This window comes from Trachypithecus francoisi, unplaced genomic scaffold (assembly GCF_009764315.1).
Source record: "Trachypithecus francoisi isolate TF-2019V2 unplaced genomic scaffold, Tfra_2.0 Lachesis_group11, whole genome shotgun sequence".
NCBI classification, from domain to species: Eukaryota; Metazoa; Chordata; class Mammalia; order Primates; family Cercopithecidae; genus Trachypithecus; species Trachypithecus francoisi.
The window spans coordinates 12,328,991-12,469,652 of NW_022681456.1; the positions used below are offsets into that span (position 1 = coordinate 12,328,991).

At 47.1% G+C, this 140,662-nt stretch overlaps 4 protein-coding genes and 1 long non-coding RNA gene across 13 annotated transcripts; 3 read left to right on the forward strand and 2 right to left on the reverse strand.

Annotated features, from left to right (window-relative positions):
- The first annotated feature begins 19,725 nt into the window (after positions 1-19,725).
- Positions 19,726-22,426, forward strand: POP5 (POP5 homolog, ribonuclease P/MRP subunit). 2 transcript variants are annotated; one of them, XM_033220373.1, is made up of 5 exons: positions 19,726-19,795; positions 19,881-20,023; positions 21,563-21,712; positions 21,834-21,971; positions 22,059-22,426. In XM_033220373.1, exons 1-5 carry the CDS (start codon positions 19,776-19,778, stop codon positions 22,151-22,153), a joined length of 546 nt encoding a protein of 181 aa, XP_033076264.1. In that variant the 5' UTR covers positions 19,726-19,775; the 3' UTR covers positions 22,154-22,426. The 2 variants fall into 2 exon arrangements, with proteins under 2 accessions (XP_033076264.1, XP_033076265.1); XM_033220374.1 differs by having other exon boundaries at positions 21,888-21,971.
- A 1,427-nt stretch (positions 22,427-23,853) lies between these two features.
- RNF10 (ring finger protein 10) lies at positions 23,854-74,610 on the reverse strand. 6 transcript variants are annotated; one of them, XM_033220371.1, is made up of 18 exons: positions 73,953-74,568; positions 69,469-69,569; positions 61,793-61,989; positions 52,634-52,833; positions 50,513-50,603; positions 46,560-46,744; positions 46,344-46,480; positions 40,920-41,080; positions 38,471-38,596; positions 37,918-38,209; positions 37,598-37,731; positions 36,081-36,198; positions 35,741-35,842; positions 34,301-34,456; positions 29,983-30,083; positions 25,726-25,783; positions 25,465-25,623; positions 23,854-24,832 (listed from the first exon to the last, which is right to left on the reverse strand). In XM_033220371.1, exons 2-18 carry the CDS (start codon positions 69,470-69,472, stop codon positions 24,756-24,758), a joined length of 2,298 nt encoding a protein of 765 aa, XP_033076262.1. In that variant the 5' UTR covers positions 69,473-69,569; positions 73,953-74,568; the 3' UTR covers positions 23,854-24,755. The 6 variants fall into 6 exon arrangements, 4 of the variants coding, with proteins under 4 accessions (XP_033076262.1, XP_033076261.1, XP_033076260.1 ...); XM_033220370.1 differs by lacking the exon at positions 69,469-69,569 and having other exon boundaries at positions 37,918-38,194; positions 73,953-74,610; XM_033220369.1 differs by lacking the exon at positions 69,469-69,569 and having other exon boundaries at positions 73,953-74,610.
- A 6,974-nt stretch (positions 74,611-81,584) lies between these two features.
- Positions 81,585-106,003, forward strand: COQ5 (coenzyme Q5, methyltransferase). Of its 2 annotated transcripts, XM_033220375.1 has the most exons (7): positions 81,586-81,823; positions 90,073-90,222; positions 92,407-92,628; positions 98,621-98,727; positions 104,321-104,409; positions 105,533-105,644; positions 105,729-106,003. In XM_033220375.1, the coding sequence occupies exons 1-7, from the start codon at positions 81,622-81,624 to the stop codon at positions 105,828-105,830; spliced, it is 984 nt and encodes a 327-aa protein (XP_033076266.1). In that variant the 5' UTR covers positions 81,586-81,621; the 3' UTR covers positions 105,831-106,003. The 2 variants fall into 2 exon arrangements, with proteins under 2 accessions (XP_033076267.1, XP_033076266.1); XM_033220376.1 differs by lacking the exon at positions 92,407-92,628 and having other exon boundaries at positions 81,585-81,823.
- A 5,445-nt stretch (positions 106,004-111,448) lies between these two features.
- Positions 111,449-113,888, reverse strand: DYNLL1 (dynein light chain LC8-type 1). 2 transcript variants are annotated; one of them, XM_033220378.1, is made up of 3 exons: positions 113,720-113,888; positions 113,383-113,520; positions 111,449-111,867 (listed from the first exon to the last, which is right to left on the reverse strand). In XM_033220378.1, the coding sequence occupies exons 2-3, from the start codon at positions 113,512-113,514 to the stop codon at positions 111,730-111,732; spliced, it is 270 nt and encodes an 89-aa protein (XP_033076269.1). In that variant the 5' UTR covers positions 113,515-113,520; positions 113,720-113,888; the 3' UTR covers positions 111,449-111,729. The 2 variants fall into 2 exon arrangements, with proteins under 2 accessions (XP_033076269.1, XP_033076268.1); XM_033220377.1 differs by having other exon boundaries at positions 113,383-113,534; positions 113,720-113,851.
- Positions 113,861-119,235, forward strand: LOC117089296. Its single transcript, XR_004439544.1, has 2 exons — positions 113,861-114,117; positions 118,112-119,235. It is a non-coding gene; the product is annotated as an uncharacterized LOC117089296 (long non-coding RNA).
- The last annotated feature ends 21,427 nt before the right edge of the window (positions 119,236-140,662 follow it).

Genomic DNA, 140,662 nt, shown 5'->3' on the forward strand with positions numbered 1-140,662 from the left:
GCGTTCCCACAGGAACCAGGAGTGGGAACACCAGCCAAACACATTTGCATCCAAATGGTGTGTGAGCTTTTGCTCAAGTCTGGGAAAATCCTGGAATTGGAGGGAGGGTCATTGCTCTGAGGCAAAATTGGGGGTTGAGGATTAGGACACAGATAACAAAATTAAAATTAGCAGTGCATGGTGGCGCATGCCTATAGTTCCAGCTACTTGGGAGGCTGAGGCAGGAGAATTGCTTGAACCTGGGGGGTGGCGGTTGCAGTGAGCAGAGATCGCGCCACTGCACTCCAGCCTGAGCAACAGAGTGAGACTCCATCTCAAAAAATAAAAAATTAAAATGGTCATAAAAAAAGAGACAGGTAACAGCCTCTATCCCTGCAAAATAGTGGGGTGGCAGGAGTGGCTGTGGGGTCCTGGAGGAGGGGAGCAGATGCTGGCCCTCGAGGCAGGGCTGGGAACTGCAGGGCACGGAAAGCAGCAGCCGAGCAGCAGAATGCAGCTAATGAGCCGTGCAGGTGAAGGGAGAGGTGTCTGCAATGGGCCGGAGGTCACAGGCAGCCAGAGGGAGCCATCAAGGCCCCAAAATAGCTCCTGCTTCTGCAGGAGAAACTGGAACTAATCGAGGTGGGAATAATCCGAAAATCCCTCAGACAGGGGCTGCTAAGAGGCCTTGTGTCTCCAAGCAGGGATTTGAAGGGAAGAAAATAAACAAAAGATGTGGTTTGTCCTGGAAAACGGTGCCAACATGAAAGCAAGGTCTTCCTAGGGCCTTGGTCAGAGGGTCACCAGTAGCTAATATCTACTGAGCACCTACTATTATATACCTGATGCTGTCGCATATGGCTAAGCATGTGAGCTCTGAAGTCAGCCTGCCTGGACTGGAATTCCTGCTCTACCTCCTGCTAGCTGTGTGACCTCGGAAGAGTTATTTCCCCATTCTGAACCTCAGTTTCCTTATCTAGAAAATGGGGATAAAATTCATACCTGCCCCACAGGGGAGTTGAGAATAAGTGCTTGATGCATGTGAACTTTCATTATAATAGAAATATTTCCAGGGGCCGGGTGCGGTGACTCACACCTGTAATCCCAGCACTTTGGGAGGCCAAGGTGAGTGGATCATCTGAGGTCAGGAGTTGGAGACCAGCCTGGCCAACATGGCAAAACCCCATCTCTACTAAAAATACAAAAATTAGGCCAGGCGCGGTGGCTCATGCCTGTAATCCCAGCACTTTGCGAGGCTGAGGCGGTCAGATCACCTGAGATCAGGAGTTCAAGACCAGCCTGACCAACATGGAGAAACCCCATCTCTACTAAAAATACAAAATTAGCCGGACGTGGTGGCACGGGCCTGTAAATCCCAGCTACTAGGGAGGCTGAGGCAGGAGAATCACTTGAACCCAGAAGGCAGAGGTTGCGGTGAGCTGAGATGGCGCCATTGCACTCTGACCTGGGCAACAAGAGCGAAACTCCGTCTCAAAAAAACATAAATAAAAATACAAAAATTAGCCCGGCGTGGTGGCAGGTGCCAGTAGTCCCAGCTACTTGGGAGGCTGAGACAGGAGAACTGCTTGAACCCGGGAGACGGAGGTTGCAGCGAGCTGAGATTCACTGTGATTCCAGCCTGGGTGACAGAGAGAGACTCTGTCTCAAGAAACAAAACAAAACAAAACAAATATTTCCAGCAATGCTTGGGGCAGAGGGTTAGGTTTTGTCTCCTCATTCTATAGGGTAGTGAACCAAGGCTCAGAGAGTTCAAGGTCACATGGCTAATAAGTGAAAGTGTAAGAATGGTGAACCATGTGAGTCTAAGTCAGAAGTTTGCGTATTCACTAGCCTGGGCCACCCTGGTCACTCCTCAGTGGGCAGGGAAGAGGGCAGTGGCCCACAGGCAGGGCCCAGCCCTTTACCTGCTGCCTTTCTCTGGATCCCATGCAGGGAGGCAGATACAGCATGTACGTGGGAAACAGCCTCTGGGTGAGACACGTGCAGTGGAGAGGGAAGAGCACTGCCCTTGAGCGTGGAAACTTGGCTGAGTTCTTTCCTCTCTCTGGGTCTCAGTTTCCCCAGTTGCAGAATAAGTGGTGGTAACAGGCGACTTGAGTCCTGGAGAGTCTAGATTCTTGCTCCCTGGTTCTCTGGTGAGTGTCCGGTGTGGGCGGCAGTGAAAAGAGGACAAGAGAGGGACCTGGGCTGCTGCCAGGCCGTCTCCCCTTTGTGGCTTCCCTCCCTTCCCCTGGTGAATAGTTCCACGCAGAGGGAACAGCAAAAGCAAAGGTCGGGAAATGAGAGCGAGCATGGCACGTTCAGGGAGCTGCAGGTAGAATAATCCAGTCACCCGGTTTATCATTTATTCAATTATTTAATCAACGTTTAGTAACCTCGTTTACTCATTTGATTATTCAACCAGCATTTATCACTGTGAGCCAGGCAGTGTTGGAGTACCAGGGATACAGGGGTGAACAAAACAGACAAAACCACCATCTTCACGGAGCTCGTTCTTTTTTTTTTTTTTTTTTTTTTGAGATGGGATCTCGCTCTGTCACCCAGGCTGGAGTTCTATGGTGCGATCTCAGCTCACTGCAGCCTCCACCTCCTGGGTTCAAGTAATTCTCCTGCCTCAGCCTCCTGAGTAGCTGTGATTCAGGCGCCTGCCACCACACCTGGATAATTTTTCTATTTTTAGTAGAGACAGGGTTTCGCCATGTTGACCAGGCTGGTCTCAAACTTCTGGCCTCAAGTGATCCACCCGCCTTGGCCTCCCAAAGTGCTGGGATTATTGGCGTGAGTCACCCCACTCAGTCTCATGGGGCTCATTTTAATTGTGGGAGATGGAAAAACCAAGTAAACAAATCAATACCGAGGATCATTTCAGCATGGAATAAGCATTTATGTGAATAAAAGCTAACATGTATAAAGCATCTGCTATGGGTCAGGCATTCCCAACAGATGTTAAATAATTTGATCCTTGCTACCACCCGATGAGGCTGTAATCACCACCCCCACTTTACAGCTGAGGAAATTGTGGCTTCACAGAGGAGTTAAGTAACCTGCCCAATGCCACACAGCATCGGAGCAGGTGGAGCTTGATTCAAATCCAGACCATCTGGCACCATTGTGCCGGCTGGTGAGGAGAGCACTAAATAGGGCAACTTGTCCAGGGAAGAGCCCTCTAAAGAGGTGACATTTGAGCCAGGACGAATGAGAAGACATCCACCATGCAAAATCCAGGAGGCAGAAGGTTCCAGATTGAGTGCAAAGGCCCTGAGGCGAGTAGGGGCTTCACAGGTTAGGAGAAGAGCAAGGAGGTCAGTTTTAGCTTGAGGAGGATAGTAGAGGTCAGAGCGGTGCGCAGGGCAGACACGTGGGGTTGGGGAGGAGCCTCATCTGTCCTTCTCAAGGAGGCCCAGGAGACATTCCCAGGATCCTCCCGGCAGGTCTGAGGGACGCTTGGGAAGCAGGGCCTAAAGTCGTACTGACAGGCGTGGCTCCCCTCCTCTCCCCTATCAGGCCGATGAGGCGCAGGCAAAGCTGACCTTCCCTGGGGCCCATTGCTGGGAAATGAGTGCAGCTGGAACCTGCTGTGTATCTTCAGCCAGCACCACCCACAGGTGGCCCCTCCCTGACCGATGGGAACATGGAAAGGCTCATCTCATTCTTCCCTCTTCAACCTAAATCCACATCCTCCCTGGCCCTGTACCTCCCACAGAGCCACAAATGAGGGTCTCCCATTCTCCAGTGGAGGCTGGACCACCTAGCTCCTGCCCTCAGGGTGCCCCGCCAAGGCCTGAGTCCAGTCCCAGCCCAGTGAGGGAATGGAGTGTTCCCCAGCTTGCTCTCAGACGGTCTGAGAGTCAAGAGTCTGGCCTTAGGGAGAAATTTCGGGGGGGCTGGAAAGGGGTCCACGTTCCTAGTCATATAGACCTAAATTAGAGTCCAGACTCTACCCCCATGTGGTTTTGGGAAAATGGCTTCACCTAAGTCTCAGTTTCATCATCTGAAAAATGGGAATAATCATGCTCCCTACCTCATAGGATCACTGTGAAAATTAAATATAACATGGCTGAGAGGGGGCTTCCTGGGGCTGGAAATGTTCTATATCTTTACCTGGGAGGTGATATATAAAATTCAATGATGTACACTGTAGGCCGGGCACGGTGGCTCATGCCTATAATCTCAGCACTTGGGGAGGCCAAGGCAGGCGGATGACTTGAGCTCAGGAGTTCCAGACCAGCCTGGCCAACATGGCAAAACCCCATCTCTAACAAAATACAAAAATTAGCCAGGTGTGGTAGCACGCGCCTGTAATCCCAGCTACTCGGGAGGCTGAGGCAGCAGAATCGCTTGAGCCTGGGAGGTGGAGGTTGCAGTAAGCCAGGATCATGCCACTGCCCTCCAGCCTGGGCAACTCTGTTAGAATCTCACTCTTGAGATTCCATCTCAAAAATAATACCACCACCACCATAGATCTATGCATTTTACTGTATGTATGTTATAACTCAATTTTTTTAAAATGCAAAGTGCCTGACCCATGGCTAGCACCACATAAATGTTAGGTAGTATTAGCATAAAGTGTTCCATAAATATTTATTGAATATATTTGTTCAATAAGCCCTTGTAAGTACCCTTCCATGTTTTGTTTATCGTTTATTTGATTCCCAGGGGTCCTGGGGCCTGGATGCCTAAGGGAGCTCAAACTCAATATGTCCATGACTGAATGATTTCCTTCACCTCATTCTTGCTCCTCCCCAGGCTTCTCTGACTGCCCAGTGGCTCAACCCAGAAATGTGGATGACACACTGCCTGCCTTTTTCTGCTCTTGTTCTCTCCAACCCCTTACAGTCAACTTATTACCAAGACTTCCTGTAGTAGACTCTCTCCAAAGACGGCCCCCAACCATTCCCCCCACCACCCTGTAAGGGCATGCTGACCTCCCATCAAGAGGTAGAGCTTGAGGCTGGGCACAGTGGCTCACGCCTGTAATCTCAGCACTTTGGGAGGCCGAGACAGGCAGATCACCTGAGGTTAGGAATTTGAGACCAGCCTGGCCAACATGGTGAAACCCCGTCTCTACTGGAAGTACAAAAACTACCCAGGAGTGGTGGCACACGCCAGTGGTCCCAGCTACTTGGGGGACTGAGGCAAAAGAGTCACTGGAACCGGGAGGCGGAGCTTGCAGTGAGTCGAGATTGTACCACTGTACTCCAGCCTGGGCGACAGAGACTCTGTCTCAAAAACAAAAAAAAAGAAGGAGAGATTGGCCAGGTGCAGCAGTTCACACCTGTAATCCCAGCACTTTGGGAGGCTGAAGCAGGAGGAGTATTTGAGGCCAGGAGTTCTAGCCTGGGAGACATAGTAAGACCTCATATCTACAAAAAAAAAAGAGGTAGAGCTTAAACTGGGTGAAGCGGCTTGTGCCTCTAATCCCAGCTACTTAGGAGGCTGAGAGAGGATGGCTTCAGCCTGGGAGGCGGAGGTTGCAGTAAGCCGAGATGGCGCCACTGTACTCCAGCCTGGGAGAGTGAGACAGAGTGACACCCTGTAGCCAAAGCATCAGAGCGGCTTGCAGCCCAGACCCTGTGCTTTCCAAAGTCAGATACTGTCATATCGTTTGGCATCCGGAAAAATGAAGACTGCTGTCTGCTGCATAGTTCAAGAGGCCAAAGCAGAAGAAATCCTGGAGAAGGGTCTAGAGGTACAGGAGTATGAGTTGAGAAAAAAGTAACTTCTCAGATACTGGAAAGTTTGATTTTGGGATCCAGCAACACATCAATCTGGGTATCAAATATGACCCAAGCATGGGTCTCTACGGCCTGGACTTCTATGTGGTGCTGAGTAGGCCAGGTTTCAGCATCACAGACAAGAAGCGCAGGACAGGCTGCACTATGGCCAAACATAGAACCAGCAAAGAGGAGGCCATGCGCTGATTCCAGCAGAAGTGTGATAGGATCATGCTTCCTAGCAAATAAATTCCCATTTCTATCCAAAAAGCCAATAAAAAGTTTTCAGGGAAATGTAAAATAAAATAAACTAAGACGTGGGGAGAGAAATAACAACTGCTGGCCGGGTGCGGTGGCTCGTGCCTGTAATCCCAGCACTTTGGGAGGCCAAGGCAGGCTGATCACCTGAGGTCGGGAGTTCGAAACCAGCTTGGCCAACATGGTGAAACCCCATCTCTACTAAAAATACAAAAATTAGCTGGGCATGGTGGCGCATGCCTGTAGTCCCAGCTACTGGGGAGGCTGAGGCTGGAGAATCACTTGAACCTGGGAGGCAGAGGTTGTAGTGAACCAAGATCGCACCACTGCACTCCAGCCTAGGCAACAGAGCGAGACTCCATCTCAAACAAACAAACCAAAAAAGAAATAACAAGTGTGGGTGAGGATGTGGAAAAATAGACACTTTTGTTGTGTTTGTCCATCCAGGCTGCTATAACAAAGTACTATAGACTGGATGGCTCATAAACAAAAGAAATTCAGCCGGGCACGGGGGCTCATGCCTGTAATCCCAGCACTTTGGGAGGCCAAGGAAGGCGGATCACTTGAGGTCAGAAGTTTGATACCAGCCTGGCCATCTCTACTAAAAATACAAAAATTAGCCAGGTGTGGTGGCAGGCACCTATAATCCCAGGTCCTCAGAAGACTGAGACAGGAGAATGGCTTGAACCCGGGAGACGGAGGTTGCAGTGAGCCGAGAGTACACCACTGCACTCCAGCCTGGGCGACAGAGTGAGACCCTGTTTCAAAAAGAAACAACAACAACAACAACAATAAAACCCAGAAATGTATTTCTCATAGTTTTGGACCCTGGAAGTGTGAGATCACGGTGGCCAGCATGGCCGGGTTCTGGTGAGGGCCTTCTTCTGGGTTGAATACTGTTGATTTCTCATCGTCCCCTCACATGGTGGAGAGAAGGCAAGAATGTTCTCTGGGGTCCCTTTTCTTTTCTTTCTTTCTTTTTTTTTTGAGATGGAGTCTCACTCTGTCGCCCAGGCTGGAGTACAGTGGCGCGATCTCGGCTCACTGCAAGCTCCGCCTCCCAGGTTCACGCCCTTCTCCTGCCTCAGAGTAGCTGGGACTACAGGTGCCCGCCGCCACGCCCAGCTAATTTTTTGTATTTTTAGTAGAGACGGGGTTTCACTGTGTTAGCCAGGATGGTCTCGATCTCCTGACCTTGTGATCCGCCCGTCTTAGCCTCCCAAAGTGCTGGGATTACAGGTGTGAGCCACCGCACCCGGCCTCTCTGGGGTCCCTTTTCTAAGCACACTCATCCCACTGATGATGGCTCCACTGGCACGGCCTGTTTGCTTCCCGAAGGCCCCACCTCCTAATGCCATCACTTCATGGGTGAGGATCTCAACATATGAATTTGGGGAGGACATGAACATTCAGTCCATTGCACTCATCCATTGCGGCTGAGAGTGGAAAATGGTGCAGCTGCTGTGGGAAACAGTTTGGCAGTTCCTCAAAAAGTTAAACATAGAGTTACCATATGACACAGAAATTCCATTCCTAAAGAACTGAAAGCAGGGACTCAAACAGATCCTTGTTCACCAATGCTCACAGCAGCATTATTCCCAAGAGCTGAAAGGTGGAAATAAGCCAAATGTTCATCATCAGATGAATGGGTAAACAAATCGTGGTCTAGCCATGCAATGGAATATTATTCAGCCATAAAAAGGAATGAAGTGCTGGCGCCTGCTGCAACATGGGTGAACCCTGACAACATCATGCTAAGTGAAAGAAGCCAGACACCAAAGGGCACATATTGTATGATTCCATGTGTCTGAAATGTCCGGAATAGGTAAACCCATAGAGACAGAAAGCAGATTCATGGTTGTCAGCGGCTGGGGGGAGGGAAGATGGGGAGAGATTGCCATATGGGTATGGAGTGATAGGAAAGTGTGAAACTAGGAAGAGGTGGTGGTTGCTCAACATTGTGAATGCACTAAGCTGAGGCTCCCCCCAACCAACAGCCCTAACTGAGCACCCAGCCGGCAGCCAACAACGACTGCCAGCCACGTGGGTGAGGCCACTTGAGATCTTCCAGCCATCCCAGCAGCCCCACGTGATGCAGAACTGCCCTCTCACCCCACAGAATCGTGAGAAATAAGTGTTGTTGTTTTAAGCCACACAGTTTTGGGGTGATTTATTATGCAGCAAGAGGTAACCAGTTCTACCTGTAAACACTTTACAAAGCCTGTTTCTCTGTTTCTCTCTATCCCCACCACCCTCATCCAAGTCTCTCTTCTCCCTCCAGGCAGCAGCTTCTTCCCCAGCATCCCTACGTCCAGTCCAGCCACCTGAGATCTATCCTTCCCTGCAGCCAAAGGGAACCTTCCAGCTCCTGATCTCATTCTCTCAGCCCTCCACTCAGTATCCAAGCCTTCAGTGTGACCAGCAAGGCCCTGAGGGAACCGTCTCTCCCCATCTCCACAATCCCAGTCCCCCTCACCCACACCTCTATCCCCTACAACTCACACTTCCTGGAACTCAGCACGTCCCTTCCTTAGCAGAAGCAGTTCCCTCTTCCTACAACACTCTTTCCTATCTCCTCTCTCTTCCCCTGGCTCTTTTTCTTTCAGGCCTCAGCTCAGACACCACCAGCTCCAGGAAGCCTTCCCTGACCACCCGGGCTGAGTTAAGCGCCTCCTCCAGGCACCAGTTTACCCCTGTTCTTACCAGAGCAGTAGCTGCTCTTGCCTTTTATTTTTATTTCTTTTTTTTGAGATACAGTTTCATTCTTGTTGCCCAGGCTGGAGTGCAGTGGCGCGATCTCAGCTTACTGCAACCTCGTCTCCTGGGTTCCAGCGATTCTCCTGCCTCAGCCTCTTGAGTAGCTGGGATTACAGGCACCCACCACCATGCCTGACTGATTTTTTGTATTTAGTAGAGACAGGGTTTCACCATGTTGGTTGGACTGGTCTTGAACTCCTGACCTCAGGTGATCCACCCACTTCTGCCTCACAAAGTGCCGGGATTACAGGCATGAGCCACTGCTCCCGGCCCACCTTTTTAACAACCTGTCTCTCTCACCACCTAGTGAGCAATATCAGGGCAGGGACAAAGTCCTCGTGTGTTCTCAGAGCCTAGTGCAGGCCTGGCACAGTAAGTACTCAGGGAAACCCAGTGGAAGGGAGGTGGGAATTGTGTAATGCAGGCTGGGGACCTCACATCTCATGAGACTGGTACATGAGTGAGGCAGGGCTGTGGGCTTCCCCGAGCCTCTCTTCTCCCAAGAAGGCCCTGGCCACTTGGAAGGCCTGGAGCAGAGGTCAGGGAGGGACCACTGGGGACTGAAGTCATAAATGTCCAGGCTGAGGGAGTGGAGCCCTCCTCCAAGTGCCCAATGCCTGGGCAGTAACAAGTGAACGACATGTCTGTCTCCCCAGTAGAGTGTCCCAGGCCAGGCACAGTGGCTCACACCTGCAATTCCAGCATTTGGGAGGCTGAGGACGCAGATCACCCAAGCTCAGAAGTTTGAAATCAGCCTGGGAAACATGGAAAAACCCCATCTCTACACAAAATATATTAAAAATATATATATTAGCCAGGCGTGGTGGTACATGCCTGTAGTCCCAGCTACTTGGGAGGCTGAGGTGGGAGGATCATCTGAGCCCAGGGAAGTAAAGGCTGCTGTGAGCCATGATCGCACCACTGCACTCCAGTCTGGGTAGCAGAGTGAGATTCTGACTCAAAAAAAAAAAAAAAAGTATCCTGGCCAGGTGCAGTGGCTCACACCTGTAATCTCAACACTTTGGGAGGCTGAGGTGGGCAGATCACGAGGTCAGGAGTTCAAGACCAGCCTGGCCAACATGGTGAAACACCATCTGTACTAAAAATATAAAAATATTAGCCGGGTGTGGTGGCAGGGGCTTGTAATCCTAGCTACTCGAGAGGCGGAGGCAGAAGAGTCGCTTGAACACGGGAGGCGGAGGCTGCAGTGAGCAGGGATCGCCTCACTGCACTCCAGCCTGGGCAACAGTGTGAGACTCCGTCTAAAAAATTGTCCCGATAAAGAATGTCATGCAGTAGTTACTTCCATGCGCTATGCAGGCAGGCAGACTGAGTTTCAAATCCTAGCTCTGTTGCCCCCCAGCTATGTGACCCTGGAGGATTGACTTCACCTCTCTGATGTTCACTCTGCTCATCTGTAAAACTAAGAATACGGCCAGACATGGTGGCTCACGCCTGTAATCCCAGCACTTTGGGAGGCTGAGGCAGGCGGATTGCTTGAGGTCAGGAGTTTGAAACCAGCCTGGCCAACATGGTGAAACCCTGTCTCTACTAAAAGTACAAAATTAGCCGGGCGTGGTAGTGCAAGCCTGTAATCCCTGCTACTTGGGAGGCTGAGGCAGGAATAATCACTTGAACCCAGGAGGTGGAGGTTGCAGTGAGTCAAGATCATGCCACTGTATTCTAGCCTGGGCAACAGAGTGAGCAAGACTCCATCTCAAACAAAAAAAAAAAGAAAAAAGAAACAAAACACTGGTTATGATAATGGTCCCTCGTAGGTTATCATGAGAAATACATGACATAACATGTAAAAATCACTTAGCACAGTTGCTGGCACATGGCAGGCTCCCTGAAATGTTAACTAGGTTTCTTCTTTTCACCCTGTGAGCTACTGTGATCTGGACCTTGCACGGTGCCTGGCACATAGAAGGGGCTCAAGCAATGCCTTAGGGATGAATGAATAATGAATCTGGGCCCAGCATAGTGGCTCACACCTGTAATCCCAACACTTTAGGAGGCCGAGGCGGGAAGATCACTTGAGGCCAGGAGTTCAAAACCAGCCTGGGCAACAGAGTGAGACCTCATCTCTACTAAAAGTAGAAATAAAAATTAGCCAGGCATGGTGGCATGCACTTTTAGTCCCAGCTACGTGGGAGGCCAAGATGGGAGGATCACTTGAGCCCCAGCAGTTCAAGGTTGCAGTGAGCTATGATCATGCCACTGCACCGAAGCCTGCAAGACAGATGAAGACCCTGTCTGAGCAAAAAAGGGAATCTGGGGAAAACACAATAATAATCATACTAGTACAAAGAATAATTCACTCAGTCTTTACAACCATTAAAGGAGGTGGGTACTCTCCTTGTGCCCATTTTATAGACGATGAAACTGAGGTCCGAGGGCATGCAGGACATAAGTAGCCAAGGCTGGATTTAACCAGGCAGTCTGAGTCCTCCAACCCTTTAGCCACCGCCCTATACTGCTCTCAGAGCCCCCAGTCCTGCCTTTCCTGTAAGTCTGGCTGCTGTTCACCAAACAGATCAGCTGCATGATCTCAGGCATGTGAACCTCTCTCTGGGCCTCAGTTCTCCCACCTTCCCAGAGAGGATCACAGGAGCCAGTGCGGAAGGACACTCCCTATTGGTTTAACAATCCAGGCCTTGGCCAGCATCTGGCTGGAGTTGGTGACCCACTGACCAGCTAACTCCAGCTGGGGCAACACATTCCATGGGCTGGACTGTCACAGGCAGGTCACTGCACACTGACAACTGTACTATCCCCTCCACATTGGTGGGGGTCTGGCCTCTGCTTATTTCCAGCCCCCCAGGGTCCTTGAGGGAGGCTGCAGCGGCCACCCCCAGATGTCTATTCCTGTCCCTGGCCTAGCGCCGTGCTGGGGAAGCAGCAGCTATTTTGAGGCCCTTCTCCCTCCAAGTGTGAGCGGTGGGAACGCGCTGGGAACATCCCGAACTGGGAGGCCGCCCGCCCGCCACAGCCTTGCCTTGGATCCGGGCCACACCAGTCCTGTGGCTCTGCCTCTTCTCCTAAGATCAGCTCTGGCAATGTGATCAACTCTGATCACAGCCACTGCCCTGGGATAACCCAGGAGAACTGAATCCAAGGGGCTTCTGCTGGAGATGAGAGCACAGGGTAGCTGGACTTTGTCCTTCGGGGGAGGACTAGACCCACTAGCTGGGAGAAGGAACCACTCTGAGCTTGAAACTGGGGATGACAACGTTGAGAACAGTACTATAAAAATACCTGGCCAGGCGCAGTGGCTCTCGCCTGTAATCCCAGCACTTTGGGAAGCCAAAGTGGGAGGATTACTTGAGCCCAGGCCTTCGAGACCAGCCTGGGCAACATAGCAAGACCCTGTCTCTATTACAGTTTAATGTATATTTTTTAAAAATACCTGACATTTCTTGAGTGCTCATGATTAAATAGGCCTTGTTCTAAGCATGTGACATGATGGTAAACTGTTTAATCCTCACAGAAGGGAAACAAGTTCAGAGAGGGAAAGTGACTTGCCCAAGGACACACAGCCAATAATGGCTGAATCAAGACTTGAATCCAGGTCAGCTGGCTCCAGTTCATGCTTTAAATCACTTTTCTCCCCTCTGAACCCTCCAAGCCCAGGGGCTAATATGAATTAGGAGAAAGAGCACTGGCTTGAAGAGTCAGTCCCTCTTTGTAATTGGGCCAGACTACCTCTGTGAGCTCAGCTCTCTCATCTACGAGATGGGGATAATGATAGTACCCACTTCCAGCGCTAAGGTAAGGACTGGTATTAACATACCTTGGGGACTGGGGCTCAGTAAGTTCTTTTCACTTTTTTTTTTTTGAGACAAAGCCTCATTCTGTCACCCAGGCTGGAGTACAGTGGTACAATCATGGCTCACTGCAGCCTCAACCTCCTGGGCTCAAGCAATCCTCCCACCTCAGACTCCCAAATAGCTGGGACTACAGCCACGTGCTACCATGCCTGGCTAATTTTTATTTTTTTGTAGAGACGGGGTCTCACTTTGTTGCCCAGGCTGGTCTTAAACTCCTGGGCTCAAGCAATCCTCCTGCCTCAGCCTCTCAAAGTGCTGGAATTATAGGCATGAGCCACTGTGCCTGGCCAGTAACTTCTTTAAATTACCAAACTAACATATGCACATGTCCATTTGTCTTTTCAGGATACTACAACAAAAATACCACAGACTGGTTGGCTTAAACAACACATATTTATTGCTTTTATTGCTCACAGTTCTGGAGGCCGGGAAGTCCAACATTAAGGTGCCAGGAGATTCTGTGTCCTCATGTGGCAGGAGAGGGAAAGAGTACTTTCTGGAGTCCCCCACCCCCCGCTTTTTTTTTTTTTTGGAGACAGGACCTTGCTCTGTCACCCAGGCTGCAGCGCAGCGGTGTGATCTCAGTTCACTGCAACCTCTGCCTCCCAGGCTGAAGCTCAAGTGATTCTCCTGCCTCAGCCTCCCAAGTAACTGGGATTACAGGCATGTACCACCACACCCAGCTAATTTTTGTATTTTTAGGAGAGATGGAGTTTCACCATGTTGCCCAGGCTGGTCTTAAAATCCTAGAATCAAGTGATCCACCCACCTCGGCCTCCCAAAGTGCTGGGATTACAGGCATGGGCCACAGTCCCCAGCCTGGGGTTCCTTTTATAAGGGCACTAATACTATTCATGAGGGTTCAACTCTTAGGACCTAATCACCTCCCAAAGGCCCCACCTCCTAATACCATCATCTTAAAGGTTAGGATTTCAGCATAGGAATTTGGGGGAACATAAACATTCAGCACACAAACATATGGCAAAATAAAATGGAATAAAAGAGGACATCGTAGAAACTAAGGCCCTCCTACTTCACACCTGAATTCCTCTCCCCAGAGGTAACTACCATCAACAGCTTCTTGGGTCACCCTTTGGAAATTTTCCATGCAAATTAAGGCAGAGAAGTCATACAGGACAGTGGTTAAGAACATGGACTGCTTGCTCCAAATTCTGGCCCTGCTGTGGACAAGCCACATGAAGTTTAGGCCACCAGTTTGTTTTTCCTGAGCCTCAGTTTCCTCATCTGTAAAATGGGGTTAATAAAACTAAGTACCTACTTTACAGGGTAGTTGTGAGGATTAAACGAGTCAATCTAGGCAGTGTTTATTTGTTTTTTTATTTATTTTTTTGAGACAGATTTTTGCTCTGTTGCTCAGGCTGGAGTGCAGTGGCATAGTCTCGGCTCACTGCAACCTCTGCCTCCTGGGTTCAAGCGATCCTCCTGCCTCAGCCTACCCAGTAGCTGGGATTACAGGCAACTGCCACCATGCTCAGCTAATTTTTTGTATGTTTAGTAGAGATGGGGTTTCACCATGTTGGCCAGGTTGGTCTCAAACTCCTGACCTCAAGTGATCTGCCCACCTCGGCCTCCCAAAGTGCTGGGATTACAGACGTGAGCCACTGCGCCCAGCCTAGGCAGTGTTTAGAATGAACACTCCCTGACCCATAGTTGTCCGATAAATACACACACACAGTGAATCCTTTCTGGTAAACACTGAGGTGGCCTTTTGCTATAACCAACGATGCTGCAAGCAAGACACATCCTCATTCACCTGTCATTTGGCACAAGTGCGAGAATCTCAGTGGGAGAAATTGCTGGTGGAGAAATTGCTGGGTCAAACCGTAGTGCCCTTGTAATTTCAATTAATTTTTGGATGAGCGAATTCTCACAGCAGGCAGAGACAGGGAAAGAGGTCCACGGGGCAGCGAGGACAGAGGAGCAAGACGCAATGTTTTGTCTGAAGTCCAGGGAGGTCTGCATCTGTTCCAGCAACCGGGAGGATGCGGCAGCTCCCCAAGCCCCTGGCTAAGCAGATGGAGGGTTTAATTTCATCTAGATTGTCCCCATAAGGGTTTTACAGAAAACTGGTAAAGATACGAGGAGCAGAAGCCTCTAATGACCAGTGGCTGCTTAATAAAATGCCGGAGCAGATACAGGTTCCCTTTGCCACCACCCACAACAGCAGCATCTGGGCTCTGATAGAAACCCCTTGGATGCCCAAGTCACCTCAGAATGGTACCCTAGTTGGGCTCTCCTTCCTCAGCATCCTTCTACATCCCAGAATACAAAGTAGAGAGCAAGGGGTTAAGAGTATGTATGGGTTTTAGCGTAAGACAGATGTTCACCCAAATTTACTGTGTCAGCTTGGGCAAGCCATGTTCCTCCCTGTGTCTCACAGGATAATGGGACCTACCTTCATGAGGCTGATGTGAGGACTCAATCAATCAAACACAGAAAGGACAGTGGCCGGCACCCAGTGAGAGCCCAATTAATGATCACCCAGGAGACACGGATGGAGAAGAAAGACAGTTATCCTGGCTGGGCGCGGTGGCTCACACCTCTAATTCCAGCACTTTGGGAGGCTGAGGCAGGCAGATCACGAGGTCAGAAGATCGAGACCATCCTGGCTAACACGGTGAAACCCCGTCTCTACTAAAAATACAAAAAATTAGCGGGGCGTACTGGCGGGCGCCTGTAGTCCCAGCTACTCGGGAGGCTGAGGCGGGAGAATGGCGTGAACCCGGAAGGCGGAGCTTGCAGTGAGTGGAGACCAGGCCACTGCACTCCAGCCTGGGGGACAGAGCAAGACTCCGTCTCAAAAAAAAAAAAAAAGAATCTGAGAAGTCCCAAGACGACTGTAACAATACTAACAGTAAGGACAACAACGACCACCCCATTGATCCAGGGGGTACCTGACTCGGCTAAGGGCACAGGTTGGGGTCAGACAGACGTGGATTGCGCTCTATTGTGCACCTGGGTGAACTCACCTCTCAGAGCCTCATCGGCTTCCTCACCCGTGAGACAGGGAGGATAATGGCTCTGCGGCCCAGCTCGGGAGAGAACCGAGGAGGGGTTGGGGTGTGAGCCCCCGCCGCTGCCCCTTCGCGGCCAGCATTCCGGGGGCGGGCACGGCCGGGGCACACCCCTGTCGCTGTCCAGCGCATCTCCGGGCCCAGGGGATGGCGGCTGCTCCTCCTCTACGCCTCCGCGGGCGGATTCCCCCGCGGCCTCCCGCGCCGCGCAGCGGGTACCCGGGTGATTGCAAACAGCCGCCGGCCTCATTAGGAGACTTGTAATTAGCGGCTGGCGCAGCCGGAGCCGGCGCGGGCTAATTACCGAGGGGAGCCAGCCGCGCCGCCAACGCTCCAGCCCGCCCGCCCGGCCACCTCAGGCGTCTGCACCGTCCGAGGCCGGAAGAGGCCGGGCCTGGTCCAAGACTGGGAGGCCGCGGGCCGCGCCAATGTGCTTCCTCCCGGGGCTATGCCTGTGGGGGAGAAGTCAATCATTTGTTCAAAACAGCGTTTACTTGCCGGGGGCGGTGGCGCACGCCTGTAATCCCAACACTTTGGGAGGCGGACGCGGGCGGATCACTTGAGGTCGGGAGTTTGAGACCAGCCTGGCCAACATGGTGAAACCCCCCTCTCTACTAAAAATACAAAATTAGCCAGGCATGGTGGCCGGCACCTGTAATTCCAGCTACTCAGGAGGCTGAGGCAGAAGAATCGCTTGAACCCGGGAGGCAGTGGTTGCAGTGAGCCGAGATCGCGTCACTGCACTCCAGCCTGGGCGACAGACTGAGACTCAGTCTCAAAAAGCAAAAAAACAAAAACAAAAAAAGGGTTTACTATGCACTCCCTGAGCCAGGCATTTTGTCCACGTGACCCCGCTTAAATTTCATATCCACCCACGAGGGAAGAACCATTGTTATCCCATTGCACAGATGAGGAAACCAAGGTCTGAGACATGAATTAACCGTTCCGACAGCACCTGGCCGGGCCGGTAAATGACGGAGTGGTGAACAGAACCTCCATCTGTCGTCTCTCCATCTTATTACGCTAAATGGACGAGTGAAACCCTGCACAGGAGAGCACCAGCCGTGTTGACCAGAACAAGGACCCTGGAGTCAGCTGGCTTTGGGTTCGAATTCTGATCCCGCTCGTAACTGGATAGGACGCTTTGGTCTGAGCCCAAACTGCATCTATAAAATGGACGAAGCATTGCCGCTGAAATGAAGGCTGGGAAGTGTTAGGAGTGAAATTTCTGTGAGGGGTGGAGCGCTCAGGGGTTGGGGGTGTGTTGCTCTCTCCGCGCACTGCGAGCCTCTGGCGCCCCCTGTTGGCCAAATGAGGATGCCGCAGACACTTTCTGGAGAAAGGTTGTTCTTGGGTGGGGAGTACCGTCGTTGTCACTGGTCCCTGGGTAGGGCCACGACGTTCCCTCTTCCTATTCTTCTTTTCCCTACCTTTCCCCACATCCCTCCTTTAAGGTGGCCAAGAAGAGTGGGAGATGGGAAAATTCAGAACGCATTCCAGATCTTGCAAAAATCAGTTGTGAAAGCTGCCTCCATTACGGACCTCACAGGACCAGCCAAGGCCAAGACATTTCTACAAATAACCAGGGATGGGCATAAAGACTAAGCTACAAAACCATACATCAAAGTACTAGGTATAGGCCGGGCGCGGTGGCTCAAGCCTGTAATCCCAGCACTTTGGGAGGCCGAGACGGGCGGATCACGAGGTCAGGAGATCGAGACCATCCTGGCTAACACGGTGAAACCCTGTCTCTACTAAAAATACAAAAAACTAGTCGGGCGAGGTGGCGGGCGCCTGTGGTCCCAGCTACTCGGGAGGCTGAGGCAGGAGAATGGCATGAACCCGGGAGGCGGAGCTTGCAGTGAGCTGAGATCCGGCCACTGCACTCCAGACCGGGGGACAGAGCAAGACTCCGTCTCAAAAAAAAAAAAAAAAAAAAAAAACAAGCCGGGCGAGGTGGCGGGCGCCTGTAGTCCCAGCTACGCGGGAGGGTGAGGCAGGAGAATGGCATAAACCCGGGAGGCGGAGCTTGCAGTGAGCTGAGAACCGGCCACTGCACTCCAGCACTCCAGCCCGGGCGACAGAGCGAGACTCCGTCTCAAAAAAAAAAAAACCAAAGTACTGGGTATAACAAGAACACCTGGAAATAATGTAAATGTCTACCAAGGGGATACTGACCAACTTCACAGTGCTACGTCCAAACAATGCATTACTGCACAGCTGAAAAAACAGTATAGTACCTGAACAGTTGACATGAAAATATAGCGAAACAGCCGGGCGTGGTGGCTCACGCCTGTAATCCCAGCACTTTGGGAGGCCGAGGTGGGTGGATTACCTGAGGTCAGGAGTTCAAGACCAGCCTGGCCAACATGGTGAAACCCTGTCCTTACTAAAAATACAAAAATTAGCCGGTTGTGGTGGTACGTGCCTGCAGTCCCAGCTACTTGGTAAGCTGAGGCAGGAGAATCGCCTGAACCCGGGAGGCAGAGGTTGCAGTGAACTGAGATCGTGCCCCTGCACTCCAGCTTGGGCAATAGAGTGAGACTCCGTCTCAAAAATAAATAAATAAATAAATAAATACAAAAATTAGCTGGTCATGGTGGCGGGTGCCTGTAATCCCAGCTACTCGGGAGGCTGAAAAGGGAGAATAGCTTGAACTCAGGAGACGGAGGTTGCAGCGAGCCGAAATCGTGCCATTTCACTCCAGCCTGGGCAACAAGAGCAAGACTCTGTCTTAAAAACAAAAAAAGAAAAAAGAAAATAGAGCCAAACAACAGGAATCAATCTTACAATCATGTTGAGCAAAAGGCAGACACAAAAGAAAACATGCTGGAGGACATTTATATAAAGTTTAAGAACAGGCAAAACTAATCTAGCAGGGTAGAGGTGGTAATAGTGGCGGTAAGGGATTTGACTGGAAGAGGGCTCAGGGAACCTTCTGGGATACTGGAAGTGCTCTTTAGTCTTGGAGGTGGTTATAGAAGTCTACCCATATGTAAAAATTCATTGAGATGTACACTTAAGAATATGTATTTTATGTAATACTCCATAAGACTTTTTAAAAAAAAATTTAAAAAGAAAATAAAAGAAAAAACATAATTTAACAGAGGGCATAGTTCTCAAACTGTTTTCTCTGTCTCAGGACCCCTTTACACACGTTAGTGAGGATCCCCAAGAGCTTTTAGTTTTGTGGGTTATATTTACTATGGACATTAAAGTTGAGAAATGTTTAAAAAAACAATACACAATTCCATTAGCTGTTACAGCAGTGATGTCATCACGTCAAGCAGCCTCTGGAAAACTTGACTGTTCACTCTGAGAGAATGAAAAAGACAAGTAACATCTCAGTATTACGATGAAAGTAATTTTGGCTTCGGGGACTCCTAAACCGAGCGAGTTTAGGAAATCTCAGGGGTCCCCAGACGACACTTTGAGAACCGCTGGCCCAGGGGGAAAATGACAGAAGAAAACACACTACACGAGAACAGTTATTCTCTCTCAGTGCTGGGATGATAATTTATTTGCTTCTTTGTGCTTTTCTGTTAAAAAAAAAAAAAAGGAAAACAGAAATGAAAAATACAATGACCACGTATTGTTTCTGCGAACAAAAAATGAGACAGCACACTCGCCTCCCTAAGATTATTGAAAGGCCCAAACAGCAATAGCATATTTAGCTGCATCGAAGAATTAAACTGAGCTCAAACCTGAAAGTAAGAGTCCGATTTCCCGTTTGTCAATCCCTGGACTGTGAGGTGCAGGGTCTTGCCCTCAAAAGCTCCACCGTTCACCTTGGGGAGAGAATATACTCGCATACATACCTGTGCTGCAAGGTTCCCAGGGCCCCAAGGGCAGCGGTTGCATCCTACACAGTATTGTAAACTCCGGTGTGCAGCAAAACCACCCATCGCAGCTGCAAGCCGCTCCAAGCCGCTCCAAGCCGAAGTTCAGCCCTCAAACTAGTCAGAGACCCTCCGCAGGACGCACGCGCGCTTACAAACGCAGAGTTAGGTGGGGCTTGAGGGAGACTGACACAGAGTTCGGCCTCTCAACTTTCTAGCTCCGCCCGCGTGTCCTGTCTCCTTCTCTGAATGGCTGAAAGGCTGCGGAAGTAAGCTTCCCACTGGCCGCGGACGGAACCCACTTCCGGTTTGCACATCGAGGCCGACGGCGCGGAGGCAGCCATGGTGCGGTTCAAGCACCGGTAAGCATTCCCTTCCAGACCCACCCAGTGCCTTGCCAGGTCCCCGCGGCGCCGCTAGCGCCCACCTTCCTCTCGCCTGCCGCAGGTACCTGCTCTGCGAATTGGTGTCTGACGACCCCCGCTGCCGCCTAAGCCTCGATGACCGAGTTCTGAGCAGCCTCGTACGGGACACTATCGCCAGGGTGCACGGGACTTTCGGCGCAGCCGCCTGCTCCATCGGCTTCGCGGGTGCGAGAGCGCTGGGGGAAGAGGGGAACCCGGGGAGGATGGAGGGACGTGGAGGGGGCAGGCGCCGGAGGAAGAAAGAAGGGGCACGAGTGGCCAAGCCCGTGCACCGTTTTTTGTAAGGTATCTTTTTTTTTTTTTTTTTGAGACGGAGTCTCGCTCTGTTGCCCAGGCTGGAGTGCAGTGGCCGGATCTCAGCTCACTGCAAGCTCCGCCTCCCGGGTCTACGCCATTCTCCTGCCTCAGCCTCCCGAGTAGCTGGGACTACAGGCGCCCGCCACCTCGCCCGGCTAGTTTTTTGTATTTTTTAGTAGAGACGGGGTTTCACCGTGTTAGCCAGGATGGTCTCGATCTCCTGACCTCGTGATCCGCCCGTCTCGGCCTCCCAAAGTGCTGGGATTACAGGCTTGAGCCACCGCGCCCGGCCTTGTAAGGTATCTCTTTAAGCGCCGGGGACCGCAAGCGAGAGATCCACACGAGTCCGAAATTAGCAGAGAGCTAAAAGGAGGGGCCAGAAGGCAGTGGGGCTTTGAGCTAGAGGCCTCTTCTTACCTGCTTGACAGGTAATTTCTGTAATTGGTTGTGATTGAATTTGATATGATAGAGAATTAAATGAGGGAAGCTGTGTATAGTTCCTAGTAAGAGCTATTATATGATCAATTACATTAACATCACATGGAAAAAAATTGTCGAAAGTATCCCTGGGAAAGCCCTTAGTTGGTAAAGTACAGAACACATGATTGTCAATATATGTGAATACAGGATGAGCCGGGACAAAGAGGGGCCCGGGGCCCTTCTTCCACACCACTTAAATTAGTTCCCTCTTTTACCTTGTTTGAGGATTGACTTCTGGAGAGTTAAATGCAGATAGGCTTAACTCTCCTAAGTCAGGTGAGACTCAGCTGACTGCTACAAGAATTACAGAGCCCAACTGCAGTAAAACAGCCTATTTTTCAGGCGAGGGTTTTTGTGAGGGTTTTTCCCAAATTAAAATGGATCGCCTCCTACCTGCTCCTATTTATTGAATTAACTAGTTAGTGAATTAGAAAGCATTTTAAATTCTAAATTCATTCACCAGTTCTGAGTGGTGTGCAACACAGTGGGTGTTTTGGCTTTTCTCTTTTACTTGCTGATAGATCCTACGTGCCACTTGCCTACAACATACTTTTGGCGCATAGTAGGCTCTGTTACTCCCAAGTTTTCTTTTTTTTTTTTTTTTGAGACAGTCTTGCTGTTGCCCAGGCTGCTGGAGTGCAGCAGGGAGATCACAGGTCACTGCTGCCCCCACCTCCTGGGTTCAGGCGATTCTCATGACTCAGCCTCCTGGGAGTGGCTGGAATTACAGGCGTGCACCACCATGCCCGGCTAATTTTTGTATTTTTAGTAGAGATGGGTTTTCATCATGTTGGCCAGGCTGGCCTTGAACTCCTGACTTAAAGTGATCCACCCACCTCAGCCTCCCAAAGTGCTGGGATTACAGGTGTGAGCCACCACACACAGCAAAAGTTTTCCAAAATGATTTTTTTTTTTTTCCTGTTGTAGTTCGATACCTCAATGCCTATACTGGAATAGTACTACTTCGATGCAGAAAAGAGTTCTATCAGCTTGTGTGGTCAGCTCTTCCTTTCATCACATACCTGGAGAACAAAGGACACCGTTACCCATGCTTTTTCAACACGTTACATGTGGGAGGTAGGAGTGACGTGATATGGCTACTGATTTTCAATAGGTGACATGTTCAGAGTTCAGTCTAGACTGGTGGGTGGGTCTTCCTGCTGTCCCGCTAACAAGACACTTCCCCTACCTCTGAAAGTCTGTAAGGTTGAGACCTTTCACAAGCTGTTGACCGCAGTAACTCACATGCCAGGTACAATAAGAACATGTCAGAAGTTCCTAATTCAGTACAACAGGAGACAGCTGTTGATCTTGTTGCAGAACTGCACTGATGAAGGTAAGCAATACTAGCCCAGTGCCCACTGAGTAGTGACTGAAGAAATCACTCCCAGAGACATCTTTCATCCCTATCTGCCTTCTCCAGGAGAGCGGGAAGCTATCCAGAAGTCTGTGACAAGAAGCTGCTTACTAGAGGAGGAGGAAGAGTTAGGTGAGGAGGCTGCAGAAGCAATGGAGTGAACCTCTGCTCACCACACAGCAGGCTACACTGCTCAGGCTTCGGGCCCACTTGCTGAACAGAACAATCTGGGTAGCAACAGCATCTTCTGCAGTTTTCCAAACTGGATAGCTGCCAACCAGCAGACATGTTACCCACCTGAAAGAGTACTCAGTTAAACTGAAGTTGCCTTTACCTAGCATTCCCTGGTTAAGTGTTGCAGGTTATGAACTCTATAGACATCTTTATTGCTTGGCTAAGAGTAGACTTAATAAATGTATCTGGTTTCCGTGGCATTTAGTTTACTTATATTACAAAAAGGGCTTATGGAGTCCATGCTTTGCCAAGTATCTGTTCTCTATCCCTAGCCTTGGTGGGAAGACTGACTCCCTATGTGGTACTAAACTTTTTTATTGAGACAGTCTCACTCTATCACCCAGGCTGGAGTGTACTGGCCCAATCTCGGCTCACTGCAACCTCCACCTCCCAGGTTCAAGCAATTCTCCCACCTCAGCCTTCCAAGTAGCTGGGATTACAGACGTGCACCACCACGCCTGGCTAATTTTTGTATTTTTAGTAGAGACAGGGCTTTGCCATGTTGGCCAGACTGCTGTTGAACTCCTGTCCTCAAGTGATCGGCCTGCCTTGGCCTCTCAAAGTGGTGGGATTAAAGGCGTGAACCACTGTGCCTGGCCTAAATTTTCAATACTTAGCCTTCTACCTGAAGTTCTGTACCCTCGGCCCCAAGATGGGCCCAAAGCAAGACAAGTCATTTGGAATAGAAATATTAGTTGAGACACAGCAAATGAACTGGCAGAGATCTACAGCCTGTCTCAGGATTGAACCACAGGTCTTATAGATACCAGATTGCTTGCCAACAGTTAATCAGGTAACTGCAAAAATGCAACTTTGGGCCGGGCGCGGTGGCTCATGCCTGTAATCCCAGCACTTTGGCAGATCACGAGGTCAGGAGATCAACACCATCCTGCCTAACACGGTGACACCATCTCCACTACAAATACAAAAAATTAGCCGCGCATGGTGGCAGGTACCTGTAATCCCAGCTACTCAGGAGGCTGAGGCAGGAGAATGGCATGAACCCGGGAGGCGGAGCTTGCAGTGAGCTGAGATTGCGCCACTGCACTCCAGCCTGGGCAACAGAGCGAGACTCCATCTCAAACAAAAAATGCTACCTTTGCAGTTGGGGTTGGGGGGCTGGCCTCACCTGACATCATTATTGCATGGTCGTGTAGCAGCTGCCCACTTAAGAAACTTAAGGTAGTTTTTTGTAGTTCTGTTCTTCCTTATTGCGCCTTACCCTAAAGACAGGTCAGACTGCCATACTCACAGAAAGTAGGAACGGCAAGAGACTTGTGATCCAGGTTTGGTCTACTACCTACCAACATTTCTGGGATCTGTTTTTCTCCGTAATACAATGGATGAGACTGAAAGTACCATACACATTTAACAGAAATACTGGTGATTTTGGCTTCAACATGCCCCCTCATCTTGAGACCAGAACACCCTCATCCATCCAGGAAATTTCCTGATAGGATTTCTTTTAAAATGGCAGGTTAAAGCTAAACCCAGCTCTAGAACCATTTAAACCTGACACCAGAAAAGACAGCCCACAATATCACAGTAGCTGTCACGTTAACCTATTCAAGAAATAACTTGTCTAGCTCACCTGTAATGAACTTAACAAAACAAAAAGCTCACATTGCTTGTGCAGGTGATTTATTGTGACTATTTGCCTTCGCATTCTAACACACCTAGAGGTCACTTTATTAAGCAGAAAAAGAATTTACATCAAATTCAGCTCAAAGCAAGGCATAAGAAGACTGCTCTAGATTAGAGGGAGATGGTGGCAATGCTAATGCTTCAGATGGCCCTGCTCTCCTGCAGCTGTACCAGACTCCTGTTCCTATGACTCAAGCCAGTCACCTAAAACAAGCTCAATCTTAGGGGTAGCAAGTCTCAGGGCTTCGTGAGTTACAGCTTTCCTTACCAACGCAAGCCATGCTTAAGAAGAGGCAAAACCCTCCTTTCACACATGCAAGTGCCAGGGACAGCCTAGTCCATTAAGCTGGCACCACAGCCTGGCCATGTGTCAGAAGAAAAATAAACTGCAATTCAAACTGGGTGTCCTAAATCCATTTTATTCCCACCCATTTCTTTAACAAGGAAAACTAAATAGGTAGTAAAGATTCAGCTGTTTTTTAAAAGAGGTGTGCTGAGCCCAGGAAGACCTGACAATGATGCTGCAGCAGAGCAGTGTGTGCGCCATTCCGGGTTGGACTGCTCTAATGCATCTCGAAGGGACTCAATCTTATTTTGGGTTGAGAAAAATTAATTACACATGGGTCAAAAAGACTAAACTGGCAACGAACTAAAAAACCTTGGCAGGAAGAGATCTCGTGTCAATACTTTATTTTGGTGTAAAGACAGGAAGCTGGAAAATACACTGTATTTAAAATTTTCTTGGTTCCCCCTCACATTGTGGAAACACCCTCCCCCCAGAGCTAATCTGTTCAAACTCAAATACTTAAAAATTACAGCAGCCAAACAAAAGCATGGGGGAAAAAAACAAAAACCAGATGGAGAAGGTAGCCTGGGCCAGTAGTGTCACTTGGTGTGGACGACTGAGGTGCTGAACAGGAGCTTCTGTTTCTGTTTTTTTCTTTTCTTTCCTCCTTTTTCTTCTAAAGGGAGACACAGAAAGAGAGCTTAACTTAAAATGCCATCCCTTGTCCCTTGGCCAGTTTTTATGACCGAAAGTCACAGAGCGGGAGCTAAGAGTGTAGGCTCTGGAATTAGACTGCCTAGATTCCAATACCAGTCTTGGTATAACTAAGTGGGTGTCTTTGGGCAAGTCACTTTTATCTCCTTAGACCTCAAAAAGTTTCCCCATCTGTAATGTGAGGTACACCCATTTAATATGGTTGTTGGGAGAAAAAATTAGCACAGTGCTAGGCACATAGCACACCATACATATGTTGATTCTTGTCTAGTCACAGAGTGCAACCGGCTTTGAGACTGACCTCCATCTAATTAGCCACCCTGTACCAACTCAAGATTCTAAAGGATACAGGTTGAACTGTATCTTGGAAGAGTTCCTCAGAATTTCACTTTCAGGCGCCATGAATTACTCAAGTGGCAAATAGGTCCTATCTGACATACCAAATGGAGTATTATTTAAATGACACTAGAGTGTGCTGAAGGGTTCAGAAGGGAAAGAGCCTAATTAATGATGTCTGCCACTGAATCCAGGCGGGAATAGCAGTGTATGTGTAGTATGTTTGACAACCCGGGGCACTCCAGCCTCTGCCCTTACCAGAGAGGGGATCTGAAGTAGCTGGTGTGTCCAGTTTCATGAAGGCTGCTTCAATAGCTTGGCTGAAGGAATTTTGAAAACTGGGCACAGGAACACGGTCTGAATTATCACTCTCCCCATCGCTCTCCACAGGGGCAGGAGGAACTAAGCTGTTCTCATCTAAAAAATAACAGTGTTAAAACTATAGAAACCACTCTTTTTCTAGAAACTGCTTTTTATGGAAGGAGCCAAACTCCCCCTTCACCAGTGGACCATCCTCACCTTTCTTTGGAGCAGTTTTGGGCCACACATCTGCTTTTGCTTTTCCAACCCTCAGCATCTGCCAAAGTGGGAAAGAAGTGGGGGAGAGAATTTAAGTAGCTAGTCCAACTTCTTTTCCAGACCTACCTTGACTGACTGGAGAAGCACAGAACCAACTATCACCTTTGAAAAGATTTTCCAGGTACTTCTCTCCTTAACACACTGTTGTAGTCACGTCCTCTATATCCTGGCTAATGGAAATGGCAATGAAACCCACAAGGCAGTAAACCATAAGCTGTTTGTTCCTTAGGAAATGGTTAAAGAACACTGCACAGAAGGCACAAGAGATTCTTACTGAGACCCTCAAATTGGGAATTCTGACTTTCTGGTAAGTTTTTCTGCCCTTCTTGGGACCCCTAAAAACATCGATCTGTCAGAGTAAGCAGTGGGTAGTGCCCTCCAGTTTTTGTTTTTTAGACAGGATTTTACTCGTCACCCAGGCTGGCATGCAATGGCACTATCTCGCCTCACTGCGACCTGTGCCTCCAGGGTTCAAGCAGTTCTCCTGTCTCAGCTTCCCAAGTAGCTGGTATTACAGGCACCCACCTGCCTAATTTTTGGATTTTTTTAGTAGAGATGGGGTTTCACCCTGTTGGCCAGGCTGGTCCTGAACTCCTGACCTCAGTTAATCCACCCACCTCAGCCTCCTAAAGTGCTGGGATTACAGGCGTTTTTTTTTTTGTTTTGAGATAGAGTTTCGCTCTTGTTACCCAGGCTGGAGTGCAATGGCACAAATCTTGACTCACTGCAACCTCCACCTCCCAGGTTCAAGCGGTTCTCCTGCCTCACCCCACTGAGTAGCTGGGATTACAGGCATGCACCACCATGCCCGGCTAATTTTTGTATTTTTAGTAAAGACGGGATTTCTCCATGCTGGTCAGGCTGGTCTTGAACTCCTGAACTCAGGTGATCCACCAGCCTTGGCCTCCCAAAGTGCTGGGATTACAGGCATGACACACTGCGCCTGGCTGAGTACCCTCCAGTTTTAAACCACATGGCTACTAAACTTCAGGTACCTAAAGCCATGAAAACTAAACTCTCTCCTGACACTGCTTCAACAACCCTCACTACCTTTTAGTCTGCTTTTCCAATAGCTCCTTTTTTGAGAAGGAGTCTCGCTCTACCGCCCAGGCTGGAGTGCAGTGGCGGGATCTCAGCTCACTACAAGCTCCGCCTCCTGGGTTCACGCCATTCTCCTGCCTCAGCCTCCCGAGTAGCTGGGACTACAGGCGCCCGCCACCTTGCCCGGCTAGTTTTTTGTATTTTTTTTTTTTTTTTAGTAGAGACGGAGTTTCACCGTGTTAGCCAGGATGGTCTCCATCTCCTGTCCTCGTGATCCGCCCGTCTCGGCCTCCCAAAGTGCTGGGATTACAGGCTTGAGCCACCGCGCCCGGCCCCAATAGCTCCTTAATCATTAACTTTCAGATCCAACCACAGGCCAGTAAAATTCCTGCAAGGACAATAAAATCAGAACAATCCTCATGCCCCTGAGGAATTTTCATTCCACTTGGCCAAGGCCAGCTTTGTAACTGCTGAAGGCCACTATGAGCCATAACTGCAAATATGCCACTTAAAAGGCAGGGAACATTTTATTCCTGGAAAAATATCAAGAGACAAACCCCATGGGGTTCAAGAAGGGGTGCCTTGTCCTTAAATCATATAATCCAAAGTGAGGAATGCCTGTTACTCAAGATGAGTTTGTGTTGGCAGATGCTGATTTCATTAAATAACCTTTCCTCATTATGTTCCACTTCTCCCTTTGTCTCTAGGAGTTTGGGTCTCCTATGGCTTACACATTTGACCTTCCCAAGCCTCATGTTAAAATCTGATCCCCAATATTGGAAGTGGGGACCTAATGGGAGGTGTTCGGGTCGGGGGGTGGACCCCTCATGAACAGATTAATGCCCTCCCTGGGGAATGGGAGAACTATTCTCACATTCATTCCTGAAAGAGCTGAGAGTGATGTCTGCCACTGGATCCAAGTGGGAATGGCAGTACATGTGTGGCTGTTTGACAGCCCTGAGCACTCCAGCCTCTGCCCTTACCACAGAAGGGATCTGAAGTAGCTGGTGTGTCCAATGTCACGAAGTCTGCTTCAATAGCTTGGCTAAAGGTTATTTTGAAACCGGGCACAGGAACACGGTTGTTTTAAAACAGCCTGCCACCTCCTCCCTCCTTGCTTCCTCTCTTGCCATGTGATCTCTTCACAAGCAGGGACCCCTTCACTTTGTGTACCATGAGTGGAAGCAGTCTGAAGCACTCACCAGATGCCCAGTTCTCCAGCCAGCAGAGTCATGAGCCAAATAAACTTTTTTTTTGATAAATGACTCGGCCTCGAGTAATCTTTTATAGCCACACAAATGGACTGAGACAGCATCCAAATAGTTTGACATGTGAATTGTTTTACTCTTAAAAGCTAATAAAAGTGTCACCTTTATTCTTACCAAAATGTTTGAATCCATTCATTGGAAATCATACAAGTCCAAACTGTAGGATATTCTATAAAACTGGCCATGGGAAGGGGGAAAAAAAAGGGGGGGATATGGGCAAAGGAATAGATCAAAGGAGACTAAAGAGACTTGACAACTAAATGCAGTGAGTAATGGGATTCTGCCCTGAGTTGAAAATAAAGGACACTGAGACAAATGGGGAGACAGAAATATGCACCAAATTATATATTATTATGGCAGTGGAATTTCTCTAATGTGATCACTGTGGTTCTATAGGCGAATATCCCCCTTTCTTTGGCATGTATCTCGTAAGTACTTAGTGGTAAAGTATCATTCATGATATCTGCAACTTCTTTTCAACACAGAAAAAAGAGAAAGCAAATATATAACAGCAAAATAACAACAATTAGTGAATCTAGGTCAAAAGTATAAGTGTTCATAATACTATTCTTTCAACTCTAAGTGTGAAGTTTTTCAAAATAAAGTTGAAAGGAAAGGAAAAAAGCAATAGCAATAAAGCCTAGTTTAAAAAAAAAAAAAAAAAGACCAGCCTGGCCAACGTGGTAAAACCCTGTCTCTACTAAAAATACAAAAATTAGCCCGGCATGGTGGCAGGCACCTGTAACCCAACCCCAGCTACTCGGGGGGCTGAGGCAGAAGAATCGCTTGAACCCGGGAGGTGGAGGTTGCAGTGAGCCGAGATCGCGTCATTGCACTCCAGCCTGGGGATCAGGAGCAAGACTTCATTTCAAAAAAAAAAAAAAAAAAAAAAAAAGGGATTTGGCATAACTCCTGGGAGCCACTTGCTAATCACCTCTTAAGTCCAGCAGTTCAAGTCCAGTTCCTTTTCAGGATCCCCTCCCTTCCCACCTCACCCGCACAATTATTTCATGTTCCTTGACTTTAGAACCCTACTTACCAAAGCTCAATTCTTGCTTATTTCTCAGTACCAACTGCTATAATCACATAAGAAACGTCCATATCAACTGTCTAAAGAACTGTCAAGATAATGATTCTACACTAGCCCCAAAGAAGTTAATACGGACTTCTTACAAGGGCACATGTCAAGCTGTCCATCCAACTTCCTCACTTATCTGAATGCAGGAATGCTGAGTATTGCTTGTTATCTTAGAGATTAATAAAGCGGTTTCACAGCAAGCCTCACTAGCCTATCATTCCCCCACCCAGCTCCAAGGAAGCTGCTTTGGCTAGGTGCAGTATAACCAAGACAATCTTCCCCTCTCAAAGTAAAGATAAATGGCTTATTTTATGTAACAGATAAATACCACCTGAATCAGAGGTCCTAGAACCACAGAACAGTTAAAATTGATGGTGTATATCCCCAGCCCCTACAATAGTATCCAGTACACAAGTATCAAATGATTTTTAAAATATTCTAAACTCCGATTCTGCCTCAGCTATTCTTGGCCTCTTTCCTGGGTACGTCTACAGTAACATCTGAGGACTAAATCCACGAGCTTTCCTCTTAAGAAAGCCTCCCATGGTTATTAGAGTCAGTGCAACATTAGCCTGTTAAGTCTCTCCTTTTCCAACAGAGGGGACGTCCATGACATAATCTGCCCTCAGCCAACTCCACACTGCCTAAAGCTCCGACAGGCAGTGAACTTCCCTCCTACCCATCAGATGACTCAATTTGTCCAGCCGTATTAGAATGAGAGGTAACATTCCCTGGAGGAGGTTCCCATAATAATGAGCAGCAGAGTTCATGTTAAATACCCTTGGGCTGCTTCACAAGCAAAGGATTTACCTGGGCAAAGGAAGGGAAGGGAGAGTCTTCTTCCAGACTCCCAACGCAGAATGAGGGACTGCCCTGACTGGCAGTGGGTGACAGAGGGGTCAGCAGAAAGTCTGAAAGGGAACCAGAGACCTGATTATATTCATCACGTTCCAAGGAGTGTCCTTAACAAGAGAGATGAGTGAGCCCTGAGTCAGGTCTGGAAAATTACAAATCATCCCCTCAAAAAAAAAAAAAAAGCAAACATTGATCCAACTTTCAACTCTCCCATGTTCTTAAAAAGCCAACAATATCACCTGTGAAATCAGTCACTGGTATAGGAAGAGGGAAAAGCTTCATGGTTACAGTAACACTAGGAGTCATGGTAGAATCTACTCCGACCATAAGAAAAAGTCTCTGCTTCTGAAATGTTATACTTTTCACAAAGGCTGGCTCTCAAGGCTAGGTACTGTCGGGGACTGGTTTTACACGGATGAAATAGCTCCAAGAAAAAGATAAAATTTTAATCAGCTCAGCCTTTACATTCCCGATAGTAGACACTATGACCTGGGAATAGTCAATGAGAATCCAAGACACATCAACAAGATCCAGCATGAGGGTGCAAACTTTCCCCCCAATACTCCCGAGGTAATACACTTCTCTATCCTTTCTGACTACAGCTGAACAACTTCCCACAGATGAGTCTATCCACTACCCCGAACAGTGTTGGACAAGAGGGGCCCTGTTCTCTCCCCAGCAGCAGGCCCTCCCATGGTCAGTACTCTTATTACTAGGACCAACCAATTGCTCTTGCTTAAATACATTAAGAGCTTAAACTTTCAGAAAAGCTGGGTGCAGTGGCTCACGCCTGTAATCCCAGCACTTTGGGAGGCTGAAACGGGCAGATCACCTGAGGTCAGGAGTTCAAGACAAGCCTGGCCAAGGTGGTGAAACCCCATCCCTACTAAAAATACAAAATTAGTTGGGCATGGTGGTGAACACCTGTAATCCCAGCTACTTGAGTACTTGAGAGGCTGAGACAGAATCACCTGAACCTGGGAAGTGGAGGTTGCAGTGAACCAAGATCGTGCCATTGTGCTTCAGCCTAGGTGATCAGAGCAAAACTCCATCATAAAAAACAAACAAACAAAAAACGGCTGGGCGTGGTGGCTCATGCCTGTAATCCTAGCACTTTGGGAGGCTGAGGCGGGAAGATCACAAGGTCAGGAGATCGAGACCATCCTGGCTAACACAGTGAAACCCCATCTCTACTAAAAATAAAAAAAATTAGCCAGGCATGGTGGCACATGCCTGTAGTCCCAGCTACGCGGGTGGCTGGGGCAGGAGAATCACTTGAACCCACGAGGGGGAGGTTGCAGTGAGCCAAAATCGCACCACTGCACTCTAGCCTGGGTGACAGAGTGAGACTCCGTCAAAAAACAAAACAAAACAAAAAACAGCTTTCAGGAAGGATAGTATGTGAAAACACAATCTTGGTATCACAGATATGCTGGGCACCGTGGCTCAAGCCTGTAATCCCAGCACACTGGGAGGCCGAGGCAGGCAGATCACTTGAGGCCATGAGTTTGAGACCAGCCTGGCCAACATGGCGAAACCCCACCTCTACTAAAAATACAAAAATTAGCAGGGTATGGTGGTGCATGCCTGTAATCCAGCTACTAGGGAGGCTGAAGCACGAGAATTGCTTCAACCTGGGACGCAGAGATTGCAGTGAGCTGAGATTGTACCACTGTACTACAGCTTGGGCGACAGAACAAGACCCTATCTCAAAAAAAAAAGAAAAAAAAATGCACATCACAAACAATGTATTTAATGATCTGCCCTAGTCCTTCATATGCTCCTTTCTCAGTTAAGCAGAAGAGCATCACAGTAGTGCAGTACTCAAGAACCAGGTTCTAATCCCAGTTCTTGCCACTAAGTACCTGCCTCAGCCACAAGTTCCTAATCTGCAAAATGATATGCATATGAATACAATGATCACCAAAAGTTTTAAATATTCCAATGAGGGACACTTTTTTAAGCCCTACAGAGGCCAGACGCAGTGGCTCACGCCTGTAATTCCAGCAGTTTGGGAGGCCAAGGCAAGTGGATTACCTGAGGTCGGCTGGCGGATCCCCTGAGGTCGGGAGTTCGAGACTAGCCTGACCAACATGGAGAAACCCTGTGTCTACTAAAAATACAAAATTAGCCAGGTGTGATGGCGCATGCCTGTAATCCCAGCTACTGGGAGGCTGAGGCAGGAGAATCGCTTGAACCCAGGAGGCGGAGGTTGCAGTAAGCCGAGATTGCACCATTGCACTCCAGCCTGGGCAACAAAAGCGAAACTCCATCTAAAACAAAACAAAACAAAACAAAACAAGAATGCCTGAAAAATCAGTCACACGCATCAAAAAGTATCTCTCTTGGCCAGGTGCAGTGGCTCACACCTGTAATCCCAGCACTCTGGGAGGCTCAGGCAGGAGGATCACTTGAGCCCAGGAGTTCAAGATTGCAGTGAGCTACGATTGCACCACAGCACTGAGCAAGACCCTATCTTTTAAAAGCAAACAGGCTGGGTGCAGCAGCTCCCACCTGCAATCCCAGCACTTTGGGAGGTTGAGGCAGGCAGATCACTTGAGGCCAGGAGTTCGAGACCAGCCTGGCCAACATGGAGAGACTCTGTCTCTACTAAAAATACAAAATTAGCCAGGCTTGGTGACGCACACCTGTAATCCCAGCTACTCAGGAGGCTGAGGCAGGAGAATTGCTTGAACCCAGGAGGCAGAGGTTGCAGTTAGCTGAGACTGCACCAGTGCACTCCAGCCTGGGTGACAGAGCTAGACTCCATCTCAAAAAAAAAGAAAAAAAAAATTAATAAGCCATCTGCCAGGCTTATCAGATGAAGATCACAAAAGAGAATTCTCTGAAATTATAGTAACTCTTTAAGTGTTTAATTTCATAACACTTTAAACATTCTTTATATATAAGACAAACTTTTTTAAGACTAAAGGCCCATTTGAACATTTCAATCCAGTCTCATTCCTTAGAATGTAACACTACCACCAATTTGGAACACATCTGTCTCGGTCTTTTTTTTTTTTTTTCCCACAGGGTCTGGCCGTGTTGCCCAGGCTGGAGTGCAGTGGCCCAATCTGGGCTCACTGCAACCTTTGCCTCCTAGGCTCACTCAAGTCACACCCCCCCCCTCAGCCTCCCGAGTAGCTGGGACTACAGGTGCACGCTACCACACCCGGCTAAATTTCGTATTTTTTGTAGAGACAAAATTTGGTTGGTCTTGAATGCCTGAGCTCAAGGGGATCTGCCCACCTCGGCCTCCCAAACTGCTAAGATTACAGGTGTGAGCCACCATGCCTGGCCTTCAATTCTCTTCTATACATTTCATATTTTTTTATTTCCTCCCCTGCCTTCTAGCAGAAGTTTTTCTATGCATTTACATATATATATAAAAACCCATAATGAAATGCTTTAGTTTTGTGGTGGTGGTGGTGTTTTTTAAAAACCCACAAATATTTATTCTTGTTCTACAAATTATCTTCCCATTAGTACATGAATAGAACTATTCCCTTATTCAACAGGTGTGATTTTTTTTTTTTTTGAAGACAAAGTCTCTCTGTTGCCCGGGCAACAGAGAGACAGTGCAGTGGTGTAACCTTGTCTCACTGCGACCTCTGCCTCCCAGGTTCAAGCAAGTCTGTTGCCTCAGCCTCCCGAGTAGCTGGGACTACAGGCATCTGCCACCATGCCCAGTTAAGTTTTGTATTTTCAGTAGAGACAGGGTTTCACGGTGTTGGTCAGGCTGGTCTTGAACTCCTGACCTCGTGATCCACCCACCTCAGCCTCCCAAAGTGCTAGGATTACAGGCATGAGTCACCACATCCGGCCTTTTGGTGTGGAATCTTTTATAGTATAAATACTATAATTTAGTCATTTTCTTATTGGTAGGCTTTCCAACCTTTTTCTTTTTTTGGAGCTATTATAAACAATGCTACAATAAAGAGACATGTACAAAGAGGTTTAGGTATACAGGGGAGTATCTCAAACATAAAAACTAGAAACAAAAACAGCTGGGTTAAAGGGAAGAATCCAGGTTCAACTATCCTGCCTAAAGAGCTCCTTGAGATGCTTAGAAGCTGGCAAGGTAAAGCAGTCAGCATAGCAAGTGGGAAGGATGAATAAACATTAAGAATTTGATGTACCTCAGGACTACCAAAGTAAGGTTATGCCCCTGAAGTCCACACCATGCTGAGTGGGCCGGGATTGTAAATTCAGACACCAAAGCTTTGCATAAGGTCTATCAGATGAGTAAATTTATTAAATTTCACCTGTTTACCTGCATGAGAACCTGGACTTCTGCTGAGAGGAGAAAGGGAGAGGGCCCCGTGGCCCTCGGTGCTGGTGGGACCCAAAGCAGAATCGGAGGAGCAGGTATAAGAATTGAAGGCAGGAAACTGCTGTAGATTCTCGAGGGGAATGTGGACTTCTGGGTCTGCAAAAGAAAGATAACCCTTGTAAACCCATTCACAGAATTCTTCGATTTTTTTTTTTTTCTTTTTTGAGACAGGGTCTCACTCTGTCACCCAAGCTGGAGTGTAGTGGTACGATCTCTGTTCACTGCATTCTCTGCCTCCCAGGCTCAAGCGATCCTCCTACCTCAGCCTCCTGAGTAGCTGGGACCACAGGCACGTGCCACCATGCCCAGCGAATGTTTAAAGAGATGAGGTTTCACCATGTTGCCCAGCTTGGTCTTGAACTCCTGAGCTCAAATGATCTGCCCATCTTGGCCTCCCAAAATGTTGGGATTATAGATATGAGCCACCACGCCTGGCCTGAATTTTTCAAATAGTTTCCAACAGTTGAAGACACCATACATGCATACCCCCAAAAGATCTAGAGGATGCAGACAAGCTAAAACCCAAATTACAATACTGTCCTTCTATAATGTCTTTAATATAGTTAACCTTGTTCTAACTATTAATAATTGAGGCTGGGTGACAAACATGGGGGTTAATTACACTGTTCTACTTGTCTTAATATTTCCATAATAAAAAGGTTAAAACAAAAAATCCTATTCCTGAAATATCAGTTTTCTCAAAGTTCAGGACATGTGCCAAACACCTACACAGTGTTGGGACCCCAAGTATACACTTACCCCACTTGAGATATAAAATGTATGTTTCCATGCCATATGGAGTCAAAACACCGAAGTCTTTTTCTTGGCCAAGGACTCAATTCCTTTTTTTCTGGTGGATAATGGGACCTCATATCACACTAATCCCCTGGATTCAATGAAGCTTATTTTGAAGAACCAGATCAAAAGGCTGTGCTTACTGCTATGAAAGATCTCTTAAATCCAACTTCCTGCACTTCCTAGACTATCAAGGTTTCCATCTTATCAGACCCTCCTGGCAGACTTGCTGTGTACAGCTATCCCCTTTAATACAGAGTCAGAGGTAAGGTCAGTGATCCAGAAAGCATGGGGAACAATGGCCCCCAGCGTTCTTAGCAAAGCCCCAATTCCCATCTCTTGAACAGGTTTATATCACCCACTATTACCAAGGCTGAATTTCATCTTCATCTTTACTATGTGCTAGGTACATTGACCCATATTAACTCATTACATCTGCAAGCAAGACTATTAAGGAGGTGCTCTCATGATTCATTTAAAAGTTGAAGAAAACAAGTCGCTAAGGTCTAGCTCCTGGGTCTCAGACAGAGTTCCATACAATGATGTACGGCAGTACTAGTCAAAGATGAGAGTTCCTGAACTTACACTTGCCCTGTTTCTTGTTCTCCTCTATTTCAATCCTGCGCTCTCGGCGGCGTTCCTCCCGAGCCTTCTTTTGGCGCTGACGTTTCCTCTTCTCAATGTCATCTGCGGATTGGTCAGGTTGTAAAGAGGTAGACCCAGGACAACCTAGCCATTACCTCCTCCCAGTATTAGCAGCTAAGCCCACACCAGTAGGCCCAGCTGGACTAGATGAACAGATGAAGTGTTTAGGAGGTACTAGGACTCATGATACAGTTCCATAAGTTTCCTCCCACACTGGGTTTCTAGCCACAAGCATCCCTGAACCCTACTATAAAGAGAAGCAGAGCAGGGGCATTCTCACCTGAGAACATCTCTAGGGTTTCCTTAGAGACCACAGGAGGTTGCAAAGCCAGTTCACAGATGCTGAACTCACAGGTGAGTGGCAAGTGAGAGAGATATCTATGACGCTGTCGAACATCCTACATTGGAAAAAGGACCGATAATCAACTAAAGCAAACCTAACTCTGAAAGCAGGGGGTCCTAACCCAGATATCCAACAATATATACTTAACACAGCCAGCACTGGGGCTGAAAACAGTAGTGCTCAATTATCCTTATTTTGAAAAGTCAAAGAGAAACTGTCAACCTACAGCAAGGTGGAATAAGCAACCAAATCCAGTTATTTTTGGTTTGTGCTGCAAAGGAGTGAATTGAGTTCGGCAACAAATAATCTAAAACCAATCAGCCGTTTCTGATTTTTAAGGGCCCACAGCTGAGGGGCATGAACAGCGAAGATAAAAAGTTATTTGTTGGTGGAAAAACAGAACCAAAAAAAAGTGGGAACCACTGACAGAATAACTGGGAAGGAAGGTAAAGCAGATCTCCCTACTGAAAGACACTTGGCCTGAAATAGTAGAAAATGAAGCCCAATTTTTTCTTTTTTTTGAGACATGGTCTTGCTCTGTCACCCAGGCCAGCTCACTGCAGACTTGATCTCCCGGGCTAAGGTGATCCTTCTGCCTCAGCCTCCTGAGTAGCTGGGACTACAGGTGCACATCATCACACCCAGCTAATTTTTTTTGTATCTTTTGTAGAAATGCCCTGGCTGGTCTGAAACTCCTAGCCTCAAGCAATCTGCCTGCCTAAGCCTCCCAAAAGTGCTGGGATTACAGGTGTGAGCTACCACACCCAGCCCATTTATTTTCGTTTCTATTCTTTTCCTGCATGTTTGATGAAAAATTTATAGTACTCAGAGTCTAATTTTAAATCTTACAACAAATTTGTGACATTTCTCCCAAGCAATAAGGAGGAAAAGAAACAAAAATAAACTCCATCTTGAGTAAAAAAGAAATATCTACATCCCCAAACTACAATCAATGAAGCAGGGAGCAGCACTCATGCTGAGGGGGCACCTCACTTACAAAGAATTCACAGCACTATCACTGACAGAAAGACTAAAAATACAAAAACTAAAGGCCTTGAAGGTTTGTGAACTTAGGATGGCTAAGCCTACCTCAAAGAGATTAGGTTAATATTGCTGCCTGACCCTCCATTTCTTTTTTTTTTTTGAGGCGGAGTCTCGCTCTGTCGCCCGGACTGGAGTGCAGTGGCCGGATCTCAGCTCACTGCAAGCTCCGTCTCCCAGGTTTACGCCATTCTCCTGCCTCAGCCTCCCGACTAGCTGGGACTACAGGCGCCCGCCACCTCGCCCGGCTAGTTTTTGTATTTTTAGTAGAGACGGGGTTTCACCGTGTTAGCCAGGATGGTCTCGATCTCCTGACCTCGTGATCCGCCCGTCTCGGCCTCCCAAAGTGCTGGGATTACAGGCTTGAGCCACCGCGCCCGGCCTGACCCTCCATTTCTAGAGGAAGGCCTCACCTCAGACATGGAGTAGCCAGCAATCTCCACCACAGTTGCTGAGATCTTCTCAGGGCTCCTCTCCAGGCTGCCGTACTCCCGCACGAGGCAGCGCACATTCACGGGGTGCAGGAACATGTGCTGCCCATCTTCCGCTGAGGACAAAAGGCTCTATCACACACCAGTCTTGGCCAGTCCCCAGAACGCCCCTCACTCCTCCCCATGCCCAAGGGCTCAAGCCACCCAAGCCCCTGGATCTAGTGGCGTTCCTCTGCTTAGAGCACAGGGTCCCATCTGAAACACCTGTGCGGCAACCCAGCCTTCTCCTCAGGCACCCTCACCTTGGTAAAAGTAGTAACAAGGAGAGCTGCTGAGGCGTGTGAAGCCTGGCTTGGTGATGGGTTCCTGCTGGCTGGACTCAGTGCACATGGTTCCCTCTTTAAGATTGTCATCTGCTAACTCCAAGTCATCACCGGCCTCTGGCAACCCCTCAGGCTCTGGTTCAGACACTGCTTCCTCCTCCTCTACCAGAGGGAGAGCAAGAGGTCTAGAAGGAGTGTCCAGAGAACAAACTTCCGCAGTTTCTTCATCGAAGGCAGACAGATACTCCAGCACACCCTGTTGCAGCAAACTCTAGATCAACAGAAAGTATATCTCCTGCTTTCCAAAAGCAATGTGGCAAATGTAGGCCTAAGAACCAAGCTCCCTAGATGTTTATCTTAGCTGTCGCGTTCACTGATTTAACATCCCTGGGGAAAGAACTAATAACAAGCATACAGAAAATACTCATTGTCCCCTCTTCTCTTGAGAAGGTTTAGATCTCACAGTAATGCCTACCAGCTCAATGACAGTATTTGAGGAATGGCAGCCACTTAGTAACAGGAACATACTAACCTTCCTGGGTTGAAAAACAGACTCCTTCGCCAAGGGAGCCATCAGCACCAGTTGTTCCAAAGCAGCCACAACACCAGTGACCTCCCCTCTGCTTCCAGCCAATCCCGACAGAGCCTCTTCCCGAGTCTAACGTGGCCAGAGAAAATACCAGAGAAAGTTAAGTTTCCAGAAACACACTTAGCTTGAAGGGCAAGGGCTTAGAATGGCCTCTCAACAGGTCCAAAAGTTAAAAGGCAATGAGACCCAATGGGAAGGAGGTTAGGTGCTTAAATATCTCAACTGAGGGAAACAGGAAGCAATAAGCATGCACTACCCACTAAGAATTGGAATCTGCTTAGAATCTGAGACTGTGGAATGTAAATTAGTTCAGCCAGTGTGGTGATTCCTCAAAGACCTAAAGACAGAAATACCATTTCACCCAGCAATCCCATTACTGGGTATATAGCCAAAGGAATATAAGTCATTCTACTATGAAGACACATACGGCCAGGTGTGGTGGCTCATGCCTGTAATCCCAGCACTTTGGGAGGCTGAGGTGGGCGGATCACCTGAGGTTGGGAGTTCAAGACCACCCTGACCAACATGGAGAAACCCCATCTCTACTAAAAATACAAAATAACCCAGGCATGGTGGGGCATGCCTGTAATCCCTGCTACTCAGGAGGCTGAGGCAGGAGAATCACTTGAACCTGGGAGGCAGAGGTTGTGATGAGCCAAGATCACGCCACTGCACTCCAGCCTGGGCAACAAGAGTGAAACTCCGTCTCAAAAAAAAAAAAAAAAAGAAAAATCAAATTATCGCATGCATGTTCTCACTTCCAAGTGGGAGCTAAATGATGAAAAACACCGACACATAGAGGGGAACAAACACTGAGGCCTATCAGAGGGTGCACAGTGGGAGGAGGGAGAGGATAAGGAAAAATAACTAATGGGTACTAAGCTTAATACCTGGGTGAGAATCTGTGTAACAAACCCCTATGACATAACCTGCATTTGTACCCCTGAACTTAAAAGTTAAAAAAAAAAAAAAAAAAAGAGAGAGAATCTAACACTACAAAAAACTTCCAGAACAGAAATCTAAGAACATGAAACTAACCTAGTTTTTACAAACTATGCTCATACAGAGGCCCAGAGTAGTAGGAAGGGTTTAGCTAACCTCAGCCTGGACAGTTCTAATTCTATGTAGTCTTTCTTATGCCTGTAATGGCATTTGAACAAATACGGCTGCAATGTATTAGAGAAAGAAAGCAAAAGTTAAATATACAGGACTCTACCCAAGGAGCCCTTGGGAGTCAGGGAGAAGGGAATTCAAATACCAGCTGCACCCCTTACTAGCAAAGTACCCAACCCATGATTGTTTCCTCATCCATGAAAGGGGATAGTGCTATCTACCACACTAGAAGTTTAAGTGAGATAAATGTGCATAGCACCAGTCCTATCAAATGCTAACCACTCAATAAATACGGGCTTCTACGGCTCTAAGCTAGATCAGTGGTTCCAGTAGTGTGGTCTGGGGATGAGCAGCCATCAGAATCACCCTAGAACTTCTTATAATGCAAATTACTGAGCCTACTGAGCTTAACCTATGCAATCAGTATCTCAAGGCAGGGCCTAACAACCAGTGGTTGTGATGCTTCAAAATTTCCTGTTGTGGAAGATACAAGACCCAGAGAATTACATCCTTGTGTAATTCTTGCCGTTTCAGGTACTCCTAAGGCATACTGGGCAGGCCATAATACTTTCTCCACAATATGTCTCAAAACACCTCTAGAATAGAACCTTAACTATTTTCCCGGAAAACAAAAAACTCTCCCTTGCTTTAAGAACATAGTTAATCTGGCTGGGCGCGGTGGCTCAAGCCTGTAAAACCAGCACTTTGGGAGGCCGAGACGGGCGAATCACAAGGTCAGGAGATCGAGACCATCCTGGCTAACACGGTGAAACCCCGTCTCTACTAAAAACTACAAAAAAAAAAAACTAGCCGGGTGACGTGGCGGCGCCTGTAGTCTCAGCTACCTGGGAGGCTGAGGCAGGAGAATGGCGTGAACCCGGGAGATGGAGCTTGCAGTGAGCTGAGATCGCGCCACTGCACTCCAGCCTGGGTGACAGAGCGAGACTCCGTCTCAAAAAAAAAAAAAAAAAGAACATAGTTAATCTAAAAAACTCCATTGTCACAATTAGTTATAAAACCATTTTGACTTGCTCCTTTCAGCTCTAGAAAGAGCTTTAAAAGCCCTAGGTTAAACCTTCTCCCCTGTCATCAAAGCCCAAAACAAATGGACTTTTTTAGCCATTTTCTGCTTATTGTCTTAAATGTGGAATGGAACTAATTTAACCCCAGTGTCCATCAACTCACCCCCAACACAGTGAAAAGGCTTAGCATTTCTGGTTTTCACCAGAGACCGCTGAGAGAGTGAAAAGGTTTTAGTGTCTTCAATGCATCCTCTCACCTTGAGCTCCTGGATAGCTGCCTCAATAAAGCAGGACTCGGGAGTGTGCTTCTCCTCTGCCAGCTGCTGCTCTAGTGCTACTTTCTCCTCCAGAACTACCCGGTGCAGCACCTGCTCCTTAGAGGCCAGCAGCAACTTGGAGTACTGGCTGTGTTGTTCATCTATAAGAAGGCCAGCAAGACCAAAGAAATGCAACACTCAAAGCTCATGACGGTGTAGCTAAATAAAAATTTTCAAATACAGCCTTTTCTCTGGGGTGAAAATAGGATAATTCCCTAAGAAAATAATTTAACAATAGTCTTAAAATAAGTTCTATAGCTCTGTAGCTCTGTTCTTGATACAAGAAATCTTTTTTTTTTTTTTTTGAGAAGGAGTCTCGCTCTGTTGCCCAGGCTGGAGTGCAGTGACCAGATCTCACATCACTGCAAGCTCCGCCTCCGGGGTTACGCCATTCTCCTGCCTCAGCCTCCCGACTAGCTGGGACTACAGGCGCCCGCCACCTCACCCGGCTAGTTTTTTGTATTTTTTAGTAGAGACGGGGTTTCACCATGTTAGCTAGGATGGTCTCGATCTCCTGACCTCATGATCCGCCAGTCTCAGCCTCCCAAAGTGCTGGGATTACAGGCTTAAGCCACCGCACCTGGCCTTGACACAAGAAATCTAAGAAACCCAGAGATGCAGTCAAAACTTTAGCCACACAATGTTTATTATTACAGCATTGTATGTAATATCAGAAAAACTCAAACCAGCCAGGCACCGTGGCTCACACCTGTAATCCCAGCACTTTGGGAGGTCGAGGCGGGTAGATCACTTGAGGTCAGGAGTTAGAGACTAGCCTGACCAACATGGTGAAACCCCGTCTCTACTAAAGATACAAAAAATTAGTTGGGTGTGGTGGTGCATGCCTGTAATCCCAGCTACTCGGGAGGATGAGGCAGGAAAACTGCTTGAACCTGGAAGGCAGGGGTCGCAGTGAGCCAAGATCATGCCACTGCACTCCAGCTTGAGCAACAAAAGCAAAACTGTCTCAAAAAAAAAAAAGAAAAAAAAAAGCAAAGCTCAAACCAACCAGTAAAACCAACAATAAAGAATAAAGAATAAAGAAATGGTGGCCCAGCGCAGTGGCTCACACCTGTAATCCCAGCACTTTGGGAGGCTGAGGCAGGTGGATTGCCTAAAGTTGGGAGTTCGAGACCAGCCTGGCCAACATGGAGAAATCCCGTCTCTACTAAAAATACAAAAAATTAGCTGGGCATGGTGACAGGTGCCTGTAATCCCAGCTACTAGGGAGGCTGGGGTAAGAGAATCACTTGCACCCAGGAGGCGGAGGTAAGCCGAGATCACACCATTGCACTCCAGCCTGGGCAACAAGTGCAAAACTCTGTCTCAAAAAATAAAATTAATAAAAATAAGATCAGGCAGAGCACAGTGGCTCACGCCTGTAATCCCAGCACTTTGGCTGAGGTGGGCGGATCACAAGATCAAGAGATCGAGACCATCCTGGCCAACATGGTGAAACTCCATCTCTACTAAAAATACAAAAATTAGCCAGGCGTGATGGTGGGCGCCTGTAATCTCAGCTACTCAGGAGGCTGAGGCAGGAGAATCTCTTGAAACTGGGAGGTGGAGGTTGCAGTGAGACAAGATCACACCATTGCACTCCAGAATGGGCAACAGAGCAAGACTCCGTCTCAAAAAAAAAAAGAAGTTCAAGACCAGCTTAGCAACACAGCAAGACCTCTCTGCCAAAAATAAAAAATTAACTACACCACCATGCCCAGTTAACATTTTTAAATTTAAATTTTTAATTTTTAAATTAAATTTAAATTTTATATTTTAATTTTTAAATTAAATTTAAATTTAATTGTAATTAATTAATTAATGAGAGGCTGAGGCAGGAGAATTTGAGCCTAGGAGGTCGAGGCTGCAGTGAACCATGACCATGCCACTGCACTCCAGCCGGGGCGAAAAAAAAAGAGTTAATGACATGATAGTATGTTCATTAACCAAAATTCTGTGGACACTGAAAATGGTTTTCTTTTTTATTTATTTTGAGATGGAGTCTCCCTCTGTCACCTAGGCTGGAGTGCAGTGGTGCAATCTCAGTTCACCACAACCTCCACCATCCTGTGTTCATGCAATTCTCCTGCTTAGCCTCCTGAGTAGCTGGGATTTAGGCACGTGCCACCACACCAAAATTTTTTTTTTTTTTTTTTTTAAGTAGAGATGGATTTTCACCATGTTGGCCAAGCTGGTCTCGAACTCCTGACCTCAAGTGATTCACCCGCGTCGGTCTCCCAAAGTGCTGAGATTACAGGCGTGAGCCACCGTACCCGGCCTAGAAGTGTTTTTCTAAGTGGTCAATTAGGGACATGGAGAAATACAGATGCTGACTTGCAAATCAAATCCCAATCTCACAAAAATATACATGCATAGAAAAAATATATATAGATAAGGTTCTGGGGCGCCTTTGAATAAAGGCATCATGGATGACTTATTTGTTTTACTTCCCTCCTCCACATTTTCTGTACTTTTATTTATTTATTTATTTTTTGAGAGACAGAGTCTCACTTGTGTCGCCCAGGCTGGTTCTGGCAATTCTCCTGCCTCAGCTGCGGAGTAGCTGGAACTACAGGCGCACGCCACCACACGCAGCTAATTTTTTGTATTTTAGTGGAGACGGGTTTCACCGTGTTGGCCAGGCTGGTCTGGAACTCCTGAGCTCAAGTAATCCACCCGCTTTGGCCTCCCGAAGTGCTAGGATTACAGGCGTGAGCCACTGTGCCTGGCCCACATTTTCTGTACTTTCTAAGTAGCTTAAAACAATGTTATCTTTGGGAGGCCGAGACAGGCGGATCACAAGGTCAGGAGATCGAGACCATCCTGGTGAACACGGTGAAACCCCGTCTCTACTAAAAAAATACAAAAAACTAGCCGGGCGAGGTGGCGGGCGCCTGTAGTCCCAGCTACTTGGGAGGCTGAGGCAGGAGAATGGCATAAACCCGGGAGGCGGAGCTTGCAGTGAGCTGAGATCCGGCCACTGCACTCCAGCCTAGGTGACAGAGCGAGACTCCGTCTCAAAAAAAAATGTTATCTTCAGACCTTCTTGATATGCCGTTTTCCTACCCTCAAATATCATAGTATCTGCCCAGAGATAACATTTGCAAATTTGATTATGTATCCTTCAAATCTTTTTCTATATAATTACATACCCACGTTTATAAAGAAATAAAAGGCCTGTAATCTCAGCACTTTGGGAGGCCGAGGTGGGTGGATCACAAGGTCAGGAGATCGAGACCATCCTGGTGAACACGGTGAAACCCTGTCTCTACTAAAAATATAAAAAATTAGCCGGGCGTGGTGGCGGGCGCCTGTAGTCCCAGCTACTCGGGAGGCTGAGGCAGAAGAATGGCGTGAACCGGGAGGTGGAGTTTGCAGTGAGCTGAGATCGCACCACTGCACGACTCTGCCTAAAAAAAAAAAAAAAAAAAAAAAAAAAAAAAAAAAAAAAAAAAGAAGAAATAAAGGCTTTGGCGGGGTGCAGTGGCTCACGCCTGTAATCCCAGCACTTGGGAAGCCAAGGTGGGCAGATCATGAGGTCAGGAGATCGAGACCATCCTGGCTAACATGGCAAAACCCCGTCTCTACCAGAAATACAAAAAATTAGCCGGGTGTGGTAGTGGGCACCTGTAGTCCCAGCTACACGGGAGGCTGAGGCAGAAGAATGGCGTGGGCTGGGCGCGGTGGCTCAAGCCTGTAATCCCAGCACTTTGGGAGGCCGAGACGGGCGGATCACAAGGTCAGGAGATCGAGACCATCCTGGCTAACACCGTGAAACCCCGTCTCTACTAAAAAAAAAAAAAAAAAATACAAAAAACTAGCCGGGCGAGGTGGCAGGCGCCTGTAGTCCCAGCTACTCGGGAGGCTGAGGCAGGAGAATGGCGTAAACCCGGGAGGCGGAGCTTGCAGTGAGCTGAGATCCGGCCACTGCACTCCAGCCTGGGCGACAGAGCTAGACTCCGTCTCAAAAAAAAAAAAAAGAATGGCGTGAACACAGGAGGCGGAGCTTGCAGTAAGCCAAGATCACGCCACTGCACTCCAGCCTGGGCGATAGAACTAGACTCATCTCAAAAAAAAAAAAAAAAAAAGAAATAAAGGTTTCATCATAAATGACAATAACATCTTGTTCTGCAGCTTATTTTTCATTTCATGTTTTTTTTTCCATCTCAAAAAAAAGAAAAGAAAATCTCAGATACAAGTTTCATTCTCATAAAATCAAATTGGCTGGGCACGGTGGCTAGTGCTTGTAATCCTAGCACTTTGGGAGGCAAGGTGGGCGGATCCTCTAAGCTCGGGAGTTCGAAACTAGCCTGCCAACATGGTGAAATCCCATCTCAACTAAAAATACAAACTTAGCCAGGCGTGGTGGTGTGCGCCTGTAGTCCCAGCTACCCAGGAGGCTGAGGCATGAGAATCGCCTGAAACCGGGAGGCAGAGGTTGTAGTGAGCCAAGATTGTGCCATTGCTCTCCAACCTGGGTGACAGAGCCAGACTCCGTGTCAAAAAAAATAAAATAAAAATAAAATTTATCAATATTTTATAGTATCTATCATTTCAGCCTGGCTGAAAAATCCACCCATATCTGAAGAATTTTTTTAAATTAATACACATTTTTAATGTTTTAAGTTGTTAAACATTTAAACAGTCAAAATCACTAGGAAAAAATATTACACACACATATTTACCACCCAAATTAGAACACACAATCCTTCAGACAGAGGCACATCTGAGGATTTACAAAAAATTATATTTTCTTTTAAATAAAAGGGTTAAAACTTTCGGATTTTTTACATTTACTTCTTCAATCTATCTGGAATTAATTTCATGAATGGTATGAAATAGGAATCTAATTTTATTTTTCCTTAGGAAGAATCAATTGTTGCCAATACCATTTATTGAGAAATCTATCTTTTCCTCAGAGACTGAAATGCTATTTTAATCAAATGCTCACTTCTGTATGAAACACAGGGAATACATCTCTGGCATTCATTGTGAGCACTTATCACACTCTTTATCCTAATGGCCAGTCTACCAGTCTGTCTCTTTTATCGGACTACTGAGTTTCTCGACGACAGGCACCAAGACTGGCTGACTATAGAATCCCTAAGACTGGGCACAGTGAAAGACACTATGCAATAAAACTTTGTGAAATGAAAAATTAGGATGTATATATTAAACAAACTTGAAACCAATAATTAATCTACTCTGTACAAACTCCACGCTAACCTACTGGAATCCTATGACTAATGTGAACATGCTAGATCTGCCTTGCCCAAAGACTTAATTTTCCGACACTATGTATCTATTCAATCACCTTAAAGGATGTACCCAGGATTACTGGACCCCAAAATTGAAAGAACTCACCTCCTAGATGAATGGGATGGTCTACATTCATCCATTTGGATTTGGGCAAAGCCACCAACACCCCTTTCTCCCTCTTCATCAGCTGCATCGTAATGGTATCACCAACAACATACTGACGTGACTCTGTGGCAACAACACTGAAACATGGACACTTATATGTAGCAGGGCAAGGAGTGAACAGACTGGGACCTAATTGAGTAAATGTCTCAATCTCACCTCTTGAGATCCTTCTTATGCACAGAACTGTAACAGATGGGACATTTACTCCACATCTTCTCACTCAGTGAAAGATAGTGCAGGATGCATGCCCAGCAGAAGATGTGTCCACAACGAGTTATCTTGGCTGCAGTAGGTGGATAGAGGCATATTGGGCAAGATGGCACTTCATGGCTACAAATGCGCTGAAACAAAATGCCACCAGAAGGTTCACTGCTTGCAGAATTGATTAGGGACTATTAAAGTTACAGGCCTCTCTACTCTCTCATCCCCATCCCTCTCATCTCTATCCCTGTACATCCTTATACTCAACATATCTTCCTAAAACTGTTTAACAGTGTAGATACATGTATGATAGCTTTTTTTTTTTTTTTTTTTGAGATGGAGTCTCGCTCTGTCACCCAGACTGGAGTGCAGTGGTGCAATCTCGGCTCACTGCAAGCTCCGTCTCCTGGGTTCACACCATTCTCCTGCCTCAGCCTCCGAGTAGCTGGCACTACGGGCGCCCGCCACCCCGCCCGCCTAAATTTTTTCTATTTTTAGTAGAGACAGGGTTTCACCGTTAGCCAGGATGGTCTCAATCTCCTGACCTTGTGATCTGCCCGCCTCAGCCTCCCAACGTGCTGGGATTACAGGCATGAGCCACCGCGCCCGGCTTTGTATGACAGCCTTTTAAGCAAATCACTAAGGAAACCATAATAACGGTTTAATATAATAAAACTAACACACGACAGGTATTTGGGGGGTTCTATTTTACATAGAAAAAAATTACAAATCACTATATTCCCATTTGTAAAAAATCTTAATTTGTATGCATAAAGGCCTAAAAAGGGTCTAGAAGTAATCTACCAGTAATTTCCAATAGAGAACACATTAAAAAGACTTCACTTATGTGACTAAATTTTTTTTTTTTTTTTTTTTTTTTTTGAGACGGAGTCTTGCTCTGCCACCCGGGCTGGAGTGCAGTGGCCGGATCTTAGCTCACTGCAAGCTCCGCCTCCCGAGTTTACGCCATTCTCCTGCCTCAGCCTCCTGAGTAGCTGGGACTACAGGCGTAGTCGCCCAGCTAGTTTTTTTGTATTTTTTAGTAGAGACGGGGTTTCACCATGTTAGCCAGGATGGTCTCAATCTCCTGACCTCGTGATCCGCCCGTCTCGGCCTCCCAAACTGCTGGGATTACAGGCTCGAGCCACTGCGCCCGGCCCTAATTTTTTTTTTAATAAAACAAGTTTTTATGCCTTCTATGCCATTCTCAAATGATTTTATACATTTTGACAGTAGTGAGAGTTCAAGCTTTAAGGTCAAAAGCCCCTGCTCATACAAAAAAAAAAAGGGTCCATCATTTTGAAATTATTGTTCTTCAACAGATACTATATTAGGACCAACAAGGGGATACCAAGAGTTTGTAACTTCAGTAGAAAATGCATCAGTGGGCTGGGCGCGGTGGCTCACGCCTGTAATCCCAGCACTTTGGGAGGCCGAGACGGGCGGATCATGGGGTCAGGAGATCGAGACCATCCTGGCTAACACGGTGAAACCCTGTCTCTACTAAAAACACAAAACTAGCCGGGCGTGTGGTGGGCGCCTGTAATCCTAGCTGCTCGGGAGGCTGAGGCAAGAAAATGGCGTGAACCCAGGAGGCGGAGCTTGCAGTGAGCTGAGATCGCGCCACTGCACTCCAGCCTGGGCAACAGAGCGAGACTCCGTCTCAAAAAAAAAAAAAAGAAAATACATCAGTGGCTTTGAAAGTGCAACTGAAGCTGGGCGTGGTGGCTCACGCCTGCAATTCCAACACTTTAGAGGGCCGAGACAGGTCGATCACTTGAGGCTGGGAGTTTGAGACAAGCCTGGACAACACAGTAGAACCCCATCTCCAATAAAAATACAAAAATTGGCCAGGCATAGTGGTGCGCACCTGTAATCCTAGCTACTCAGGAGGCTGAGGCACGAGAATTGCTTTAACCCAAGAGGTGGAGGTTACAGTGAGCCGACATCGCACCACTGCACTCCAGCTGGGGCGATACAGCAAGACTGTCTCAAAAAAAAAAACGCCAGGCACGGCCGGGCGCGGTGGCTCAAGCCTGTAATCCCAGCACTTTGGGAGGCCGAGACGGGCGGATCACGAGGTCAGGAGATCGAGACCATCCTGGCTAACACGGTGAAACCCCGTCTCTACTAAAAAATACAAAAAAAATTAGCCGGGCGAGGTGGCGGGCGCCTGTAGTCCCAGCTACTCGGGAGGCTGAGGCAGGAGAATGGCGTGAACCTGGGAGGCGGAGCTTGCAGTGAGCTGAGATCCGGCCACTGCACTCCAGCCTGGGCGGCAGAGCCAGACTCCGTCTCAAAAAAAAAAAAAAAAAAAAAAAAAAAAAAAAAAACGCCAGGCACAACGGCTCATGCCTGTAATCCCACCACTTTGGGAAGCCGAGGCAGGAGGATCACCTGAGGTCAGGAATCCCAGCCTGACCAACACGGAGAAACCCCATCTCTACTAAAAAAAAAATTAGCCGGGAATGGTGGTATTATGCCTGTAGTCCCAGTTACTTAGGAGGCTGAGGCAGGAGAACCTCTTGAACCTGGGAGTCCGTGGAGGTTGCAGTGAGCTGAGATCGCACCACTGTACTCCAGTCTAGGCAACAAGAGCGAAACTCTTTTTTTTTTTTGAGGCGGAGTCTCGCTCTGTCGCCCAGACTGGAGTGCAGTGGCCAGATCTCAGCTCACTGCAAGCTCCGCCTCCCGGGTTTACGCCATTCTCCTGCCTCAGCCTCCTGACTAGCTGGGACTACAGGCGCCCGCCACCTCGCCCGGCTAGTTTTTGTATTTTTAGTAGAGACGGGGTTTCACCGTGTTAGCCAGGATGGTCTCGATCTCCTGACCTCGTGATCCGCCCGTCTCGGCCTCCCAAAGTGCTGGGATTACAGGCTTGAGCCACCGCGCCCGGCCTGAAACTCTTTTTTAAAAAAAAAAAAAAAAGTACAACTGGGCCAGGCACAGTGGCTCACGTCTGTAACCCCAACACTTTGGGAGACTAAGGTGGGTGGATCACTTGCAGTCAGGAGTTCAAAACCAGCCTGGCCAACAAGGTGAAACCCCTTCTCTACCAAAAATACAAAAATTAGTCAGGCATGGTGGCTGGCGCCTGTAATCCCAGCTACTTAGCAAGCTGAGGCACGAGAATTGCTTGAACCCTGGAGGCAGAGGTTGCAGTGAGCCAAGATCACGCCACTGTACTGTGGCCTGGGCAACAGAGTGAGACTCTGTCTCAAAAAAGAAAAGTACGGCCGGGCGCGGTGGCTCACGCCTGTAATCCCAGCACTTTGGGAGGCCGAGGTGGGAGGATCACGAGGTCAGGAGATCGAGACCATCCTGGTTAACACGGTGAAACCCCATCTCTATTTAAAAAATACAAAAAATTAGCCAGGCGTGGTAGCGGGCGCCTGTAGTCCCAGCTACTCGGGAGGCTGAGGCAGGAGAATGGTGTGAACCCGGGAGGCGGAGCTTGCAGTGAGCCGAGATCATGCCACTGCACTCCAGCGTGGGCGACAGAGCGAGACTCCGTCTCAAAAAAAAGTACAACTGTGTGGCTCATTCATGTGCTCACCTGCCACAAAGATGAGGCCTACTTTGATAGTGATTGCTATGAATGGTTGCCACTGAAGCAATGGCCCCGTAATGAGCCCAACCCAGGTCAGGAGGGTAAGAGGTTACTACTTCCCAGCTTACACATCTTCAGATCAGAGCCTTTCATACACCATCCCTACAGGTCAGAGCCAGTTAGTCACAAAATGGACTCCAGGAAGAACCAGGAACTGACCTCTGGGAAACATCTAAAGAAAGGCCAGGCAGAAAAGGCTATCAAGCAGTGAACACAGCCAACAGCTGCTGCGTCCCACAGTGCCTTTATTTAGTGCTGTCTCCCATTCATAGCTTATGGGTTTGGCTGAGCTACTCACCACTTGTTCCACAAAGTCCCAGTTAACTAATGTATCAGGATCAGCAAAATGAGCTGTGTAGTCTTGGTCTTCACACACCACAAATTGGCAGCTAGAAATAGGAAAGAAGACAGGAAAAAGCTAGACTGTTAGAATCTACCAATAAGCCCTCAGCAGAAATTGTCATCTATTCACTTAGAAATCAAATGCAGGTCATTAGCAGCCGTGGTTCATGAGGCACTGCACTAGGACCTCAGCCTCAGTTCTGAACTCTGGCTCTGGAAAGAACCCAAAGACTCAGCAGGCAGAAGTCTAAATCCATGAACTGTTTTCTTCTGCTTCCAAGTCCAGCCAAATTCCCTGAAGGCATCCCTTGAACTAAAATTAACCTAGACTGTGACTCCATCAAATAGCAGTAAGCCAGATTTCCCCTCACCCCTTAGAACCCCAGAAAATAGCTAGTCTTCAAGACAGCTGAAAAGATTGTTCTCGGCCAGGCACCGTGGCTCAAACGTGTAATCCCAGCACTTTGGGAGGCCAAGGCGGGTGGATCACTTGAGGTCAGGAGTTAGAGACCAGCCTGACCAACAGGGTGAAACAACATCTCTACTAAAAATAGAAAACTTAGGCCAGGTGCGGTGGCTCACGCCTGTAATCCCAGCACTTTGGAAGGCCAAGGTGGGCGAATCACAAGGTCTAGAAGATCAAGACCATCCTGGCTAACATAGTGAAACCCCGTCTCTACTAAAAACACAAAAAAAATTAGCTGGGCGTGGTGGCACGTGCCTGTAGTCCCACCTACTCAGGAGGCTAAGGTAGGAGAATCACTTGAACCCGAGAGGCACAGGTTGCAGTGAGGCGAGATCACGCCACTACACTCCAGCCTAGGCGACAGAGGGAGACTCTGCCACCAAAAAAAAAAAAAAAAAAAAACAAAAACACTGTCATCACTATTTGAAACCAGTTCATATAAAGTACAAAAAGGTTACTTCAGTCTAGATTCTAGGTCAAATCTTAAATTATGACTAAGGCCACACAAAAGGAAACAAAAGGGGATCATATTTGAGTAAATACATGCCAAGCACTTCAACTTGTCACTCAATTGTCTCTTAAGAAATTTTCTCCTCCTTGTTGGGCGCGGTGGCTCATGCCTGTAATCCCAGCACTTGGGGAGACCAAGACGGGGGAATCACGAGGTCAGGAGAACAAGACCATCCTGGCTAACATGGTGAAACCCCATCTCTACTAAAACTACAGAAACAAAATTAGCCAGGAGAGGTGGCAGGTGCCTGTAGTCCCAGCTACTCGGGAGACTTAGGCAGGAGAATGGCGTCAAGCTCCGGGAGGTAGAGCGTGCAGTGAGCCAAGATCGCGCCACTGCACCCCAGCCTGGGCAACAGAGCGAGACTGTCTCAAAAAAAAAAAAAAAAAAAAAAAAAAATTTTTCTTCCTGGCCGGGCACAGTGGCTCATGCTTGTAATCCCAGCACTTTGGAGGCCGAGGCAGATGGATCACGAGGTCAGAAGTTTGAGACCAGCCTGGCCAATATGGTGATTCCCCCCGCCTTGGTCTCCCAAAGTGCTGGGATTACAGGCATGAGCCACTGCATCTCTATCAAACAAAAAAAAATACAAAAATTAGACAGGTGTGGTGGTGCACACCTGTAGTCCCAGCTATTTGGGAGGCTGAGGCCAAAAAATGGCTTAAACCCAGAAGGCGGAGGTTGCAGTGAGCTGAGATCACGCCACAGCACTCTAACCCAGGTGACAAAGCGAGACTCTGTCTCAAAAAATAAAAAAAAATTTCCTCTTCCTTATAAAGGAGAGGCTGAATCTCAAAGCAGTTAAGTGACTTACCTAAGGTCAAAGGCCGAAACAAGATTCAAATCTGGGTCCAATTCCAAACATGCTTTCTACCTCATCATGATACTAACACAATTATTTAAGCATTAAGTACCAAAAACATCCACCTGGAAAGTGGGTAAAAGGAAGGAAGGGTGGGGCAGTGGTAAACAGAAAAAGAACAAGACCAATTCCCTTTCTGCTTCTTTCCCACAATAGCTTTAAAAAAGCCTCTTCACAGCGGCACCAGTTATCCAGAGAGTCCCACTTTCCCTTTTCTCTGAAGGGTAGCAATACTCACTTGGCCTGTAAAAAGAGTTCTTTGTTAAAAGGCTTATGTCCCCACTTGTTCCTTTTTCCCCAGCTACCATGTCCACTGCTTTCAAAGTGACCCGTCTGGCCACGGGGTTCAAAAGTGAAATTCAACAAGTGGTTCAGGTTGATCTTCTTGGGACCAGAGAACTGGGCAGGGCTAAACTCTGCCCGTTGAGCCTCTGCTACCTAGGGAGAATGAGAATGAATCAGTATTTCAGATTAGGATGACACTTACTGATTTACAGCAGAAACCCCAAAAAAAACCCCTCCTTCTACACAAATTTTTTTTTCCCCCAAGACACAGTCTCACTCTGTCACCCAGGCTGGAGTGCAGTGGTACAATCTTGGCTCACTGCAATCTCTGCCTCCCAGGTTCAAGTGATTCCCCTGCCTCAGCCTCCTGAGTGGCTGGGATTATAGGCATGTGGGATTAAACGATGCCCAGCTGGTTTTTGTATTTTTAGTGGAGACAGGGTTTGGCCATGTTGGCCAGGCTGGTCTCAAACTCTTGACCTCAGGAGATCCCCTCACCTCAGCCTCCCAAAGTACTGGGATTATAGGCGTGAGCCACCTCGCCAGCCTACATAGCTTAAAGTATTAACTAAAGGCCTGGCACGGTGGCTCACGCCTGTAATCCCAGAACTTTGGGAGGCCAAGGCAGGCTTGAACTTGAGTTCAGGAATTCGAGACTAGCCTCGCCAACATGGCGAAACCCCGTCTCTACTGAAAATACAAAAATTAGTCAGTGGCAGTGGTGGGCGCCTGTTATCCCATCTACTCAGGAGGCTGAGGTGGGACAATCGCTTGAACCCAGGAGACAGACAGAGGTTGTAGTGAGCCGAGATCGCACCACTGCATTCCAGCCTGGGCGACAGAGACCCTGTTTCAGAAAAAAATAAAAAATTTAAAAAAAGTATTAACTAAAAAGGCTGCTTTTTATATGGAGTAGCCATTCTTTTATTCCTTTTTCAAAAAATTAAATAAGACTGGGCACTGTGGCTCACACCTGTAATCCCACCACTTTGGGAGGCCAAGGTGGGCGATCACTAAAAATACAAAAAAATTAGCCAGGTGTGGTGGCAGGCGCCTGTAATCCCAGCTACTCGGGAGGCTGAGGCAGGAGAATCGCTTGAACCTAGGAGTGGGAGGTTGCAGTGAGCTGAGATCATGCCACTGCACTCCAGCCTGTGCAACAAGAGCGAAACTGTATCACAAAAAAAAAAAAAATTAAAACAGGCTTAAAGCAAAAGACCTTCCCAGGAGGGGGTAATACAAAAGCCTATCCCAAGAGTGAATGGAAGTGAAGAGGAGAAAAGAGCCTTTACAACAGGACTAAACTGTTTCATCTGCCCTGCCAAGTGACAGTTAACCGTTCAAGGACAAAACCCAGAATGAATGTGTCTAGCTATCTTGAATCACAAAGATTTACTTAACTGGATTAATATTTTCAACAGTCCCATAGGACTCCTACACCTTCACTCTTATTAACTACTTGTTCTTTGGTCTGCTTCTGGCAAAGTGAGCCTGTGTAGCCACACTCTGGAGGTGGCCTGCAGGCAGAGCTGCTAACTGCCCTAGGTTCTGGATCCTACCAGACCTCCCATCTAAGACACAGTTATTCGTTGTTAATTAAAACTGACAGAACTGGAACATGTAGGCAAACTAGCTCTGTGTCCAGAAATAAACCCAATCAGCAGATTCAGCAACAATTTATAAGGTTGGTCAAGAAACCATACGAGAAACACCACTGCAAGCAAAGATGGAAGAAATCACATCAATGTGTATTTCAGGCCTCTTAACATTCCCAAATTGCAGTAAAATGAATGGAAGTCAGCTACAGCATTTCCCAACTCCCCTTTCCCATTTAATGTTATAAACACTTCGCTAGTCACCTCAAATACCTGCCTACCATTCATGATGTTGCATGGGTATACCAGAGCTTAACGCCCTATTGTATGGCACAGATTGTTCGAGAGCTTTTCCAATGTTTCAAGATAATGCTGTGAGAGGCCGGGCACGGTGGCTCAAGCCTGTAATCCTAGCACTTTGGGAGGCCGAGACGGGCGGATCACGAGGTCAGGAGATCGAGACCATCCTGGCTAACACTGTGAAACCCCGTCTCTACTAAAAAGAAAAACAAAAAACTAGCTGGGCGAGGTGGCGGGCGCCTGTAGTCCCAGCTACTCGGGAGGCTGAGGCAGGAGAATGGCGTAAACCCGGGAGGCGGAGCTTGCAGTGAGCTGAGATCCGGCCACAGCACTCCAGCCCGGGCGACAGAGCGAGACTCCGTCTCAAAAAAAAAAAAAAAAAAAGATAATGCTGTGAGAAACACATTTTTTGATACATTTATGCACAAATACTTGAGCACCTACAATTACTTCTTTTGAATGTACAGGAGGAATTATTGGGTCAAAGCAAAGGCAAACTTCAGGCTTTTGCTGCTTAGTCAAATTTGAAGATTTTTGCTAAGCAGCACTTGCACATACAAAAAGAGGTATGATGAAAGGCAATTTCTCTTCCAGAAGCAATGAACATATTCTGAGATATTCTATACATACAGACATGGTATATGACCTTTGATATGGTTTGGATTTTGTCCCTTCCCAAATCTCATGTGTAATCCCCAATATTGGTGGAGGGGTCTGGTGAAAGGTGATTAGGTCATGCGGGCAGACTCCCCGCTTGCTGTTCTCATGACAGTGAGTTCTCAGGAGATCTGGTTGTTTAAAAGTATGTAGCACTGGTCGGGCGCGGTGGCTCACGCCTGTAATGCCAGCACTTTGGGAGGCCGAGGCAGGCAGATCACGAGGTCAGGAGATCAAGACCATCCTGGCTAACACAGTGAAACCCTGTCTCTACTAAAAACACAAAAAATTAGCCAGGCGTGGTGGCGGGCACCTGCAGTCCCAGCTACTCGGGAAGCTGAAGCAGAAGAATGGTGTGAACCCAGGAGGCAGAGGTTGCAGTAAACCGAGATAGTGCCACTGCACTCCAGCCTGGGTGACAGAGCGAGATTCCGTCTCGAAAACAAAACAAAACAAAACAAACAAAAACTACGTAGCACTTCCTCTTACGTAGTCTTCCTCCTAAGATGTGTCTGCCTCCCCTTCACCTTCTGCCGTAAGTTTCCTGAGGCCTCCCCAGCCATGTTTCCTGTACAGCCTGCAGAACTGTGAGTCAATTAAACCTCTCTTCTTCATAAATTACCCAGTCTGAGGTAGTTCTTAACAGTAACGAGAAAATGGACTAATACAACCTTTAAAAATAAATACAAAGCTAGACACGGTGATGCACACCTGCACTCTCAGCCACTCAGGAGGCTGAAAAGGGTCACGTGAGCCCAGGAATTCAAGGCTGCAGTGGACTATGATCACACTTGTGAATAGCCACTGCACTCCAGCCTGGGCAACACGGTGAGACTCTGTGTCTAAAAAATAAAATCTACACTTTGGGAGGCTGAGGTGGGCGGATCACGAGGTCAGGAGATCGAGACCCTCCTGGCTAACATGGTGAAACCCCGTCTCTACTAAAAATACAAAAAACCAGCCGGGCGTGGTTGCGGGCGCCTGTAGTCCCAGCTACTCGGAGGCTGAGGCGGGAGAATGGCGGGAACCCGGGAGGCGGAGCTTGCAGTGAGCCGAGATCACGCCACTGCACTCCAGCCTGGGCGACACAGCGAGACTCCGTCTCAAAAAAAATAAATAAATAAAATCTAAAATTTAAAAATAAAATCAGGATGGGCAACTGGGAGTGGTAGCTCATGCCTGTAATCCCAGCACTTTGGGAGGCTGAGGTAGGCGGATCACCCAAGGTCAGGCACGGGAGGCTGAGGCAGGAGAATTGCTTGAACCCGGGAGGCAGAGGGTGCAGTGAGCCAAGATCACACCATCGCACTCCATTCTTGGTATCAAGAGCAAAACTCCACTTAAAAAAAAAAAAAAAAAAAAAACTAGGATGGGCGCAGTGGCTCACATCTACAATCCAGGGCTTTAGGAGGCCAAGGAGGGAGGATCATCTGAGGCCAGGAGTTTGAGACCAGCCTGGACAACACAGGGATGCAATGTCTCTACAGAAAATTTAAAAATTAGCCAGGTAGGCCGGGCCCAGTGGCTCAAGCCTGTAATCCCAGCACTTTGGGAGGCCGAGACGGGCGGATCACGAGGTCAGGAGATTGAGACCATCCTGGCTAACACGGTGAAACCCCGTCTCTACTAAAAAATACAAAAAACTAGCCGGGCGAGGTGGTGGGCGCCTGTAGTCCCAGCTACTCGGGAGGCTGAGGCAGGAGAATGGCGTAAACCCGGGAGGCAGAGCTTGCAGTGAGCTGAGATCCGGCCACTGCACTCCAGGCTGGGTGACACAGCGAGACTCCGTCTCAAAAAAAAAAAAAAAAAAATTAGACAGGCTTAGTGATGCATGCCTGTAGTCCCATTTACTTGGAAGGCAGAGGTGGGAGGATGATTTGAGCCCAGTAGGTCAAGGCTGCAGTGGGCCACGATCATGCCACTGCACTCCAGCCTGGGCGAAACAGCAAGACTCTGTCTCAAAAATAATAAATTAAAAATAATGAAATACAACTGGGGGTATACCAGTCAGATAACTTCCTTTTTTATATTAACAACCAAGCTTAAAGATAACACCACATTCTGGGCTGGGCACAGTGGCTCACGCCTGTAATCCCAGCACTTTGGGAGGCCGAGGTGGGTGGGTCACGAGGTCAGGAGATCGAGACCATCCTAACACGGTGAAATCCCATCTCTACTAAAAATACAAAAAATTGGCCAGGCACGGTGGCTCACGCCTGTAATCGCAGTACTTTGGGAGGCCGAGGCAGTCGGATCACAAGGTCAGGAGATCAAGACCATCCTGGCTAACGTGGCAAAACTCCGTCTCCACTAAAAATACAAAAAATTAGCCAGGCGTAGTGACAGGCACCTATAGTCCCAGCTACTCGGGAGGCTGAGGCAGGAGAATGGCGTGAACTCAGGAGGCAGAGCTTACAGTGAGCCATGACAGCAACACTGCACTCCAGCCTGGGCGACACAGCAAGACTCCATCTCAAAAAAAAGTAAAAATTAAAAAATAAAATAGTCTGGTGTGGTGGCGGACGCCTGTAGTCCCAGCTACTTGGGAGGCTGAGACAGGAGAATGGCGTGAACCCAGAAGGCGGAGCTGGCAGTGAGCCGAGATTGTGCCACTGCACTCTAGCCTGGGAGACAGAGCAAGACTTCATCAAAAAAAAAAAAAAAAGCCACATTCTGTTTGTTTGCGCAACACAGAAGCCCAAGACTTCCAGGTCATCCCTTATTTTTCATCTCTACATGGCTCTGATCTCTTCAAACAGTGTTCCACCCTCAATGCCCCAAACTTAGATCGAAGAGCTTGTGCTCAGTCAACCAAATCCTCCACATTCTCAACCTTCTATCATCTTCAGCTTGTCCTAGTTGGCCCACTGTCACTTTCTCCGATACCACTTGTACTTCCTGATTATCCTCACAATACCCTGAACTCCAGGTCCTTGACCTCCTCGCCTCCAATTAGCTTGCCCCTCCCATCTCAGCCACCCACACCTACAGGTTTCCCTTCTACAGCTGTAATGTACAATACAGCAGCCACTAGCTACTTGTAGCTACTAAGCACTTGAAATGTGGCTGTACCATGTGGTAAACTTACATTTTAGATATACTGAATTAAATATATTAAAATTGACTTTTTACTTCTGTAGTGCAGGCAGCTAGAAAATGTAAGATTACACACATGGCTTGATATCCTATTAGACAGGAGTGTTCTACAGTCTAGATCAACAACCACAACCTCTTCCACCATCTTAACTTTGAGAATTCTGTTGTCCAGCCAGGAATATACTCCTTCCCCAGGTTTAGTCCTGACTCCAACAATTCTTTACCCTCACTAGGACCTCCAAACCAATGATCCAACACTTCAGATTTGGCTTAGATCCTGTGGTCCACTGCCCACTTCCTTTTTCAAATTTTACTTACTTGCTTATTTATTTAGAGATGGAGTCTCACTCTGTCACCCAAGCTGGAATGCAGTGGTGCGACCTCGGGTCACTGCACCCTCCGCCTCCTGGGTTCAAGCGATTCTCCTGCCTCAGCCTCCCAAGTAACTGGAATTACAGGTGCCTGCCATCATGCCCAGCTAATTTTTGTATTTTCAGTAGAGACGGAGTTTTGCCATGTTAGCCAGGCTGGTCTCCAACTCCTGGCCTCAGGAGATCCACCCTCCTTGGCCTCCCAAAGTGCTGGGATTACAGCTGTGAGTCACTGTGCCCGGCCCCATCACCCACTTCTTCATATATCTTCTGTATTCACCTGGCAAAACCTCCTCCTAATTCAACTCTTTTCCTATTCCACATCAGCCCTGGAGCAGACAAACGGCTAACAAACACAACCACAGCAAACAGCCTCACCACAGTAGACCCTCATGTGCCTGAAAATGCTGCAATCCTAGTACGCTTCTGCAGTCTATTCGTTCCCTCACTTTCCCAGACAACTCCTTCACTCCTCAGGCTTCCAAACCTCCTTTTGGCTCACCTTATGTATTCTACTGAGAAAATCAGAACAATCAGAAAAGAATTCCAACTACCTCCGACCCCACCTCTACCACCAGGCCCTCCTTTTGTTACTAGGAATGAACTGGCAGAGTTGCTATCTAAGCCAACTGCTCCACTTCTCACTAGATCTCAAGGACTCAAGGACATTGCTCAGCAATTCTTTCCCTTTTCCCTGCATCACTTTGCCTCTCGCCAGAACCATCCCATGAGCATAGACATGCTATCATTTCCCTAATCTTAAAATTCCTCAAGCTCGGCCGGGCGCGGTGGCTCAAGCCTGTAATCCCAGCACTTTGGGAGGCCGAGACGGGCGGATCACGAGGTCAGGAGATCGAGACCATCCTGGCTAATACGGTGAAACCCCGTTTCTACTAAAAAATACAAAAAACTAGCCGGGCGACGAGGCGGGCGCCTGTAGTCCCAGCTACTCGGGAGGCTGAGACAGGAGAATGGCGTGAACCCGGGAGGCGGAGCTTGCAGTGAGCTGAGAGCCGGCCACTGCACTCCAGCCTGGGCGGCAGAGCAAGACTCCGTCTCAAAAAAAAAAAAAAAAAAAAAAAATTCCTCAAGCTCATATTCCCTTCAAGCACCGCCTCGTATCTCTGCTCCCCTTTAGAGTAAAGCCACTGAAAAGTACTGTGTAAACTTGCTGTTTCTTCTTCCCACCCTCCTATTCTCTCCAATCTACATGTCATTTTCAAATCCAATGGTCAACTTTCAGTCCTATTCTTAGCTTATCAGCAGCACTTGACAAAACTGATCACCTTCTGCAACACTTTCCAGCTCTCTTCCTCCCGCCCTGACTGTGCTCTTTTGCTGGTTTCTTATCCAAACTCAGGAGTTCAGTTCTTGAACCTAATCTGTTTTTGGAACACTCACTCCTTAATTTATCTTAGTTCCACAGCTTTAAGCACCAACTGTATGCCAACAGATTTCTAACCTGGGTCTCTTCCTTGACTGCTGATTCAGTTAACTACCTACCTCTACTAATATTCTGCTTACATTTATCAAATAGGAATTTTAATGTACATATAACATCTCCAAACTGAAGTTCTTTATCTCAACCCTATTCCCCTCTCCCAAAAAACCTCTGTGCTCTTCCTGAATGTTCTCCATTCCAGCAAAAGGTACCTCAATTGGGCTTATGCCAAAAACATTACTCAACCTTTTCTCTGCTCAGACCCCACATCTAACAAAAAGTCTTGGCTCTATCTGCAAGTAATGTCTCAAATCTTAACGTCTCTCACCACCTCCATCACTCACCCAATTTCAAAGCTTCCATCACTCTCACCAAGAATATCTTTGTAGTCTCTTAACTAGTCTTCCTGCTTCCACTCTTCCCCTTTAAAACTCCAAATCAGGTTACCTTACTTTTCTCCTTAAACCTTTCAATGGCTTCTCATCTCTCTGAACAAAAGCCAAAGTCCTTCAAAGCCCCACATGATCTGATCCCTTTCCTAGTCTTTGGGTACATTTCCTACCTCTCCTCCTCCACTCATGGTAGCCTACTTGCTTTACCTCAAACCAACAAAAGCACTACCACCTCCTGTCCTTTGCATATGCTGTTCCTTCAGGCTCACACCTGTAATCCCAGCACTTTGGGAGGCCAAGATGAGAGGATCGCTCAAGGCCAGGACTTTAAGAGCAGCCTAGATAACATAGTGAGATCCAGTCTCTACAAAATAAAAAGAAAAAAATTAGCCGAGCACGGTGGCATGCACCTGTACTTTCAGCTACTCAAAGCTGAGGTGGGAGGATCGCTTGAGCCCAGGAGGTCAAGAGTGCAGTGAGCCATGATCATGCCAATGTACTCCAGAGCAAGACCATCTTAAAACAGAGCAAGACCATCTTAAAACAGAGCAAGACCATCTTAAAACAACCATATAGTGTGCTCCCTTGCTTCTTTCAGCTCTCTCTCAAAATCTACCTCTTCAGAGGTGTCCTTAAACCACCTTCTAAAACTGTTTTCCTTGTTACTCTCTATCCCTTTACTTCCCTCAGTCTGCATTTTTAAAAATGTCTTATTCTACCATAATTACATAGTATGAAACATAATTTACTCTATCAGTATCTTGTGGATAGGCATTTAGGTTATTTCCCAAATTTTGCAACTACAAACACAACAGTGAACACCCTTATACATAAATGTCTTATGTGCTTACAGAAACATAGCTAAGAAACTCCTAAAAAAAAATGAGACTACAGATATATGCATTTTACATTTTGCTAGATTATTACAAAGGCAAATGTCATTAATGTCATTTTATTACCTAAATATTCCAAAAGGTACCTATAATTCAAGAGTGATAATAAAAAGACCATACAAATTAAGGAACCCCAAATTTGTCATAAAGGAAATTTTCCTTCCTCCAAGGAAATTTTCATAACCTTCAGAGGAAAAAAGGAGGCAAGGTTTCAAATCTGGTTAACCCTCTCAACTACTCAAGACTCCTTTGATTATCTATTCCTCTACCTCTTGTTCCCCTCCTCAACTACTGATAAACTACTGATAAAGCATGAGATCAAATCTCATGCTTATTGCTCTAGAAAGGACATTCTCAAATTCCATACCTCATCTCGTCTTCCACCATTAAAAGAAGAGCTAAAGAGTTTGCTGCTGCCGCCGCCCCTTTGAGGAGGCATCTTGTTAAAAGTCTTGCTTTTCTGTGAACTGGAGCGACGGGACTGGTTGCTAAAACTTTCATTTTTGGGGTAGGAAAGTTCACGTTTGCGATTATAACGCTTGGATCCACTTGAGTTCTTTCCATCTGAAAGCAAGAAACACAAAAGAACCACTTAAGAAGTGATACATTCACTTAGCCAACTGCCCTCCACCTCCCAGCAAAACTGTTTAAATAAAGGTAAATATAAATAGGCCCTTTGACCAATTCCAAGAATCTGGGTTTGGGCATGGCATGAGTGCTTTGAGCAAGACAACACATAGTCGAGTATTTTTTCTTGCAATAATGAAGCCTAATGGGTCCCCTCCCTCAAAACAAACACAGTGTAGATCAAACCACATGGATTCTCAATTCATAATGTCTCTATTTTACACAGCTTATTTTACACAGCCCTTGTAAAAGTTCAGTCAGATAAAGTTACAGGAAATGAAACAGCCATTCTGTATTAAGGAAAAGTATTTTACCTGGTATCAGAACAGAAGACATTCCCTTTTAAATTACTATAACATAACCAGATTCTATACTACAAGGGGTTGTCCTAGGCCTTAGCAAATATATTCAAAAGACATAAAAGCAAAACTGTGTTTACATATGCTCTAGAGGTCAAATTCAGAAGGTGTTAAATTTACAGAACGAAAGAAGTTGAGTTCTAAAAGCATATTGGGGGCTGGGCGCAATGGTTCACATCTGTAATCCCAGCACTTTGAGAAGCTCAGGTGGGTGGATCACTTGAGGTCAGGAGTTTGAGACCAGCCTGGCCAATATGGTGAAACCCCATCTCTATTAAAAACACAAAAAATTAGTGGGGCATGGTTGTGGGCATCTGTAATCCCAGATACTTGGGAGGCTGAGGCAGGAGAATTGCTTGAACCCAGGAGGCAGAGGTTGCAGTGAGCCGAGATCATGCCACTGCACTCCAGCCTGGGCAAAAGAGTGAGATTATCTCAAAAAAAAAAAATTAATTCAATAAATAAATAAAAAGCATATTGGATCAGCTTGAGTTATACCCTTTTTAAAAATGTTTCTTGTTTTTCTCTCCAATTACAATACATGCTCAGTTCTGAAAATAGGGTAGAATAATTTAAAGTTGCCAGTACCCACAGAGCACTAACCCATTAACATCGTTTTCCTTTTAATCTCCTTTTTACATACCCACCACAAATCTTATACAAAATAACAAGCATAGAAGATATACTGCTTTCTGCTTACTACTCTCTGAGCATTTTTATGCATCCCTAGTCTTCAAAAGCATGATTAATTGCTGTACCCTTCTTGGCCACATACTTAAAGAATAACGTAACCAACCCCTCATTGTTGTATATTTTGGTGGCTTCCAGTTTTTTGCTAGTTTAACATAATACCATTGGTAGTCTCTTTACACAAAGGTTTATGTGATTGATTATGTCAAATTCTCAAAAAGGGGAACTGACAGATAAAATATGGTCATTAAAGCCATTTACATATTCCTAGGTTGCTTTCTAGTACTGTTACACCAATTTATTTATACTCTAACAACATAATAACTATTTATGCACTTTATTTATTTAGAGACAGGGTTTCTACTCTGCTACCCAGGCTAGAGTGCAGTGGCACAATCTCGGCTCACTGCAACCTCTACCTCCCAGGCTCAAGCTACCCTCCCACTTCAGACTCCTTAGCCACTGAGACTACAGGCACTCCCCACCATGTCCAGCTAATTTTTGTGTTTTTTGTAGAGACGGGGTTTGCCTTTGTTGCCCAGGCTGGTCTCAAACTCCAGAGCTCAAGTGATCCAACTCCTCGGCCTCCCAAAGTGCTGGTATTACAGGCATCAGCCACTACTCCCAGACGGGAGTGGTGGTGTGGTGGTGCGCAACTGTAGTCCCAGCTCCTCGAGAGGCTGAGGCAGGAGAAGGGCGCGAACCCAGAAGGAGCTTGCAGTGAGCGAAGATCAGGCCACTGTATTCCAGCCTGGGCGACAGAGCAGAACTCTGTCTCACCAAAAAACAAAACAAAACAAAACAAAAATACTTTTTTTTTTTTTTTTGTAGAGATGGGGTCTCACTTTGTTACCCTGCTTGGTTTCCAACTCCTGGACTCAAGCAATCCTGCCTTGGCCTTCCAAACTGTTAGGATTATAGGCATGAACCACCATGCCTGGTTTATCTTTTTTTTTTTGTTTTAAACAGAGTCTTACTCTATTGCCCAGGCTGGAGTGCAGTGGCACAATCTCGGCTCACTGCAACCTCTACCTCCCGGGTTCCAGCAATTCTCCTGCCTTGGCCTCCCAAGTAGCTAGGATTACAGGGATGAGCCACCACACCTGGCTAATTCTGTATTTTCAGTAGAGATGGGGTTTCGCCACATTGGCCAGGCTGGTCTCAACCTCCTGACCTCAGGTGATCCACCCAGCTCAGCCTCCCAAAATACTGGGATTACAGGTGTGAGCCACCGTGCCCAGCATTTCTTCCCCCCCAGGGTGGAGAGCAGTGGTGCCATCATAGCACACTGCAGCCTCAACCTCAGTTTAGCATCTTTCCAACTCAGCCTTCCAGCTAGGACTGCAGGTATGCACCACTACACCCAGCTAATTTTTAAATTTATTTTGAGACAGGGTCTTACTTTTGTCACCCAAGTTGGAGTGCAGTGGCATGATCTCGGCTTACTGCAGCCTCAACCTCCTGGGTTCAAGCAATCCTCCTGCCTCAGCCCCCCAAGTAGCTGGAACTCCAGGCACACACAACACTCTTGGCTTATTTTTTTTTTTTTTTTGAGACGGAGTCTTGCTCTGTCACCCGGGCTGGAGTACAGTGGCCAGATCTCAGCTCACTGCAAGCTCCACCTCCCAGGTTTACACCATTCTCCTGCCTCAGCCTCCCGAGTAGCTGGGACTACAGGCGCCCGCCACCTCGCCCGGCTAGTTTTTTGTATTTTTTAGTAGCGACGGGGTTTCACCGTGTTAGCCAGGATGGTCTTGATCTCCTGACCTTGTGATCCACCCGTCTCGGCCTCCCAAAGTGCTGGGATTACAGGCTTGAGCCACGGAGCCCAGCCTATTTTTGTATTTTTGACAGAGATGGGGTTTTGCCATGTTGCCCAGGTTGGTCTCAAACTCCTGAGCTCAAGCGATCCACCAGCCTCAGCCTCCCAAGGTCCTGAGATTACAGGCATGAGCCACCACGCCTTGCCTAATTTTTAAATTTTTTTTTGTAGAGACAGGGTTCTCACTATGTTGCCCAGGCTGGTCTCAAACTCCTAGGCTCAGGTGATCTTCCCACCTCAGCCTCCCAAAGTGCTGGGATTATAAGCAAGAGCCATGGGGTCTGGCCCCACTTTCATCTTATTACAATGATTCTCAATCTTCCCAGTTCACAGGAATCACACAGATGAGCTTTCACTGTGCTCAGGAATTCCTATGCTCAGGCCTCACCCTCTAAGATTCTGATATAAATATACAAAAGTACCTGTCTGCAGACTTGTAATATTATCTGAGTAATTTTTTAAACTTAGAAAAAATTATTTCTTGGTAAGTATAATCACCAGTTTTTTATAGCAGGCTAAATAAATTCAAGGTTAAACAATGCCTCAGAAAGAAGAAAATGTAAGTTAATAATCAGAGGCCAAATTGTGAAAGCAATCACTTCATGACCATAGTCCGTCAACCTCATTGAATAAATGAGATATCATTCTCTCCAAACCTGACCACCTAAAACCTGGGAGTTAATCTAAACCATGTGAAATGGCAGCAATGTAAACAGAACAGTCACAGAAACAGGCTAGGTTCACTCCTACCACTTACCCTTAAATCCTGCTTACGGACAGTGACCCTTACCTTAGTTACAATTTAAGGCCAGGTGTGGTGGCTCATGCCTATAATCCCAGCACTTTGGGAGGCCAAGGCAGGCAGATCACATCGGGCCAGGAGTTCAAGACCAACCTGGCCAACATGGTGAAACCCCATCTTTACTAAAAATACAAAAATTAGCTGGGTGTGGTGCCACACGCCTGTAATCCCAGCTACTTGGGAGGCTAAGGCATGAGAATCATTTGAACCCGGGAGGCAGAGGCTGCAGTGAGCTGAAATCATGCCACTGCACCCCAGCCTGGGCAACAGAGTGAAACTCTGTCTCAAAAAATAAATAAATAAAGTTAGAACTTAAAACTAAACTTTTACCTATTATTTCAGTTAGCAACAGTTAGTGTCAAATATGGCACTAATAGTAACAATTAGAAAGCAAAGTTTCAGTGCTGGACTTGGTGGCTCATGCCTGTTATCTCAACACTTTGGGAAGCCAAAGCCAGAGGATCACTTGAGCCCACGAGTTTGAGAACAGCCTGGGCAACATAGCAAGACCCCATCTCTACAAAAAATTTAAAAATTAGCTCAGTGTGGTGGCACACAGCTGCAGTCCTAGCTGAGAGGCTGAGTTGGGAGGACTGCTTAAGCCAAGGTTGAGACTGCAGTGTGCTATGATGGCACCACTGCTCTCCACCCTGGGCTACAGAGTGAGCCTCTGTCTCAAAAAAAGAAAAAGATAAACCAGGCACAGTGGTTCAAGAGTTCAAGGATCTCTTAAGCCAAGGAGTTCAAGGTTTGTCAATTATGTTTGCATCACTGCATACCAGCCTAAGTAACAGAGTGAGAGCTTGTCTCTAAAAAAAAAAAAAAAAAAAAAAAAAAAGGCCAGGCGCGATGGCTCAGGCCTGTAATCCCAGCACTTTGGGAGGCCGAGGTGGGCGGATCACGAGATCAGGAGATAGAGACCATCCTGGCTAACACAGTGAAACCCTGTCTCTATTAAAAATACAAAAAATTAGCCGGGCGTGGTGGTACGCAACTGTAGTCCCAGCTGCTCTGGAGGCTGAGGCAGGAGAATGGCATGAACCCAGAAGGAGCTTGCAGTGAGCGGAGATCAGGCCACTGTATTCCAGCCTGGGAGACAGAGCAGAACTCTGTCTCACACACAAAAAAACAAAATAAAGGAAAACTCAGGGGATGCAGAACCCCAGCTAACTCAGCCACATTCTCTTGCTTTGCTTTCCTTAACTCCATTCCACATCACCGCAAGCAAAGGAGATTCTACGAGGATAGGTATATAAAAAAAACACATATCCCCCAACCTCATTATCTAAGACTGTTTCAGATGATCCTGGACCCTACCTGTTTGACCCTAACTGCTGCTTTCAAGATGCACCTCACGGTTTGCATAGATTTAGGTAAAGCCAGATTCTACATGGCAAGGGCTTATTAAGAAAGTAAACTGGCCGGGCGTGGTGGCTCACGCCTATAATCCAAACGCTTTGGGAGGCCAAGGCGGGCAGATCGCCTGAGGTCGGAAGTTCCAGACCAGTCTGACCAATATGGAGAAACCCCGTCTCTACTAAAAATACAAAAAATTAGCTGGGCGTGGTGGTGCATGCCTGTAATCCCAGCTACTTGGGAGGCTGAGGCAGGAGAATCACTCGAACCTGGGAGACGGAGGTTGCGGTGAGGCTGACTGCACTCCAGCCTGGGCAATAAGAGCAAAACTCTGTCAAAAAAGGAGGGAGGGAGGGAGAAAGGAAGGAAGGAAGGAAAGAAAACTGGCACTGAGTGAGCAAGAAGGCCGTCTTCATTTCTTCACTTATTACCACACTGGCAAGGAAAGTTTCACAATGCTTACAGAAATGCTCTCTGATAGTAAACTGCTCATTTCCAAAACACCTAACAACAGACCACATCATCACTAATGATTTTAGTTGACAAAATCAACTCGTTTCTCTTGGCTTCCACTTACCTAAGGATATGAAGACAGACACGTCAAGTGAAAGACTGCCTCTTATCTCCAGACCCAGGCCAACAGGCAGCTAAAGGTTAAACGTACTGTCAGGCCTGGGACCCAGAGATAAAATTCAGAGTATTATTTTTGAAATGTTTTGTGGACAACTTGCCAGGATATACATGGGAAAAACTGGAGGGTAGAACAAGAGTGATAACATGATCCACTTTAGATTTTGGAAAACAGAAAAAACATCAAGTCCCTGCGAGAAGGAACTATGGGGTGAAGTTTTAAATCTCAGAGTGGTGGTTCTCAATCCTGGCTGCACACCAGAATCACCTGCACAGACTTTTGAAATTATGAATGCCCAGGACCCATGGGTCCAATCTAGGCTTAAAGAATCAGACAAGGCTGAGCATGGTGCCTCAAGCCTGTAATCCCAGCACTTTGGGAGGCTGAGACGGGCGGATCACAAGGTCAGGAGATCGAGACCATCCTGGCGAACACGATGAAACCCCGTCTCTACTAAAAAATACAAAAAAGGCCGGGCGCGGTGGCTCAAGCCTGTAATCCCAGCACTTTGGGAGGCCGAGACGGGCGGATCACGAGGTCAGGAGATCGAGACCATCCTGGCTAACACGGTGAAACCCCGTCTCTACTAAAAAATACAAAAAACTAGCCGGGCGACGAGGCGGGCACCTGTAGTCCCAGCTACTCGGGAGGCTGAGACAGGAGAATGGCGTGAACCCGGGAGGCGGAGCTTGCAGTGAGCTGAGATCCGGCCACTGCACTCCAGCCTGGGCGGCAGAGCAAGACTCCGTCTCAAAAAAAAAAAAAAAAAAAATACAAAAAAAACTAGCCAGGCGAGGTGGCGGGCACCTGTAATCCCAGCCACTTGGGAGGCTGAGGCAGGAGAATGGCGTGAACCCAGGAGGCGGAGCTTGCAGTGAGCTGAGACCCGGCCACTGCACTCCAGCCTGGGCGACACAGCAAGACTCCGTCTCAAAAAAAAAAAAGAATCAGAAAAAAGCCAGGCACAGTGGCTCATGCCTGTAACCCCAGCACTTTGGGAGGCTGAGGTAGGAGGATCACTTGAAGCCAGGAGTTTGAGACCAGACTGGGCAACATGGTGAGACCCCCCCCATCTTTACAAAAAAAAAAAAGAAAAAAGAAAAAATTCCTAGGAGGCGGCCCCACACACCCATAATTTTTTTTTAAAGTTCCTCACGAGGTCAGGAGTTTGAGATTAGCCTGGCCAACATGGTGAAACCCCATCTCTACTAAAAATACAAATATTAGGCCGGTGTGGTGGTGGACACCTGTAATCCCACTACTCAGGAGGCTGAGGCAGAAGAATTGCTTAAACCCGGGAGGCAGAGGTTAAAGTGAGCTGAGATTACGCCACTGAACTCCAGCCTGGGTGACAGAGCAAGACTGTCCTGAGCGGAAAAAAAAAGTTCCTGAGGAGATTCTGATGCATAGCCACCACTGAGAACAACTGCCAAGAACTACTGTCAAGACACATTCCAAAATAGACAAGACCACTAAACTCAGGATCCAGAGTCAACAAATAAATCACTTAAAAACTTAACCCAGCTTTTCAGTTGTTTCACATTTCCCTAATGGAAAGGTCTCCACCAAGTAGTAGTAGGTGTATCTCAGCCTCCTCCAATTACCAAATTAAGGGCCACAAGTTTTTCACAGTTAAATTACTTGGCATCCTCATTTCTAGCTCTAGTTCTAACAGGTGGCTCAGCCTAGAGGTCAGAATACCAGCCAGCAAGTTTCTGCTGCTGATTCATGCTGTAATCACAAGCAAGTTGCTTACCCATTGTCCAGAGTAGTTGACAAGCACCTCCAGAGGGGCAACATATGGCCTTACTACAGAATCAACTGACAACAAATTGAATCCAGCTGAAATTAGTAATTCTGAATGAAAGGAAGAGAGAGGTGGTATCAGGAATGATGCATGTGCCAGTAAGTCATCTGCTTGCTAAGTGTGGTTATACAAAGCTTACTGAAAAATACCGCCTAGGACTTCATAAAAATTTACTTGGACAAATCACTCTTAACACTGCTAAGCCTCTATTTTCTTATCTGTAAAATAGGACTAATACTCTACCATACTTCCTCATAGAATCATGAGGATTAAGAAAGAAAACTTCTGTAAAATGCCTACCATAGTGGCTGACACATAGTTTTACTATGATTTGAAAGCCTATCACATTAATAAATCCAAATCATTGCTGTCAAGAGCACCCACCAGACTTCCAACAAAGCCACATAAACCAAGGAATCCAGCCAACAGGCCCTGAAATTCTTTTAATTTCTCTAAGTGGTTTTACTGAAGGCTTCAAATCACCTCAATTTTCAAAGCCATTAAAATCTCCAGGTCCATTTACAGGTCAGAGGCATTTTCCAAGGCAGATTACCACTAGTAACCTGGTTTCTCGTACCGGAATAACAGGAAGAATGCCAGGGCAGTGCTTCATACCACCAACCTCAAAATAACTGCCTCATAATACCTGACCTTCCCTTAACCTCCCTGGCAGTTCTATCCGCCCAGGGGGATGGGACAAGAGGCTGGTTCCTGGCCAGGGTCCACTGTCCAAAAACGGCCTACCTTCTCTCTTGCCTCTCTTTACTTTCTTTGCTCCCTCTAAATGACTTTCCCCACTTCCTAACCTACCTTCTCTCCTCTGAGCTATATTCACAGGATATTTACTGCTGAATGTTCTCAGAAATACCTATTAACACTATTGGAATGAAGCTGTAGGAATATAATCAAGCAAAAGAAAGTTATATAAACGTTCGGGCAATTAGCCCAGGCAAAGAAACTGTGGTATGCGACTCTAGCCAGAAAGATCAAGAAAATCCTGGTAGCCAAATTTACCTATTATTTCCTGTGCACAAATGAAGGGCAAACTTAAGCCAGCCACTGGAACAAAATCTCAAGGAAATTAATCATGCAGCTAGGAAGCAAATGACCATTAATGACAGTTTACAGAATAGAAATTAAAGGGCTTTTTTCCACGAGGCAGAAAAGGGGGAGGAAAAAAGTGACTTAAATATTTGAATACTGAAAACTCTTGCTCTTTTCACCTTGACAAAAGATAAACTATCTTTTCACCTTACCCTTCTTGCTTTCCCTTCAACTCAGTACTCTGTAAATTCAAGAGGTCCTTCCAATGATTTCCAGCAGAATCCAGTATACGAAGTGTTCAGCTTATGAGTATTGCAGAAATCTTTGTATGGGATTATGCAGAGCTTGAGTGTACCCTTTTGTTAGAGCAACCATCTCATCGTGAAGTCACTGCATCAGAGTTCCTCAGTATCTGTTGTAGTAGAACTGGTCTTAGCTGTTACGTTCTTAAGACAGCTTAGATTCAACTTTAAAAATCAGCCAATATCCAGAGTTTCCTTCTTTTAATCTCCACATATTCTGCCTTTTACTTTGTTCCTAAATGCAAGCAGTGGGTTATGGCTAGTGAAGAAGCATGGATTTGGCCTACAAAGCTCATCCCTCCTTGCTACGGGAACACGCACAGCAGAAGCCAGAAGAGCAGACACTGGCAGTGGCAAACATGGTCAAGCTTTCTAACACACACATTAAACAAAAAAATGAACGCTGCCTCAAAGCACACGTGTATTCGTAAAATCTAACAAAGGTCCTTTACGAGAGTTTTTTGTTTATTTGAGATGGACTGGAGTGCACTGGTGCGATCTTGGCTCACTGCAACCTCCACCTCCCGGTTTCAAGGGATTCTCCTGCCTCAGCCCCCCGAGTAGCTGGGATTACAGGTGCATGCCACTAGGCTGGGCTAATTTTTTGTATTTTTAGTAGAGACGGGGCTTCACCATGTTGGCCAGGCTGGTCTCAAACTCCTGACCTCAGGTGATCCACCCGCCTCGGCCTCCCAAAGTGCTGGGATTACAGGCGTGAGCCACCACGCCCGGCCTACATGAGTTTTTACAGAAGTTTTCTTGTTGTTTTGAGACAGGGTCTTGCTCTGCCACCCAGGCTAGAGTGCAGTAAAGTGAGCATGGCTCACTGCAACCTTGAACTTCTGGGTTCAAGTGCTCTTCCTCCTCCTCCCACCTCAGCCTCTTCACAACCAGGACTACAGGTGTGTGCCACCACACCCAGCTCATTTATTTTTTTGTAGGACAGGGTCTCGAACTCTTGGGCTCAAGCAATCGGCCTGCCTCAGCCTCCCAAAGTGCTGGGATTATAGCCACCCAGCCCATTTGAAATGTTAACAATGACAAATATTTGCTTGGTCAAACTACTACAGAATTCTGTATCACCCGGTTGGGTAATCACAGTTAATTCCACTAATCAACATATTCAAAGTGAAGGACATAGCAGTAAAATTCCTTAAATACCTGTTTATTGTTTTATTTTGAGTTGTTACAAGCTTTCACCTACTGCTAAGAAATAAACTTAAGGCATTTATTGCAACTAACGAATGTATGTTAGTGGCTTAAAGAGGAGCCCCAGAAAAATTGAGAATTCAGACAGTTGGAGAACCAAATCCTTAACATACATCTGGGAATAGAGTGCAAAAATAAACTTACTTATCAATTGCTTTGAACAGACCACTCTAAACCAGTTCCAACACTGACCAAAAGGACTGGCTACCTTCTATCTTTTGAGGGATCTATGGCAAAGCTACACATGTGCACAACTGCAAAATCAGTCTGCATACATACCACTTCCTGACATGGCCCAAGAACCCATACTGCTAATGGTCTCACACCAGGTAAACGAGTTTGCCATATCCAGCAGGTGAACTCTGAGTGAGTTAGTAAACCTTACAATTTTTTGGTTTTTTGTTTGGTTTAAGTCAGCCTTAGCTTTGTTTTTACTTTTAAGAGATGGGTTCTCTCTGTTACCCAGGCTGGATGGTATGCAGTGTCGTGATAAAGCTCACTGCAGCCTCAACTTCCTTGAGCTTAAGCAATCCTCCCATCTCACCCTTCCGAGTAGCTAGGGTTACAGGTGTGTCACCACACTTGGCTATTTTTTTTTTTCCCCTTATGGAGACGGGGTCTTACTATCTTGCACAAGCTGGTGTGAAACTCCTGGGCTCAAGCTATCCTCCCACCTCAGCCTCCCAAAGTATATGGATTACAGGCATGAGCCACCACGCCTGGTCTCACTCTTACGGTTTTTTAATCTTGACAGGTTTTAAACTGGACCTCCACATTTAGGGACTCCAAATATTTCCCTCTCTGCCACAACATCTCCACTGTCGCTGAAAACACCTTCCTCTTACTGCTAATGTAACTGAAATACAAAACAGAGCAGAGATTAGTACAAACTTTGAAATAAAATTAAGAACACTGCACTCCAGCCTCTGCCAACTCCTAACATCCTACCTGCTCAGTTTATTCCTTCTTTAAATATGAACAATTTCACTCTGTTAGACAAGTCAGTGACTAGCACAGTGAAAACACAGGCAAAAACTTCACCTAGTCCTTGGCACATGGTAAGCCCTCAATTAAAGGTAGCTATTATCATCATAATGGTCATAATATTGAGAGACTTGATTACAGAAATAAAACCTTCCCTGTTAAAGGACAATCCTACAGTCCAACATACAAAAATAGACGTTATGGGTATTTGGTGCAAAACAGACGTCAGATACCCTAAGACCTTAGTTCATTTGTTTTGTTTTTTATTTAATTATATTACCTCCACCTACCTTTACAAGTAAATTCGGGGCACTCACTCAAGGTCTGGCAAACTGGGACCCAAAAAGACTGAATTCATAGTCTGCGCTCTTAACCCCACAATGAATAGCCACTGAAGGATGAGTTCCTCTTCAACAGAGAAATGGATCTGGGACCAGGTTATTAAATAAGAGATCTGAGTCTGAAAGGTCCCTGGGCTCCACCCACCCGTCTAAACTTGAACACTATCCAATGTTAATTCAACATTAAAGGGTAGAACAACTTGGGAGTTTTAGGAGCCTGGACTGATGAGTCACACAAACCAGGTCTTAAGGCCTGCTGTGGGCCAAATACTAGCTGGGTGACCTTTACCCTTTCTCATTATATGTAAAATGGGGATAAGAACAGCACCTGCTTAATCGAGCAGTTTTGAGTATTAATGTAAATGATCCACGTAAACCACGCAAAACAGCGCTCATTAACATAACTGTAAATAATGAGAGCCATGGAAAAGGGCAGGTAGGGGCTATAATAGAAAGTGGAGCCTGTCCCCGAGTAACCCAGCAGACGAGAGCAACGACTCTCCCCAGCAGTAGGGGCACTCGCCCCCGCCCACTGCCGCAGGCCCGCCCTTACCGCTCTTGGGTTTAGACTCGCCGGCTGGCCCCGCCGAGGCGGAGCGGGGCTGCTGTTGCCCTTTGCTGCTGCCCGAAGAGGCGGAGGAGCTGTTGGAGCCGCTGTTCTTGTCCATGTCGGAGGCGGTGGCGGCGGCGTTGGGGGAGCTCAGCGGCATCAACGGGGGCCTCGGAGGCGACAGCGGTCGGAGCGGAGCGGGAGCGGCGGGGACCCAGGCTCATGGCGTTCAGGGCCGGCGGGGGTCGGCGGCGGCAGCGGTTCTCGGCCTTCATGGCGACATTTTTCCCTGTTTCCTTCTTTGGCTTCTCAAACTAGGAAGAGAAGCGGCGCACGGGGCTGTTAAGCCCGGCGGCAGCGGCGACCGAGGACTAGGAGGAGGCCGGGGCTCGGGAGTCCGGGCCGGGCCTGGCGGGGCGGAGGCTGCGGGGGAAGGGGAAGCGAGGGAGGGTGCGCGAGCCCCGCCGGCCGGCCGGACACGCTCTCCCGCCGCGAGGCAGGGGAGAGGGCTGGCTGTCTTGGTGTCGGGGACAGGCGTCTCCGACACAGCGACGGATACTCGCCCCTGGGTCGAGGCCGAGCTGCTCCGGGAATGGCGACGAGTCGCCAAACAGCATCCTGAAGAACCCGGATGGACTCTAAATATAGTGGAGAGGGGTGAGGTATTCTGGGAAATGTAGTTTTTGCCTACATCCGGGTCTCGTGGGGTTGTTTTTTTTTTTTTTAACATTTCCTCCCCCACCTCCGTCCCAACCCCACTGTGAGGGCTTTCAGAATAATGGGACTTGCATTTGCTCCAAGTCCAGGTTTTTCACTTAATACACTAAAAACACAGTAACAATAATAATATACCTTAACAATAATGTAGCCAAACATTGGAATACTTGTGGAACTCCTTTATAGACTCGTTGAATTATGGTTCTTTTTTTTTTTTTTTTTTTTTTTTTTGAGACGGAGTCTCGCGCCCAGGCTGGAGTGCAGTGACCGGATCTCAGCTCACTGCAAGCTCCGCCTCCTGGGTTTACCCCATTCTCCTGCCTCAGCCTCCCGAGTAGCTGGGACTACAGGCGCCCGCCAAATCGCCCGGCTAGTTTTTTGTATTTTTTAGTAGAGACGGGGTTTCACCGTGTTAGCCAGGATGGTCTCGATCTCCTGACCTCATGATCCGCCCGTCTCGGCCTCCCAAAGTGCTGGGATTACAAGCTTGAGCCATCGCGCCCGGCCGGTTCTTTTTTTTTTTTTTGAGACGGAGTCTCCCTCTGTCCCCCAAGCTGGAGTGCAGTGGCGCGATCTCGGCTCACTGCAAGCTCTTGCCTCCCAGGTTCACGCCATTCTCCTGCCTCAGCCTCCTGAGTAGCTGGGACTACAGGCGCCCGCCACCACGCCCGGCTAATTTTTTGTATTTTTAGTAGAGACGGGGTTTCACCGTGTTAGCCAGGATGATCCCGATCTCCTGATCTCTGGATCCGCCCACCTTGGCCTCCCAAAGTGCTGGAATTACAGGCCTGAGCCACCGCGCCTGGCCAATTTACGGTTCTTATTCTAGCGTTAATAACAATTGATTCATGGCTCTTAGTCTGTCTCACATTAGGAATAATAATAATAGCGTTAATAATGACAATACCTTACATTTAATATCACTTTACAGCACTTCTTCATACAGTACATCACTTTATTTCTTTAGCCTGGCGTGGCGGTGCGCACCTGTGGTCCCCATTACTCAGGAGACTGAGGCGGAAACAGACGGCAGGCAGTGGTTCATGCGTGTAATCCCAGCACTTTGGGAGGCAGAGGTGGAAGGATCCTTGAAAGCCAGGAATTCCAGACCAGCCTGGGGAATATAGCAAGGCCCCTGACTCTAAAGAATAAAAATATTTTTTAAAAAATTAGCCGGGCGCTGTGGCTCACGCCTGTAATCCCAGCACTTTGGGAGGCCGAGGCGGGCGGATCACGAGGTCAGGAGATCGAGACCATCCTGGCTAACACGGTGAAACCCCGTCTCTACTAAAAATACAAAAAATTAGCCGGGCGTGGTGGCGGGCGCCTGTAGTCCCAGCTACTCGGGAGGCTGAGGCAGGAGAATGGCGTGAACCCAGGAGGCGGAGCTTGCAGTGAACCGAGATTGTGCCACTGCACTCCAGTCTGGGCGACAGAGTGAGACTCCGTCTCCAAAAAAAAAAAAAAAAAAAAAAGTTAGTTGAGCAGGCGGGCGTGGTGGCTCACACCTGTAATCCCAGCCCTTTGGGAGTCTGAGCGGGGCAGATCACTTGAGGCCAAGAGTTCAAGACCAGCCTGGCCAACATAGCAAAATCCCGTCCCTACTAAAAATACAAAAATTAGCTGGGCTCTGAATAAAATACTCTAAATAAAATTAACTTTAATTTAAAAGAAAGAGAGAGAAAGAAAAAATAAAGAAAGAAGAAAGAAAGAAAGAAAAGTAGCCAAGCATAGTGGCTGTGGCTGCACACCTGTAGTCCTAGCTACTTGGGAAACTGAGGCAGGAGGATCGCCTGAGCCCAGCAGTTAGTTGGAGGTTGCAGTGAGATATGATCGTGCCAGTGCACTCCTATATGAGTGACAGAGAGGGATGACCCTGTCTAAAAAATTTTTTTAAGTGGAAATAGAGACTGAAAAGCAGATTAGTCATTTCAAAATTACTTTTCTTGTAAAAGTTTAAGCAGAATGGACTTCCTTATGTGAGGTAAAACCACTTTGGGGATTTGGTGATTTCTCAGAAGGTCAGATAAACAACTTAGTTTAGGGGCCGGGCGTGATGGCTCACGCCTGTAATCCCAGCACTTTGGGAGGCTGAAGCGGGCAGATCACGAGGTCAGGAGATCGAGACCATCCTGGCTAACACAGTGAAACCCCGTCTTTACTAAAAATACAAAAAATTAGCCGGGAGTGGTGGCAGACACCTGTAGTCCCAGCTACTCAGGAGGCTGAGGCAGGAGAATGGCGTGAACCTGGGAGGCGGAGCTTGCAGTGAGCTGAGATCTGGCCACTGCACTCCAGCCTGGGTGACAAAGCGAGACTCAGTCTCAAAAAAAAAAAAAAAAAAAACACTTAGTGTAGTCGTGGTTGGGTAGAACTTCACCTTGAGTGACTCTATTTTGGTTTGGTCTACTGTACCGAAGCTCAGTGCAAACCAGTGGGCTCCTATAAATTGTATTTAACAGCTGTTAACATTGACTATCACATTTAATCTTCACAATAACTAAATTTTAGACTAAGTGTGCCTATAGTGTGGGGAAAAGAAAGAGAGATCAACCTGTTACTGTGTCTATATGGAAAGAAGTAGACATTGAGAGACTCCATTTTGTTCTGTATTTAAGATGCTGTTAATCTGTGACCCTACCCCCAATCTTGTCCTTGCAAGAGACATGTGCTGTGGTGACTCAAGGTTTAAAGGATTTTGGGCCGTGCAGGGTGTGCTTTGTTAAACAAGTGCCTGAAGGGAGCTTGCTGGTTATCATCACCATTCTCTTAATCTCAAGAACCCAGGGACACTTACACTGCCAAAGGTCGCAGGGACCTCTGCCTAGGAAAGCTAGGTATTGTCCAAGGTTTCTCCCTATGTGATAGTCTGAAATATGGCCTCGTGGGATGGGAAAGACCTGATCGTCCCCCAGCCTGACACCCATGAAGGGTCTGTGCTGAGGAGGACTAGTACAAGAGGAAAGAAGGCCTCTTGGTGGTTGTTAGCAGTTGAGATAGAGAAAAGCATCTGTCTCCTGCCCATCCCTGGGCAATGTAAAACCCGATTGTATGTTCTGTTTAATGAGAATGGAGAAAACCGCCTTAGGGCGAAAGGTGGGAATTGCTGCTTTTTATGCGCTAAAAAGGTTTATGAAGATGTTTGCATATGCATATCAAAGCACAGCACTTTTCCTTAAACTTACGTCACAGAGATCTTTATTCATATGTCTCACTGCTGACCTTCTCCCTACAATGATCTGATTATCCTGCCACTTCTCTTTTTCTAAGATGGTAAAGATAATTATCAATAAATACTAAGGGAACTCAGAGACCGGTGCAGGCGTGGGTCCTCTGTATGCTGAGTGCCGGTCCCCTGGGCCCACTTTTTCTTTCTCTATACTTTGTCTCTGTGTCTCATTTCTTTTCTCAAGTCTCTCGTTCCACCTAACGAGAAGTGCCTACAGGTGTGGAGGGGCATGCCACCCCTTTATATAGTCCCAGCTACTTAGGAGGCTGAGGAGGGATGATCACTTGAGCCCAAGAGTATGAATCCAGCCTGGGTAACACAACAAGACTCTGTCCCTAAATAAATAAAAGTTAAAGATGAGAAAATGAACTCCAAAAGTTTAGATAATTTGCCTATGATCGCATAGCTAACAAGTGATGTTCTTACCTATGAGACAAGCAGGTCCTCATTTTACAGATACAAACAGTGAGGTTTAGAAAATCATGGCCGGGTGCGATGGCTCACACCTGTAATCCCAGCACTTTGGGAGGCTGAGCCGGGTGGATCAACAGGTCAGGAGTTCGAGACCAGCCTTACCAACATGGTGAAACCCCGTCTCTATTAAAAATACAAAAAAAATTAGCCGGACATGGCAGTGCACACCTGTAATCCCAGCTACTGAGGAGGCGGAGACAGGAGAATCACTTGAACCCAGGAGGCACAGGTTGCAGTGAGCCAAGACTGCGCCACTATATTCCAGCCTGGGCAATAGAGCGAGACTCCATCTCAAAAAAAAAAAAAAAAAGAAAAAGAAAAAGAAAAAGAAAGGAAAATCATGTATGTGGCCAGGCAAGGTGACTCAAGTTTGTAATCCCAACATTCTGGGAGGCTGAGGCAAGAGGATCACTTGCTGTTAGGAGTTTGAGAACAGCCTGAGCAACATAGTGAAACCCATTCTTTTTTTTTTTTTTTTTTTTTTTGAGATGGAGTCTCGCTCTGTCACCCAGGCTGGAGTGTAGTGGCGGATCTCAGCTCACTGCAAGCTCCGCCTCCCGGGTTCACACCATTCTCCCGCCTCAGCCTCCCGGGTAGCTGGGACTACAGGCGCCCGCCACCATGCCCGGCTAGTTTTTTGTAGTTTTTAGTAGAGACGGGGTTTCACCGTGTTAGCCAGGATGGTCTCGATCTCCTGACCTCATGATCCGCCCGTCTCGGCCTCCCAAAGTGCTGGGATTACAGGCTTGAGCCACCGCGCCTGGCATGAAACCCATTCTTTACTAAATATTAAAAAGCAAAAAATATATGGTTTACACATACAGACACTAAGACTTTGGGAATCATACCACACCTATTTGTACTTTGGAAAATTATAGACGATTCCCTTCCAACCACAGTAGTTTGAGATTCAAAAGATCACATAGACATGCTATTAAGGAAATGACCAGGGCCAGGTGCCGGAGCTCACACCTATAATCCCAGCACTTTGGGAGACTGAGGTGGGCGGATTGCTCAAGCCCAGAAGTTCAAGACCAGCCAGGGCAACATGGCAAAACCGTCTTGACAAAAAATACAAAAATCAGCCCAGTGTGGTAGTTCACACCTGTAGTCCCAGCTACTCAGGAGGCTGAGGTGGGAGGATGGCTTGAGCCTGGGAGGGTAAGGATGAGCTATGATTGTGCCACTGCACTCCACCCTGGGTGACAAAGTGAGATCCTGTTTCAAAATAAAGAATGAATGAATAAATAAGTAAATAAAACCAGTCTGGTCAAAATGGTGAAACCCCATCTCTACTACAAATGCAAAAATTAGCGCCGGGCGTGGTGGCTCAGCACTTTGGGAGGCTGAGGCGGGTAGATCATCTGAAGTCAGGAGTTCAAGACCAGCCTGGCCAACATGGTGAAACCCTGTCTCTACTAAAAATGCAAAAATTAGCCTGGCATGGTGATGCGTGCCTGTAATCCCAGGTACTAGGGAGGCTGAGGCAGGAGGATTGTTTGAACCCAGGAGGCAGAGGGTGCAGTGAGCCGAGGTCATGCCACTGCACTCCAGCCTGGGCAACAGAACAAGACGCCACCTCAAAAAACAAATGCCTTCCAACAGTCCTTGTCCTGCTTCACTTTTTACAGGTTTTGCCCCACAAATCATATGAAATAAGAGAACAGCGAAATACTGTTGGTCTGGACACTTAATCTGATGTGCAGAAGGAACAGCCCCAAATCCTGAGATACATTCTTTTATATAACTAGATATGGAAGATATAAGACTCTTTGATGAGACTTTATTTATTTATTTATTTATTTTTGAGATGGAGTCTTGCTCTGTCGCCCAGGCTTGAGTGCAGCGGTGCAATCTCAGCTCACTGCAACCTCTGACTCCTGAGTTGAAGTGATTCTCCTGCTTCAGCCTCCTGAATAGCTGGGACTACAGGTGTGCATCACCATGTCTGGCTGATTTTTGTATTTTAGTAGAGACAGGGTTTCACCATATTAACCAGGCTGGTCTCGAACTCCTGACCTCATGCAATCCGCCTGCCTCGGGCTCCCAAAGTGTTGGGATTACAGGCCACCGCACCTGGCCACTTAATTTCTTTTAACAAAGACATGAGAATTATGAATACATGGATGAATCATTTCGCCCTTGTATCATTCCTTTTTTTTTCTCATCACTATACCAACGAGGACCTTCTATCATTCTTAAAATAAAAAAGAAACAGAAATCCCAGCACAGTACTTCCCAAACGAAAGCGGTAGGTGTCCATCTGTCAGGCTATATTAAACCAAGAAGAGAATTTTCGTTTCAAAATAGTTTCTTCTATTGGCGCTTTCTCCTCGTGAAATATTTACAGGAAACATACATTTAAAACAGAATGAAAGCAGAAACATACAGTAATCCAAGCAAAACTCAACAACGTCCGTTCTTTATTTTGCACAAGACGGTCTACATTACCCTTTCCATTAAAAAAAGACTGAAAATCTGGGGCTGAAGTAAAACACCCATGACATGCCAGTTGGAGCTAGGAATGTAGCTTTGTGTCAGCAGGAGACCAAGTGTGAGTGGTGGTTCTGGCTTGCTAAGTGGATACTTGAGCTTTCGTTCCCATTTATGAGCTTTCTAGGTTCATAAAAAGGACAGACCAAAGAAGTCTGCCCATAGTATGTTTATTTTTCAGAGTAGTCTAACATATGTTTCTCAAGAATGGTCTGCAAATCTTGTGCATCAGAATCATCAGAGAAATTTGCTTAAATAGAGATTAAAGGGATATATGTCAGATTTACTGATTCAAAATCTCTGGTAGTTGGGAACCCAGGAATCTTCATTTTAAAACTTAAACCAAGTGGTTCTTACGCTCAACAAAGTGTGCAGGATTTGGCCCCGTGATCTTGGCTTTTTCAATCACACCATGCCTCAATTTCTCCCTTCTGCACAAGAAAACAAGAGTTCCCGAATATCTTGCGAGTTAGTACTCCTCTGCCTAGCCGGATTCAGAGACATAGCCACTAAGAGGTGACTCGGGGCTCCCCTGAGCTCCCCTCATTCCTGGTGAATTGTAAATTCAATCAGAGAAGAGAGAGAGGAAGAGATTTCCGATACTTAAAGACTACCCTCTGGATCCTAGAGATTTTGCCCGTACAACTGTGTATCAGATTTCAGGGCGCGTTCGGCTAATAATGTTTCCGGCCAGCCGCCGTCGTTCGCCTAGTGACGCAACAAGGCGTACTCTCTGGCCCTTGTCACTCGACTACCAAGATGGCTGCCCCCAAGAGCTGCGCTTTATGGAGCTATTGCGGCCGTGGGTGGTCGCGGGCGATGCGGGGCGGCCAGCTCCTCGGGCTTCGTAGCTCTTGGCCCGGGGCTCCACTAAGTGCTCGGCTCTTGTCCCAAGAGAAGCGGGCAACGGAAACGCACTTCGGGTTTGAGACTGTGCCGGAAGAGGAGAAGGGGGGCAAAGGTGAAAGGGGCGAGAGGGCGGATGGAGGGATCTGACCGTCCACAGTCTGGTTTCTTCTGGCCAGTTAGGGTTGATTTAACATCCAGTTAGTACCAGTGTTGTTGTCTGTGCAGTTCTGATTTTTTTTTTTTTTTTTTTGAGACGGAATTTCGCTCTTGTTGCCCAGGCTCGAGTGCAATGGCGCGATTTTGGCTCACTGCAACCTCCGCCTCCGGGTTCAAGCGATTCTCCTGCCTCAGCCTCCCGAGTAGCTGGGATTACAGGCGCCCGCCACCACGCCCGGCTTACTTTTTTGTATTCTTACTAGAGATGGGATTTCACCAGGCTGGTCTCGAACTCCTGACCTCAGGTGATTCACCCACCTCGGCCTCCCAAAATGCTGGGATTACAGACGAGAGCCACCGCGCCCAGCCAGACGCCCCCTTTTTAAAAGCAGAATAATGATGAGTAAATCCCATCAACTGAGCGTTTGTGATGTGCCAGGCAACGTACAGACATTATTTTCAATTCTCATTTTCAGCATTCCAGTAGTGGGTATTGTTATTACCATATTACACGTAAGGAAATTGAGACTTAAAGGTTAAGCAAGAAGTTGCCCGGTTGGAACATATCTAGTAAGTGGCGGAACCAGTATTCAAACCCAGTTTAATCTGAGTCTGAAGTCCACGTTCTTTACCTCTAGAGAAAAATAGGTTTTTTTGTTTTGTTTTTGTATTTATTTATTTATATATTTATTTATTTTGAGACGGAGTTTCTCTCTTGTTGCCCAGGCTGGAGTGCAATGGTACTGTCTTGGCTCACTGCACCTCAGCTTCCTGGGTTCAAGTGATTCTCCTGCCTCAGCCTCCCAAGTAGCTGGGATTACAGGCATGCGCCACCATGTATTTTTAGTAGAGACGGAGTTTCTCCATGTTGGTCAGGCTGGTCTCGAACTCCCGAGCTCAGGTGATCCAGCCGCCTTGGCCTACCAAAATGCTGGGATTACAGGCATGAGCCACCACCCCCAGCCTGTTAAGAAAGAAAGAAAGAAAGGAAGGAAGGAAGGAAGGAGCCGGGCGCGGTGGCTCAAGCCTGTAATCCCAGCACTTTGGGAGGCCGAGGCGGGTGGATCAGGAGGTCAGGAGATCGAGACCCTCCTGGCTAACACGGTGAAACCCCGTCTCTACTAAAAATACAAAAACCTAGCCGGGCGAGGTGGCGGGCGCCTGTAGTCCCAGCTACTCGGAGGCTGAGGCGGAAGAATGGCGGGAACCCGGGAGGCGGAGCTTGCAGTGAGCCGAGATTGCGCCACTGCACTCCAGCCTGGGCGACACAGCGAAACTCCGTCTCAAAAAAAAAAAAAAAGGAAGGAAGGAAGGAGTGAAACTATCTTCTGTGTGCCTCAGCTTCCAAATTTGCCAAGTAGGACTAATAGTAACCCTTCTTCTCCAAGTTCTTGTGAGTATCAGAATACTTGATATATGAAAGCACTTTAAACAGTTCCTGGCACTTAGTAATTGTTCAATTGAGCAGTTTCTTTTTGTCAGCGCTGTGCCACAGGCATAGGAAAGGAAAAGGAGTGTTTTTAAACTCTACTAGTACTATTTATAATGATGAAGGAATTAGCCCATTTTACAGAGATATAAGGTGAGGCTCTGAGAGGTTTCTTTACTGAGTCACCCAGGAAATAAGAGAAAGTGCCCACAGTGGAATTTCCCATCCCCTTAAAGTCTACCCACCTCAACCTTGCTAATGCATAGCTCTACTTTAACAGTTTGAATGTCAAATTCAAATTATTATTTGTTTCACAGGACTGAATGCCCAGAAAACCAGGACAGTGGTTCATTCATTCCTGTTTCCTCAGTGCTTGATGCACATTAGGAGCTTGATAACTGCTTATGGAATGAAATAAGTGGAGCCAAGTACAATAATACCAACCATTTCATTTTATTTTATTTTTTACTTTTAAGACTAGTCAAGTGCAGTAGCAAGCACTTATTAAGGTCCTGAAACTTTCTAAAATACTTCACATTAATTCTTATAAATAAAACTGTAGGAGAAGAACTATTAGCCCAGTTTTTTTTCAAGATGGAGTCTCTGTTGCCCAGGCTGGAGTCCAGTGGTTTGATCTTGGCTCACTGCAACCTCCACCTCCCAGGTTCAAGTGATTCTCCTGTCTCAGCCTCTCAAGTAGCTGGGATTATAGGCATCTGCCACTGGGCCCTGCTAATTTTTGTATTTTTAGTAGAGACGGGGTTTCTTTTTTTTTTTTTTGAGATGGAGTCTTGCTCTGTCACCCAGGCTGGAGTGCAGTGGCGCCATCTCGGCTCACTGCAAGCTCCGACTCCAGGCTTCACGCCATTCTCCTGCCTCAGCCTCCCGAGTAGCTGGGGCTACAGGCACCCGCCACCACGCCTAGCTACTTCTTTATATTTTTTTTTTTTTAGTAGAGACAGGGTTTCACCGTGTTAGCCAGGATGGTCTCGATCTCCTGACCTCATGATCCACCCGCCTCGGCCTTCCAAAGTGCTGGGATTATAGGCGTGAGCCACCGCGCCCGCCATAGCCCAATTTTATAAGTAAATAAAATGTGAGGCCGGGCACGGTGACTCATGCCTGTAATCCCAGCACTTTGGAAGGCCGAGGCAGGTGGATCATCTGAGGTCGGGAGTTCCAGACCAGCCCGACCAACATGGAGAAATCCCCATCTCTACTGAAAATACAAAATTAGCCTGGCATGGTGGTGCATGCCTGTATTCCCAGCTACTCGGGAGGCTGGAGTAGGAGAATTCCTTGAACCTGGGAAGGGGAGGTTTTGGTGAGCCCACATTGTGCCATTGCACTCCAGCCTGGGCAACAACAGCGAAACTCCTCTCAAAGAAAAAAGAAAGAAAGAAAGAAAAAGAAAATGTGAAACAAATACATTAAATCACTTGCCCAAGATTCTGCTAATAAGTGGCAGAGCTGAGATTTGAATTCAGGTGGGTTACTTCCAAAGTATATGCTCTTACCCAGTAATTAGTAACGATAATAATAATGCCTAACTTCTGTTTTGTGCTTTACAATGTATAATCAACATTTCGTACAGTGGCAAGCAGGGAAGAAGTTAACTGCTGAACTAAATATGAATTCCAGATTGGGGACTGAGATTGCAGTACACACAGTCCTCGCTTTGCGCAGTAATGCATGACTGAAAATGTACAAGCTGAAGTCATACACAATGACCTTAATCAATGGGAAAAATTACAATTGTTCTATGACCTTTAAAAATTATCAACCATCAAAAAGCCTGTCAGTTATAAATGTATAGTGAAATGAAAAAATATATACCAAAGTTGATATTTATTTATGGCCAGGTGCGATCTTTCACACCTGTAATTCCAGCACTCTGAGAGGCCGAGGTAGGCAGATCACTTGAAGTCAAGAGTTCAAGACCAGCCTGGCCAGCATGGTGAACCCTCCTCTCTACTAAAAATACAAAAAAAAAATTAGCCAAATGTGGTGGCGCATGCCTGTAATCACAGCTAATTGGGAGGTTGAGGCAGGCGAATTGCTTGAACCGGGGAGGTGGAGGTTGTAGTGAGCCGAGATTGTGCCACTGCACTCTAGCCTGGGCGATAGAGTGAGACTGTCTCAAAAAAAAGAAAAAAAAATTCTAATAAAAAATTAGAAACCGTGAGAATTAAATTCTTTTTATTTCCTTGTAAAAAATTTCCCAAGAGTAGTTTGAGCACTGTTTGCCACCTTCTTGTCATGTGAAATAGCTTTTTTTATGCCTTGGCAAATTGCCATATTTCTTTCTAAGTTTTTATCTACTTCTAATATTTTATCCTTTGTGCTTTCAATGTTATGAAATACCTCCAAGAACTCCTTTAATGTGAAAGTTTTTGCTGGCATCACTTCTTCTGAGACATCTTCAACTTTTTCTGTCACAGCTCCATTTCTTGTATATGTTGGTAAGTTCATTTTCCTGCAGTTCTTCCTCTGACTGTATGTCTAGAGTCTCCAGTGGCAGCAGTGTCAAAATTCCCACAGTCATCTATTTCTCCTATAACTCCACTGACACTCAATTTGAATTTCACTTCCAGCATTATCAGCATTTTCATTTTTGTTGCTCAATTCCCTCTTTTTTTTTTTTTTTTTTGAGACGGAGTCTGGCTCTGTCGCCCAGGCTGGAGTACAGTGGCCGGATCTCAGCTCACTGCAAGCTCTGCCTCCCGGGTTTACACCATTCTCCTGCCTCAGCCTCCCTAGTAGCTGGGACTACAGGCGCCCGCCACCTCGCCCGGCTAGTTTTTTGTATTTTTTAGTAGAGATGGGGTTTCACCGTGTTAGCCAGGATGGTGTCAATCTCCTGACCTCATGATTCGCCCGTCTCGGCCTCCCAAAGTGCTGGGATTACAGGCTTGAGCCACCGTGCCCGGCCTCCCTCTTTCATTTATCCAGTTATGTCACGTGGGTTTTTTCACTGAAAGATAAGGAGGCAATACAAGTACATGCTTTGCTGTCTGTGAACTGAGTAACTGGTGCAGTAACCAGTCACCTAAAGTCTGTGAAAGAAGTGCGTGATTGGTTGCTGATCAGATGTATATCTGTTATTTACATAGTGATTTGTATTTTTGTTTTTTTTTTGTTTTGTTTTGTTTTGTTTTGTTTTGTTTTTTTGAGACGAAGTCTCGCTCTGTCTCCCAGGCTGGAGTGCAGTGGCCGGATCTCAGCTCACTGCAAGCTCCGCCTCCCGGGTTCACGCCATTCTCCTGCCTCAGCCTCCCGAGTAGCTGGGACTACAGGCGCCCGCTACCTCGCCCGGCTAGTTTTATTTGTAGACTAAAGAATGTACTTTCTGTAATTACTCACATTTAATATACCATTGTACTTGAATCTTGGTGTTGGGGGACTGGTGTTGTTTAGCTAAACCACAGTAACTGAAATTCATGCATATTGGAACATGCAAAGCCAGGACTATTTTTTTAATTTATTTTTGAGACAAGGTCTCACTATGCTGCCCAGGCTGGAGTGCAATGGCTATTCACAGGCACAATCATAGCACATTGCAGCCTTGAACTCCTGGGTTCAAACAGTCCTCTCTCATTAGCTCCCCGAGTAGCTGGCACTCCAGGTGTGTGCCACCATGCCAGCAAGGACTATTTATACTGAGTGAGGTTAGCCTTAGTGTCCCCCAGATACCCCAAAGACGCCCAAAAGTAAAGAGCAGCCTGGGCGTGGTGGCTCACTCCTGTAATCCCAGCACTTTGGGAGACTGAGGTGGGCGGATCATGAGGTCAGGAGTTTGAGACCAGCTGGCCAACACGGCGAAACCCCATCTGCACTAAAAATAAAAAATTAGATGGGCATGGTGGCAAGGGCCTGTAATCGTAGCTACTCAGGAGGCTGAGGCAGGAGAATCACTTGAACCTGGGAGAAGGAGGTTGCAGTGAGCTGAGATTGTGCCACTGTACTCCATCCTGGGCGACAGAGCAAGACTTAGTCCCCCCAAAAAATTAAAAAAAAAGGAAAGAGTGCACTTGGAAATCTGAAGGTTGAGAATAGACATTGAAGATTGAGTTAAAGGCGGGTTCTGTAGTCTGATTCAGCAGAAGAGTGTCATGTTTTGGATCCTGTGCAGCACATTTCATCTGAGGAATTCAAAGCATCTCCTCTTCATTATCCAATTCAGCCTTCTGGCAGGGAGGTAGGGAGCTGGCACTGATATAGTCGTCTTACGGGCAGAGAAACTGAGGTGAAAAACAGGTAACTTTAAGGCCGGGCGCAGTGGCTCACGCCTGTAATCCCAGCACTTTGGGAGTCCGAGGCGGGCAGATCACGGGGTCAGGAGATTGAGACCATCCTGACTAACACGGTGAAAACCCGTCTCTACTAAAAATACAAAAAATTAGCTGGGCGTGGTGGCAGGTGCCTGTAGTCCCAGCTACTCAGGAGGCTGAGGCAGGAGAATGGCATGAACCCGGAAGGCGGAGCTTGCAGTGAGCCGAGATAGCACCACTGCACTCCAGCCTGGGCAACAGAGCGAGACTCAGTCTCAAATAAAAAAAAAAAAATTAAAGGAAAATGCTTCTGAGAGTCTTGGATAGTAGACTCTTTCTCTCTTTGGCTATCCCAGATTCCACAGTCTGTGTTGATCCTATGGAGAAGACTCATGAGAGCCCTCTAAATTGTGACTTAGCCCTGATTCACAGCTTGGCATCTGGCTAGGTACCCACCAAATTGTACCTGAGGTTCTTCTCAGTGATAAGGCAGACATGAGCCAAGGTCTTTCCATCCGTTAATTACGCATCTTTCATCTTTATTTTGAAACAGAGTCTCTGTCTGTTGCCCAGGCTGGAATGCAGTGGTCCAATTTCAGCTCACTGTAACCTCTACCTCCCAGGTTCAAGTGATTCTCCTGCCACAGCCACCCGAGTAGCTGGGATTACAGGTGTGCGCCACCATGCCTAGCTAATTTTTGTGTTTTTACTGGAGACAGGGTTTTGCCATGTTGGCCAGGCTGGTCTTGAACTCCTGCCCTCAAGTGAATCGCCCCCCTCGGCCTCCCAAAGTGCTGGGATTCCAGGCAAGAGCCACCGTGCTCTGTATGCATCTTTCTAATGGATCTTGTCTTTTATTATAATAACCACGAGAAAAATTCCGATTTCTCCCACCCTATCATTTAAGAAACAGAAACATCTTATTTAGTACCAGGTACATGTATGGCATTATTACTAAGTAGTAGTCCTAAGTAATGATAATTAAGACAGCAGAAAAGAGGTTGATTTATCCCATGAAATACATTTAAGCCTCTTATTAAAGAGGTAATGTGATGCCATCCATGACTTAGGAGCAGCAGCAGGGAGCAGGCTGCAGAGAGGACCAGGGCAGACATGCCCAAGTCGAAGAACCACACCACACACAACCAGTTCCAAAAATGGCACAGAAATGATATCAAGAAACCCCGATCTCAAAGATATGAATCCCTTTTTTTTTTTTTGAGGTGGAGTCTCGCTCTGTTGCCCAGGCTGGAGTGCAATGGCACAGTCTTGGCTCACTACAACATTCGCCTCCCAGCTTCAACCAATTCTCCTGCCTCAGCCTCCCTAGTAGCTGGGATTATAGGTGCCCACCACCACGCCCGGCTAATTTTTGTATTTTTTGTAGAGACGAGATTTCACCATGTTGGCCAGTCTGGTCTTGAACCATTGACCTCATGATGCGCCCACCTCAGCCTCCCAAAGTGCTGGGATTACAGGCGTGAGCCACCGCGCCCAGCCAGATAAGAATCTCTTAAGGAGGTGGACCCCAAGTTCCTGAGGAACATGCGCTTTGCCAAGAAGCACAACAAGAGGGACCTAAAAAAGATGCAGGCCAAGGCCGGGCGCGGTGGCTCAAGCCTGTAATCCCAGCACTTTGGGAGGCCGAGATGGGCGGATCACGAGGTCAGGAGATCGAGACCATCCTGGCTAACACGGTGAAACCCCGTCTCTACTAAAAAAAAAATACAAAAAACTAGCCGGGCGAGGTGGCGGGCGCCTGTAGTCCCAGCTACTCGGGAGGCTGAGGCAGGAGAATGGCGTAAACCCGGGAGGCGGAGCTTGCAGTGAGCTGAGATCCGGCCACTGCACTCCAGTCCGGGCGACAGAGTGAGACTCCGCCTCAAAAAAAAAAAAAAAAAAAAAAAAGATGCAGGCCAACAGTGCCGAGCCATGAGTGCACGTGCCGAGGCTATCAAGGCCCTTGTAAAGCTCAAGGAGGTTAAGCCCAAGATCCCAAAGGGTGTCAGCCGCAAGCTTGATCCACTTGCTTACATTGCCCACCCCTAGCTTGGGAAGCGTGCTTGTGCCTGCATTGCCAAGGGGGTCAGGCTGTGTCGGTCAAAGGCCAAGGCCAAAGATCAAACCAAGGCCTAGGCTGCAGCTCCAACCTCAGTTCCAGGTGAGGCTCCCAAAGGTGCCCAGACCCCTACGAAGGCTTCAGAATAGGTATCTCCGTCTGCCAACTTGAGGACAGAAGGACTGGTGCGACCCCCCTGGACTGCCATCTGCATGGGGCTGGGGTCCTCCTGTGCTATTTGTACAAATAAATCTGAGGCAGGAAAAATAAATAAATCAATAAAGAGGTAATGTTAACGTGTAGATTTGGGCATCAAGCATTACGACTTAGTTTCACCTTGCAAAGACAGGTCATTTCAGGGGAAAAAAGCTTCCTCCTTTTTTGTTAAGGATTTTTCTAAGTGAATACTGTTAATAGCACTATTGTGTGTGTTTCTCCCATGTCAGTCTATCAGGTGTTTGAAAGTGTGGCTAAGAAGTATGATGTGATGAATGATATGATGAGTCTTGGTATCCATCGTGTTTGGAAGGATTTGCTGCTCTGGAAGATGCGCCCGCTTCCTGGGACCCAGCTGCTTGATGTTGCTGGAGGCACAGGTAATGTCGAGTTTGGTATCCTTCACTACCATTGAGCATGTTTTTTTTTTTTTTTTTTTTTTTTTTTTTTTTTTGAGACGGAGTCTTGCTCTGCCACCCAGGCTGGAGTGCAGTGGCCGGCTCTCAGCTCACTGCAAGCTCCGCCTCCCGGGTTCACGCCATTCTCCTGTCTCAGCCTCCCGAGTAGCTGGGACTACAGGCGCCCGCCTCGTCGCCCGGCTAGTTTTTTGTATTTTTTAGTAGAGACGGGGTTTCACCGTATTAGCCAGGATGGTCTCGATCTCCTGACCTCGTGATCCGCCCGTCTCGGCCTCCCAAAGTGCTGGGATTACAGGCTTGAGCCACCGCGCCCGGCCCCATTGAGCATGTTTTACAGAAATTTGTAATCTCGGCTCACGGCAACCTCTGCCTCCCAAGTTCAAGCAATTCTCTGCCTCAGCTTCCTGTAGTGAGCTAGCTCACCTAACACTAGGCTGAAGATGGTAATTGAAAATCAGCATACTTATAGCTTCTAAGAAAGGCATGCACTTATCTTTTTGACTGAATATCATTCAAAAACGTAGAATGACAATTTTGTGCCTGTCATGTTTTTGTAATCTCGGCTCACTGCAACCTCTGCCTCCCGAGTTCAAGCAATTCTCTGCCTCAGTCTCCTGAGTAGCTGGGATTACAGACATGCGCCACCACGCCTGGCTAATTTTTGTATTGTTAGTAGAGACAGGGTTCCACCATCTTGGTCAGACTGGTCTTGAACTCCTGACCTCGTGATACATGTGCCTCGGCCTCCCAAAGTGCTAGGATTAAAGGTGTGAGCAACTGTGCCTAGCTGCCTGTCACATTTCTAAAATACACAGATTGGCTTTTCCTCTCTTTTCCCCTTTTCCTCTTTTTTAGGGGATAGGGGAAGCCTTTTATTACTTTATATTAAAGTTTTCGAGGCTGCCTTTTCTGCTTGATTTGCTATCACATCGGATATCAAAAGTTTGTTTGTGCACGGTCCTTTGTTACTTCTTGTACACTGAGTATTTGGAGAGAAAAATGTCATGATTTTATACAATGCATCTTGGTGATGTCATTGTACATGTTAAATTACATTAGAGACTGGACGTGGTGGCTCACACCTATAATCCTAGCACTTTGGGAGGCCAAGGCAGGCAGATCACCTGAGGTTAGGAGTTCAAGACCAGTCTGGCCAACATGATGAAACACTGTCTCTACTAAAAATACAAAAATTCATCGGACAATAGCCGGGCGCAGTGGCTCACACTTGTAATCGCAGCACTTTGGGAGGCCGAGGCAGGCGGATCACGAGGTCAGGAGATTGAGACCATCCTGGCTGACACAGTGAAACCCCGTCTCTACTAAAAAAATACAAAAAACTAGCCGGGCGAGGTGGCGGGCGCCTGTAGTCCCAGCTACTCGGGAGGCTGAGGCAGGAGAATGGCGTGAACCCGGGAGGCAGAGCTTGCAGTGAACTGAGATCCAGCCATTGCACTCCAGCCTGGGCGACAGAGCCAGACTCCATCTCAAAAAAAGAAAAAGAAAGCACTGGATTTGTCCTGAACAATATTTACTAGGTCACGGTATTATAAACACCTGATTTTCAGTTTTTATTTTAGTTAATTTTTTTTTTTTTTTGAGATGGAGTTTTGCTTTTGTCACCCAGGCTGGAGTGCAGTGGTGCTATCTCAGCTCACTGCAACCTCCGTTTCCCAGGTTCAAGCGATTCTCCTGCCCCAGTTTCCCGAGTAGCTGGGATTACAGGCGCCTGCCATCATGCCTGGCTAATTTTTGTATTTTTAGTAGAGACGGGGTTTCGCCATGTTGGCCAGGCTGGTCTCAGGCTCCTGACCTCAGGTGATCCACCAGTCTCAGCCTCCCAAAGTGCTGAGATTGCAGGCATAAGCCCGGCCCAATTTTTTCAATAAAAAAAAAAAAGTTAGTGTTGAAATGAGTTCACACACTCAGCTATGATTGTGCCTCTGCACTCCAGCCAGGGTGATGGAGTGAGACCCTGTCTCTAACAAAAGGAAGAAAGGACTTGGCTTTCAGCCACACTGAGTCCGATTAACTAACACAGGTACTCCTGTGCCTCTGTTACCCCTTTGGGTTTTAGGAAATGCTGCTTCTTCCTTTTTTATTTTTGATTTAGTCTGCATCTTTCCTCCTGTTGGCTTCCCACAGGTGACATTGCATTCCGGTTCCTTAATTATGTTCAGTCCCACCATCAGAATAAACAGAAGAGGCAGTTAAGGGCCCAGCAAAATTTATCCTGGGAAGAAATTGCCAAAAAGTACCAGAATGAAGAAGATTCCTTGGGCGGGTCTCGTGTCGTGGTGTGTGACATCAACAAGGAGATGCTAAAGGTTGGAAAGCAGAAAGCCTTGGCTCAAGGATACAGAGCTGGTGAGTCCTGCAGAAGCCAGACACGGGAAATGTTTGTATCTTTATAGAATAAGGTGGAGTGTGTAAAATATTGAAATGCTTTATCTTTTGGCTTTCAGAAACTTATAGATGGGCAGGTTGAAGATGATTGGCCTGGCTGAATCTAGTTTGTGTGCTGTTATATGCATTATTCATGCATAGCAGCCCATTGAGTGAGCTTACCCAGCCCTATGTGACTGGGATCACTAGATCCCAAATAAGTCAAGAATCTTACCCAAGTCACACAACTTCTCAGTGGCACATCCGAAATTGGAGTTGAATCTTCAGATCTCAGCTCTCAGACCCTGAGACAGAAGTTTTGCTGTAATTTCCCAGCAGCTTCAGGGTGACCTCGGTGTATCATTCCCATTCTTGAACCATTCCACTCTCCTGTCTATGCTAGGACAGTTTGATTGCTGTGCAACCAGACCTCTCATCTCCTGTAAAGAAAGAACTTTTGGCTGGGCCCATGGCTCATGCCTATAATCTCAGAACTTTGGGAGGCCAAGATGGGAGGATTACTTGAGCCCAAGAGTTCCAGGCTACAGTGAGCTGTGATTGCACCTCTGTACCCCAGTCTGAGTGACAGAGCGAGACCCTGTCTCTAAAGAAATTTAAAAAATAAAAAGAGAAATAACTTGCCCTTCAGCCACAAGGAGTGCAGTTAGCTAGCAGCCTCCACCTGTTAGCACCATCAGCCTCTGCTTCAGCTTCCAAGGGAGGCCAGGCTCTTTTGTGGCAGCCCCCAGCCAATGACTGAACACTGGCACTAGTAGGGCCTGGATATTTTCCAGGCAGGACTCTTTAACAGCCAGCCTTTGTTCCAGAGGTCCCTATTGGGTAGGCTGAGGCTTTGTCAGATCTGCATTAAGGTCTAAAGGCTTTTCTTGCTCAGTCTTTCTTCCTCTCCCTTTGTCTTCCCTGTGTTTCCCCTGCCACACACAAAAAAACTATTACACTCATTGGTCCATCTCAGCATCTGTTTCTCAGAGGACCCAAATGATACACTCAAAGAAACACTTGTGAACAGTGCTCCTGAAACTTCCCTACCATGGTAAATACGAACAACAGATAGGCAAATGACTGCGTGCATATCTCTGCGAGACTACTGCAAGCTAAAATGGATGATTTGTGTACTAGCTTAAAAGTGTAAATTTTGGCAGCAAGGTGGCTCATGCCTGTAATCCCAGCGCTTTGGAAGGCTGAGGCTGAAGGATCGCTTGAAGCCAGGAGTTCAAGACCAGCCTAGGCAACATAGTGAGACTCTGTCTCTACAAAAAATTTAAGTTAGCCAAGTGTGGTGGTACACACCTGTAGTAGCAGCTACTTGAGAGGCTGAAGCAGGAGGATCACTTGAGCCCAGGAGGTCGACACGGCAGTGGGCCTTGATCATGCCACTGCACTCCAGCCTGGGCAACAGAGTGAGACCCTGTCTCAAAGAAAGCAAATTTGGCCAGGCGTGGTGGCTCACGCCTATAATCCCAGCACTTTGGGAGGCTGAGGGGGTCAGATCACCTGAGATCGAGAGTTCGAGACCAGCCTGACCAATATGGAGAAACCCTGTCTCTACTAAAAATACAAAATTAGCTGGGTGTGGTGGCGCTTGCCTGTAATTCCAGCTATTTGGGAAGCTGAGGCAGGAGAATCGCTTGAACCTGGAAGGCAGAGGTTGTGGTGAGCGAGATCGTGCCATTGTACTCCAGCCTGGGCAACAAGAGAGAAAGTCCATCCTGGCAACTGCACCCTGTTGGCCCAGTTTTTTTTTTTTTTTTTTTTGTGAGACAAGAGTCTCACCCTGTTGCCCAGGATGGCGTACAGTGGCATGATCTCGGGTCACTATAACCTCGGCCTCCTGGGTTCAAGCAATTCTTGTGCCTCAGCCTCCCGAGTAGCTGAGATTACAGCTGCACATCACCACAGCCAGCAATTTTTTTGTATTTTAAGTAGAGACGGGGTTTCACTATGTTGGCCAGGCTGGTCTTGAACTCTTGGCTTCATGTGATCCGCCCACCCCTGCCTCCCAAAGTGTTGGGATTGCAGGCGTGAGCCACCACACCCGGCCCAGCTTTTCAGAGCCGCTGCCCTGCCCCCTTCCATGCTGGCCAGGGACCACAGATGGCCACTGTGAGGGGCAGTGGTATACAACAAAAAACGTCCCTCAGGTCAGCATCAGCATTTCTCTCCTTCTCCTCCCCCACCATGAATGTCTATGGTTATTTTAGCTCAAATCTTCCTCCTCTTCCTCCTCCCACCCCGAGAAGGAGCTGCCTAGACGAACTGCAGCCCACTTGGCCCCCAAGCTGAAGGGCTCCTTTGTTAACCATCAGTACTGGTCAGAAGGCAGACAGTCACTAGTGTTTTTAGACAAAGGCGCTATGTTTCCTTACTCCTACTGACAAACATGTTTCCCTGCTCTCTGGTACTCAGCCATAAAGAATGGAAAACAAAGATATTGAAATGATAGGCAGTGTTCCATTTCTGGAATCATCTCTTCCATTGCATAGCCTGCCCTTCAAGCTCTCCTAAGCACCAAGACAAATGCGTCTGTGTAGGAATTATTAAGTGCCCCAAGTACAGTTTTATCTTTCCTCCTTGTTTTATCAATCTCCAATAATCATACCTTTGCAAAAACATCATGAAAAGTATAAACTAAGTAGGAGGACCCTAGAAATTATTTAATAAATGTGAAAGTTAATGTGTGGTCGGGCGCGGTGGCTCACGCCTGTAATCCCAACACTTTGGGAGGCGGAGGCAGGGAGATCACCTGAGGTCAAAAGTTCGAGACCAGCCTGGCCAAAGTGGTGAAACCCCGTCTCTACTAAAAATACAAAAATTAGCCAGGCATGGTGGTGCACTCCTGTAATCCCAGCTACTCAGGAGGCTGAGGCATGAGAATCTCTTGAACCCAGGAGGTAGACGTTGCAGTGAGCTAAGATCACACCACTGCACTCCAGACTGAGTGACAGAGCAAGGCTCTGTCTCAAAAAAAAAAAGTTAATGTGTCACTTAACTACTTTTTTTTAATGTATAGCATGGTTATATGTTTTATTTATATTTTTTATGTAGCACTTTCCTTCCCACATGGAAGATCTTAGGGTCAGGAACTTTAAAATATATATATATTTGGCTGGGTGCCGTGGCTCACACCTGTTATCCCAGCACTTTGGGAGGCCGAGGTGGATGGATCACGTGAGGTCAGGAGTTCGAGAACAGCCTGGCCAACATGGTGAAACCCTGTCTCTACTAAAAAAAAAAAAAAATTAGGCAGGTGAGTAGCTAGGATTATAGATGTATGCCACCACACCTGGCTAATTTTTGTATTTTTAGTAGAGATAGGGTTTAGCCATGTTGACCAGGCTACTCTCAAACTCTTGGCCTCAAGTGGTCTGCCCTCCTTGGCCTCCCAAAGTGCTGGGATTACAGACGTGGGTTATTGCGCCTGGCTTGAAAAAGTGTTAAGAAGAAAGCAAATATTAACTGTAATTCAAACATTCAGAGATGTCCCTCAATATGGTAATGTTTCCTTCCTCTTTCCTAATCATTCCCTTTTTATAAAGTTGAAAACATCCTATATATACCATTTATTTATTTTATTTTATTTATTTATTTTTTTTGAGACAGAGTCCTGCTATGTCGCCCAGGCTAGAGTGCAGTGGTGCGATCTTGGCTCACCGCAACCTCCGCCTCCCGGTTCAAGCGATTCCCCGCCTCAGCCTCCCAAGTAGCCGGGATTACAGGCACCCTCCACCATACCCAGCTAATTTTTGTATTTTCAGTGGAGAGGGGTTTCACCATCTTGGCAAGGCTGATTTTGAACTCCTGACCTCGTGATCCACCTGCCTCGAACTCCCAAAGTGCTGGGATTACAGGCATGAGCCACCGCACCTGGCCTACAAATTAGTAATCCTGCTTTAATTTACTATTATATCAAAAGATTTTTCCATGTCATTAGAAATTCCTTGAAATCATTATTTTTTATGCTATTCTTCCATATGGATGTTTCATGATTCACATAACCAATTCACATAACCAATAACCAATTGGTAATTCTTTTTTTCCCCAGTGTTTTGCATGTATCACAACTTTGTGACGTTCTTATTTGTAATTTTTGCATGGATTTATTCGTTTACTGACTATATAACCTTAGTCAAGTGTTTAAACTCTAATAACTACTTCATACTACGAGGTGATATACCGTAGCTGTTGAAAACATAGGCTCTGGATTCCAGTCCATCTGTTTGACGTTGGGCAAGCAACCTTCCTCTTTTTGCTTTTTATTTTTTCAAGATATGGTCTTGCTGTGTTACCCAGGCTGGTATTGAACTCCTGAGCTCAAGCTCTCCTCCTGCCTCAGCCTCCTGAGTCTCTGGGATTACAGGTGCATGCCACCATGCTCAGCTCAGACTTTAACCTTTCTGATGTTCACTTTGCTGACCTGAAACATGAGGATAATGGTAGTAACTCTCTCACAGAGTTGGTATGAGGATGCACTAAGATAATCTATCTAAAGATGTACGTAAAATAACACAGACCCTGCCACTTGATAAGGGCCCTCTAAGCAGTAGTTGTGATGATGATGTCAATGTCCTTTCCCTAAAAATGAAATCACTGGGTCAAAAGGTATACTTTTTTTTTTTTTTTTTGAGATGGAGTCTCACTCTGTCACCCAGGCTGGAGTACAGTGGCATGATCTCAGCTCACTGCAACCTCCACCTCCGAGATTCAAGCAATTCTCCTGCCTCAGCCTCCCCAGTAGCTGGGACTACAGGTGCGTGCCACCACGTCCGGCTAATTTTTTGTATTTTTAGTAGAGACGGGGTTTCACCCCCCCGTTTAGTAACCCTATTCACCGTTTTGATCTCCTGACCTCGTGATCTGGCCACCTCGGCTTCCCAAAGTGCTGGGATTACAGGCATGAGCCACTGCACCTGGCCAGACACACTTATTTATTTATTTATTTTTTCTTTTTTTGAGATGGAGTCTCACTGTGTCACCTAGGTTGGAGTGTAGTGGCATACTCTCAGCTTACTGCATCCTCCACCTCCTGGGTTCAAGCAGTTCTCCTGCCTCAGCCTCCTGATTAGCTGGGATTACAGGCATGCGCCACCAAGCCCAGATAATTTTTTTGTATTTTTAGTAGACACGGGGGTTTCACCATATTGGCCAGGCTGGTCTCGAACTCCTGACCTTGCAGTCCACCCGCCTCGGCCTCCCAAAGTGCTGGAATTACAAGCGTGAGCCACCACGGCCAGCCCTTACTTATTTTTAAGGCCCTTGTTAGATGCTGCTAATTTGCTTTCCAGAAAGGTTATTTTCATTTGCCTTCCTCTATAGAGTCTTCTTTTTGTGTTTTACATCTAATGTGCTGTAGGTTGTATAATGCTAAAGTCCAATCAGGGTTCTTGGAGGACACAGCCACCCTAATAGGGCCTCTGGTGATCTCTGAATTCATGACCTGGCCTCAGGCCTGGACATGCTGATGCTCTGTGATTCCAGGAAAACCAGTAAAACCATGCTACATTCTGTCATTAGAGTAACTCAGTTAATACTTTTCGTAACCCTATAAAGTAGGCACTAGTTTTTAACTCCATTTTACAGATGAGGAAACTGAGACAAAGTAGTTTATTCAAGAATACACAGGCCAGGCACAGTGGCTCACATCTGTTATTCCAGCACTTTGGGAGGCCGAGGCGGGAGGATTGCTTGAGCCCAGGAGTTTGAGGATGCAGTGAGCTGCTCCAACCTGGGTGAGAAAGCAAGACCTCCCATGTCTAAAAAAAAAAAAAATGATTAAAAATACAAAAGGAAGAATATGAATATATAAGGAATATGGTGAAGCTGGTATTAGAATCCAGGCAGCCTAACCCCCAGGACCTGGGCTTTCAAAAGCACAGTGCTCTACATGAAATGAATTCACTGGGTGCAGGAAAAACAGCTACCCAGCCCGAGACCTGGAACTCATTTTCTCTTTCAGGACTTGCATGGGTATTAGGAGATGCTGAAGAGCTGCCCTTTGATGATGACAAGTTTGATATTTACACCATTGCCTTTGGGATCCGGAATGTCACACACATTGATCAGGTATGAATGGCTGCATCCTCAACTTGTATGACTCTCAGGAAATTACCTCAGTTGTAGAGCTACAGTGAGTGAGGAAAGAAGAGTTTTATTTTTTGTTTTTTGTTTTTTTTCTTTTTGAGACAGAGTCTCACTCTGTCGCCCAGGCTGGAGTGCAGTGGTCAGATCTCAGCTCACTGCAAGCTCCGCCTCCTGGGTTTACGCCATTCTCCTGCCTCAGCCTCCCGAGTAGCTGGGACTACAGGCACCCGCCACCTCGCCTGGCTAGTTTTTTGTATTTTTTAGTAGAGACGGGGTTTCACGGTGTTAGCCAGGATGGTCTCGATCTCCTGACCTCGTGATCCGCCCGTCTCGGCCTCCCAAAGTGCTGGGATTACAGGCTTGAGCCCCTGTGGCCAGTCGAGTTTTATTTTTTGAGATGGGGTCTTGCTATTTTGCCCAGGCTGGTCTGAAACTCCTGGGCTCAAGCAGTCCTTCCACATCTGCCTCCCAAGTAGCTGGGATTACAGGCACCAACCACCACACCCAGCGAGAGATTTTTTTTTTGATCTTAAAAAAAATAATGTTTAAGGGCTCGGCGCTTGAGTGGAATGCCCGTTTGAAGTTTAGGGTCCTCAATCCTTTAAGTTGACAAATTTTCTAGTCACAAAATTGAAAGACTGAAACCACAGAACTGATCTCCATAGAAGTCTGTTTTACTTGGATTGGTATTCACACCTTTGGGGTTTAGCCTTGCTCTGGCCTTTGGTGTGTTTCCTCATACTTGTGAAGCTGCCTGACCCTGTGAATTTGCAGAAGACCAGAGACATGTCAGAGGCTGACAAAGACAAAGGCCCTCAAACACTGTTTTGACAAAAGATAGCTGGATTCATGGCTTTTCTGCAGGAAGAGGGGAACATTCAGCTCTTAATCTGATGGAGCTCCTCTTTGTTCCTACTTTATTTTTTATTTTTTTATTTTATTTTATTTTATTTTTTGAGACGGAGTCTTGCTCTTTCGCCCAGGCTGGAGTGCAGTGGCCGGATCTCAGCTCACTGCAAGCTCCGCCTCCCGGGTTTTACGCCATTCTCCTGCCTCAGCCTCCGGAGTAGCTGGGACTACAGGCGTCCGCCACCTCGCCCGGCTAGTTTTTTGTATTTTTAGTAGAGACGGGGTTTCACCGTGTTAGCCAGGATGGTCTCGATCTCCTGACCTCGTGATCCGCCCGTCTCGGCCTCCCAAAGTGCTGGGATTACAGGCTTGAGCCACCGCGCCTGGCCTTTATTTTTTATTTTTATTTTTTGTAGAGATGGGGTTTCACCATGTTGCCCAGGTTGATCTCGAACTCCTGAGCTCAAGTGATCCTCTCATCTCAGCCTTCCAAAATGCTGGGATTACAGGCTTGAGCCGCCATGCCTGGCCTTTATTCCTACTTTAACATTGTGTTCAAAACACTTGAAGACCATGTGCAAGGCAAAGAGTTTCATTTTGGTAACATAGTCTCTGGTTGCGTGGGTCCTCTGGTTAAGTGGTAAGTTCTTTTTTTTTTTTTTTTTTTTGAGACAGAGTCTCGCTCTGTTGCCGGGGCGGGAGTGCAGTGGCCGGATCTCAGCTCACTGCAAGCTCCGCCTCCCGGGTTTACGCCATTCTCCTGCCTCAGCCTCCCGAGTAGCTGGGACTACAGGCGCCCGCCACCTCGCCCGGCTAGCTTTTTGTATTTTTTAGTAGAGACGGGGTTTTACCGTGTTGGCCAGGATGGTATCAAACTCCTGACCTCGTGATCCGCCCGTCTCGGCCTCCCAAAGTGCTGGGATTACAGGCTTGAGCCACCGCGCCCGGCCAAGTGGTAAGTTCTTTATGGAGTTTTACCAGCTTGGTTTGTATCACCTTTCCTATGTCAGTAGCCAGTTTATTATTTCGTTGAATTAAAACTTTTTTTTTTTTTTGAGACAGAGTCTTGCTCTGTTGCCAGGCTGGAGTGCAGTGACGTGATCTTGGCTCACTGCAACCTCTGTCTCCCGGGTTCAAGCAATTCTCCTGCCTCAGCCTCCCAAGTAGCTAGGACTACAGGCGTGTGCCACCACGCCAAGCTGATTTTTGTATTTTTCAGTAGAGAGGGGGTTTCACTGTGTTGGCCAGGATGGTCTCCATCTCTTGACCTCGTGATCCTCCCGCCTCATCCTCCCAAAGTGCTGGGATTACAGGCGTAAGCCACTGCGCCTGGGGAAATAAATTTTTTCAATAGGTTCAAAGTTCAAAAGGTACAAAAGGGTATATGTGACAATCTCCCTCCCATCCTTGCCTCCTCTCGCATTCAGTGCTTCTCCCTTCAGACAGTCACCAGCTTCTTGTGTATCTTTGCCAAGATGTTTTGTGAATTGGTTATGATTCACATGACCAATAACTAACTTTCTTTCCTATGTTTTTCATATAGCACAACTTTGTGACATCCTTATTTGTAATTTTTTGCATGGATTTGTTGATTTGTTTACTGAGTAACCTTAGACAAGTGTTTGTGATGTTTTGTGCCAAGATGTACTATTTTCTTTCTTTTTTCTTTTTTTTTGAAACGGATTCTTACTCTCTCACCCAGGCTGGAGTGCGATAGTGCGATCTCGGCTCACTGCAGCCAGGTGAGTTTAACCTCAACTGGTCTTGAATTCTCTGGCCTCCCAACTCTTTGTAAGGCTGAGGTGGGCGGATCATGAGGTCAGGAGATCAAGACCATCCTGGCCAACATGGTGAACCCCGTCTCTACTAAAAATACAAAAATTAACTGGGTGTGGCGGCATGAACCTATAGTCCCAGCTACTTGGGAGGCTGAGGCAGGAAAATCCCTTGAACCCAGGAGGCAAAGGCTGCAATGAGCTGAGATCACACCACTGTACTCCAGCCTGGGTGACAGAGTGAGACTCCATCTCAAAAATAGATAGATAGATAGATAGATAGATAGATAGATAGAATAAAAGTAAAAAAGTATTTCTTGGAGATTTTTGCTTGTAAGTACATAGAGAGCACTGGCTCTTTTAAAAATAGTTGAATAGATGCCAGGCGTGGTGGCTCACCTTCTAATCCCAGCACTTTGGGAGGCCAAGGCGGGCGGATCATGAGGTCAGGGGTTTGAGACCAGCCTGACCAACATGGTGAAACCCCATCTCTACCACAAATACAAAAATTAGCCAGGTGTGGTGGTGCGTGCCTATAGTCCCAGATACTTGGGAGGCTGAGGGAGGAGAATCACTTGAACCTGGGAGGCAGAGGTTGCGGTGATCCGAGATTGTGCCACTGCATTCCAGCCTGAGCGACAGAGCAAGACTCAGTCTCAAAAAAAAAAAAAAAAAAAAAAAAGAATGCATCCCAATGAATTGAGCAGAAGACATTGGCTTTATAGACACAGAAAGACTGAAGAAAGCTGAAAAGCAAAGAACAAAGAGTGCAGGTTGCACTGAGCTGAGATCACGCCACTGCACTCCAGCCTGGATGGCAGAGTGAGACTTTGTCTCTAAATAAATAAATAAATAACTGATAGGGCCACTTGTGGTGGCTCTTGCCTATAATCCCAGCACTTTGGGAGGCTGAGGTAAGAGGATTACCTGAGCCTAGGAGTCAGAGACCAGCCTGGGCTTCGTAGTGAGACCCCATCTCAATCAATCAATCAATCAATAACAGATTGACCAGGTTCAGTGGCACATGCCTGTAGTCCCAGCTACATGGGAGGCTGATGCAGGAGGACTGCTTGAGCCCAGGAGTTCAAGGCCGTAGTATACTATGATCACACCTGAGAATAGCCACTGCACTCCAAGCTGGGCAACATAACAGTGAGACCCTGTCTCTAAAAAATAAAAATAAAAAACAAATTAGTTTATATCAGGCTACTTCAGGCTACCTTTTTTGTGTAAGGATTAAAGCAGAAGGAGCTTCATTATCATGTGATTTATAAATTTAAACAGGAGCCCTGGCGCGGTGGCTCACATCTGCAATCCCAGCACTTTGGGAGGCCGAGGTGGGGAGATCACAAGGTCAGGAGATCGAGACCATCCTGGCTAACATGGTGAAACCCTGTTTCTACTAAAAATACAAAAAAATTTGCCAGGCGTGGTGGCACGCGCCTGTAGTCCCAGCTATCCGGGAGGCTGAGGCAGGAGAATCGCTTGAACAAAGGAGGTGGAGGTTGCAATGACCCGAGATTGTGCCACTACACTCCATCCTGGGCAACAGAGCAAGACTCCGTCTCAAAAAAAAAAAAAAAAAATTTAAACAGGAGTGTTAGAGAAATTGACTATATCTCTTTTTCCTGATCTCTTAGGTCAGCTGACAACTTAGTTTGGGTTTGGTGACGTGGAACTATGGAGTCACAAGTTGGGTGACTCCATCTTGATGCTTAGTCTGGTCTGTTGGAACCTAGTGCAGAAGCAGTCCAAAACAATGGCTTCCTATACTTTTTATTTAAAAGTGAATAACCGGTCAGGCACAGTGGCACACACCTGTAATCTTAGCACCTTGTGAGGCTGAGGTGGGTGGATCACTTCAGGCCAGGAGTTTGAGACTGGCCTGGCCAACATGGTGAAACCCTGTCTCTACTAAAAATTCAAAATTAGTTGGGCATGGTGGTGCATGCCTGTAATCCCAGCTACTTGAGAGTCTGAGGCAAGACAATCGCTTGAACCTGGGAGGTGGAGGTTGCAGTGAGCTGAGATTGTGCCGTTGCACTGCAGCCTGGGCAACAAGAGCGAAACTCCATCTCAAAAAAACAAACAAATAGGCTGGGTGCGGTGGCTCACGCCTGTAATCCCAGCACTTTGGGAGGCTAAGGCTGGTGGGCCACCTGAGGTCGGGAGTTCGAGACCAGCCTGACCAACATGGAGAAACCCTATCTCTACTAAAAATACAAAATTAGCCAGGCATGGTGGCACACACCTGTAATCCTAGCTACTTGGGAGGCTGAGGCAGGAAAATCACTTCAACCCAGGAGGTGGAGGTTGTGGTGAGCCAAGATTGTGCCATTGCCCTCCAGCCTGGGCAACAAGAGCAAAACTCCATCTCAAAAACAAACAAACAAAAAATTAGTGGGGCGTGGTGGCAGGCACCTGTAGTTCAGCTACTTGGGAAGCTGAGGCTGGAGAATCACTTGAACCTGGGAGGCAGAGGTTGCAGTGAGCTGAGATCACGCCACTGCACTCCAGTCTGGGCAACAGAGCAAGACTCCATCACAAAAAAATAAAATAAATAAAAGTGAATAACCCACATACATGTTATTTCCCTAGTAGAAGCATTTCTGTAAGATAGATTCCTTGAAGTAAAATTGCTTTATCAGAGAGGATATCCATTGTGATTTTGATAGGTAACTCTAAACTTACCCTTCATGCAGTTGTACCAATCTGTAGTCAGTTTAGATTACCCCAACTAACTTTGTCTAGTCACTGACAGCAGAATGCCTATAGCATTTGGGATACGTAGGGTTATTGCTGCTGCTACAGCTTCCCGAGTGAAAATGAACAAGAGGTTTGTGGGCCATGATAACTTTTGTAATGCCTACAGAAGCTAAAGCTATCTTAGCCTCATAGAATTGAGTGAGGTCTACTGAGGAGTGTGTCCTGTTGTTCCTTGTCTTGCTCAGGCACTCCAGGAAGCCCATCGGGTGCTGAAACCAGGAGGACGGTTTCTCTGTCTGGAATTTAGCCAAGTGAACAATCCCCTCTTATCCAGGTTGGCATTGTTAATAGGGCTTTATCTTCATTGTATAGCCAAGATTTCCTACCCTGAAATGGACTGAGAATAGCCAGTAAGCTATAAGCATGAACTTTGTAGTTCAGAGTACCAGAGGTCAACCAGTTCTGAATTATAGTACCTTGGCCACAAGCGTCTCAAACCAGATCCAAGTTGGCTTACATATGTGTATTAAGAAATTGACTAGGCCGGGCGCGGTGGCTCAAGCCTGTAATCCCAGCACTTTGGGAGGCCGAGACGGGTGGATCACGAGGTCAGGAGATCGAGACCATCCTGGCTAACACGGTGAAACCCCGTCTCTACTAAAAAAATACAAAAAATTAGCCGGGCGAGATGGCGGGCGCCTGTAGTCCCAGCTACTCGGGAGGCTGAGGCGAGAGAATGGCGTAAACCCGGGAGGCGGAGCTTGCAGTGAGCTGAGATCCGGCCACTGCACTCCGGCCTGGGCGACAGAGCAAGACTCCGTCTCAACAAAAAAAAAGAAAAAAAAAGAAATTGACTTAGAAGCCCCTATTTAAAAATCAGGAAATCGCTGGTCCAATGGTAGTGGGTTATCAGAACTTATTAGTGGCACTAATGTTGCTGTTCAACGCCCCGCTGCTAAATCTGACTGACTTAAAAAAAAATCAGGAAATTTGGGCCAAGTGCAGTGGCTCATGCTTGTAATCCCAGCACTTTGGGAGGCTGAGGCGGGAGGATCACTTGAGGCCAGGATTTCAAGACCAGCCTGGGCAACACAGTGAGACCCTATCTCTAAAAAAAAAAATAATAATAATTTAAATCAGGAAATTTTACATAAAAATCTGAATTTCCAGCTTCACTTAAGAAATCAGATACATGGCAGCCCTGGGTAGGCCCATATCCCCACACGCCACAGGGAGGGCTGAGTAGTAACTGTCCCTTCTCCACTTTATCATACTTCCTAACTGTACCTGTCAGCACTTCTACTGGTCTTGTACCTGACCCACTTAATTCAGGTTCTTGCTTGATCCTTGTAGGCATTTGAGTTTGTGACCCCAGGTTTAGTCCTTCTTTCTTCTTATCTAGGGAAGAAGTGAGGGGCATGTTCTAATCTTCATCTTTTACCTTTTTGTTTGCTTAGGCTTTATGATCTATATAGCTTCCAGGTCATCCCTGTCCTGGGAGAGGTCATCGCTGGAGACTGGAAGTCCTATCAGTACCTTGTAGAGAGTATCCGAAGATTTCCGTCTCAGGTATGAAACTTCTATAGCTTTAAACAAAAGCCCTGCAGTGAAATCCAGGCTACCCTGGCTGTATCATCTTTCCTTGTGTTTTAGGAAGAGTTCAAAGAGATGATAGAAGATGCAGGCTTTCACAAGGTGACCTATGAAAGTCTAACATCAGGCATTGTGGCCATTCATTCTGGCTTCAAACTTTAATTCCTTTCCTATCATGGAGCATGAACCAGTCACATCCTGTTGAAAGCCTGGAACTGAAGGATAATCTGGCAAATGAGACAGCAGGAGAGCATCTCCTCTTAAGGATACGTGCCTTGGACTCATGTTTGAATCGAACAGTCTTAAAGTGGAAGAACAAATTCTTGTCACTTTTTTACAGCTTTCTTTTTTTTTTTTTTTTTTTTTTTTTTTTTTTTTGAGGCGGAGTCTCGCTCTGTTGCCCGGACTGGAGTGCAGTGGCCGGATCTCAGCTCACTGCAAGCTCCGCCTCCCGGGTTTACGCCATTCTCCTGCCTCAGCCTCCCGAGTAGCTGGGACTACAGGCGCCCGCCATCTCGCCCGGCTAGTTTTTGTATTTTTAGTAGAGACGGGGTTTCAGCGTGTTAGCCAGGAAGGTCTCGATCTCCTGACCTCGCAATCCGCCCGTCTCGGCCTCCCAAAGTGCTGGGATTACAGGCTTGAGCCACCGTGCCCGGCCTACAGCTTTCTTTGGAGCTGCTTCAGTCCGTCTCCCAGAGGCATTTTGGTCTGTATTTTTGCTCGACTGCTAATTTCTCTTGGCTGTAGGGTGTGTGGTTAAGGTACAACCAGCACTAAAGCTCAGTTTTGAAGTGAGTGTATTCATAGCTTCCCTGCTGGTGCTGCCTTCCAGAGGGATAATAGATCATTTGAACCCAATGACGATTTTTCACCAGAAAACTTAATTGTACCTGAATCAGTCTTTCAGCCTAGGACTAAGTCTAGGCCCAAGTCAGAGTACTAATGATCATGAGAATTGTGTGCTGAACCAGTAAACGAGTTTACCTTTTGATGGCACTTGTCATTTTTTCTTGAAGGGGGTAAGGAAAATGTATTTTTCTTTTTCTTTTTTTTTTTTTTCCCGAGACGGACCCTTCCTCTGTCACCCAGGCTGGAGTGCAGTGGCGCAGTCTCTGCTCACTGCAACCTCCGCCTTGCGGGTTCAAGCAATTCTCCTGCCTTAGCCTCCCAAGTAGCTGGGATCACAGGTGCGTGCCACCACACCCAACTACATTTTTTTGTATTTTTAGTAGAGATGTGGTTTCACCATGTTGGCCGTGCCCGGCCAGAAAATATATTTTTCATCATTCTTTCAGTCCTCTTCCATAAAAAGCTACTGTGTGGGTTGGGTGCAGTGGCTCACGCCTGTAATCCCAGCACTTTCATAGGCCGAGGTGGGTGGATCACAAGGTCAGGAGTTTGAAACCAGCCTGGCCTGTATAGTGACATCCTGTCTCTACTAAAAATACAAAAAATTAGCTGGGCATGATGGTGCACGCCTGTAATCCCAGCTACTCAGGAGGCTGAGGCAGGCAAATCACTTGAACCCAGGAGGCGGAGACTACAGTGAGCCAAGATCGTGCCACTGCACTCCATCCTGGGTGGTAGAGGGAGACTGTCTCAAAAACAACAAAAAAAAAGAAAACTTTTCACTAAGTCCTTGTTGGAAAATAAATGTACCAGCAAAATCCTGCTTTCATGTCTTACATAGGGAGCTTTTTTGTAAGAGTACACTTGTTTTATAGTAAAAAAAGTTTGAAAACGATGTAAGCTAACCTTCAGTACTCAGAGATGGAGCCGGGCAGACTTCTTATCTCCTTGTTATAGTCTTCTGTTGTCTTTCTTTTTCATTTTTCGTCATTTTCTAAACATTTCCCTGAATACAGTCCACTGTTGGATGTTAAAATGAGGCCATAAATTATTTTAAGAGACAGGGTCTCACTCTCTCACTCAAGCTGGAGTGCAGTGACCTGATCATAGCCCACTGCAGCCTAAACTCCTGGGCTCAAGCGGTCCTCCGACCTCAGCCCCTTAAATAGCTGGGTCTACAGGCATACACCATAGTGCCTGGTTAATTTTTAATTTTTAATTTTTTTTTTTTTTTTTGAGACCGAGTCTCCCTCAGTCACCTAGGCTGGAGTGCAGTGGTGTGATCTCGGCTCACTGCAAGCTCCACCTCCCATGTTTAAGTGATTCTCCTGCATCAGCCTTCCAAGTAGCTGGGATTACAGGTACCTGCCACCATGTCCAGCTAATTTTTGTATTTTTAGCAGAAACGAGGTTTCACCATGTTGGCCAGGCTGGTGTCCATATCCTGACATCAGGTGATCCGCCCACCTCAACCTCCGAAAGTGTTGGGATTACAGGTGTGAGCCACCATACCTGGCTGCCATAATTTTTGTTTTTTCTTAATAGAGACAGGGTCTCCCTGTGTTGCCCAGGCTGCTCTCATACTCCTGGGCTCCCACTTTGGCCTCCCAAAGTGCTGGGACTACAGACATGAGGCACTGCACCCAGCCATAAATATTTTGAGTGTGGATGAATCTTAAGGTTTTAAAGAGGCTTTGCTTAGAAATTGCAGAAATCAGTCCGGCACAGTGGCCTATGCCTGTAATCCCAGCACTTTGGGAGGCCAAGGAGGGCAGATTGCTTGAATCCAGGAGTTCGAGACCAGCCTGAGCAACATGGCAAAACCCCATCTCTACAAAATATTAAAAAAATAGCCAGGTGTATGGTACACACCTGTGTTCCCAGCTATTTGGAAGGCTGAGGTGGGAGGATCATCTGAGCCTGGGAGGTGGAGATTGCAGTGAGTTGAGATCATGCCACTGCACTCTAGCTTTGGTGACAGAGTGAGAACCTGTCTCAAAAATAAATTGTAGAAATCAATCTGTGACTTGGCTAACAGTTTGTGGATAACGTAGTTCAAAGGTATGTGAAAGGGCTTCAGATATAGTGCTTCCTGGCCCCGCACAGTAAGGATCATTTACGTGCCTTCACTTACAGGATCTTGCCCTGTCACTGAAAAGCTTCCGGATAGAGCTAGCTATATACAACTCTCTCAAAGAACAGCAGCTAGGAGCATTTGATAAATGCTTAGAAAAACTTAGCTTACATTTTCTTTTCAGCCAGCTGGAGCCTATTGGCTTTTGAAATTAACAGGAAGGAACAGGCACTGGAAGGAGCTTCATAAACCATCAACCCAGTCTTATCTCCATAGCAACGTGGTTTTCTCACATCTGAATAAAAAAACAAAAAAGCTGCCAACTTCTTGACAGTAAATATGGGACAGATCAAATTCAACTAAAACTCCCAATGTCTGGCTATCAGTCTTGAATCAGCTTTTGGGTCTGTAGCTAGAGACAGATCATTTGTTTGGAGTAGGCTTAACTGGACAAGCTAAAGCTTTGGAGGCAAAATTCCTTGTGGGCTTCAAATAGAAATATAGCCAGGTCACTAAAGAGGGAAAAGGGATAGAAAAAATATAAATTAGGCCAGGTGAGGTGGCTCATGCCTGTAATCCCAGCACTTTGGGAGGCCGAGGTGGGCAGATAATGAGGTCAAGAGATCAAGACCATCCTGGCTAACATGGTGAAACCCTGTCTCTACTAAAAATACAAAAAATTAGCTGGGTGTGGTGGTGGGCACCTGTAGTCCCAGCTACTTGGGAGGCTGAGGCAGGAGAATGGCATGAACCCGGGAGGCGGAGCTTGCAGTGAGCCTAGATCAAGCCCCTGCACTCCAACCTGGGCGACAGAGAGACTCCGTCTCAAAAAAAGAAAAAATATGAATTAAACCGGGTGTGGTGGCTCATACCTGTAATCCCAACACCTTGGGAGGATCACTTGAGCCCAAGAATTCAAGACCAGCCTGGGCAACACAGGGAGACTCCAGATCTACAAAAAATTCAAAAGTTAGCTGGGTGTGGTGGCATGTATTTGTGGTCCCAGTTACTTTGGAGGCTGAGGTGGTAGGATCACTTGAGCCCAGGAGGTCGAAGCTGCAGTGGGCTGTTATCACACCACTGCACTGCAGCCTGGGCAGCAGGAGACCTTGTCTCAAAAAAAATGAAAGAAAAAAGATGGAATTGTGGGAACATTTTCGGTCTGTTTATATAAATACAAACATAAAATTACCCCAATTGCAGTCTCTTGTTTATTCCACACTACCTCATCCTTTTTTGCAGACAGCAGGGAAAAAACTGGCACAATAGTCAAAATTGCCGGGCTTGGTGGCTCCCGCCTGTAATCACAGCACTTCGTGAGGAGGAGGTGGGCAGATTATCTGAGGTCAGGAGTTCGAGACTAGCTTGACTAATATAGTGAAACCCCATCTCTACTAAGAATACAAAATTAGCCGGGCATGGTGGCACATGCCTGTAATCCCAGCTACTTGAGAGGCTGAGGCAGGAGAATCGCTTGAACCTGGGAGGCAGAGGTTGCAGTGAGCCAAGATGGCGCCATTGCACTCCAACCTGGGCAACAAGAGTGAAACTCCGTCTCAAAAAAAAAAAAAAAGTCAAAATTTTGCACCTCTACCCTGAAACCCTTCCAGTCCCAAAGTAGCACGACTTTGCTAGGATTCTTTTTTTTTTTTTTTTTTTTCTGAGACGGAGTCTTGCTCTGCCACCCAGGCTGGAGTGCAGTGGCCGGATCTCAGCTCACTGCAAGCTCCGCCTCCCGGGTTTATGCCATTCTCCTGCCTCAGCCTCCCGAGTAGCTGGGACTACAGGCGCCCGCCTCGTCGCCCGGCTAGTTTTTTGTATTTTTAAGTAGAGACAGGGTTTCACCGTATTAGCCAGGATGGTCTCGATCTCCTGACCTCGTGATCCGCCCGTCTCGGCCTCCCAAAGTGCTGGGATTACAGGCTTGAGCCACCGCGCCCGGCCATGCTAGGATTCTTAAAACCACACATTCTGAAGAAAAGTAAACTTCCAAATATGTTACTGACCTAATTCTACTCTTAAAATGGGAGTTTTCACCCACCAATTCCAATCTATCGCCCTCTTCTGTGTAGCAGTCGCCTGGCTGCTTAGAAATCCCAATGGCATCTTAGAGATGCGTGGGAAAACACAGGGAAACTAGAAGTCAGGACCCTTCTTGCAGTTTCCCAAGATGGCTGTGGGTTGTTTCAGCCTGTCTTATTTCCTTTCCACCTACAAGTCTGCCATATTTGCTTTTCTAAGACTGCAGTCCTCTTAAAATTGATAGCAGGAAACCTTTGATGGCTACTTGTCCCCAGCTTTAATTGGGTCTTTTCAGGAAAAGGCATCAATTCACACTTGTTCCTGACCACAGCAAAGCACAGCACAGCACAGCAGGCTGATAATGTAAATTCCTGCAAAGACTTTATTAGAAGAGCATTAAGACTGCTGCTCAGAAACATTTACTTTCCCCTAAGGCCACCTTCTTTCTAGGCAGGGGAAGGGGCTAGACAAGGGAATCCATTTCATTATCCCAACTTTGTTTTGAGCTTATTTCCCTTTTATAGCCATAGAAAGCTTCAAGTACTACCACACATCCATCACCACAACCTGAGGCCAAAGGCCCAGAACATTCTATAGCAGTGTCTTAACAAATATCCTTAAAGACTGATTTTCAAATTAGGACTAAGATTTAATTTAAATGTTTCTTTGCGATGCACAACAGCTGCAGAATGGGTGAGAATGTGACTAAAGAGTACTGAAATGCCCCACAGAAACTTACTTCTGTAAGGATGGACTCATCCCCACCAACCTGGACATCTGATCAAGTGACAATCTTCAATGCTGTTATTTGAACAAATTGTAATTCACACACATACACATCTGCAACGGATTTATTTTTTAAAGGAATGGACTGAGAGAAAACAACATGGGCAGAAGTATGGAATAGAAAATAAATACAAATGTAGGCTATTCTGCTAACTGTTTTATAACCACAACAAATTAGTACAGAGAATGCCCTGTACAAAACACAACAAAGGTTCAAACATCGAGGTGTTCCCTTAGCAAGGCTGAAAATTTCAGTCTCTGGTATTTGGAATTTAGGCTGCAGTCCTTGTTTTTGGATGGATCACTGGGTGTGTGGCACAGTCCATGCTTTTAACCAGATTTGAACAGAAGAATGGCCACTTGGCCCAGGTAGAAGTAGATGAAGTGTTTGGTTTCATGTGTCACATAACTGCCGAAGTTCCTCCCCACAATGCAATGCCAGGTGGGATTATACTTCTTGTCAAATTCCTGGGAAAGACAAAAGAAAAGAACTAGAATTTTAATTACCAGAGGTCAGTGTTTGCCTCCTGGATAAGCCAGAGCCTGTAGGGGCAGAAAGGAGGAACGTCAGCATCTGCAAATTCTTAGAATGAAAGAATGTTCCCCAGCTCCAAGCCGCCTACATAGTGCATTAATACAAACATACTTGCAGTCTGAGCTAAGATGGGAATGGAGGCTGAAGAGGTCAAAGGACAAAAGGTTAGCCTTAAAGACAGGGTGCTTTGTTGTTACGGTAATTACACCTTCATACCTTCTATAATATTCTTATTCATTGACAGACAATGACATTAACAGGTGTGGTTTAATCATGTTCTGTGTAGAGAACCATGCTACTGTATTTGCCATGCCCCCAATTCCAAGAAAATGGTAAAAAATTAGCCCATCCCATTCCTCATCACAAAGATCTTAACTGCATCTCTGCAACACAAGACTTTTCCAAAAGGATAAAACTTCAAACAGCATTGTACACCAAATGATTGCGGATCAAAATTAAATTTACAGGGACACAATACTGAAGCACTCCACTGTTGCCGTAAAAAATGCTGTAAACAGAATCTGTCAACTGGCCAAGTTTTATCCTTAATTATTATCCAAACAGCCGTCCTCTCCACATCTGTCCGTATGATGCTGATCTACTACCCTGTCCACTAGGTTAGCAAGTTGTAGGAACAACTCATCGCCATTTATCCCACCCCAAGAGGTACTGGGGAGTAGAATGCCTGTGGGGGGCACTGGGTGGCAACGGGTAATCTTTCTCTACAAAATTCTTACAAGTGTTTGTGGAGAGTCACACAAGATTTAGCTACTCTAACAGCACGCAGTGCGAAAACTTCTTTTAAAGCTATGAAGAGGAGTAACGCTCTTGCAAGCTAGACGCACGCACTGCTGCGTTTGTCAAAAAAGGCATTTATTTCTGTTCCATCTGAAGTCTTTCATCTTCCCATTCTCGACTGGAACCCTCCCACGGCTTAGGCTGCCAGCTTTCTTCCCTTCCAGCAAACACTGCTCGAGAAGTTGGCAGTCCTGCCGGCTTTCTAGACTGCCATTTGCCAAGCCCCCACCCCAGCCCCCAGCCCCGCCACCACCCACTTTCCCTCAACTCCCCACTGGAAGGCTGGCAAGATCTCCTCCCGGCCCGGCTGGAAACACCCACGCAGCTCCCCCCTCCGGAACACCCAGATGGATACTCGGCGCAGGAACCACACAGAAGGGGGAATCGCTGCTCCCAGGTCTTAGATACTGTTGCTAGGTGGCGCTTTCCCCCCGCGGAGCTGGATAATTAAAAAAAAAAAAACTTCGGACGCCGGGGGTCTGGTCTTCTCCAGCGGAGTGCAAAAATGCATCTGCGTCCTTTCTGGAAGCTTCTACACCCCGAGCCACCAGGGGTGTTCCCGGGACCTGTCAGGCGCCCTGGGAAAGCAGGATCGGGGGGAAGGAACTCCCTGCTCCCGGCTGCGCCTCGGCCCCCGCGCCCATCCTCACCTTCTTGATATGAGCCGCAATGTCCTTCTCTATGTTGTATTTCTCCAGCGCCTGAGTAGCGCACTCCACCGAGTCCTGTTGCATCTCTTCCGACATGTCCGCATTTTTGATCACGGCCTTTCGGTCGCACATGGTTACCTAGTGGGCAAGGCCTGGGGTAAGGGTTTGAGTTGGGCCGCGCCCCCCAGGCACTAACTGCCCCCACCCCGGCCGGCGCCACAACGGGACGACGCCCCCCACCCCACTTCTCAGCAAGCGCGGGCTACGCGGCGGGCTAAGTCCAGAGTGGGGCGAAATAAGGCAGCGAGGACACCCCCTGGCCCCCCGAGTTTCTCACCGTGGAGAAGGGGGCTGGCCGACTGCAACGGTCTCCTGGGGGAGGTGCTTGCACAGCTCAGGCCCTCGTAGAGCTGCCGTCGCTACCGAAGCCGTGGCGCATCTAAGCAGCCCCACGCCAGCCGCCGCCGCCTAGTGCTCAGGCCCCGCCCTGCTCCCGCCGGCCCCGCCCCCCGCTGCGCGACGCTATTGGCTTGACGCAGCCCACGGCATTCTTCCATTGGTCCAGGGACTCCATGGTTCCCTCAGGATCTTTCTCCTGCATTTTGTTGCAGACCACAATGCACCGCTCACGGCGTCGGTTGCCCCGGCAATGGGCCCCACGCGGCGAGGCCCACACACACACCCAGAAGGTGGAGCCCCGGCCCGGTTGCGAGGACCACCCAGCTGTCTGGAGAGGTAGGAAGGCAGCTTCTGCCTGGGCCAAGGGAAGTGATTCCAAATTCACGGAGGTTGTCCCAGGGTGTGTTCTCGAACAACAGTCTCTAGAAGTTGGTGGCCATCCCTGCCCCCACCCCCCCACCACGACAGGTCGCAGGATCTCCGACCCCAGGTTAGCAGGATTATGACAGAAGTGGCCTCTCCCTTTACTAAAAAGGTATCTCTGAAGCAGGGCCGGCTTCGTGGGCAAACCAGCAGTGCAGTCTCACAGGAGGGGCCCTTACGTTTTCATTTTGCACTGGGCCCCATTTGTAGTGGTTCTGCTCTGATATATTTAGGAGAGGGCATCCTCAGGATTGAGGGAGGGCTTCAAGGAGGGAGGGTGTTTCCTTACGAGTAAGGGAGTATCCCCAAGAGTGGGGTCTCTGCCAAGCAATGCGGACATCTTTAAGGGGGTGGGGATGGGGATCCGGGTGGATTTGGGAGTGTTGAGCCCCGGGGTTTTTGTCCAGGGTGAGGCTTCTTGCTCAGGTGAGGCAGTCTTTCCTGTGTGGGAGAGATTCTTGGTTGGGATTTATCTCTGAGGAGGAGGTATCCTAATGGACGAAAAAGTGGCCCTTAGAGAGATGACGTCCCCTCTCGCTGAGGGAGGGGACACGAAGTGGTTAAAAAAGCAAGATCTTGGGGGAGTTGAGGGACAAGTCAGTTCTGGATTTAAATCCCAGCACTGTCATTTACTAGCTATTTGAATGTTTTCTTTAAGTAAAGGAGGACTAAGTGTAAAAGGAAACCAGTTCATATGCTTGTTAGCAGTATAAAACATTTGAAGTTCTCTCAGCACAATGTGAGGCACATAGTAAATGATCAATGAATCTTATCAATAATTGTCAGTTTATAGAACTATCCCAAAGGCCACAGCAAGGTTTTGAACATCCAGCTCTGAAATACCTATAATGTATTTTTGAACCTCCATAAATAAGTTATCAGGTTAATCATGTATCTGGAAGCCTCCTATTTACATTTCTACATTTTTCTCTTGACCACCTACTCTCTACTTAAAATAGTTTGTGGCTGGGCATGGTAGCTCGCACCTGTAATCCCAGCACTTTGAGAAGCCGAGTGGAGGGGATCGCTTGAACTCAGGAGTTGGAGACCAGCCTGGGCAATATGGCCAAACCCCATCTCAAAAAATAAAAATAAAACAATTTGAGCAGAGACACACAACTGAAGAAAGAAAAAGATGGGAATAGGCCAAGTGCAGTGGCTCATGCCTATAATCCCAGCACCTTGGGAGGCCGAGGCGGGTGGATCACCTGAGGCTTTGGAAGTTTAGATGGTATGTATTACAGTTGAGTTGTTCAAGGAAATGTTCTTGCTTATAAGCATTATAAGTAAGGATTTTGAGACCAGCCTGACCAACATGGAGAAACCCCATCTCTACTAAAAATACAAAATTAGCCGGGCATGGTGGTGCATGCCTGTAATCCCAGATACTCAGGAGGCTGAGGCAGGAGAATCACTTGAACCTGGGAGGCAGAGTCTGTAGTGAGCCGAGATTGTGCCATTGCACTCAGCCTGGGCAACAAGAGCGAAAGTCCGTCTCAAAAAAAAAAAAAAAAAAGGAAAAAAATGGGAATAATTAGAACCTCTTCAGGTTCAACATATGTGTATCAATTAAATCAACAGCTTTTTCCAGTTCCATGTTTCTAATGGTGAGATTCAGGGTTTGAGAAGTTATAATATTCCTATATAGTACCTCTCTTGAGGAAGAAATAGGTTGACAAGTGAGGACCCTGGAAATGCAGATGACACTAAAGTAAAGCCATGGTGACTCCACTAAGTAGAAACCCCAGGGAAATTTCCTAAATCATCCTCATGATTTTTTTCCATGTCTACACTACCTCTATTATTATTTATTTAATTTTTACTATAATAATACTATCATTATAATATAATAATGTAATTGTTCATCAATAATACCTTATATGGCCGGGCGTGGTGACTCACGCCTGTAATCCCAGTGCTTTGGGAGGCCGAGGAGGGCAGATCACAAGGTCAGGAGATCAAGACCATCCTGGCTAACATGGTGAAATCCTGTCTCTACTAAACATACAGGAAAAATAAATAAATTAGCCGGGCGTGGTGGTGAGTGCCTATAGTCCCAGCTAGTTGGGAGGCTGAGGCAGGAGAATGGCGTGAACCCAGAGGCTGAGCTTGCAGTGAGCCAAGATCGTGCCACTACACTCCAATCTGGGAGACAGAGCAAGACTCTGTCTCAAAAAAAAAATAATAATAATAATAATAAAAAGTAATGCTTTATATAATATATTATTTAATAATTTTCTTTGAACTCCCTTTATTTTTTAAATAAGTATACTTTTTGTTTTATTTTATTTTTTTGAGATGGAGTCTCACTCTGTTGCCCAGACTGGAGTGCAGTGGCGTGATCTGGGTTCAAGTGATTCTTCTGCCTTGGCCTCCTGAGTAGATGGGATACAGGTGCACACCACCATGCCTGGCTAATTTTTCTATTTTTGTAGAGACAGGGTGTTTCCATGTTGGCCAGGCTGGTCTCGAACTCCTGAGCTCAAGTGATCTGCCTGCCTTGGCCTCCTCCCTAAGTTTTGGGATTACAGGCGTGAGCTACCACACCCGGCCTAATAAGTATGCTTTTAAAAGACAAATTCCTATCATTGCCGTAAATGGAAAGCCAGTCTCACTGGCCATAAATAGAAGGTAACTATAAAATATAAATATTAGAGTATAAAACATTTATTTTTGCATTGTTAAACTGATCTCGGACACTATAAGTGATATGTATCCTACACTTGAAAAATGCTACTCTTGAGGAGGGTTCTTAAATGGGGTCCACAGCCAGATTGCAAAGGTTTCCCAAGCCCTCTGGAATTGTGCACAAAAATGTATGTAGTGCTTACAGGCATTTTTCCAAAGAGAGGATCCTTAGCTTCCATCAGACTCACAAAGGGATTCAGAACCTAAGGAGGATTAAAAAAAAAAAAAAAAGCAAAACTGTTCTACAATAACCCAAACTCCTAGAATAAATGTGAGATTCCTTCACTAGGTCCCCCTGAAGTGGCCCATAGGGGGTTCTATAGCATCACACATTTTGGTAACTTACTATATCTATTCCTGCCTGATAAACTTGCTTAAAAATCCTTCTACACCTGAAAACCTGCAGTTTTCATTCTTGCCACAGGAAATTATAACTAGGAGTTGTTAATGTTTCTGAGAGCACAGGCTTTGAAATCAACCTAAGCTATGAGCTCCTTCAAGTTAGTTAACCTCTCCAAGATACAAGTTCCTGGTTGTTATTTTTTTATTTTTTGAGACAGAGTCTTGCTGTGTTGCTCAGGCTGGAGTGTAGTGGCACTATCTCCGCTCACTGCAAGCTCCGCCTCCCAGGTTCACAGCATTCTCCTGCCTCAGCCTCCCGAGTAGCTGGGACTACAGGTGCCTGCCACCACGCCCGGCTAATTTTTTTTTTTCTTTTTTTTGAGACGGAGTCTCGCTCTGTCGCCCAGGCTGGAGTGCAGTGGCCGGATCTCAGCTCACTGCAAGCTCCGCCTCCGGGTTTACGCCATTCTCTCGCCTCAGCCTCCCGAGTAGCTGGGACTACAGGCGCCCGCCATCTCGCCCGGCTAATTTTTTGTATTTTTTTAGTAGAGACGGGGTTTCACCGTGTTAGCCAGGATGGTCTCGATCTCCTGACCTCGTGATCCACCCGTCTCGGCCTCCCAAAGTGCTGGGATTACAGGCTTGAGCCACCGCGCCCGGCCTAATTTTTAAATGGAGATCACATCTTTGTTATAGGTTGGTGGCAGGGATTATATTAAATAATGCATCTAGAGACCTAGCCATGGTATAATAAATGGTAGCTACTGCCACTATGTATTGAGACCTTACCATGTGCCAGACATTTTAGACACATTATCTCATTGGCTTCTCATAACAATTCTACAAAGTAAGAACTGTTTGTCTCTTTATTACACAGATGAAGAAAATGAGGTTCAAAGAGATGAAGTCCCTTACCTAAAGTCACAGTGATAGAAAGTGACAGAGCTGGGATTTGAATCCTGATCTGACTCCACAGTCCCACATGGTAGGTGGAACCTCTGAGCTACACCTAAACAAACAGAGCTGATGCCTCAGTACAGAGTGATGTCCCTGGAGACACTAAGCATCCTCAGTGCCTGGTGAGAGCTCCCTAAATATATGTGGGTGCATGGATGGATGGATGGATGAATGGATGGATGGATGGATGGAAGAAAGCATGGATAGTTCAGACTACTTCAGCCTTGATTCCTCAGCAACAAACACCTCAAACTTGACCCTACATTGGTCCTTGGCTGTCGTGATCTTCCTTGGACAGAATCACCTTTCAACTCCGGTCATCAGACTTTCCCAGGGCCCTCAGAAAGCCCTTCAGAGTTGTTACTCACAGGCAGGCTGAGGGATTCTTTGGGGGTCTGCAGCTCTCCTCACCTCATCCACAAGTAGGACCATGGCCTGTGCCTCACTACTGCCCCAGGATCACTCTGTTCCCAGCCCAGTCCAGCAATCACTTGTCTAGCTTTCTGGGACCTGACTACTTTCTTGGACCATGAGTCCTGTGACCACCCTAGCAGCTCTAACCCTCCCTTACCTGAAAGGAAGTGTGAAGTGACCTTGCAGGCCCCAGAGTGGATTGAAAACCCCGTCCAGAAAGGAGGCACCATGTGGGAGAGAATGTAAGGCCTAGGTCTGAATCCGGAAGCTTCCACCCCATGGAGAAGGGCTGGCACCAGCCGGGGGCTGGCAGGGGAGCTGAGCTTTGGAGCCAAGGACTGTACTGCAGTGCAGGGAGAGTAAGGCCAGAAAGGCTGAGACAACTCAGGGAAAGAAAACCTCCCTTCTGGCTAATAGCCAAGCATCACCTGCGTAGACCGACACTCTACTGTCCACAGGGGCAGCAGACGAAGACACATTCAGAGAGGACTAATAGGCCCCCTCAGCTCCCAGTCAGAGGGCAGAGAAACCCAGAACAGACGTTAAAGGAACAGACTTTGAGGCCAGGCAGCCTTGGGTGTTCATCTGTCCCTACTAAGCCATGTGACATTAGGCAAGTGAGTCCACCTCTCTGAGCCTCAGGTTCCTCATCTGTAAAATGGGGATTATAAGAGTCCTTGTTTCTCAGGGACAATGTGAGGATTAAGTGAGATGGTACACATGAGAATGTAGTGCACTACTGGGCATGTGGCAAACATCATTGATGCTGGTTACCATTTATCATTAGTGTTCCTGTAGACCAGGACTTCTCAACCTTAGCACTATTCACCTTTTGGGCCAGAAAGTTTTTTTGTTGTGGGGAGCTGTCCTATGCATTTGAGGATGTTTAACAGCACCCCTGGCCTCTACCCACTAGATGCCAGTCACACCACACCCCCAGTTTCAACAACCAAAAATGTCTGCAGATGGTGCCGAATGTCTTCTGGAGGGTGAAATCACTCCCCAGCCGTTGAAAACCACCATCCTAAACAATCTGGACTGAGTTTGAATGTCACAGATCCCAAGCTCACAGCTCCATGTAAAGGCCACAAGGCAGGCAGGCCTACTTACAGATGAAGGAACGGAAAGAGCAACAATTACAGATCGAGCTGGCTAGCTCCCATGTACACTAAGAGGCAGGATCTGTAGTCTGCTCTAGGAGCTAACAAGGCCTCTGTGACTCAGTAGGCGACCTCAGTGTCACTCTTTTTTTTTTTTTTTGGTCACTCTTTAATTATATGCAAAGTGGTCTTGAGTTAACTTTTAATTATTCTAGGGCTCTAAACAAGAAAATAGGTAGTTGGTATCTGATTTCTGGCATCTAGATTCTGATTCACTGACTGGGAGAAATTCTGACTCTCCAAAACTCTTTCAGAGTTCATTTAGCCCTTCATTTATGACTCTGGGGAGATTTCTGAGCAAGAACTCTCAGGGCCTGAGTCAGGCCCTGTTCCAGGTGCTGGAGATGCACAAGAGAACAAAACAGGCAAAGTTCCTTCTTCATGGAACTTATAGCAGGAGAATAAAGATAAAATCAAGCAGAAATATTTATCCCTGATAAGGGCAGTGGATAAAAATAAAGTAGAATAGGCCAGGCACGGTGGCTCACGCCTGTAATCCTAGCTCTTTGGGAGGCCAAGGTGGGCAGACTGGCTGAGCTCAGGAGTTCGAGACCAGCCTGGGCAACACGGTGAAATCCCGTCTCTACTAAAATACAAAAAATTAGCTGAGTGTGGCAGCATGCACCTGTAGTCCAGCTACGCAGGAGGCTGAGGCAGGAGAATTGCTTGAACCCGGGAGGCGGAGGTTTCAGTGAGCTGAGATTGTGCCACTGCACTTTAGCCCAGGCGACAGAGTAAGACTCCACCTCAAAAACAATCAAATAAAATAAGTAGAATAAGAGAACCAAGCGTCACTGGGTGAGGGGTCTTGTTTTAAAGAGTTTTCTAGGAAGACTTCTCTGAGAAGGTACCATTTGAGCCAAGACTTGATGACTTGGCTCCTGCATGAGGACAGAGTATGGGGAAGCTGATGGGAGCAGTGAGAGAGGTGGGAGCAGTTAGAGGCTATTGCAGCAATCCAGGTAAGAAGGAATGCTGGCTTGGACAAGGAGGTGGTGGCAGAGATGGGGCAGAGATGGCCAGATTCCAGATATATTCTGAAGGTAGAGCTGACAGATTTGCTGAGGAATTGGATGCAGAATAGGAGGGAACCAGAGGCAGTCAAGGATGACTCCAGACTTGTGAGCTGAACAATGAGAAGAATAGATTGAGATGGGGAAGTCTGGCAGAGGAAACAAAAAGTTCTGTTTTGGCCATGTTAAGTCTGAGATGCCTACTAGATATTCCAAGTGGAGATGTCAAATATGCAGTTGGATATATGAGTTCTGGGAAGAGGGCCAGCCTTGAGCTATAATTTGGAGAGTCATCAGCTTATAGGTGACATTTAAAGCCACGGGACTGGATGAGATCACCACTGAGAGCGGAGTACGTGTAGATGGAAGTAATGCTTATTCAGCTAGCAATATTCTCTGAGCTTTTACTATGGGCCAGGCCCAGAGCTAGGTGCTAGGTACAGAGATGGACTTCCCTTGGCACCTGCCCCAGAGAAGCTCTATTGCTTACTTAATTTTCCTGCCTAAGTGCTTTGGCCATGTAGAGGATGAGCCTTGAGTTCCTACCCTGCGTATTAGTCACTTAGTCTTTTTTTTTTTTTTTTTGAGACAGTGTTTCATTCTTGTTGCCTAAGCTGGAGTGCAATGACATGATCTTGGCTCACCGCAACCTCCGCCTCCTGGGTTCAAGCGATTCTCCTGCCTCAGCCTCCTGAGTAGGTGGGATTACAGGCATGCACCAGCATACCGGGCTAATTTTTTGTATTTTTAGTAGAGATGGGGTTTCTCCATGTTGGTCAGGCTGGTCTTGAACTCCCGACCTCAGATGATCCACCTGCCTTGGCCCCCCAAAGTGCTGGGATTACAGGCATGAGCCACCGCACCTTGCCTAATTTTTTCAACAGACATTTGTTGAGCACCTGCTTGATACAAGGCCCCCATCTAGGCACAAGGGACATGAAAGGAAGCAAGTCAGACACAGTTCCTATCCTCTTGGAGTTTACATTTTATGTGTGGAGACAGACATTGAACAGGATGCACATAGGATCACAGGATGTGACAAATGCAGTGGAGGAGAAAGATAGGCTGGTGTGAGAGCTGTTAATGGGGGCTCTGCTCTAGCCTGGGAGGCAAGGAAGGCTTTTCCAGGAGTCACATTAGAGAAACAATCTATCCAAGCAGGGAGCTAGGCTGGGGGAAGTGCAGGGAGCTTTTTAGGTGGAAAGAACAGCATGTTCAAAGGCCTAAAGCTGGAAGGAGGCTGACTTGGCTCCAGAGAAGCTGTTGGGGGAGTGTGGGAGAGACAAGGCAGGGAGTAGGGGTGGGGAGCAGCCAGACCTTTGCAGTCTTATAAGCCTGGTTAAGACACGTGGACTATATTCTGCGGTCACCAGTGGCTCTGTTGAGGCGGGAAATTTAAAAAAAAAAAAAAAATTAAAAAGAAAGAGAAAAAAGTTTTCCTGTATTAGGCTGACTTGTACCAGAGGCAGCAATAGGCACAACCCAGACCCAGGAAAATTCTTGATAATATTATCTAATGTGCTCTGGAGACTTTCCCAGCACTCCCTCAACATAGGGAGAAGAAAAGCAAATTTTCCTTTGTTTTATGGAATGAGTTTATAGATTCCTGTTCTCTGTGACTAGTGACTTCAAGTATTGTTTTATCTAAGCAGTAGAGTGAAGGTCATGAGCCTCTGAGCTGGCCTGAGTTACAGCCACCTGCGCGCCATAGTGAAGGTTATGGGATAAGCCTGTGCCTAGGCAAACCTAGATAAGGGACATCTGGGTTGCTTGGCAACGGTCATGTGCAATCCTGAGTTTGTCCTGCCTCTGTATCCCTGCTTTCACGCCACTGTAAGCTTGCTTCAAGCTACCCCACCCCCTTTTGTGAAGTGTATATAAAAGTCAAGTGCTGTCTTTCTTCCAGGCCCAATCTTTTGGACGTTGAGTCAGTTGGGCCTGAGGGCATTCAATAAATGATTCTGTTTTAGATTGAGACCATCCTGGCTAACATGGTGAAACCCCATCTCTACTAAAAATACAAAAACAAAATTAGCTGGGCGTGTTGGCGGGTGCCTGTAATCCCAGCACTTTGGGAGTCTGAGGTGGACAGATCACGAGGTCAGCAGATCAAGACCATCCTGGCTAACATGGTGAAACCCTGTCTCTACTAAAAATACAAAAAAATTTAGCCAGGCGTGGTGGCGGGCGCCTGTAGTCCCAGCTACTCAGGAGGCTGAGACAAGAGAATGGTGTGAACCCAGGAGGCGGAGGTTGCAGTGAGCCGAGATCACGCCACTGCACTCCAGCCTGGGCAACAGAGCAAGACTCCGTCTCAAAAAAAAAGGATTCTCCTGTTTTAACCTGAGGTTTCTCTCTCGTCCTCCTGAATCCTACAACACTGAAAGGTAGTGGGTAGGGACTCATATGATCAGACGGCCACTGAGGAGGGCAGGTTAGTGGGGCAGCCAAGACACCAGTGAGGAAGTTATTGATTGTTGTGTCTTTGCTTCAAGCTCTTGGTTTCTCCATTTTATTTTATTTTATTTTATTTTATTTTATTTTATTTTATTTTATTTTTTTTGAGACGGAGTCTCGCTCTGTCGCCCGGGCTGGAGTGCAGCGGCCGGATCTCAGCTCACTGCAAGCTCTGCCTCCCGGGTTTACGCCATTCTCCTGCCTCAGCCTCCGCAGTAGCTGGGACTACAGGCGCCCGCCACCTCGCCCGGCTAGATTTTTGTATTTTTTTTTTAGTAGAGACGGGGTTTCACCGTGTTAGCCAGGATGGTCTCGATCTCCTGATCTCGTGATCCGCCCGTCTCGGCCTCCCAAAGTGCTGGGATTACAGGCTTGAGCCACCGCGCCCGGCCGGTTTCTCCATTTTAAACATCTGTTTGCATGCCAGGTGCAATGGCTCATGCCTATAATCCCAGTGCTTTGGGAGGCTAAGGCAGGAGGATGGCTTACCCAGGAGATGGAGACCAGCCTGGGCAATATAGCAAGACCCCATCTCTACAAAAAAATAAAATAAAAAATTAGCTAGTATAGTGGGATTTGCCTGTAGTTCCAGCTACTCAGGAGACTAAGGTGGGAGGATTGCTTGAGCAAGAGTTCAAGGCTACAGTGAGATATGATTGCACCACTGCACTCCAGCCTGGGCAACAGAGCGAGACCCTGTCTCAAAAACAAAAACAGAAACATCTGTTTGCAAAGCCCTGGGTCTCTCAGGGGACAGAAAGGGGGATGCAAAGAAGTTGTTTTTCTCGCCGGGCGCGGTGGCTCAAGCCTGTAATCCCAGCACTTTGGGAGGCCGAGACGGGCGGATCACAAGGTCAGGAGATCGAGACCATCCTGGCGAACACAGTGAAACCCCGTCTCTACTAAAAATACAAAAAACTAGCCGGGCGAGGTGGCGGGCGCCTGTAGTCCCAGCTACTCAGGAGGCTGAGGCAGGAGAATGGCGGGAACCCGGGAGGCGGAGCTTGCAGTGAGCTGAGATCCGGCCACTGCACTCCAGCCTGGGTGACAAAGCGAGACTCTGCCTCAAAAAAAAAAAAAAAAAAAAAAAAAAAGAAGTTGTTTTTCTCTCAGTAAGAGCAGAACCCTTGGTACCCCCAAACTTATCATCTGAGGATCACAAAGTCAGAGCTTAAAGCTGTACATAAAAATCTGATTCTTCTAGGAGCCACTTCCCCCAAGAAGCTCCAAAAGTATTCTTTCATTAGCAGGGTGCCAAGTGGTTTTGGCCAGAGCCTCTGTGACTCTTCTCTGTGACCATTTACCATTTCAGCTCATATAAATCAACCTGCCTGAATATATGGGTCCTTTACTGCAAAGCTATAAAGTAAAATAATGTAATTAGTGCAGCCAGCTGCAGCTGTCCTCAAACTCAGTGTCACGGCCAGTACACATGGGAAATGTTTACGGGAGTTTTAATCAATTTTCTTTCCTGACACCCATTTTTTATTAAAAATTACAAAAATAATAAATGCACATGGTAGAAGATACAGAAGAACACAAGGAATAAATTATACATGTTAACTGTACAGAGATAACCATTGTCAATATTTTGTCTTAAATACATCTAGTCTACACATAAATACATATTCATATCATATACTACCTATCACACTGTATGTGTGTGTGTGTGTGTGTATATATATATATATATATTTTTTTTTTTTTTTTTTTTTTTTGAGACAGGGTCTTGCTCTATCAAATAGGCTGAGTTTGAAACTACAGCCTCAAACTCCCAGGCTCAAGGGATCTGACTGCCCCTCCCTCCTAAGTAGCTGGGATCACAGGTGCACACCACCACACCTGGCTAATTTTTTTGATTTTTAATAGAGATGATATATCACTATGTTGCCCAGGCTTATCTCGAACTCCTGGGTTCAAGCAATCCTCCCACCTTGGCCTCCGAAAGTGCTGCTATTGTAGGCATGAGCCACTGAACCTCGCCAATGTATTATTTTTGTTACCTGCTTTTTGTAATCTCAGCACTTTGGGAGGCCGAGGCAGGTGAATCACGAGGTCAGGAGTTCAAGACCAGCCTGGCCAAGATGTTAAAACCCTGTCTCTACTAAAAATACAAAAATTGGTCAGGCGTGGTGGTGGGCGCCTGTAATCTCAGCTACTTGGGAGGGTGAGGCAGAGAATTGCTTGAACCCAGGAGGCTGAGGTTGCAGTGACCCGACATTGTGCCACTGCACTCCAGTCTGGGCGACGGAGCAAGACTCTGTCTCAAAAAACAAAACAAAACAAAAAAACAAAAAACAAAACCTTCTACAACATTACTATTTACTTATTTTTTTTTTTTTTGAGACGGAGTCTTGCTCTGTCGCCCAGGCTGGAGTGCAGTGGCCGGATCTCGGCTCACTGCAAGCTCCGCCTCCCGGATTGACGCCATTCTCCTGCCTCAGCCTCCCGAGTAGCTGGGACTACAGGCGCCTGCTGCGTCGCCCGGCTACTTTTTTGTATTTTTTAGTAGAGACGGGGTTTCACCGTGTTAGCCAGGATGGTCTCAAACTCCTGACCTCGTGATCCGCCCGTCTCAGCCTCCCAAAGTGCTGGGATTACAGGCTTGAGCTACCGCGCCCGGCTACTTATTTTTTTTTTTTTTTTTTTGAGGCGGTGTCTCGCTCTGTCGCCCGGACTGGAGTGCAGTGGCCGGATCTCAGCTCACTGCAAGCTCCGCCTCCCGGGTTCACGCCATTCTCCTGCCTCAGCCTCCCGAGCAGCTGGGACTACAGGCGCCCGCCACCTCGCCCAGCTAGTTTTTTGTATTTTTAGTAGAGACGGGGTTTCACCGTGTTAGCCAGGATGGTCTCGATCTCCTGACCTCGTGATCCGCCTGTCTCGGCCTCCCAAAGTGCTGGGATTACAGGCTTGAGCCACCGCGCCCGGCCTACTTATGTATTTTTAAAGATGGGGTCCCACTCTGTCACCCAGGCTGGAGTACAATGGTACAATCCTAGCTAGCCTAGCTCACTGCAGCCTCAAACTCCTGGGCTCAAGCAGTCGTCCTGCCTTGGCCTCCCAAAGTGCTGGGATTACAAGTGTGAGCTACTGCTGCACCCAGCCCAATTTTAATAGCTTCTTTTTTTTTTTTTTTGAGACGGAGTCTCTCCCCGTTGCCCAGGCTGGAGTGCAGTGGCGGGATCTCAGCTCACTACAAGCTCCGCCTCCCGGGTTCACGCCATTCTCCTGCCTCAGTCCCCCGAGTAGCTGGGACCACAAGCGCCCGCCACCTCGCCCGGCTGGTTTTTTTTTTTGTATTTTTTAGTAGAGACGGGGTTTCACCGTGTTAGCCAGGATGGTCTCGATCTCCTGACCTCGTGATCCGCCAAGGAGCTAGGATTACAGGCTTGAGCCACCGCGCCCGGCCTTTAATAGCTTCTTAATAGTCCATGTGGCCAGGGGTGGTGGCTCATGCCTGTACTCCCAGAACTTTGGGAGGCCGAGGTGGTTGGATAACTTGCAGTCAGAAGTTTGAGACCAGTCTGGCCAATATGGTGAAATCCCATCTCTACTAAAAATATGAAAAATTAGCCAGGCGTAGTGGTGTGTGCCTGTAGTCCCAGCTACTTGGGAGGCTGAGGCAGAAGAATTGCTTGAACCCAGGAAGCGAAGCAGAGGTTGCAGTGAGCCAAGATTGCGCTATTGCACTCCAGCCTGGGTGTCACAGTGAGACTCCGTCTCAAAAAAAAAAAAAAAAATAGCCCATGCATAACTTTTTGAAACAGTCACTTATCAATGGACACTTAAGTTGCTTCCAGTTTTTCAGTATTGTTACAGTGCTGTGTTCTGATGAATATCTTTCAAAGATAAAAATAATCTTTTTTTTTTTTTTTTGAGACGGAGTCTTGCTCTGTCGCTCAGGCTGGAGTGCAGTGGCCGGATCTCAGCTCACTGCAAGCTCCGCCTCCCGGGTTTACGCCATTCTCCTGCCTCAGCCTCCCGAGTAGCTGGTACCACAGGCGCCCGCCACCTCGCCTGGCTAGTTTTTTGTATTTTCAGTAGAGATGGGGTTTCACTGTGTTAGCCAGGATGGTCTCGATCTCCTGACCTTGTGATCCGCCCGTCTCGGCCTCCCAAAGTGCTGGGATTACAGGCTTGAGCCACCTTGCCCAGCCAAAAATAATCTTTTTAATTCTACTTTCAGAAGTAATAGATACTCATTGTATAAAAGTGAAACACTGTAGAAGTTTAGAATCTGAAACAGAAAGTTCCTTTGTAAGATTTGTAATCTTACAACTCCAAGATAATGTTAAAATTTGATTTTTTTCCCCTGCATATAACAGGCTTTTTTTCGTTTTTACCAAAATGGGATGATTCTGAGTTCCCTGTCACGATATATAAATCTACTTTATTCCTTTCATAAACTTCCATACGTTTCCACCACCTGTCCCCACCCGCCCACCCACATCTGTATACACACATTCTGCCTCCCTTGCCGTTACCCTGCGTGAACTGTTCATGCTCCTATCTAAGGCCATCTCCCTGGCGCTGGGTCCATCTCCTCTCATTCCTGTGATTGTCTCTTCTCCCTCTCCTACATCATCGGTTTCCCCTGTCTTCTGGATTATTCCCACCAGCATGCAAACATGCTGTCATATTCTTTTAAAAATGCTTCCCTTGCCTACACATTCTCCTGTAGCTACCACCCCATCTCGGCTCTCCTCCAAGAGTTGTCTGTACTCCCTGTCCCCGATTCCTCGCCTCCCATTCTCTCTTTAATCCACTGCACCGAGACAGCTCAAATGTGGTGGTCACTGGTGACCACCATGCTGCTAAACACAGTGGCCAATTCTCAGTGCCCTTCATGGCCATACTTGTCACAGTTGCTCTCTTCCTCTGGGTCCTCCCCTGGCTTCCAGGACCCCACACTCTCTCAGCTGTCCTTCCATCTCACTGGCTGCGCCACCTCAGGCTCCTTTGTTTGTTTCCCCTTTTCTTCCTGATATCTGAAGGAAGGAGTGACCTAGGTCTTCTCTATTGGGCTACCTCTATTTAAACTCTCTCCCTTGGGAGTCTCCATTTTCATGGCTTTAAATTTCATGGCTCACTACTCTCAAATTTGTATTTTCACCCCAAACTTTGCCCCTGAATGCCCATCCTATATCTCCAAGTCCTATTTAAAATAGCTCTAGGATGTATAACAGGCATCTGTCTCAAACCTAACACATCCACAACAGACCTGCTTTACTCCCAAACCTGCCTGCTTATCCTGAAGGGTTCCTCATCACTGTAAATAGCCACTGCATTCTTCTCAGGAGAGAGATCTAGATGTTTTCCTTGACTTGTGTATATTTCTCACACCTCATATCTAATCCATCAACAAATTCTTTAAGCTCAATCTTGAAAATATATCTCACCACCTTCGCTCTTCTGACCTTTGTTTTTTGAAACAGAGCTTTGCTCTGTCGTCCAGGCTGGAGTACAGTGGCACAATCTCAGCTCACTGCAGCCTCCATCTCCCAAGTTCAAGCAATTCTCCTGCCTCAACCTCCCTTGTAGCTGGGGTGACAGGCGTGCACCACCATACCCAGCTAATTTTTGTATTTTTAGTAGAGACAGGGTTTTGCCATGTTGACCAGGCTGTTCTCGAACTCCTGACCTCAAGTGATCCACCTGCCTTGGACTCCCAAAGTGTTGGGATTACAGGCGTGAGCCACTGCGCCTGGCCACTCTTCTAATTTTAGTCCACACTCTTCTGATTTTAGTCCAAGCTATTGTCATTTTCCATATAGACAATTACAGTAGAATCCAGTGGGTCTTTCTGGGCCCACCTTTGCTGTGCCACAGACTATTGTTCTCCAAGTGGCCACAGTGAGCCTTTTAAAAGTCCAGTCAAGTCCAGGTGCGGTGGCTCACACCTGTAATCCCAGGACTTTGGGAGGCCGTGGTGGGTGGATCACCAGAGGCCAGGAGTTCGAGACCAGCCTGGCCAACATAGTGAAACCCCATCTCTACTGACAATACAAAAAACATTAGCCAAGCATGGTGCAGGCGCCTATAATCCCAGCTACCCGGGAGGCTGAGGCACGAGAATCGCTTGAACCCAGGAGGTGGAAGTTCCAGTCAGCCGATATCATGCCACTGCATTCCAGCCTGTGCAACAGAGCGAGACTGTCTCAAAACAAAAAAACAAGGAATAATATGACTCTTCTCTATTCAAAACTTTTGAATTGGTTCCCAATTCAGGTCCTAAAAAGATTGTCCTTTCTCCATTGAATTTGGTTTGCAACTCTGTCAAAAATCAGGCTGGGAGACGTGGCTTATGGTAATCTCAGCAGTTTGGGAGGCCGAGGCAGGTAGATTGCTTGAGCCCAGGAATTCAAGACCTGCATGGGCAACATAGGGAAACCTCATCTCTACAAAAAATTTAAAAATTAGCCAGGCATGGTGGCATGCACCTGTGGTTCCAGCTACTGTGGTCCTAGCTACTTGGGAGGCTGAGGCAGGTGAATCACTTGAGCCTGGGAGGTTGAGGCTGCAGGGAGCCATGATCACACACTGTACTCCAGCCTGGACAACAAAGCAAGACCCCATCTCCAAAAAAAAAAATGAATTGACTATTTTTGTGCATATATCATATATTGCTGGGCTCTCTGCTGTCTATTCTTTTTTTTTTCTTTAAGAGATGAGGTCTTGCTCTGTTTTCCAGGCTGGATCCTGGGCTTAAGGGATCCTGCTGCCTCAGCCTCTTGAGTAGCTGGGACCACAGGCATGAGCCACCATGCCTGGCTAAATTTTTTTTTTTTTTTTGTAGAGATAGAGGTCTCGCCATCTTGCCCAGGCTGGTCTCAAATTCATGGACTCAAGCAGTCCTCCTGCCTCGGCTTCCCAAAGTGCTGGGATTACAGGTGTGAGCCACCGTGTCCAGCCTGGGCTGTCTATTCTGTCCCATTGCTCTATGTGTTTATCTTTTTGCTGATCCCACCCTACTTTGAATACTGTAACTTTTATAGTGAGTCTTGAAGTTGGGTAATGTGAGTATGTGAGTCCTCTATTTTTTTTCAGAATTGTTTTGGCTAATCTAGTACCTTTGCCTTTCTCTGTAAAAAATTTGTTTTGGCGAGGCTGGGCATGATGGCTTATGCCTGTAATCCCAGCACTTTGGGAGGCCGAGGCGGGCGGATCACAAGGTCAGGAGATTGAGACCATCCTGGCTAACACAGTGAAACCCCATCTCCACTAAAAATACAAAAAATTAGCCGGGCATGGTGGCAGGCGCCTGTAGTCCCAGCTACTAAGGAAGCTGAGGCAGGAGAATGGTGTGAACCTGGGAGGTGGAGCTTGCAGTGAGCCGAGATCGCGCCACTGCACTCCAGCCTGGGTGACAGAGCGAGACTCCATCTCAAAAAAAAAATATTATTTTGGCGTAACTAGTACCTTTGCCTTTCTATGTTGCCCAGGCTGGAGTGCATTGGCTACTCACAGGCATGATCGTGGTGTATTATAGCCTCAAACTCCTGGCCTCCTGTGATCTTCCTGTCTCAGCTTCCCAAGTAGCTCCCAAGTGTACAACTGAGACTACAGGTGCAGAACACAGTGCCCTGGCTTCTGTGTAAATTTTAGAATCAGTTTGTAGACAGTGTCTGGGAGGGAAAACTGTTTTTTTTTTTTTTTTTGAGATGGAGTCTCGCTCTGCTGCCCGGGCTGGAGTGCGGTGGCCGGATCTCAGCTCACTTCAGCTCACTGCAAGCTCCGCCTCCCGGGTTCACGCCATTCTCCTGCCTCAGCCTCCCGAGTAGCTGGGACTACAGGCGCCCGCCACCATGCCTGGCTAGTTTTTTGTATTTTTTTTAGTAGAGACGGGGTTTCACCATGTTAGCCAGGATAGTCTCGATCTCCTGACCTCGTGATCCGCCCGTCTCGGCCTCCCAAAGTGCTGGGATTACAGGCTTGAGCCACCGCGCCCGGCCAATCATTTATTTTATTAACATACATATGGGAGTTCACCAGAAAGACCATCCACATTATTAGAGATGGGAACTTTCAGCTCCATCTGCCAACCTCCAGGGAGGTGAGTGGGGCTAGTGACTGGGCTCCAAACACTCTTGAACAGGAGGTTCCAAGAGTCTGGAATGATGAACACACTGATGTGCTGGGAGGGTGGTGCACCTAGAGAGGACATGGAAGCTCTGTGCCTGCCTTCTCCCACTGTGCACCGCCCCATGCCTTGCCCTATGCATCGCTTCCATTTGGCTGGTCCTAGTTGTATCCTTTATAATAAACTGGAAAATGTAAATAAGGTGCTGTCCTGAGTTCTGTGAGTCACTCTAGTAAATTATTGAACCTGAAGGGGTTGAGTGGGAACCTCTGAATTTGTAGTAGGCCCAACAAAAATGTGGGTAGCTGGGGTACCTCATTTGTGCAGGCATCTGAAGTGGGGGTGGTCTTGCGGGACTCAGCCCTTAACCTTTGTTCAGGGTCTGTGCTAACTCTGGGTAGTTAATGTCAGAACTGAATGGAATTTTCAGAGGTCCAATTGAGCTCAGATAATTGACTAAAATTGATGTGGAAAAATGACATGTATCTGGTGCCAGAGATAAAGACCACACCACACATTTGGTGTCATAAATAGTGTCAAAGATAAGACACCACAGGAAGTCACTGGTATTAGCACAGTGTTATACAGACTTCAATAAATATAAGAATCATAAACTACAAATAGGAAAAAATAAATTAAGAAATATGTGAATAGATGGAAACTGATATGCCTCTGGATGGGAAGGCCAAACATAGCAAAAAATTTTAAAAATTCCCACGTAGATTTAGAGATGCAACACTATTCCAATTAAAATACCACAGGATGCCATACAGAACTTGATAAAATGATTCTAGAATGTTTCTAGAGAAATACAGAAAGATGCGACCAGGCGCGGTGGCTTACACCTGTAATCCCAGCACTTTGGGAGGCCAAGGCAGGCAGATCATGAAGTCAGGAGATTGAGACCATCCTGGCTAACACAGTGAAACCCCGTCTCTACTAAAAATGCAAAAAAATTAGCCAGATGTGGTGGCGGGCGCCTGTAGTCCCAGCTACTTGGGAGGCTGAGGCAGGAGAATGGCACGAACCCGGGAGGCAGAGCTTGCAGTGAGCCGAGATGGAGCCACTAGACTCCAGTCTGGGCAACAGAGCGAGACTCCGTCTCAAAAAAGAAAAAGAAAAAATGCTTTGAATGCTTTGAGGTGGAACAAAAGGAGTAATGGCAGACAACAAGGCCTTTCAGAGGTATAAACTCAAAGGAAAGTTCTAGATTGGGTCACACAGGTCTGGGCCCCTTATTAGAACCTGAAGGCTGAGGAGGGCTTGGCCAGGCAAAGACTCGGGAGGCAGAGGTGGAGGGAGCGAAACTGTCCAGGGAGAGGAGGCAGGCCATGCAAAGACCTGGAGGAAGGAAAGGGACACAGGCTTCCAGACAGCAGATCCCAGAGAAGCTGCTAGGAGTAGCAGGAGAGGAGGAGAAGCTGCTACAGGCACATCCTGAAGGCCAAGGTGAGGTTGTGGAGATGGTGTTGTCTGCAGGGGGCAGATACTTTCTCCCCTCTGCTGTGTCCCTAGCATCTAGCACAGTACACACTGTAGATGTCAGTATCTTGGAGATCTTTTCATATCCACACATACGAATGTGGTATTTTTAATGTCTGCATAGTATTCAGAACTAGAACTGTACATTTCCTGCTTAACCAGCCCCCTCTGGATGCAGATTGAGGTCCCCTCTAATTTTGGGGGGAAATCACAGGTTTTAATAAACATCCTCACATTTTGAATTCTGCTCCCCCTGAGCCCCATCTTCTGCACATGAGGAGGGATGATTGGATTTTTGCTTTGTCCCACTCTGCTGTCCTTCTGCCTTCCAAACAAGCATCCTTTTGCTATTCACAGCTCTCCTTTGGACACTGTGAGACCATACTCCCCTCAGGGCCCCTGCCGCCAGACAGATCATGCCACCCCTTTACAATCATCCTATTCAGGGATATACAATAAACATTTGTATGGTAAAGGCAACTCATACTGATTGCCAGTGAACATCTGAAATACTTAGGACTGGCATGTGTAATCTAACCCAGCCAGGCTCTGATTTACATTAGGGCATCTCACTGTAAGTAGCTTGTGGCTCTAGTGCAAGGAAGAACAGCCCTCACCTCCACCCTATGCTCTAACTGTGCTGAACTATTTAGCTTCCCAAAAGCCCCAAGCTTGCCTCTGTCCTCCTAGCGTTCTTTGCAGTGCTTTCCTTCTGTCTGGAATGCTTTTTCTCTCCTCTCATTTACCTGCCTAGCACCATCTGGTTCTTCAGGTCTCAGTTTAGAAGCCACTCCCTCCAGGAAGTCTTCCCTGAACACTCCCCTTCAGCCTGGGTTAAGAGCTGCAGGAGTGCCCTGAATTTCTTGTAGCACATGTCTCATTTTGTTATAATTGCCTTTTTAAATTTATTTTATTTTATTATTATTTTTGGAGACGGAGTTTCACTCTTGTTGCCAAGGCTGGATGGTGTGATCTCAGCTCACCACAACCTCCGCCTCCCTGGTTCAAGTGATTCTCCTGCCTCAGCCTCCCAAGTAGCTGGGATTATAGGCATGTGCCACCATGCCCGTTTAACTTTTTGTATTTTTAGTAGAGATGGGGTTTCTCCATGTTGGTCTCGAACTCCTGACCTCAGGTGATCCACCTGCCTTAGCCTCCCAAAGTGCTGGGATTACAGGCGTGAGCCACTGCGCCCGGCCTATTACTATTATTTTTTAGACGGAGTCTTGCTCTGTCACCCAGGCTGCTGTGCAGTGGTGTGATCTCGATGCACTGCAACCTCTGCCTCCCGGGTTCAAGCGATTCTCCTGTCTCAGCCTCCCGAGTAGCTGGGATTACAGGTGCCCGCCACCATGCCCAGCTACTTTTTGTATTTTTAGTAGAGACACCGTTTCACAGCCCGGCGCAGTGGCTTACACCTGTAATCCCAGCACTTTGGGAGGCCGAGGTGGGTCAGGAGTTCAAGACCAGCCTGGCCAACATGGCAAAACCCTGTCTTTACTAAAAATACAAAAATTAGCTGGGCATGGTGGCGGGCGCCTGTAATCCCAGCTACTCAGGAGGCTGGGGCGGGAGAATTGCTTGAACCCAGGAGGTGGAGGTTGCAGTGATCGTGCCATTGCACGCCAGCCTGGACGACAGATTGAGACTCCATCTCAAAAAAAAAAAGAAAAGAAAACAAACACGGTTTCACCATGTTGGCCAGGCTGGTCTTGAACTCCTCACCTCAAGTGATCTGCCCGCCTCAGTCTCCCTAAGTGCTGGGATTACAGGCATGAGCCACTGTGTGCAGCCTGTAATTGCCTTTTTATTTTTTAGGCCAGGCATGGTGGCTTAATACCTGTAATACTAGCACTTTGGAAGGCTGAGGTGGGAGGATCACTTGAGTGCAGGAGTTTGAGACCAGCCTGGGCAATGTAGTGAGACCCTGTTTCTATTAAAAAAAAAAAAAAAAGCATTGGGGGCCAGGCATGGTAGCTCATGCCTGTAATCCCAGCACTTTGGGAGGTGGAGGCAGGCGGATCGCCTGAGGTAGGGAGTTCAAGACCAGCCTGACCAACATGGAGAAATCTCATCTCTACTAAAAATACAAAATAAGCCAGGCGTGGTGGCACATGCCTGTAATCCCAGCTACTCAGGAGGCTGAGGCAGGAGAATCGCTTGAACCTGGGAGGTGGAGATTGCCGTGAGCCAAGATCATGCCATTGCACTCCAGCCTGGGCAACAAGAGCGAAACTCCTTCTCAAAAAAAAAAAAAAAACTTTTGGCCGGGTGCAGTGGCTCAAGCCTATAATCCCAGCACTTTGGGAGGCCAACACAGGCGGATCACCTGAGGCTAGGAGTTTGAGACCAGCTTAGCCAACATGGCTTAACCTTGTCCCTACTAAAAATACAAAAAAAATTAGCCAGGCATGGTGGCGCATGCCTGTAATCCCAGCTACTGAGGCAGGAGAATCACTTGAACCCAGGAGGCAGAGGCTGCAGTAAGCCGAGATCGAACTATTGCACTCCAGCCTGGGCAACAAGAGCAAAACTCTGTCTCAGAAAAAAAAATTTTTTTTTTTACTTTATTTTTCAGAGATATGGTCTTGCTCTGTCACCCAGGTTGGAGTACAGTGGCGAGATCCTAGCTCAGAGCAGCCTCCAACTCCTGGGCTCAAGTCATCCTCCCACTTCCACCTCCAGAGTAGCTGGGACTGCAGGCGCACACGATCACGCCTGGCTATTTTTTTTTTTTTTTTTTTTTTTGGTAGAGATGGGGTCTACTAGGTTTCCTAGGCTGGTTTGGAACTCCTGGGCTCAAGTGAGCCTCCCAAAATGCTAGGATTACGGGCATGAGCCACCACGCCTGGCTGTAATTGCCTTTTTAGTTGTCTGTGAATGGTGTGAGGGCAGGGTCGAGTCTTACTGTCGTATCCCTAGCACCAGTCCCCAGCACAGAGCCAGGCTCAATGTTGTATGGCTCAATAAATGTGGGTTGAATAAATGAATAAATGTTGAGCAGACACGAGTGAAGAAGCCACTAAAGTCCCAGATGCCATGTACATAACCCTGGGCTCTTAAGGTTGGGGTCCAAGCATAGCACCAGATTAAAAAAAAAACCTGCTCTTGACCAGGTGTGGTAACTCACACCTGTAATCCCAGCACTTTGGGAAGCCAAGACAGGTGGATCTCTTGAGGTCAGGTATTTGAGACCAGCCTGGCGAACATGGTGAAACCCCATCTCTACTAAAAATACAAAATTACCGGAGTGTGGTGGCAGGTGCCTGTAATCTCAGCTACTTGGGAGGTTGAGGCAGGAGAATGGTTTGAACCTGGGAGGCAGAGGTTGCAGTGAGCCAAGATCATGCCACTGCACTCCAGCCTGGGCAACATAGCGAGGCTCCATTTAAAAAAAACCCCAAAGGCTGGGTGCGGTGGCTCACGCCTGTAATCCCAGCACTTTGGGAGGCCAAGGCGGGTGGACCACCTGAGGTTGGGAGTTCGAGACCAGCCTGACCAATATGGAGAAATCCTGTCTCTACTAAAAAACACAGAATTAGCTGGGTGTGGTGGTGCATGCCTGTAGTCCCAGCTACTCGGGAGGTGGAGGCAGGATAATCGCTTGAACACAGGAGGCGGAGGTTGCAGTGAACTGAGATTGCACCACTGCACTCCAGCCTGGGTGACAAGAGCGAAACTCTGTCTCAAAAACCAACCAAACAAAAAAAACTCCCAAAACCTGCTGTCTTTCTAGCACCTTCAAGGAGTGTGCCACAACAAGACAAACTGGCAGCCCATGAGAAGGATGGAATTACAAAAGAAACTGGTCCCCAGCTGCCTAGCAAGGAATGTCTGTCAATGTGACATTCACAGAAGCCCTGCACATGTGCTGGCTGAGGGGGAGAGTCAGCCTCAGGCAGACAGAAGGAAGTTCAGCCACTGCACGTGTTAGCATGGGGGGATGTGGAACCTAGAAGCTTCCTGGCTTTCAGTTAATTTTTTTTTTTAACTTAAAAAAGAAAAAAAAACTCCAGATAATTCCCATACTTGTTTTCTACCTTTAAGGAATGTATTTGCCTTGGAGATGTCATTCCTGAATTATATTGGCACAGTTCATTAAAAATCTGCTTAATATAAAACTGACTTGGGTCTACAAATTTAGGATCCTACTAAATAAATGCATCCTTTTTGTTGCACTGAAAAACATTCTTAGCACTGTTATTAATCTTTTCACACACTCCTACCCTTTGCTTGTGTTTCTGATTTACTCTGCTGTAAAGAAAGTTTTCAAGGTTTGTTACAGTGGAAAATGATTGGAAAAAAGTTCTGGGTTAAGGGTAAGGAATTTAGGGCCTAGGAAATGAAATCTGGTGAACCTGATGAGCTCCTTTGCCATTTTGTACCTCAGTTCCACTTTTCTGGAGCTAGAGTAACTCTTCTTTATATACTAGTTAATAAAATCAACAGGTGTTTACTAAGTACTATGTGCCAGTACCGTAGGGCTGTAAAGGGAAGTGATTGGTCTCAGTGATTCTTGGCCTTTTTGGGAGAAAGGTGGGGGTACAGCTTACAGACCTTTGAGAATGATAGACTCCCACGCTGTCCTGTATGGTAGCCACTAGCCACATTTGGCTATTACAATTAAAATTAATTATTATTAAATATAATTTTAAAAGTTGGTTTCTCAGTTGTAATAACCACATTTTAAGTGCTCAATAGCTACATGTAACCAATGGCTACCATATATAACTCAAATATAGAATGTTTTCATCATCCTAGAAAGTTCTGTGGGACAGTGCTGCATGGAGAATCTCCCCAGAATAAAAACACTTTTCTGCCCATATACAATATTTTGCATACAACTCTTACGACTTGCAGGATCAGGGTCAGGAGGTGGAAGTTGAGGGTGCAGGGAGGCAGGAGTTCACTGATCCCAGAGGCCCATTAATCCAAGAAAAGGAAGCCCTGATATGAAAAGCTGTTTGAGGACTCCATGTCAGAATTGAACAAGTTAGTAAATATAAAGCAACCGAGCTGCTACAAATACAGTATGTTCACTCTAAGTGACTTCATATAAAAGCAGGCCCTTGTGTTCCCACCTGTTTGGCTATATTCAAAGAAAACACCAGTTCATTATCTAAAAATAATTGAAAAATAATGTTAAAGATTTTTTGCAATCTCTGAAAAAAACACCAGAGGGGAATTATATTCACAATATACTGCAAATCTTGAATTATCTTTCCCATTTTTCTCTTCCAATCCTCCCACACTTGACACTTGCTTTCCTAAAGCTCACCCCCATTCCAAACTCTCTTCCAAACATCCTAGTTCTGCTGCTGTTTCTCTCCTTCCTCCCCTGCATGGCTCAGTTCTTTATTATGTAGCTTTCCAGAATATGTTTTATTTTACTCCATCACACAAGTACAGTGGTAGAGAATGACAGAGAAAGCTCCCAGGGTGCTGTGACCAGGAACACGTTTCCCAGTGACTCATTCCACAGCTCTCCTGCCAGGCGGGACCAGTTCCTCATTTTCTCACGGATGGTCTACTACCCCATCACTTCCTCTCTGCCCACTGATACCTAGGGCCAAGGTCTGGGAGGAGCTCATGACTGAACCTGACAGAAAGGAAAATATTTTGCTGGGATGCCAGAGGGTGCTGATGTCACAGAGAAAAGGAGAAAACCAGATGGGCAGGTTTGCAGCATGTTTTATGCCTGGCGTTGTTGGTTTTTTGTTTGTTTTAAATTTTTATTTCAATAGGTTTTTGGGGAACAGGTGGTGTTTGGTTATATGGATAAGTTCTTTAAGTTCTTTAGTGGTGATTTCTGAGATTTTCGTGCACTCATCACCCGAGCTGTTGTTGGTTTTGGGATTTTTTTTGGTATTGTTTTTTTCAGTTGGGCACTGCCCTACACTCTGATGGAGAATAAATGGCTTGCTGTGGGAACTGCATTAGTTCTTTTTTTTTTTTTGAGGCGGAGTCTCGCTCTGTCGCCCGGACTGGAGTGCAGTGGCCGGATCTCAGCTCACTGCAAGCTCCGCCTCCCGGGTTTACGCCATTCTCCTGCCTCAGCCTCCCGAGTAGCTGGGACTACAGGCGCCCACCACCTCGCCCGGCTAGTTTTTGTATTTTTAGTAGAGATGGGGTTTCACCATGTTAGCCAGGATGGTCTCGATCTCCTGACCTCGTGATCCGCCCGTCTCGGCCTCCCAAAGTGCTGGGATTACAGGCTTGAGCCACCGCGCCCGGCCTGGGAACTGCATTAGTTCTTAATAGTCTGCCATCATCAAAGGCTTCTTTTCAGTTTGGTGAAAAGAAGGACAAGTCCATTTCTGTGACAGGATCTCACTCTTTAGCCCAGGCTGGAGTTCAGTGGTGCAATTATCGGCTCACTGCAACCTCTGCCTCCCAGGCTTAAGTGATTCTCCCACCTCAGCCTCCCGAGTAGCTGGGACTACGGGTGTGTGCCACCACACCCAGCTAATTTTTGTATTTTTTGTAGAGACAGGGTTTTGACATGTTGCCCAGCTTGGTGGTGCCTTTCTTATAATCATATAAGGAATTAAGAATATTATTGAGCTTCTATATATTTTAAGTGAAAGCTTCCCCTTGTAGCCAAGGCAGGCCTGTCCTAAGGAGCTGAGGACTCCAGTGCCCATCTGCCTCATCAGGTCATGCACCTGGAGTTCTGTTTTCAGTGAAGAGGGCACATAGAGCTAGGGTCATCATACATCTTATCCTTCCTTCCTTATGTCCACAGGCATCTGAACTCATCATCGTCCATCCCCCTGCAGGTCCATTCTTCTGCTTTATTTCTCAAACTGATACTACTCCCAATCAGTTCCTCAGGCCAGGAACCTGGGATCAACGTGGATTCTTCCTCCTTCCTCAGCTCCCACGTCCAATCCACCTGTGATTTCATCTCCTTGGGATCTCTTATTTCCTCAGTATCCCTGCATCTCCATCACCTTAACTCAGGCAGCGGGCATCTCTTGCTTGGAGGATTGCAGTGGTCTCTCAGCTGTCTCCCTGTACTCGCTCCTGTGCCTTCCACTCCCCAATTCTTTTCCCCTGTAGCCTGCTAGTCAATGGGCCATGTGAGGCTAGCCCTCTCTTATCCTGTACTCATTTTTATTTATTTTTTATTTTTTATTTTTTATTTTTTTGAGACAGAGTCTCGCTCTGTCGCCCAGGCTGGAGTGCAGTGGCCGGATCTCAGCTCACTGCAAGCTCCGTCTCCCAGATTTACGCCATTCTCCTGCCTCAGCCTCCCGAGTAGCTGGGACTACAGGTGCCCGCCACCTCGCCCGGCTAGTTTTTTTTTTTTGTATTTTTTAGTAGAGACGGGGTTTCACTGTGTTAGCCAGGATGGTCTCGATCTCCTGACCTCGTGATCCGCCTGTCTCAGCCTCCCAAAGTGCTGGGATTACAGGCTTGAGCCACCGCGCCCGGTCAATACTCATTTTTAGACTAATCTGAGCACACAGGCACATTCCCTCGAAACAGTAAGAATCCAGCTCCAAAATCATTCATGGATAATGTAAAATTTTAATACAAGGATCTATGAAGTCACAGAAGGACACTTACATGGCAACTACACAGTGATATTTCTTACACTGTCCCTTTAGTTAAGGCACCCCTTTCCCCAAGTTCCCCCAATAATAGCAACTTTTGCCATATCTCTCCCTTACTCCAGTTCCTTCCCTTATCCTGCAGCTGCCCTCTAGTCAAATTAGCTCTGTCTCCTCTCCTACTCCATTTCTCCAACCTCCTCTGCTATTTCCAGCTGAGAGGGTCTTCTCGAATCATAACTCCTAAAACCCTTCAACAGCTGCTCACTACCCTCAGTAGTGTCCAAATTCCATAATATGGTCCACTAT

What these genes read in the sequence shown, in the direction of transcription:
- POP5 (XM_033220373.1), top strand. Translation starts at nt 19,776, where the DNA reads ATGGTGCGGTTCAAGCACCG. An exon ending in ATGGTGCGGTTCAAGCACCG is followed by an intron (nt 19,796 to 19,880) that starts GTAAGCATTCCC and finishes CGCCTGCCGCAG; the next exon opens with GTACCTGCTCTGCGAATTGG. An exon ending in CAACACGTTACATGTGGGAG is followed by an intron (nt 21,713 to 21,833) that starts GTAGGAGTGACG and finishes TACCTCTGAAAG; the next exon opens with TCTGTAAGGTTGAGACCTTT.
- DYNLL1 (XM_033220378.1), bottom strand. Translation starts at nt 113,514, where the DNA reads ATGTGCGACCGAAAGGCCGTGATCAAAAATGCGGACATGTCGGAAGAG. An exon ending in TTGCGGCTCATATCAAGAAG is followed by an intron (nt 111,868 to 113,382) that starts GTGAGGATGGGC and finishes TGTCTTTCCCAG; the next exon opens with GAATTTGACAAGAAGTATAA.
- RNF10 (XM_033220369.1), bottom strand. Translation starts at nt 74,109, where the DNA reads ATGCCGCTGAGCTCCCCCAACGCCGCCGCCACCGCCTCCGACATGGAC. An exon ending in GGGACTTTGTGGAACAAGTG is followed by an intron (nt 46,745 to 50,512) that starts GTGAGTAGCTCA and finishes ATTTTGTTTCAG; the next exon opens with CGCATTTGTAGCCATGAAGT. An exon ending in CATAAGAAGGATCTCAAGAG is followed by an intron (nt 46,481 to 46,559) that starts GTGAGATTGAGA and finishes TCCATGTTTCAG; the next exon opens with TGTTGTTGCCACAGAGTCAC.
- COQ5 (XM_033220375.1), top strand. Translation starts at nt 81,622, where the DNA reads ATGGCTGCCCCCAAGAGCTGCGCTTTATGGAGCTATTGCGGCCGTGGG. An exon ending in AGAGGAGAAGGGGGGCAAAG is followed by an intron (nt 81,824 to 90,072) that starts GTGAAAGGGGCG and finishes CTCCCATGTCAG; the next exon opens with TCTATCAGGTGTTTGAAAGT. An exon ending in GGCTCAAGGATACAGAGCTG is followed by an intron (nt 92,629 to 98,620) that starts GTGAGTCCTGCA and finishes TTTCTCTTTCAG; the next exon opens with GACTTGCATGGGTATTAGGA.